At 42.6% G+C, this 130,102-nt stretch overlaps 1 protein-coding gene and 1 long non-coding RNA gene across 6 annotated transcripts; one reads left to right on the forward strand and one right to left on the reverse strand.

Moving 5' to 3' along the window:
- Nucleotides 1–2,693: 2,693 nt before the first annotated feature.
- TAFA4 (TAFA chemokine like family member 4) lies at nucleotides 2,694–111,235 on the reverse strand. Of its 5 annotated transcripts, none has more exons than XM_043519082.1 (8): nucleotides 111,153–111,235; nucleotides 92,634–92,728; nucleotides 91,315–91,553; nucleotides 73,684–73,819; nucleotides 69,817–69,932; nucleotides 23,446–23,601; nucleotides 12,810–12,893; nucleotides 2,694–4,680 (listed from the first exon to the last, which is right to left on the reverse strand). In XM_043519082.1, the coding sequence occupies exons 4-8, from the start codon at nucleotides 73,761–73,763 to the stop codon at nucleotides 4,511–4,513; spliced, it is 606 nt and encodes a 201-aa protein (XP_043375017.1). In that variant the 5' UTR covers nucleotides 73,764–73,819; nucleotides 91,315–91,553; nucleotides 92,634–92,728; nucleotides 111,153–111,235; the 3' UTR covers nucleotides 2,694–4,510. The 5 variants fall into 5 exon arrangements, with proteins under 5 accessions (XP_043375017.1, XP_043375018.1, XP_043375016.1 ...); XM_043519083.1 differs by lacking the exon at nucleotides 111,153–111,235 and adding an exon at nucleotides 110,497–110,865 and having other exon boundaries at nucleotides 91,315–91,532; XM_043519081.1 differs by lacking the exon at nucleotides 111,153–111,235 and adding an exon at nucleotides 110,497–110,865.
- LOC122461073 lies at nucleotides 10,869–41,194 on the forward strand. Its single transcript, XR_006282786.1, has 2 exons — nucleotides 10,869–11,018; nucleotides 41,105–41,194. It is a non-coding gene; the product is annotated as an uncharacterized LOC122461073 (long non-coding RNA).
- Nucleotides 111,236–130,102: the final 18,867 nt, after the last annotated feature.

The following is a 130,102-nucleotide window of genomic DNA, read 5'->3' on the forward strand; positions in this document are numbered from 1 at the left end:
AGCAACCTTGCTTCCATGCAATGAGAAGTACTGTAGTCAAATCTCCAACGTTAGGCAGAGTAGGTCAGCATCTCTACTTAGACAAGAGACCTCTTGAGATGTGTCTACACTGCAATAAAAGATTGGCAACACAGCCACCACTGGCCCTGGTTAGCTGACTAAGGCTTGCAAGTCCCATGTTGTAGGGCTATAAAATTGCATCATTGATGTTCAGGGTCAGACTGGAGCCCGGACTTTGAGACCCCGCAACAGGGGGATGATCTCAGAGCCCAGGCTCCAGCCCCAAGCCGGAACATCTACACTGCAATTTTACAGCCCTGTAGCCCAAGCTCCATGAGCCCCAGTCAGCTGACTCGAGCTCTGCGACTCAGTGACACTTTTTTTTATTGCAGTGTAGACCTACCTTAAGCCCAGACTCTGACTCAAGTTTGAGCCCAAACTCCCCTTCTGTCTATGCATCAATCAGTTTGACTCGGGTCAGACCCAGACCCTAGAACCCTGCTATGGGGGGTAGGTCAGAGTACCACTGTGATTCAGGTCCAACCCTGATCATTTTGCAGTGTGGATATGGGTCAAGCTGCAGACTCAAGTGCAGAGTGGACATGCATGGCTGGGAGACCTGGTTCCAGCAATTGTAAACCAAGGTTTATAATGCAGTATGGATGCTCAAGCATGAGCTTGGAATGACCAAGTCCACAAGCCCAGGTCCTACAGACCTGGGTTTACAATGCAGTGTAGACATACCCGAAGTGCTGGAGTCAGGTGCTACAGGAATTAGATGAGTACTCCTTTCTCTGAGTCTACACAGATCAAGGCCATGACCTGGTGTTTGAGGATGCTGCTGCAGGTACTGTCTTTCAGATGAGCTGTTTGCTTTGTGGACATTAATTATACCATTACAGATTGTGCAAGAGTACATATGCTAATACCAGTGTCTCTCTGAATTCCAATTTAAGCAACTGCATTGTGCCTACCCAAAAGCTCCATATAGTTTCTGATGGCTACAATATTCCTCACTTCAAGTCCTAAATGGTTCATAGGGTTGATAGTTTAAATATTTTGTGCAGAAGTTGCTGTATTTCAGCAGTGACTGAAGTGATTCCTATTGTTATAGTGAGAGTCACCAGATGGTACTACTAAACATAGTCTTACAGATTTACACTTATTTTTCTTAGTGTGTGAGCAAGGTTTTAGTCTATGAAGAAATGCTGTATTATTGTATGTTTTTAATACGCTGTGGTCCTTTTGAGAGATGCTGCAGCAGATAGAGTTTTCTCTCTCCATTATTGTCTATATTTGGAGACAATTCTCAGGAGAGAGTAGCTTCCTAGGAGCAAAGCAGTCTGGCCTAGATTTCTGGAAGAGAGGATTGCCTGCATGCTGTTTGTGACCATCTCTGTTCCAGGATAGCTGTATATACGTAAATAAAGCAAGTTATATTTAGAACATACCCAGACTCTGCACTATAGTCTTCTCCTACAGTAGGAAGCTGACTTGTAAGGCCCTATAATTCTACCACCCAGCAGAGGGGTGATGCGGATGTCGGAAACGGGACACTGGTGTTAGAAGAAGGGGCAGCACCATACCTAAAGCTAGATAGATTACACTATGTGCAATGAATTCAGAAAGGGTGTATATCAACCTGAGATCCTTTGAGAAGAAAACTGCCTTATAAATACAAAATCACTATCATAGGATGATGTTCTAGGAAGGCAAGCTGTACATTGCATAACCTGTGTTATTGAACTTACGTCATTGTTTTCTTCCTCTTTAGTGGCTCTGAAATCGTATCTTCAGTATGTCTGCATCTAGGTACATAAGGTACTGTATTGCCTTTATTCCATCCATGGAGAAGGCGAATGGCCTTTGGTTACTGGGGGAAAACAATGCCTGGGTTCCATTCTCAGCTCTGCTACCAACTGATCATGTGTGATCTTGGGCAAGTCACTTAGGCCTAGATCCATAACAGACCTTAGGCATCAGCATTGCAATGCCTGACTCTTTGGCTATGTTTACACTGCACACCATGGGCAGCGGCATGTAGGGTACATGTAGCTACAAGTCACAGTGAAAAGCAGGCTTGTCCACACAGCAGTATGCAGCTACACCCGTCAGGGAAAGGCCCTGGGAAGGATGAGGCAGCAGGGAAAAGCTCCTGGAGCCGGAAAGTAGCAGGACATTACACTGCTAAAAATAGTGGTGTAGATGGGGGAGGGATTGCTTAGGCATGCAGAGTGCCATATGACGTATATACCCACAGGCTTCAGGCATGTCTTCACTCACCTATGCAGTGCCTCAGCATCTACACCGCTACTTAGACCCATGCTACGTGGGCGTGCAGTGCACATATTCGACATGCCGCCATCAGGAGTGCACAGTGTAGACATACTTTAGCTGCCTTGCTGCCCAGTGAATCCACAGCTGTCCATTCTCCCTGTACAATGCATGGGGAAAGCTAGGTGCCTAAGAAAGGGATTCATAGAAGCCAGCAAGCTGAGACCCATCCTTGACTAGCCAGTAGCCTGAAAGCTAGGGCAAGCTCCTGGGAGGTGGGAAACCTGTGTTTGAGCCTCGGCTCCAAATCAGGCATAGTGGAGAGTCAGCCTAAGTCCCAGTGTGGAATGGGAATAACAACCGCTTCTTTCTACCAGCCTTTGTCTGCCTTGTCTATTTAGATTATAAACTCTCTCAAATAGGGACAGTGTTTTATTCTGTGTATGTTCAGTGCCTACCACAACAGATAAATAATAATCAAGTCTAGGCTACCATGACATAAAGTAACAACAATCTTCACTTAAAACTATATCACTGAGCATGTGTGCATACAAATAGTTTAAATCCTTCAGGCGATTCTTTAAATTTAGTCTTAAATTACAATGAAAAAAATCAAAATGTTGAGTCCATTCGAGGGGCAAAGGCTGTTAGATGGAATAACTATGCAGCTTTCAAAACATGTAGCAGAAAAATTCTCATTTACTTATTAACAAATACAATAGCCACCATGATCTCAGCAGTGATCAAAGTACATAGTTAAAAGTGAGAGACCAAAATCAAAATATAGGGCCCGTTCTTCCTCCCACAGGAATCAAAAGGGAGTTTTGCCATTGATTTCAATGGGAGTAAGACTGGATCAAGTATTTATACTCACTCCAACAAAACAAACTAAACAGCTTCACATTGTTGATGGAATTTTCCCATAAGCTAGAAAGCTTGTGCACAATGAACTAAATTAGTGCAACAGTCTCAATTTTTTGGCATTTCTGGATATATAAAAAACCAGTTGTATGTTATTACTGTAATATTTACATAAAACATCACAATGTATTCAATAGCTGGGTTAGTAGCAGTTCATCTGCATGATATCTGTCTGCATCATTGCATTTAATTCTGTTCCAATGCATCTTAAGCCATAAAATGATGTAACCATGAAATGACTGGCTGCAACTGCACTTCTTTTACAGTTCTATTTATGAAGTCTGATGACAAAAAAAACTGTAACAGTCAGGCAAGTAAGAAAAGCAGAATGAGACAAATCTAAAATAATATGAAACAATTATGTGTCACAAAGCATATCAGCTTGAAAATTTAGTCTGTCAAGGAACTGGACACTTAATTATTATCATTATAAACTAGTACTAATTGAAAGTGAAGATCCCTTTTTTATCTAGGACTTATGAATTTTAAGTAAGTTACCTATTAGAATACAACCAATGCTATGAAAATCTAAACAAATTACCCTTCCTCCAGTAAGCTTTCCTTATGCCGTTCTAGTTTCTGCTCTTGTTTTGAAGCATCTGAATGAATATTTCTAGCTAATGGCTAAATTCTCTTCCATATCTGGAATCAAAGAGGCAAGGAATATTTATACTTTGTTATTCCCTTAGAGAACGGATTTATTTAGGACAATAAAATCTGTATCTGCTTTCAGATTTAGTCTCTGCCCTGCATTCCCTCACTGCCACTTATGAATGTAAAATTTAAAATAGCTGGAACTATCTAAGGAAATAAATATAATTGCACAGATTGTAAAAAAAAGTATGGCATACACTAAATGCTACTGATTTACGAGAGTCATTTTTTCACCTTCATACATTGCCAATATTTACTAAATCACAGCTGAAAATGCATTGAGACATGGTTTATTACCATTATCCCTTAGGTTCATTTAGCTTTTAGACCAGCTTTACATTGGTCCATTGTACTGCATGATAGATGGTACCTTCTAATGAATTTATGCCAGTTCTTTCTAATGTAACCATCTTCTCCCAAGCTACTTGAAAGATCTAAAATCGTTTAAATGATTTTACAGCCTTCAGTGCTGTAAATAAAGTCTTATAGTTGATGTGCTTCAGAAGAACAGGTCTGTGTTTCTATGAATTGCTTGCAGGTATAGGGTCCTGGAGAATCCAAGGTGTATTTTCAGTAGAGTCATAATTCTCCTTTTTTTTTTTTTAATTAAAAGTGTATAGTTCTGCATGGGGAAATCCTGCATCAAGAAGTGCCACCATAGTCAAAAGGAGAAATATTGTCCTTCTAGCTCACTAATTTTGTAAGTTTGAAGTGTAAAGTCTACCGTATTCTCAGGAAACAATGGAACTATGTAAAATAGAAAAGGAACACAGCTGCAAATCCCATTGTTCCAGCAATGACACACAGGTTTATCCTTTGCTACCGTGTTACCTACAACAGGAGAGAGAGAGAGAGAGAAAGAGAGAGAGTTATACACACGGAAACTATCAGAGCAATGGTGATAAAACTGTTTTGTTCCTGCAAAAGAATTGTTTAGATGAACACATGTTAAATGATTACATTACATTCAGCATATCTATGTATTGCATAATACTTGCATGTAATCAGAAGTCATATGAACTAGTAAAAAGTGCAATGCTATTTGGTAATAGAAGGAAAGATTTTCAAAAGCACATATTTACAGTTAGATTCCTAATTCCCTTTTCCAGGGAATAAGATGCCTGCGTGCCATTTGTGCGTTTGAAAACCTCTCCCTATGGCATTATCTTGTATAGCACCTTTCTTTAAAATGATATCCCAGAATGCTTTACAGAGCCAGACAACATGTGGCACAGTTAAACACTGAAAGCACAAGTAGAGCCAACCTAGCAGAGAAAAGATGTGTTTTCAGATAAATGTGGAAACCAGATGGCGTGTCAATGACGCAGAGAGATTCAGGGCTCTGGAAAGCATGAGCTGCAGAGCTAAAGGCACTTGCACCACCAGTGTGACCATGTGTAAGGCCTCGGAGAGGAGACTGTGCTAGGTGAGTAAAGAATGTGAGGCAGAAAAGAGACAGAACAGACAGAGAGTCAGTAAGGCCAGTGAAGCAAGTCTGTGCAGTTTCATAAATAAGGAGGATCATTGAACTGGATTCTGGACATGGGCAATGGAAACTGGTCAAGTTTAAAGATTTAATATCTTCATAAATAATTTGGATAATGGCATAGAGAGATACACTTATAATGTTTGCAGATGATATCACCTGGGTAAGTGCTTTGGAGGACGGGATTAGATTTTAAAATGATCTTGACAAACTGAAGAAATGGTCAGAAATAAATAGGATGAAATTCAATCAGGGCAAATGCAAAGTCTGAACTTAAGAAGGAATAATCAATTGCACGAATACAAATTGGGAAATGATTGCTTAGCAAGGAGTACTGCAGAAAAGGATCTGGGGGTCATAGTGGATCACAAACTAAATAGGAGTCAACAATGTAATACTGTTTCAAAAAAAGCAATCATCATTCTGGGATGTATTAGCAGGAGTGTTGTGAGCAAGACATGAGAAGTCACTCTTCTGCTCTACTCAGCACTAATAAGGCCTCAACTGGAGTATTGTGTCCAGTTCTGGGCAGCACTCTTTGGGAAAGATGTGGACAAATTGGAGAAAATCCAGAGGAGGCATCAAAAATTATTTTAAAATGAGGAAAGATTGGAAAAAAAAAGACTTTGTTTAGTCTGGAGAAGAAAAGACTGAGGGGAGACGTGATAACAGTCTTTAAGTGTATAAGAGGAGGGTGATAAATTGTTCTTCTTAACCATAGAGGAGAGGACAAGAACTAATGAGCTTAAACTGCAGCAAGGGCGATTTAGGATGGACATTAGGAAAAATTTCCTAACTATAAGGATAGTTAATCACTGGAACAAATTACCTAGGGAGGCTGTGGAATCTCCATCATTGGAGGTTTTTAAGAATAGGATAGGCAAACATCTGTCAGGGATGGTCTAGACAATACTTAGTCCTACCTCAGTGCAGGGGACTGGACTAGATGACCTGTCAAGGTCCCTTCCAGTCCTACATTTCTCTGATTCTGTGAGTCAATGTGGACATGCTCCTATATCTGTGTGAGAAGGTGGGCAGCAGCTTTCTCCAGGGCTGGAGAGTGGCAACTTGAGAAGGCCCTGGAGAAAGAAGTTGAAATAGTCTAAACCAGAAGGTGGAAGCATTGAGGAGGTCAGAGGAGTTGGAGCTGAGGCAGTGGCAAACACAGACAGTGTTTTCAGATTTCAGAGTAGCAGCCGTGTTAGTCTGTATAGGCAAAAAGAAAAAGGAGTACTCGTGGCACCTTAGAGACTAACAAATTTATTTGAGTATAAGCTTTCGTGAGCTACAGCTCACTTCATCGGATGCATTAGGTGGAAAATACAGTGGGGAGATTTATAGACACACACACACAGAGAACATGAAACAATGGGTTTATCATACACACTGTAAGGAGAGTGATCACTTAAGATGAGCCATCACCAGCAGCAGGGGTAGGGAAGGAGGAAAACCTTTCATGGTGACAAGCAAGGTAGGCCATTTCCAGCAGTTAACAAGAACATCTGAGGAACAGTGCGGGGGGAGAAATAACATGGGGAAATAATTTTACTTTGTGTAATGACTCATACATTCCCCGTCTCTAATCAAGCCTAAGTTAATTGTATCCAGTTTGCAAATTAATTCCAATTCAGCAGTCTCTTGTTGGAGTCTGTTTTTGAAGTTTTTTTGTTGAAGGATAGCCACTCTCAGGTCTGTAATCGAGTGACCAGAGAGATTGAAGTGTTCTCCAACTGGTTTTTGAATGTTATAATTCTTGACATCTGATTTGTGTCCATTTATTCTTTTATGTAGAGACTGTCCAGTTTAACCAATGTACATGGCAGAGGGGCATTGCTGGCACATGATGGCATATATCACATTGGTAGATGCGCAGGTGAACGAGCCTCTGATAGTGTGGCTGATGTCATTAGGCCCTATGATGGTGTCCCCTGAATAGATATGTGGACAGAGTTGGCAATGGGCTTTGTTGCAAGGATAGGTTCCTGGGTTAGTGGTTCTGTTGTGTGATGTGTGGTTGCTGGTGAGAATTTGCTTCAGGTTGGGGGGCTGTCTGTAAGCAAGGACTGGCCTGTCTCCCAAGATCTGTGAGAGTGATGGGTTTTCAGAGAGAGAGATGGGCAGATTTGCAGGCAAGAGAGTTGAAGGAATCCTCAGACTCATGAATGACACTGAGATGATGACAGGTTTCAGAGTAGCAGCCGTGTTAGTCTGTATTCGCAAAAAGAAAAGGAGTACTTGTGGCACTTTAGAGACTAACAAATTTATTTGCGCATAAGCTTTCGTGAGCTACAGTTCACTTCATTGGATGCATCGGATGCATCCGATGAAGTGAGCTGTAGCTCATGAAAGCTTATGCTCAAATAAATTTGTTAGTTAGTCTCTAAAGTGCCACAAGTACTCCTTTTCTTTTTACTGAGATGATGGACAGTGGGGGCAAATGAGATGCCTGAGTTCAGAAGAGATGAAACCCTGTTTGAGAATGCTGCTTTTGCCCAGGCAAGTGCTTGTATCTTTCCAAGCAGTGCTTGAAGTTTAACATGTGTATATACTCCCTGTTAAGTTTCCCAGAAATATTTCAATTGCTAGCTGGTCGGCAATTAAGCACATCAAAAATCTAGTTTCTAATCACAACTAAAATGCATTTTAAAACAGCTCTGTTGGTCTGCTTTCCTTGATTAATATAAACATGAGCAAAAAAATATTCCATTCATGTTTATTTGGCTACACAAGACAATTATTCCAAGAAGGAAGCATTTACTTGTTTCACTCTCCTTGATTAGTCATTGTAACTACATCTATAAATACACAGTAAATATGAGCGTCTCAGACTGCATTTTGATGAAATTGAAAGTCAATATAAAAAGTGATCAAAGGAACTTTCTTTCTGCAATGCATAATTAGTCTGTGGAACTCCCTGCCACCAACTATCATCGAGGCCAAGACCTTATAGGCTTCAAAAAGGAATCAAACATGTAAATAGATTAAATCAACCTTGTTTTTTAATTTGGAATGGATTTAAACCTTCACAACTTGAGACATAAGCCAACCACTAAATTGTGGGCATTAAGAAGAATCTTTTCCTTTGGGCAGGTCATTCTAGAGCTGTCTATCTAGAGGTTTCTTGTACTTTTCCCTCGGAAGCATTCAGCCAGCTACTGTGACTGGGTCACCCGGACCACTCATCTAATCAGATACAGCTATTCCTGTGTTCTCCTATTTTATATCAACTAGCGTCCAGTTTCAGTACCACTCGCCTAATGGGGAATCAAGATTTTTGTCCATTGAGGTGCCATTTTTGTCAATTCTACTTAACTCGTTTTTTAAAAAATCCTGGTCGCTGATTACAACATACATAATTCTTCTCCCACAGGACAGTAATGATTGTAAAATCAACCTGTTTATTTTACAGTAAAATCTTCTACTGTACACAGTTATTTAGAAACTGCAGTGCTAGACTTCATAATTTTTTGTAACAGCCCTACACGATAGCTGGAAGCAGTTATACAAATGAATTTACTGTATATGCATAAATTAATAAAGGACATGAAATGTTTTATACCTTTCCAGTCAGTCTTGGCTGGATTAATAAAGTTTATTATTTAAGAATTATTCTCAAGAGGCAGAATCCTAGAAACCAGTGATAGTATCATGACGACTTGGGGAACAGTATTATGAGATTTTGTCTTTTTGCAGTGCTAAATGAAATGTCACTACTACTGGGGATTTAGCACCATTACATTCATAGTCCCACCTCACAAAGTACACCTCACAGGTTTACCTCCTGATAAAGGAATGCAGCACCACAGGTAGATACAGAAAGGCCTGGATGGGCAAGCAAATCATATGTTTGGCTGGTGAATCTTGCCCACATGCTCAGGGTTCAGCTGATCACCATATTTGGGATCAGGAAGGAATTTTCCTCCAGAGCAGATTGGAAGAGGCCCTGGGGAGTTTTTGCCCTCCTCTGTAGCACGGGGCACAGGTCACTTGCTGGAGGATTCTCTGCACTTTGAAGTCTTTAAACCACGATTTGAGGACTTCAATAGCTCAGACATAGGTGAGAGGTTTATTGCAGGAGAGGGTGGGTGAGATTCTGTGGCCTGCATTGTGCAGGAGGACAGACTAGATGATCGTAATGGTCCCTTCTGACCTTAATGTCGATGTGCCTATGTATATGAATACAGAGCATAAGCAGTAACATGTCTGCATTGTCTGCATGCAAAATACATTAAACAAAATAACCACAAAGAAGCAATGATCTATCACAGAGTTTATACTAAGAAATGTGCATTGCTGGGCAGCTCATTGGATGGCCTTCCTTTTGATGAAGCTATTGTCTTGTGCCCAGAAGGAAATGCAGCCTGTCACTGGTTCAAGATCCCAAGCTTAGGTGACATTGAAACATAACGCTACTTATTCTTCATCTTTGTATTTATATTAAAGCAGTGCCCAAAGTCCTGAGTCAGAATTAGGGACCTCATTGTGGCGGATGCTAGACATACACTTATAGAAAAGCAGTCCCTGTCCTCAAGAGTTTACCATCCAAAAGGAGGGAGAAAAAATTCCAAAGGGAGTGGAAAAGGGAAAAAGCATGCACACAGCATAGTTAGGTATACTGGAATTAATGCTCTATCTCTCTGTATTTCTATCGATAGCTATTTGCCAATGTATGAATTCACACATTTGCCCATTTAAGAAAACAATTTTTCCCCTCACTGCATTTTACAATGAACATTTCTCATATTTAAAATATGCTAGAACAAGTGACGTGCACCTGTTCTTTGCATACCCTTTCCATTAAACGTCCCTCCAGAGTGGTCTGCTATAGTGGAGAACTTACTCCACACCCTAGCAAAGGAAAGGAGGGGATTCACGAAACAACACTAGCTTTCTCAGGAATAAACTCTGCCCTCAGTTGGATCCCAATGGGTTTGGGTAGGTCTAGGAATTAACACAGGTCTAACTGAAGGCAGAATGATTTGCCCCACTCTGCCTTTCTGAAGGCATCCCCATGGTCATCACAATGCATTAGCCTATTCTTTCGTTTGCTGGTTGCAGGGTGTTTTATTTTGGGGATAATAATATAAATGGCACCTGCTGAATTTGCCCCACGCCAAGCTCCTGCTGCCTCTTTTCACTGTTTATGAGCCAGGCACTTCAAACATTCACAAACGTGAGCAGTTTCACTCAGATGCCTGGTCAGTCCCACTGAAATCAGTGGGAGCAAAGAAATGCATTAAAGTGCTTGCAGCACCAGCCCTTATTATTAATCCTGGCAATGTTCCTAGTTTGGCCTTTCCTTTGTTCATTTTTAAAGCCATTGAGTATACCTAACCCGTGCCTAATTTTTAAAAATTATTTTAACTTGCCTTTTACTAGATATATAGAGCTAGATCCCCCACTCATGTCAATCAAGGTAGCTCTGTTACTTCCTATATATAATTTCTACTTTCTCCAGCTCACTCCTTTGTCTGAAATCATCTCTCCCCATTCCATGTCTGACTTAGCGTCTGATCCCAGGAGAGCACGCCACTTCTACTGACTTTAACACAGGTGGAAGATAATCAGCAGTTTGCAGTAGGAGCTTAGCAACTCACAGGAATGGACCCATCCCCCTGCAATCCTGCAATTTACAATGCACTGTACATATGGACTGTCAATTGCAAGATCCGGGCCAGAGACGGTAAGCTGCGGGAGGCAGGGGTATGGCATGATATACATGTTTTTACCATGACTATAGTATTACGCAAATATTAATTTTTAACAATTATTCTAACCTTGAAAACAGCAGCAGTGTTTTTCAGACTATTGTACCTCTCTACTTGGGTATTTAGTTAGCCCATCATCATGGGATCTGGGTTGTTAACCCCCAGCTAATGACTACTCACAGTATCACATAACAGTTGCCTGATGCATTTAATTTTTTCTGATCTAATATAGAATTTATTATATCCTTTCACTACTGTGTGAAACAGTCATTATCAAATGGAATCTGGCAGCAACATTTGCTTATTAATTCATAACCTACAGCCGAATCCATTCTCAATTTGAAGCGGTGTGGAGAGGGGTCAAAGGCTAACCATTTATCTTTACAGGTTGTTGCCTGTACATTTTCACAATGTATTTAGACACACAGTCCACTATGCGTTGCCAAATCTTAGCTCCTTGAATTAATTTTAGCTTGTTAAATGGTCAGAAGGATGAGATATTTGCCTCATATTCAGTGGTCATTAGTTATGAATCTGGGCTTCCTAACGAAGACCTTAGCCAAGACATTAAAAAATGGGCAGCTAAAGGTAAACCCACAATTATGCCCCTAAATCGGTGGGCAGACCTTCCATGGTGCAGAGAGCTTTACGGCTCCTCTCAGAAATCGGTGCAGATCCTCCACACTTTCGAAAGTCAGGTCACTTGTTTTGGTCTCTAACCACTGAGTCAGGAACCAAACTTCAGTCAGCCACTTGTGAAAATCTTGGCCCTGCAGTCTCATTTTGCAAGTCTAGGTCATTATCCTGCTATCAATACAAGTGAGCTGTCCTTCCTCACGCGAACAGACTGACCTCGAGGGGACTGTTCCCAGCAGTATGGTTTATTCACCAATCAAAGGCTGAAGAGTTGGGCCCAAAATGAATTTAGTGGGTTTGTCTGACTGAATATTTGCCCATGACAATGACCCTCTCTGCTGACAGGCGCAATAAGGCATGCTCAGCAATCTGTCCTAGGTACAGGCCAAGCCCGGCCGGAAGGGGCAAATCCTGCTCCTGCCGTAGGGCACTGGTGATGTCCTGCTGAAAAGTGATGAGAGGGCAGGATTTTGGGGAGACAGTGCAGGAGATGCTAACCCCCATGAGGTGCAAAACTCAGTTATCTGGAAAGACTGGAGTTTGAGGCAGAGCTAGCCATGTGATAACCCACTATAAGGATCCTAGCCCTTCCCCCGCTAAGAATGAGAGAGGTGCTAGGGATGTGCAGGCCCTAACTAAGTCCTCTGCTGGATCAATATAGCACCCAGCTAATTTAATCAAGCTAGATGCTGGAGAGGGTAGTATTTGCTCCTCAGCTAAGATCCAGCTGGGAGCAATCACACACATCACTGTTTTAAAAAAACCCAACATTGAAAATGGCGAGATTGATGCTAACTGCGGAGCAGGGGCAATGGAAATGAGCGCATGTTGTCACTAAACTGTCACCTTTAAATATAGAGAGACAAGGTGGGTGAGGTAATATCTTTTATTGAACCCACTTCTGTTGGTGAGAGACACAAGATTCGAGGTTACACAGATAAGAGCTCTGTGTAAGCTCGGAAGCTTGTCTCTCTCACCCGGTTAAATAGAAGATATCACCTCACCTACCTTGTCTCTCTAATATCCTGGGACCAACATGGCTACAACAACACTGCATATCTTTTAAATATATACTCTCTCTGTACTTGCCTTTGTGGTTTTGACTTTATTTCCACTGCTGCAAGACCAACCTGAATAGTCCGGTAGCACTTTACAGTCCTCTCCTTCCAGACAAGGGTTCATGTGACACCACCACTTCTGGATGACAATGGAGGCTAGAAACAGAAACAGAATACAATCTTTTCTATTAAGCTGATTGTTTCAGCTACAGGAAAATTACCTGTGAGCTATTTATTTGTTTAAAAATTATAGTGTCCTGTTCATTTTATATTTAATCTAGCATTTATCCGTTAGGCAGAAAATGTATTCACCATGATTAACCAGTCTGCAAAGACCTGATTCTAAAACCCTTACTCACATGAGTACTGCAGTCCCATTGAATTCACTGAGTTGAGTTGTTTATGCTATTCAGCGAATGTTTAAGTTGCCCTGGTTTCTTGCCTATGTATGTTAGCGCTTACAAGTTTGTCTACACAGTGCAGTAATGCACACCAAAACTAGTATTATGTTAGCAGGCACTAGGGGATTTTTGTACACACCATCAGGGTGTACACAAGCCAGTTAGTGCGCAGCACATTGGTATGCATTAGAAGTCACACCCCACTGCTGAGCATTACTGTAGTGTATAGCCAAGTACCACTTGTCCACAACTGCTGCATCCATGGCTCAGGATAGACAGGATATCGGCTTCATGATGCTGGTATGGAGATGGATGCTTAGATATCATGGTGATAAGCTACCTTAGCTAGATAAACAGGTGTCAGAATGGCAGTAAATGATCTGGAGGATGGTGTGAATTGCACCCTCAGCAAGTTTGTTAAACTGGGAGGAGAGGTAGATACGCTGGAGGGTAGGGATAGGATACAGAGGGCCCTAGACAAATTAGAGGATTGGGCCAAAAGAAATCTGATGAGGTTCAACAAGGACAAGTGCAGAGTCCTGCACTTAGGACAGAAGAATCCCATACACCGCTACGGACTAGGGACCGAATGTCTCAGCAGCAGTTCTGCAGAAAAGGACCTAGGGGTTACAGTGGACGAGAAGCTGGATATAAGTTAACAGTGTGCCCTTGTTGCCAAGAAGGCCAATGGCATTTTGGGATGTATAAGTAGGAGCATAGCCAGCAGATCGAGGGACGTGATCATTCCCCTCTATTCAACATTGGTGAGGCCTCATCTGAAGTACTGTGTCCAGTTTTGGGCCCCACACTACAAGAAGGATGTGGAAAAATTGGAGAAAGTCCAGCGGAGGGCAACAAAAACAATTAGGGGACTGGAACACATGACTTATGAGGAGAGGCTGAGGGAACTGGGATTGTTTAGTCTGCAGAGGAGAAGAATGAGGGGGGATTTGATAGCTGCTTTCAACTACCTGAAAGGGGGTTCCAAAGAGGATGGATCTAGACTGTTCTCAGTGGTAGCAGATGACAGAACAAAGAGTAATGGTCTCAAGTTGCAGTGGGGGAGGTTTAGGTTGGATATTAGGAAAAACTTTTTCACTAGGAGGGTGATGAAACACTGGAATGCGCTACCTAGGGAGGTAGTGGAATTTCCTTCCTTAGAAGTTTTTAAGGTCAGGCTTGACAAAGCCCTGGCTGGGATGATTTCGTTGGGGATTGGTCCTGCTTTGAGGAGGGGGTTGGACTAGATGACCTCCTGAGATCCCTTCCAACCCTGATATTCTATGATTCTATGTAAGGATCATAGCTAGGCTTCAGTCCTCATACCCTGCAGCTGACATAGTCAGAAGGACCATTTTCCCATTGTGATGGACTGGGTATGACTCATGGTCTTGTCTCTAACCAAAGAACTATCGTCCCAAGCAGGACATGCAGGGACTGGGAAGAATTCTGGCAATTACTTCCTTACGACCACTCCAATCTGGTCTGAACTGTTAATGAAATGGATTTCCAAGGGAGCCCTGAACCCAGCCACAGCTGATAGGTCCAAAAACCTAATGACAAGATGGAGAGTAAATGGCACAAGCAGATGATGCTCACATCAGTGTAATACAATTAATAAATAAGAACAGCAGCAGCTAATGAGAACATCACACATGCTTGCTATGAAAAGTTACACTCAAATGGAGTCGATCTGTTGAGTGCAGGATAGTAAATGTTTAACCTGGATGTATGTGCTAGGCTGGAAGTGGCTCTGTCAGCGGGTAAGAAAATATAATGGCTCAGACCTTTGAGGTACAAGAGTTCTCTCAGAGACTCACATAGAACAAAGACCCAGGAGTGGGGACTCTATTTTAATACCATTGAAAAAAAAACCCATAGGAATAGTTAATTAAGAATCTACTTTCAACTGCATCCTGTAACTCTTACAATAGACTATTATACTTTTTGCAGATTTAATAATTTTCTACTCAACACAATTTGTCTCCGACTGTGCTTTTTAGTTTTACGAAAGTAGCCATGACTTCTTACTAATGAAGACAAACAACAGATATATTTTGCCACAAAATGTTACAAACTTTTGCAATGCATTCCTGACTTAATCAAATCACAGAAAACAGTTTGGAAGATATGGATCTGCAGTTTTACATAATCTAACATGGATTGCAAAATAAAATATAGCTACAAATGTTGATTTCGTTCCTTTGCACTATTTTACTATGTGCACAAAATACTGAACTTCATACTTAAAGTGCCTTGTTCTGATGAGATGTACAAAAATAACACAGCTTACTTCATGTAAAGGATAAACAATTTTTCTTTAGTTCAAAGGTACTTTCCACTGCTGCAACCATCAAATTAGGTTAACTAACGGCAAGCTGACACTGGAAGATTCAGTTGCTGAAATGCTGATTCAATTATTTATTTTCCAAGGTATTCTTTCAGTATTTGTGGCATTTAGAGGCATCTGTGGACTGAAAAATACCTTTTTGGAATAAGAGATTGACTTCTGATACTTTCCATTCAACCTATCGGAGATATAAATGAACAAACACATGGTTCTTGTCACCAAGTATTTGCTTCTACTCCAGCTGATTCATTATTAATTGACTAATTTGAATGAAACTTAACTGTGCGTCATGGCACTTTAGAGATCATTTCTATTCTGAGTTTATTACCAGCTGATCAGTTTGTTTTATATCTTTGCTATTTGCCAAAATTCTGATTTGTTTTGCATGCTACATGTATTTACGTAAGCATGTATTTCTAAGTACAAAATTGTTTCACTAACCTAGCACAGATTCTCTCTATTAACCTCCCAGTTTCTATGTACACATGCAATTATTTCTTTTCTTTCATTGTTCTATCCAGCTTCTTTTTTGTACTGAGAGTGACCATTATAATTAATTGGTCATGATATGTTTTGAGACTAACCACACTGGGCATCACTAAATGTGAGGCTATTTTCGTTTGTGTTCTCAACCTACATCCTCCTCTCAACCCCTTTCCAACACCTGATTGAATATCCCTTTCAAAGAAATACTTCAAGAATGAATCTCCAATGCCAGCTGAATAACACTGCAATATAGGACCTGATTCACTCCTGCACTATTAGAATTTTACATCCGAGTACCTCTGCTGATTTAAATTGGTGTAAAAACGGAATAAATATGACAGTGAATCAGGCCCATAATTTCCAGAAGTACCCTATTCCATAAAAAGCCAACACAGCCACTAACTGAAAGCACCAAAGAGTAAATCAGGCATTGGACCTGCAAGCTCTTAAATGGCCCAAATATTTCAACTTCAGCTCATTTCTAGTTTTGATTCTTTTTCAATGATATTCCAGTTTCTTTTCTTTCATTGGCTGGTTTCTGCTCTGTGCTGATACCTTTCTTCAGAATAAATGAAACCCTTTCTTGATATACTTAATATAATTTTATTCTATTTGATGTAGCAAACCACCAATTCTTTGCTATAGTATCGCACCAATTATGTCAATTTATGCCAGGATTCTCTTGGGTCCATAATGTCTATATTGTAGTGCCGTATTTCTTAGATCTCTGGCACATTTACTCTTTTGAAAAATGCATTCTGTATTACTGGTTTCAGAGTAGCAGCCGTGTTAGTCTGTATTTGCAAAAAGAAAAGGAGTACTTGTGGCACCTTAGAGACTAACAAATTTATTAGAGCATAAGCTTTCGTGAGCTACAGCTCACTTCATCGGATGCATTAAGTTCTCAGGCTGGATTTTAGACTAAACTCTTCTTCATAGAAATAGTTACTTAACTTTTGCTGTCCCTATCACTGTTTGAATCATGGAGTGATTTAAAATATCTCCTCCCCTTATCAAATTGAAGAGTTCTTGGAGAGGTTTCAGTAACTATTTTTTTCAAATCGAATCATAGAAATGTAGGGCTGGAAGGGACCTTGAGAGGTCATCTAGTCCAGCCCCCGGTGCTGAGGCAAGACCAAATATACCTAGATCATCCCTGACAGGGGTTTGTCTAACCTGTTCTTAAAAACTTCCAATGATGGGGATTCCAAATGACCCTTGAAAGCCTATTCCAGAGCTTAACTATCCTTATAGATAGAAAGTTTTTCCTCATATCTAACCTAAATCTCCCTTGCTTCAGATTATGCTACTTACCTTATGCCTTGTCCTACCGTTAGCGGCCATAGAGAACAATTGATCACTGTCCTTTCTGAGTATACCAATCTCATATACTACCAACATCTTGAGGGAACAGAAGACTACTTTGGCATGACATCTACCAACTGGCTGTGGACTGCCCTACCTGGAATAAATCTGCTGACACAGCTCCGCAGGGAAGTGATAGTAGATTCCATTACTAGTAAATAGTGTATTGCCCTGGGTGGGGGATAGTTCAGCTTGTGATGATTTACTTAGAGATACATTTAACACATTTAGGAAAGGTAGCTTCACCACAGAGAAGAATTATTAATGCTTTATCCTCTTGGTAGTGTCTGTCAGCCTAGTTTTAGGTACTTACTCAAGGAAGTTTATTTCTACAAAGGAAACGGGAGAAAACTAAATGTCATAATGATCACTTTGAATTTAAGTGTTTACCGCTTGTTCATAGCGCAAGGAATTGACCTTTACTAAACCAAATTTTCTATGGCTCTGATCACATCTTACAGCTGCAATGCTAGGCAGTTATGCAGGCTCTCTTTTTTTTTTTTTTACTCACTGTTCACTAAAAATTCTTCCTTTCATATTCTGCGCTCTGTTCTGAGCTTGGCAGCTTAATTTATTGACAATAGTATTTCTCAAAGCATGTGGCTGGCCTGTCTTTGGAGGCTCAAAGAACCCCAGGGAAATGAGGCTTGCAGGGGAGGGCAGGGGGAAGAAATAGTCTTCCTTTTTTTGCTCAAGACTTTCAAAAACCAAAAATCTAGCCAATAGCGTTCAGTACTGAAATATCTATCTCTGTATATACGAAACACATACACACAAATAGATGGTTCATTGTTTGCTGTACTCAAAGTGCAATGGCCTTAGTGAGAAAAAATGTAGTAAGTGGGCTATCATGAACATGGAATAAAAATATACGGCCCCCATGCCTTATTTTAAAGGAAAATACCCTTTCCCCCCTGCACCCTATTTTAAGAGTACTTCTGCCAGGGAATACCAGAGGGGTTTTCCTGTGTTTGGTGGGAAAATGCACCTTTCCACTCTTCATTTTAGAGAGCTACTTTGACTTCTGCTACTACCAACATTTTAAGTTCCCTGGGTGAAAGACTCTAGAAGTGCAAAGCACTTTACAAATACTAATTAAGCCTCACAACACAGAAAATATTACTAGACCCATTTTATGAATGAGATTGAATAAAATGAATGAGGATTCAATTTAAGGCTCGATTTCTTACATTCAAGGCACTTAAGGCTTTCCCAGGATTTAATTAATGTTGCATTCCTTTCTGTAGCACATGGTTAGTTGCCAACAACCTTCTGACCAATCTTCGCCTCTCCAGGCACATTCCAGATGAAGGTGTTTTCCAATTAGCCCCAAATTGGTAAAATTCCTCACCTCGCCAGATTTGTTTGGCTAATTTTAATTTCTACATAACAGTTAGGGGCAGATCCCCAGCAGATGTAAGTTGGCATAGCTCCATTATTGCACTCTGTATCCCCTGATTCCCAGGGTGGGGGTGTGGATGGATTGACCATGTATGGACCTCTGCATGCACTGTGCTCTGTAAAAAGAGGTTCTGTGCTTGTCAAAACCAGGCCAATGCACACTGGTAGCTAGAGCTGAGTTAAGACCCAAAGCATCCATGACTACGTATATCCAGAGGTCCTAATACACTACAATGGGTATGCTGAGAAGCAGTAGACACTATTCCAGCCTGTGGGTTTGGATAGTTGCTGTGGACAGGCTGATTGTGGCATTCCATCTCTCTCACTCCCAGTTTGTGTCCCACACAAAGCCTCATTTCTATATTTATGTAGCTCAGGTGACTGCCACACTCATTGACCAGTGAAGTACCAAGTTTCCATGCTTAACTCTGTAGTGACATTATTTTCCAGAGTGAACATGCAGTATCCAGGTCTACACAAAATGCACATGGGCACTTACCTGACTGCATAACCCCGAATTTAAGTGCACACATGCCCATTATGAATTAGCACAAAAGTGAGGCCTCATTGAAAATTTGGCCCTAAATGTCACCATGTTTGTTTGAATGTATTTTTAAGTCTGACCCACTCATTCACTACATTGTACTCTATTTTAACATACAGTATTGCGGTAGTAAGATTGCTGTTTTAATTTGACCTTCTGTGATATTCTTTAACATCTGTCCAAGCTATTTTAAAAATTCAAATTACCCAGCTGAGCTATAATTCTACTCCAAATGCCATAAGGATTATTTTTTTAAAAGCCTATTTCATTGCCTACTTACACCAAAAGCCATAACACACAGAACTTATAACAAAGGTCACTCAGGGCCCAATCCATATCTCATTGAAGTCAATGAAAAGGCTCCCATTTACTTCAATGGGATCTGGTCAAGAAACACGTTAATGAAACAAGAGAAAGACCAAACAAAAAAAAACTCCACCCAGGAACCAGTATAATTTCCCAATTTGCTGAAAAGCCAAGAAAATCTCATTGCTGCTAGCAGCTGTGCAACTGACAAGACTGTTAATTTTAGACCCCAGGGCTTCCAGACTCTCAGGTCAGCTCAGGAATTGGTAGCAACTGGCCCAGTAGTCTGGAAGCCCTGCGGTTCCCATCCTAGGGCAGTCCACATGGCAAGACTGGCCTGCAACCACAGACCCTGGAAACCTACTCCAGGGTCCTGGTTCCACAGCAGGGAACCTGGAAACCCCCCCAAGCCCTGGCATGGCAGGACTGTCCAAGAGCCATGTGTAGGCCTTACTTAATATGAATGGCCCCAGTAGCCAAGGGCAGGAACGAGATAAGCTATAAAAACAGGGGAAAGAAATAATTGTGTCAGAAGCAATGGCTACAAATGTGTAGAAGGAAGATAAGCACAAGGGGAGGAAACTAACAAAATACAAGGAGGGAACTAACAAAACAGGCTGCATGTGGCATGTGAAAAACAGATGATATGTACAGGAATTGATCCTGAAAATAACCTGTCAATCATAAAGTTCACAATATGATGTAGAATGGAAGACGCATGTGGCAATATAGGTTTCATTTTTATACAAAGTAACGAAAATTTGTACTCTTTGGATTTGTGGTATGCCCTGTACCCACCCCTACCCATGAGTCTGATCAGTCTGTGTAGTTTGATTGTATGCCAACAATGAAACCTGATGACGAGTCCGGAGTCGAGTTGGGTCCTTGGGAACCTGAGAGAAATCCCAACACCACAGAAATAGAAACCCTGGGATCCCTGGCCCCAGGATAGTCCACATGGCAGGCCTTCACCAGAGCCACAGACCCTGGGGTACCTAGCCCTAGGACAGTCTGCATGAAATTATGTCCATTACAAAGACTACTAAGTATAGACTGGGATTCAAGAGAACTGGGTTCTATTCTTGGCTCTGACACTGTTTTGCTGGGTGACCCTGGACAAGTCACTTCACCTCCCTGGGCCTCAGCATCCCCATCTGTAAAATGAGGATAATCATGTTGACCTCCTTTGTAAAGTGCTTTAAGATCTATAGACAAAAATCACTAGGTAAGAGAGAGGGATTATTATTATTTAAAGTATTTTTACCAAGGGCTTCCTATTCTTCCTTAATGATTTTTTCCATTCTGGCATCATAATTCGTCCTGAACCAATATCATTTGTATCACCCTTTTTTACGTAATGGTATATGAATTGATGTGAGTAGCGCCACTGAAATCAATAGGACCAATCATGTGAGTAAGTATTCATCAGGTTGAATAAGGGTTTCATGTTCTGGCGTAATATGGAGACCTAGTCCTGGATCAGGACCCCACTGTGAAATTGTGTGTAAAGTCTTTTGTATTTCACTTTTCTCCTACTATGGCTGTATAGATTGTCAAGAATTTGGGGGCAAGGACGGTCTTTTTAGTATTATTATTACATGATGTATGCGGAGTGCTTGACACAAAGGGAAGTGTGCTACCCAAATATAAATAATATTAGCTAAGTTTAAAAGAAGATACCTTAAAAAGCCACTCAAAATAAGCACTCCAAATTACACTTTGTTTCAGTTAGAATGTAACCAGTAACACTGCGCTTTCAACAAGACCTTTAACTCTCATGCAGAATGTGGTCCAGCTAAATCTTCTTGACCTTGGTACAAACTCTGGAAAAAGAATAATGAATCTCTTTCATTATATTTAAAATAATTAGTTATACAAGTCGGGCCATGTTGAACATTATCTATTTCTGGCTTTTGCACTGTTGAGGCTTACAGAAGTCTGTGTATATAGTGAAAAATCCAATTTTGAGCCTGTGAGCAGATAGTTATGGGTTCTGCGCAACAGGAGAGGAATAAAATGTCATCCACTTACAAAAATACATAAAGTATATTAAAACATCACCTTAAGGGGGAAACAAATCAAGAGCTTCTGCTTTTATAACTAAAAATCTTGCATTCTAAATGTTTGGTCTTATTTAATCTCAAGCACACTTGAAGGAAAAGAAGCCATTAAATTGTTTCAGCAAGTGTTTGCTCTGACAAAATAAATTAGACTTCCTCTGCACCATGCACTTCATTCTGTTGTGAAAGCATAGAGTGTTACCTTTGTAACACTAAAGTATATTTTCATAAATGTCTAAACTTTATTATCCACCATAAAGAACAGTAAAACTGTTGCATGGAATGTTACATAAAAGGTACCGGTACTGCATATGATTCTACAGGAAAAATTATTCAGTAAACTGAAAAATTAAGGTTGAATTGTGCCCCTGCATTACAAGATATTTCAGACATCAAGCCAATTCTAATTCCTAAATAAAACAACAGGGTCTCAGAAATAGAAAACATATAAATAGGTAAAAGTAAGTACTAAAATCAGACAGTTACATTTATTCGTAGGATTGTTCCTAAAGTGAAACATTATAGAAAGTCAGAGAAATCGAGGGTATTTTATATTTAACTTTTAAAGGTTCTGATTTTGTGAGAAAAGCAATGAAAACAGAAGATAAGTATCTTACTTGTGGATTGTGTAGGAAAATGTAGGACAGTGATTTCTGTATCAATATTAATTAGCAATAAACTACTTATAATTTTCTGCTTTATTTCAATTTAAATGTAAATTTCACAGACTTTTATACATAAAGATCCTTTTAATTCTTACTGACAAAGAAACCAATGAAGACTTATATTAGCCATTTCCTAACATAAAAACATCCTATGGCCAGAAGCAGAATATGTGTTTGGAGACAAACAATGAAATATTTAGATAGATTTGAGTCTTTGGGGGTAGATATTTCAGCTACACAAATTCACTCTAGCTGGGTACATTATAAAATCTCAACTCAAGAGAAAATTTCTTCTTTCATAACTTTTTAATTTATATCAGTCTAGTCCAGTGTTAAGAAAAATAGATATTTAGCAGTGCCAACAAACTGAAGACTGTAAATCTATCTTTAAACTGTGCCATTGTGCCTATGGATTGTAAAGTTCTTCAAACTAACCCGAAGGCAAGGGTGATGGACTAGATCAGTTTGTACTATGCTTTTGCATGCATCAGATCATAGCGGTGCCACCTACTGTTTGTGGTATCCAATTCAATGGTACATAATCAACTCCCTTGGGATTCTTCACATGCCATCTCATTTGGGTCAGAATGCACAAAAAGCTGAATGGATGTAGGCCAGAGGACACATAGGGGTCCAGTGCAGATGCTCATCATTAATATAGGGTGCTGGATTACGCCAGCCTAGAGGAGAGTTCACACAAACCAGATGCTCCAGTACTAATCTGCTTGCCCATGGCTACGAAGTACTGGATCGATGACCAGCCAGTGGTTACTTTACATCCCAATGATTCCATGGCCATGCTGCTATGTCTAGAGGCAACTGGATGGGTTAATGATTAAACTCAAAATGTCTTGGCTTGTGTAGTTTTGAGGCTAGTTTAAAGTATAATTTTTTATGTGGAAAAACTAAGAAATTTTATTGGCACAGACATGAAATGAACAAGAACATATATTAAGGGGATTAATTACACCAAGATTTATGCGCACTCATTATCATCAACAAACAGAGATGTTTCCAAAATTAACAAAAGGAAGGATTATGCTTTCTAGACAGCAAGAAGTCAAACAATCAAGGAGACTAAACATCTCAGAGAGCCAAAGAGCAGTAGGAGTGAGTGGGAGATTGCTTACCTTCGACGCAAGAGGGCTGGGCCCTTGTTGTTCCAGCCACCTGCCCCGGGAAGCAAGAGCACTTGACTGTTTGCGACCGTTCTTCAATTCGGTTCTTATTGCAGCAACGATGCACTGCGACGACTTCACACGTTCCTTGCTTGACTTGGTGGTGGCCTAATAATCAGAGAGGTAGAAGTGTTGGGGGGGGAGGGGTATTACTGTCATGGTGCCAAAAGAGAATCAATGCAGGGAAAATGTAGCAGTTTACTGTGGTGAGAGTGCGCACAGACCTGCAAAACACTGAGCCACTTTGATTCTCACTGGAGCCCCTGGAAGGGAAGGCACAAAGCGCCCCCTGCAGGATCAGGCACATGACTTTCACGTCACGTTATATTTACTTCAGATTAGTTCATCATAACAGGGCTTGTTTTTTCTATCTGCCTCCCTCCATCCATTAGCCAGCCCTTATAAACGCATAGAGAGAATGGCAAGTTTACTAGATAGACTAGACAGGCGGATGATATAGACAGAGAGAACTACAAATCTATCTAAACATCATTCTCCTGCTTAAATACTTCCACTGGCTTCCCGTTTCTTATCAGATCAGATTCAAGCTCCTTGCCATCATCTATGATAATGTTACCTTGCTCTCCTTTCCCCTTACTCATCCTCCAATTCCTCTTACTCTCCCCTTCATCTCTTTCCCCCCACTCATCTTCATGCCTCCTATCAAGTCCCCCACTATGCAGGGGAGGATTTCCTTCTCCCTATCTGCCAAGTACCCGCTCTCCACTACTTCCAACCCCTCCCCAGTACCACCACTTCAAACAATCCCTTTCCCCGTCTCATCATTAATTATCTCCACACTCTCAATCTCCTGAACTGTTGACAAGTCCCTCGCCTTGTGTTTGTCTTGTCTTATTTAGATTACAGGGTCTTAAAGGCATTGGATGGGTCTTATCTAGGTTTGTAAAGCACCCTGTCCATTACCAATGCCATATAAAAGATTTTTTTAATGAGTTAGCTAGACACCAAGATGAGGCAGAGAGTCAAAGTATTTGCCATCAAAGCAGCTCTGGGGCTTTGTCTGAAAAGAATGCAAGGTGCACACATAAGTGTAAGCAGGTACATAATATCAAAGGCCTGGTTAAATAAAAAGAAAGTGAAAGCTAGAAGAAGACTGTACAAAATAGTACATCAGCTACATCAAAAAAGCTGAGAACTTTATGGCGACAAGCCCTGGAGAATTGTTCTGTTCTCCCAGCCACAGAAAAGCTCAGGACCGTTGGGGGGGGTGGAGGAAGCAAGCACACAAGTCAGTAGCAGTAATGAACTGTAGCATGGACAGTTCCTAAATGCTAATGACCATCTGGGCCCAGATGAATTAGCTCCCCAATTAACTGCCAAGAAATTCCCTCCCCATTGTCCACTAGTACTCAGTGACAATAAGTTTGATTATTAAGTGATCATGACGTGCCAGCAAATTAAAAAAAACAAAACAAAACACCACATTGTCCACAATGGGAAAAATATGCTCTGGTGCATTTTAACTACACCACAAGGCTGCTCCAAGGAACTTGTCATATTAAGACATTGCCATTCAGTGACTGCTCTACCCTACAGCATGGCTCTGGCCAGAACCATCCTACCTACTACCTCTCAATCGCCCTTTATTGGGAACTGTGTAGGAGAGACACATAGGCACTGACTTTAACAGGACTACCCCAAGGTAATATTCAATGTGAGTGATCAGATCAGAATCAGGCCTTTAGTGTCTGTCCCTTATTTCTAATATCAATTGAATCAAAATCATTGATCTGAACACCCCTAAATTTAGGGAAAGTGAACCTAGAGCAGAACTTTGCAGTTTTGACCCATCTCTAGTTAACGCATGAAGACAGCAGTGCACAAAGCAGACATGCATTCTCTATAAACATGCATTAGCAAATATCAGTGGACTAAATCCTGCTCTGCTCACTCATGCAAAAACATCCCGTTGAAATGAATGGAATTTGTCCACTTGCATGCGTAAAATGCACAGGATCTAACCCAGAGTTTGCTAAATAGAAAGCCTCAAAAAAAAAAAATCAGCAGAGCTGGGAATGTTATATTTAAACTTCTAAGGAGGTTTTTCACACATGGAGAGTATAAAAAAATTAAACTTTTTTTTTAATTAGATTGGCTTACTTAGATTCCTTTTGTGTGTGTTTTGCTTTCACAAGTATTCCAAACCCAGTGGGAGTTATGTCTGATTTCTGCTGTCAAACTGGTATGTAGAACAATCTTAATGGACAGAAAACTAGATACATATAATACTGAAAAAGGAAATTTACTCTTCCATTTGAAGACTCAAAATGTAAAATATATAAATTACTTTTTTCCAGAGAGGAGGAAAACACACACACAACTGTTTTAAGCAAAATATGCGACCAAAGTAAAATACATAAGGCATTTTATAGAATGAAAAATGTTGAACACAGCATAAAACTCTCTCTCTTATAGTTACCGTATTAGATTTATTGGCAGGCTGTGTATTTTCATGCAAGTCCCTAATAGTCATATAATAAATAATAACAAATAAAAACCCTGCTTCTAGGACAGTAGATGTTCCATAAGTCAATATATAAAATAAAGAATGAAACTGGCCACACCACTTTATTCCAAATGATTGTTCTACACAATTTCTCTGTGTAGTAATTTTTAGCCACAATAAACAGAAGCCTGAAGATCTGCAAGATTTTATAAAAGCTTGTTTTTAGTTTAAAAGAGCTATTTATTTATTGTTAAATAGAATCAAAGAAAGGGCCTGAGCCAATGCCCAATGAAATCAATGTAAAAACTCCCATTGTCTGCAGTAGCAGCAGACTGGATTCAGTGACTGAGATGGTCCCTTCCAGTCTTATGTTCTACAGGTAATAAGAACTTGATCCTATGCTCATTGACGTCAATGACAAGACTCCCATTGTCTTTAATTGAGCAAGATCAGGGCCTAGATTGGGCCCAAAAAGATGATACCTTAAAACGGAGTGAGGAAAAAAAATCAAGAATTGGTACACATAGGTTACATAAATGTACATATTTGAATCTGTAAAAAGAAAAGGAGTACTTGTGGCACCTTAGACACTTGCGAATACAGACTAACACGGCTGCTACTATGAAACCTGTCATTTGAATCTGTGATAAACTATATATGAAACATCAACGCTTAGCATCTGGTGTCCAGCAATTAATGACTAGGAAAAGATACTAACCATTATGCTGAGAGATGCAAATCCTCACAGATTTGTATATCATATGGATGGAATATATCCAACAATAAATATGGAGCTGAAGGAACATACATTTTAAAGGTCAAATCCTGCCTATTTTACATGAGTAGTCCTGTTAAGCCAATGGGACTATTCATCTAATTAAGAGTAGCAGGATTCAGCCTTAGGCATGCAGCCTAAAAAATACCTGTTTTGAAATGATTATGTGTGTGGAGTTTGCAGCCATGACACCATGTTAGCAAAGTGCAGGGTTTAGGCCATGCTGGTGCTCAGTGACAATAGGACACTTGCAGAAAGCAAAACTGTTTTTTGTACCTTGGCTTGGTAGCTACTGTCACTCTGTCTGGAGTAGCTCACAACGGTGAGTGCCTACCTCAGGGCAGATTGTCAGAAAACAGGGCAGACACCCCAAGCTAGTGGTGTGTTCTACAATTAGATTTCACCCAACCAGTACCAAATGTGAACTCCTGGATCATTATACCAGTCTTACCATGGAGTCACAAAGAGTCCCCCTTAGACACTCTTGCCACCCAAATAAACTGGACTTTATGATAAAAGCTCACTTAAACCAAAAATCACATCACATCAGGGTGCTCCCAGTCCCAAGAGACCAGTCACTTACTCCAGATCAATTGGTACTCAATATCTTATAAAAAAGACAACGCTGGTAGCCAATTCTATAGTAAACTAACTAAAGGTTTATTAGCTAATAAAAGGAAATGAGAGTTATGGAGAGGTTAAAGCAGGTAAAATATATATATACAGGTATATCACAGTCTATAATTCCAAAGGGTAGCAGAGATATTGTAATCTGCCAGTTTCCCAAAAGTCTCTCAGGGTTACCCAGAATAATTCTGGGAATCTCCATCTTCTCATTCAATTATTCTGCCCTGTTAGAATCCAAACAGTCCAGAGATAAAGGATCTTTCTTTTAATCCATTCTTATAGCTTCTTCTCACGGAAAACAAGCTGACAGTGTCACTACCTACATGTTTCAGAGTAGCAGCCGTGTTAGTCTGTATTCTCAAAAAGAAAAGGAGTACTTGTGGCACCTTAGAGACTAACAAATTTATTAGAGCATAAGCTTTCGTGAGCTACAGCTCACTTCATCGGATGCATTTGCATCCGATGAAGTGAGCTGTAGCTCACGAAAGCTTATGCTCTAATAAATTTGTTAGTCTCTAAGGTGCCACAAGTACTCCTTTTCTTTTTGAGACTACCTACATGGTCTTTTCCTTTGATGACACTGAGTGAGGATGTATTTAAAGCCTTTGACCTCCGATCATCACACACAATGACCACTTGCTTTGAAATTAGCACTCTTCTGTTAAAATTCTTAATTTGCATTCCACAAGGCTTCTTCTGCATTTGGTGGGTTATTTACTTACAGGGGTATGCACAATGTAAATACTTGCTACTACATTATAACAGGATACAGATAAGTGAAAACAATGCAAGTAACAACCTATTAGTTTTCATGAAGTTTAAACACCAGATACACTCTTATACATTTAACAATTACTTTAATCTATACTAATACACAAGCGAATTGACCAGGGGCTTCAGCATGAGCTGGCATCTGGTCTGCCAGCATCACAGCTACATTATTATATAATTTTTCATACTTCCAGACTGCTCAAGAAGGCTAGGAAAGACATCCTCTAATTGTCTCTTGGTAAAGGTAGGGTGCTCAGCTTTGAGAGTAGAATAAAAGACCTTCTTGATTGCCCCTTCTCTTCATAGTGCAGCTCTTTAGTTCATTGAGGGTAAAGCCACTCCTCCCACTTAGCAATGGAAGTCACTGAAAAGCCAGATGATGTCTGCTATGTACATCATCTGCATTCACTGCATTGCCCTTGCAATGGATTTTCTCCATCCTCATGGTCATACTTACTTTTGCTCATCCATGCACATCTCTAAAGGTATTTACGCTGATTGCTGAGCAGCAGGCACTTTCTCCTACCTCTAAGAAAATGTCTGTGAACAGGTGCTGAGCGAATGCTTAGTATTCAGTGTCCGGTGGCACCTTAAAGACTAACAGTTTTATTTGAGCATAAGCTTTTGTGGGTAAAAACCCATAAGAAGTGGGGGTTTTACCCATGAAAGCTTATGCTCAAATAAAGCTATTAGTCTTTAAGGTGCCACCGGACTCCTTGTTTTTGTGGATACAGACTAACGTGGCTACCCCTCAGTACTCAGTGTTAGCTTGCTGGCTTTCCACACTCCGCTCCTCAGTGCTCAGCAGCCTGAAGCATTGAGTCTTTAGCTTGCGGTGCAGCTTTTAGAGTTAACAAAACCCACAAAACTAACCAACTTAAACAGACTATTCTTCTGCCTAGATCTATTGAAACCTGTTGCACCCACCCAAAGGCAGAGAACCCCATGAAGGAGGAACTTAACAATGGGGAGTCCACTTTTCTGCACATTTTAATCTTCATCTTGCATTGAATAAGAAACCTTCCTGTCATGCTTTTAAGGCACAGCTTACAGCATAAGGACAGAATAGCTCATGAATAGCCTGAAAATGTCTTGTAATCAATGCACTCTTGGGAAGCCAACACAATAGAGAAGCATGGATTAAAGAATTTTAAAAGAGTGAAGATCATAGGAAGTGAACTCTGTGCCAGAAGATATCAGGAAAGCCATTACAGAGTGAACTGCAAAGAGGGGCAGGGGAAGGTGATCTCTAGAGAGTCAGACTCTGAAGAGCAAAGCCCCTCTGAGCTCTCATAAAAATGCTCAGAGCTCACAGTTGTTCCCCTATTAAGAGCTGCAATCCAAATTCTGCCCTTAGTTACATCCTGGCATGCCAACAGGGAAAATCGCCAAGAAGGGATACATTCTGTTGGTAACAGATCAAGAGCAAGGTTCTCCTCAGGGAGTTTCTTTGGCCACCTCCATTCAGGGAGGAGGGCATTCATACCTGGCAGAGAAGACAAGGTGTGAAACCGTGTGCGACCCATGGTTCCATCCCCACAGAAACTGGGCACCAATGCAGGCCACCAAATTCCTATTCCCTTGTATCTTGGCTCCCTTAGAATGGACAGTTCACTCTTCACATGGGCCTTAACTCTCCCTCCAAATGGGAGAAGCACTGTAGGAGAGGACTCGATGCTGCTTGGTGCACTACTAACTTGCAGATTTCTGCTCAGAAATTCACCAAGTCCCAAAAGGAAGTATGTTGCAGCTAGTAGATGCTCCCATGTACCTACCCCCAGAATCCCTCCTCCCACTCTGCATAGGCCCAACTATGTGGAGTTGCTGCAGAAGGTCCCCATGACTCCCAGGGAAGAAAACATGCCACACAGCACCAGATTCCCCTCCCAGAGAATGGGAGGAAAGCATTACACCCAGAATATTTTCTGAATTACTCTTCAGGGCTGCTCTGAGGGACAGGCGACCTGGGCAACCACCCAGGGTGCTCTAGTCAGGGAGGCAAGTGGGGGTCAGGCCAGGAGAGGCGGGGTGTGGCCGGAATATGGGCACAGCAGCACAGGGTGGTCGGAAGGGCAGCATGTGACCAGTGTACACAATAAGAGCGGGGCGTTGCAGTTGTGGACACTCAATGCCCCCCTGGAGCAGGGTGAGGGGTGGAGAGTCCAGCCCGAGTGACTGTTCAAGAAGCCAATGGGAGCTGGCTTGTGACCAAGCTGTAAAGGGACTAAAGCAGAGGGTCTCTATTAACGATCACCACTGTATCTGCATCCTAACTGTGTCCAGTTTCACTCATCAGAGCTAGAAAGTTGATGAGAGCCAGTGTGAAAGTCTCAGGATGCTAGTCTCAAAGGAGGGCTCTGGACTGCAGAGTGCCTGGCCACAAGACATTAGAATGAGCTCAAGCCCAGCTGCTTTCAGGGTAAATATGTAAGATGGGCCTTTTAACAATGACCTGGACACAATGAACAAAAGACGACGTAGTGCAAAAAAAGTCTACTAGACAATAATGGCCATTCCAAACAGCAAGGAGCTAAGTCGGTTATTCCTTGTTCTTGTGCTCCTTAAATACATAGCTGCTGCCCAGCTATTCTACCACGATTGTTGGTACCCTAAAATCGTCTACACAAAGCAAGCAAGCAAAGATGTGGTGCACTCCTAATTTTTAAAACTGATTTCAATGCTTAAGGACTTCTGAATCCCAAAGCATTGATGTTGTTAACCCCTTTGCCTTGAGCTGCTAGTCAAAAGTTTGGGGTCATGCAGGTTGTTTCCACTATGAGGAGAAACTGATGATAGAATCAGGTATTTTCTTTGACACAGTGTTGTTTATTTACAGTAATTATGTATAAAGTCTAGTTTCCCTGAACCAGTAGAAATCAAATAGCAGGAGACACTTCCTTTGCTCACTGTACCATACCTGTCTTTCCAGCCAGCTCCCAATGTCCCAAACCTACCTCTCTTAGCCTTCTCTCGGGGCCACATTACCCAGTACTGTCTGCTTAGCTTTCTGGCCACTCGGTCTCTATTCTCTATCTGGGGCACATATTCAGTCTCCTGTAAACTGTAATACTTTGGGTTGTTGGGTTTAGGGTTAGGGTGCTCAGTAGTGTTTGGTGGCCAGATAGATGATCTGGTGGTCCCTTCTGGCCTTAAACTCTATGACTTTCACTTCCTCTTCTCTCACATGCTCTCAGACAGAAACAGCTCCACCAAACCAAACCCCTGCATCTGAAACCCTTCAGGCCCCCTAGATCAGCTTCTTCTCAAGCCTTAAAACGACAGGCACATATTAAAATATAAGGTGACTGGAATGTAAAGAGATGTTACAAGAAATCAGACTGGCTAACATACTGGGCAGAGGGCCACCCACAAATTCTCAGTTGGTCATTAATCTCTGGGAAAGACCCTGTGCCTTGATCATTGTTGCTTAATGATGTTCAGAGTTTGCCTTGTTTTATAACAAGTTTTATATAGCTGTCATGGATGTCTTGAGTGTATTTTGATGAAGTAGAAAAGCATGGTATTGGAATAGTCTAAGTTTAAGATCCAATTGCCAGCTAAACAATAATAGATCATGAAACTAAACAGCGCAAACACGTTTTTAATTCTGAGTGGCATGAGAACATTTTAAAAGGTTATCATCATCTACCAAAGCTTCCATTTTGGTTATACAACTATTTGGATTTGGGATATTTTAGCAATTACATTTTTTTTAAGTGCAAAGCATGAGTGAAATTTCAAGCACATTGAAGAAAGAAACAGCCATTTTTTATTGCTGCTTTTTATTTTTACTAACCCCCTCCCCTCCTCCCCCACCGGTGCATTTGCATCGTATTTTATGCCACTCTGCAATTGTGAAACAGAAAGAGCCATATAAAAATATTCTCCCAAGGAGCTGCAGAGCACTTGATCCTCTCAACCGTCCCTTTTTATCTGCCTAGTCTTTGAATAATAATTCTTGAAAATTTCAATGCTACAGTTCAGTTAAAGTGTGAGAAAGAATGATGATGTAGTAGTGCAGGCACTGGACGCAGGAGATCTAGGTTTAATACCTGGCTGTGTCTGTATGTACATACAGGGCCAAGCGCAATGAGCCCTACCCTCAGTTGGAGCCTGTGAGAGAGGTACACACTCAGGTTTATTAAGTCAAAACTTTATTTTAAGCAAGAGCATTCCTTGAGATTATAATTACTATTAAAAAATAGGAAATGACAGACGTACAGAAAAAGGAAATTTACCATTCTCCTGGAGAGCAGACAGGTCGAGATAGATTTATTCTAGGATGCTCCAACAGCCCTTACAATCTCTCTCTCATATTTATACACAGCCAAATTACATAGTTATTAGTTCCTTTTCCAATCACCACTGAATATCATGAATATTAAGTATCTTACGTACCTCATACAATATGCATGAGTCAACTTTCTGTTTTTGCTGTCTAAGCTATTTTCATGCTGTTATTCTCTTTTCTGATTGGTTTACCACGATCGATTACACATATTTGTGCAAGTTTGGTCAGGTCATTTTGACCAGTTTCTCTGCAGAGGGACTTTTTGAATATTTCCAGTCCTTTTCCACTTGTCTTCTCACCCACCCCACAGTTACTTCAGGAAGAACATTTTATAGATATGTTAAGCACACCCTGATTTAAAAACATCACCCTTATTCCACATAGCAACTTATAAACACATCATCATACAGGCCAAAAAAAGGTTAGGCCAATAGTCAGCCTCTCAGCACATGTCCAAACTTATGCAATAGAAATGACCCTTAAAACAATTCAATATGTAGGTTCTATTGTAATACAGATAATTAATGGCTCTCTATTCCCCTTATTTGTCAGCAATCCCTCGAGGTCGAGGCTGATCTCTTTCACATGTTTTATTTTTCATGGGTCCTTTGGTGACTGAGGAGTGCGATCCTTGAGACACAGGTTCACTAGCAGACATTGCAGGTGGTTTTGGAAGACAGGGTTGGGCCGCGATTGCTGCCTGACAGTTATTTTTCCTTTCTTTTCTGGCATTTTCTTTTCTTGGTCGCAAAAAATGCCAGATTCCCCTTATTAGTCCCTTAGTGTTAACCAGAGTTGTGCATGGATTAGACCAATAACTGCATTTTCATTTTCCGCTGCAAAAACCTGCCGTCTCTAACGATGCGATACATTGTATCCTAATTTGGTTGTTTTCTCATTTGGCAAATTTCAGTAATGAATATTTCTTATGTATCAGATATTTTCCCAGGCTGATAATATGATGGGTTAATATAACTTTCTATGAAGAAGGCACCGTTTAAAGTTACATATATGCGTGTGGGTGTGTGCGCATGTGTGTCATTCTTGTAGTCGGATGTCAGTAGTTACATATAGATCCCACTCGGATCACAAGAGACTTTGACAGAACAATGATAGGTCAAAATTCTAAGGCACCTTAGTTCTCTAACTCTCAGGTCCTGCACCAACAACACTTCAGCATCGGGGCCTTCAAGTTCAACCTCTTAATTGAAAGAGACCCTGTCCGACAACAAGTCATTCGCATTCTCAAGCACACTTGCTCTCCACGGACTATTCCACTGTGAATAAATACTACACCAGTCATAGGACCGGAGAAAGAGAGAGGGAGAACCTGATTGACCAGTGCTTAGGAAGCCCACCTCGGAGATGGGAGACCCCAGCTCTAGTCCCCCTATTCTAACCACTCTTTCATTATTTATCCAGAGTGCAACAGCTTCAACAGGAGAGGCTAAGGGGGCCTCACCTCAGAATATCCCATAGTTAAGAAATTAGAGCACTTTCCTGAGAGTAGTAGATCCCTCTTCAAATCCTTTCTCCCCCACCAGCAAAGAAGGAGGAATTGAACTGGGGTCTCAGATATTGCAGATGAATGCTCTACCCACTGGGCCAGAAGTAAGATCTGCTCCTTGCCCTCCTCTTTTGCATGGAGTAAGGCAGGGGCCTAGTTCCCTCTCTCAAAAGCCAGCTCAGGTGCTGAAGCATCCTGACTTGAGGCAGCAGGTTCTCATTTGTGGACCCTAAGCTGACAAAGGCGCCTATTTCCGAGAGAGAGGTGGGGCTTAGCACACACCCCTCTGAGCAGCATCTCCCATAGGCTAGCATGCTAGGTGGCTGCCCACCTAAGCTAGCTTTTCTGGATTGTATCCTTAGCTGCCTGTCTCCCCCACTCTTCCCCCCATTCACTGCACAGGGTGCCTGGGCACCTAACTCAGCCTTGGGGATTGCAGGAGTGTTCCTGTGATTTTCTAGGAGCCTGAACAATAGACACTCAGCACTGCAATGCTTACATCCCTTTGTGCATCCCACCCTAACTACACAGTCACCAGGGCACCTCCATAATCCATGCAACAAGAACAGACCGGGGAAAGCTTCACTAGCCCGTGCCTTAGCCTGTGCTGGAGAGATCACTTCTGGGGAAAGCCAGTATGGCATTTCAATGGCTATTCAATCCTTATTCTCTTCATTAAAAGCACTGCCAAGATGGACAACTATTGCAGATTGTGATATTTAGGAGGGTTTTTTCCCCCGATAATGTGGAAATCCACTTGCTGTGAACTGAGCTGAAGCAGCCAAACTCATCTCAGAAGCCAAACAGCTATGATTACTTCTACCTACATTTGTAACAGGAAGCAATGACAGTACAATAGTAGCCAGCAGATCAGTAGTTACCACAGCAATAGCAGCTACAGGCACAGTGGTTAAGACAAAATTTTTGAATGTCCGGATTTTGGTCTCCACTGAAATGCAATGGAGTAGGAGAATTTTCTGGAAGGAGAGTGTGAAAAACAGAAAATGGCCTGCTGAAGAAAACAGGGCCGGCTCCTTCTAAACAGGAAACACTCAGCATACAGGGAAGGAGGCAGAAAAATTGCATGGAAATAGCATTTTCAAAGCACGCTGGCGAGTGTCTCAGCTCTGAAGAACTTTTATTTTTCAAGAAAACAATGGGCTTCCTCACCAGGTGAATGTTCCCCAAACCCTAATGAGACTATTCTAATTCATTTCTGCACTTGCTGATAGTCATTAAGGAGGCAAAGCATAAAAAATGAGCCACAGGAAAGGTCAGAGCAATGGGGGCAAACGAAGAGGAGCATGTGCTTTGTCACAGTCACTGCAGATGTGAGGGAAACAACTAGGGGAGAGAAGCAGATGTCACTTCTAAAACTGTTAGACATTCGACGGCTGCTTTCAAGGAGAACATAGCAGCCACAGGTGGCGTGAGAGGGCACACCATTAACTTCTGCAGTGCTGCTCACGTTCCCTGAAGAGCTATTGACTTTAACAGCCATGCCCTGCCATCTCCCCTTTTTGAATAAGATTAAAGGTGACCTCGTTCAGTGGTCATTAGTTCCACTATCTTTCAACAAATATGTTCCTCTAATTAGAACGGTCATTTTCCATTGTAATATGTGCACGTTACCCAAAAAAAAAAAAAAAAAAACACAGCTCTCAAAATGTTCCCTTTGGTCATATTCTCAAAAGACGAGCTCAACTGCTCCAGTTTTGTTTTTCTTTTGTTTTAATCCCTGTTGCTTGTGTCTCATTAAGAAATATCAAGTTCTTGTTAACGTGGTTGGGACACTTCTTCCTGATCTGAAACTGGGTATCACCTTATTTGCAAGCCAAGTCATATTAATTATAACCAAGTTCTTAGACCTATAGGCATCTTAAGAATGTACTAGGCCCCTCTGGTACCTTATACAGTTCTATGCTCCAAAAGGATAGAGTTTGGATTAAGTGAGTAGATGAGGGGGTAATGGTCATGGGATATGGAATCCTTCATTTTCATTGCTCAAGCAGAGTTGACGTGGGAAGCGAGCAAAAGGCCCAATGTGCCGCCGTGTAATAGAGGGCAGAATGCAACCGTCTCTGCAAGACATCTGGTTTGCAGGTGCTTGAGACCTGCATGAAGTGCAGTTTAATTACTGCTGAATCATGACAGCAGGTGCAATCAAGGTCAACTTTTTTAACGATTTTATCACTGATCAAAATCTGCAAGAAAGATGGAGGTTCATATTATGAAGACCTACACACACTGCTCTGAACTAGGCTTGTTTTGGCATCTCGAGTGGGCAAGGTGGTGTTTATAGGTGAGGCTTCCCCAAGAGTACCATTCCTCCTCCTGCTCGCTCAGGCACACACTTAACCCCTTCCTTCTCCAGAGCCTCCACGCTGGGGCACTTCTGCCACTCTAGGTCTCTAATAGCCTCTACTTAATGGGCCTTCCCCCATGAATAACTTCACTTCCTTCCCCTACCGCCACTCATCACCTTTCCAAGCAGCGGTAGTCGCCGCAGCCACAGAAAAGTAACATTAATTCTGGACCGTTCCTCCGGCTGCCCTCAAGGTTCTGAACAGCAGCAGTGAATCTGTCCAGAATCTTGTTAATTTCACACTGCTGCTTGCCAAAATTATGAGCAGCAGAAGCACTGTGTCCTGTACAGGCCAGAGGATAGTTTCCAGTCTATCTGCACTCCTCCCAGAACCTCACAGAAGAGACTGCCAAAAAGAAAGCCCCTGTAATGGTGACTTTTCCAATGGAGCTATCTATTCACTAACAGTACTGAGACCTTCAGCTCATTTCCTGCCAAACACCTGTCAGAAGGCACTCGCAGTCCCTCCTATCAGATCTGGATTAGAAACAGTGACCTTGAGGTGAAAAGAAAAGGAGTACTTGTGGCACCTTAGAGACTAACAAATTTATTTATTTATAGAGTTAGTCTCTAAGGTGCCACAAGTACTCCTTTTCTTTTTGCGAATACAGACTAACACGGCTGCTACTCTGAAACTTGAGGTGAAAGGCTCTGTATCTCACTACTAATGCCCTAAGCCATCCAGTCCCCTTGCAACTGCATTTGTGATTATATAAACGTTCCTCTGAGCACAGGAAATTAGAAGACTTGCTGTTGGGGTAAATCAGTTTAATTTCTGGAGTACACACTACCAGTCACTAGAGATTAAATAATGGAACTGACACACAGTGGGAGATATTGGACCACTGATTTTTAAGCAGTACTCTCCACTGTGACCAAATTAATGGCGCTTATGGCCCAATATTATTTAACACATGTAAATAGAGACTTCAAGGAAATACAGATATCTATAATGCCAAACTGTATTTTTTAAAAAATCTGAGCACTTTAATATCACTGTGTAAAAAATATCTAATAGCTTATTAAATAAGAATCTCAGTTGCTATTAGGCAACTGGCAAAACATTCAGCAAAAAACTGCTGACAAAGTAATGGCTTTTCAAAAGCTTTTTATCTGATTTGTCATCTTATATATGATATATGGCCTCAAAACTTCCTGCTGACATATTGTTAGTCCACTCACTGATCGTAGATATAAAGTGGAAGAAAATTTTGACGTAGGTTTCCATGTTCTTGCTTCTAAAAGCCTAAATATTACAACACAGAAGTCAAAGTAAAATTTCCCCCTTCCTGGTTCCCCTTGCTTGGGGCTAGGAGGGGAGATTGAGAGAGAAGAACACGCTGAAAGATTCTGACATAGATACAAACCAGTCATTGGATTTAAAACAATAAAATACAATGCAGGATATACAATGTTGTGAGTCCTTTGCAGTGATGAGGTTCTGTTTATGATTTTTCTTCATTCTGAGATCAGTAGCAGATCAGGAGGTGGCTTGGGGTTATCATAAATATGTAAGCCCTGGCAGTGACCTTAGCTGAAAAGCATTCACAAGGCAGCTGTGTTCCACAATAGTAGCCAAGAAATGGTTGCTTTCGAAACAGATTTTTCACCCCATAGAAAAGTGTCCCAAACATACTGTATTTTGAGAATCTAGAAAATAACGATACGTGTTTAATCTCTACCACCTGAAACTACATAACAGGCTCAGTTTAAAAAGGCTATATATTGATGGATTTAGGGCTCAACTGGTGAAGTGCTGAACACACACAGAGCTCCCATTGGCTTAAAGTGTAGGTTTAAGAGCCTCCGCACCTTATAGAATTGGGCCTTTGGGCATGGCCTATAAAAATGAAGTTTGCCTATGTACTTCACTTCAATTTTGTTTACATTAAGAAGAATTTAAATTACTACCTCACTGAGAATGGGTCAGAATCCAAACCTGTCCCCAGCAGTTACAAATTCTTGTCCTGGGATACCTGAGCTATGATCAGCTATATATAATCATTTTAGCTTCATCCATTCCATCCCTGCATGTCAGTTTTAATGCTAATACATTCGAAGAGTGAGAACATAAAACTGGTATTGTCGCTAAACGCAATGACAATGATAATCCACCAAGTAATCCACTCACTGGGGAACCTACATCCACTGGGCTGGATCCTGGGCCCCAAACCACCTCCCTTTGCATTGATGGATGATGCAAGGGAGAAGAAAACAGACAAGTCCCCAACTAAGCCAGTTAACTGATTACTGTGGTGTACTTCGTGCATCATGTAGTACAGGAGGCATGGTCATAGCCAGCCAACATAATTTAGAGCAGCCCATAGGCCTGGCTTCTGAACTGGCCCTGAAATCAAGGACCTGAGGATCTGGCACATTATTTAGTGCACACTTAACCTCCTCCCTGGGGTTTAGATTTTTGGTAGCTCAAATACCAATAATGAAAATCTCAGGCTAAGCTTTCTTCCTAAGCTTGACTTTCCTAGGGTTTCCCTGCAGGGACTTCTCTAGTTCCCTTTAATCAGACAGCCATTTCATCTCCTTTATTTCCAGGGCAGAGCTAAGAAGCCCTATCTGATGCAATGATTCAGTGAGATTCAAATCTCATTTCCTTGCTGGATTCCAGCATTTCCCACATAGAATGCTGGTGGGAGCTATTTGAACTCATATCGGTGCCCCACTATTTTGGCAGGAGGAGAGGTTAGATCATGGGTTGCTTGCAGATTCCCAGCTAGTTGCTGTAGCAAAAAGCACTTTTTCCATTTGTGGCAAGTTGAGTGTGGGCCGCTCTCTCCAATGTGGACCTTGCCACAAGTATCCACTCCTTTGTCACCTCAAGTTCAGATTGCCCGAATGAGCTCTACTTGGGGCTATGCTTGGGGATGGAATGCTACAGCCGCTTACTCAGGAGTTATACACTGAGAGCACATTAAAACCTCGGTAATCTGCACTGGTTTCCCACATGCTTCCAGGTAGAACTCAAGATGCTGGGTTTAACCAATACATCCTTACATGGTTTGGACCCTGGTTACCAGAGAGGCATTTCTCTCCCTGTGATATACTGCCCAGCCTGAGATCAGCAGAGGCAGTTGTGCAGGAGCCTCCTCTGTACAAACGAGAAAAAGCAGCTCTGGGCAGAGTATTCTCCGAAAGAGGTCCTTGGTTCCTAGAATTTCAGGCCAGAAGGGGCCATTAGAATCAGCTAGTCTGACCTCCTGCATAACAGAACCAAACTCAGTAATTTTTGCATCAAGCCCATAACATCTATTTCAGCTATGCCAACTGTTTTAGAAAGACAACCAGTCTTGATTTAAAGACTTCAAGAGATGGAGAATCCACCACCGCCCCTTGGTAACTTATTCCAGTCACCAGATACCCTCTTTTGAGCAACTGAGCCTTCTTTCTAGTCTAAGTTTGTCCAGCCTCAGCTTCCAACCACTGGCTCTCATTAGGCCTTTTTCTGCTAGATTAGTGAGGCTTCTAGTAACAGAAATATCTTACCCATGTAAATACTTGTAGACCATGATCAAGTCACCTCCTACCTTTTGCTTGGATAAACTAGCTAAAGTGAGCTTCTTTAGTCTCTCACGACAAGGCAGGTTTTCCAGACCTTGAATCATTCTTGTATTTCTTTTCCAAACCAGGTTTTGGAATTCCCTCCCTGCCTTAATCCAGATTTCCTAAGCTTCTGGTCAGCCACAAAGTCTATCTCCCCCCCCCCACCACCCCTTTCTCTAAGGTGGCTCAGGAGGGTCTAGGTTGAGGTGGATTTATTTAATCGGTAGCCTTTTGTCTATGTTCATGTTGTGATTTTTTTTTAATTTATGGAAGGTACACCAATAGAGATATTTCACAAAACTGAATGAATACATAAAACAAACAATGAAGTGGGTCAAAAAGAAAAAAAAACCCAGCAACCCTCCTACTGGGAGCTACTGCAATCTGCAATATGTATTCATTAAATTTTTGCTAACTACTAGACACTGAATCAGAGATGCTATTCAGCAGCAAAATTTGACAACTACTTTCAATGTACTAGAAAAAAAATAGTGTTGTTTATCCCCTGCAGGAAGACATTAAAGCAATTAAAAAGGTACAGAGCATCTGTAAAGCATGAGTTGGGGGGTTTTTTTTCCTCTTATTTAAAATCACTGAAATTTCTCATCAGGAATGCTTTGTCATATAGAGCTAGGAAAGACATGGAAATTAGGTAAAGGAGACTGAAATTAATAATTTTTTAAACACTCTTGACAGTTTCAACTAGAGGTAGGTCTTTTCTTTAAATAAACTTTTAAAGCGTCTGTCAATTCAAAGCAGCAATTCAGCCCAAAAGCAAAAGTAATAGAGATATAACTGTTAATCTAAACCATGTAAAGCACGAGGGCACTTTGGTGAAACACCAGAACATATCCTCCCTTGAATTATTTTGTCAAAAGTGGGACTGTTTTCTTTTACAGGATTTTGTCATTCTTCCTTGTTAGCAGTAGCAATCATCATCATGTGACTGATCACAATGCACAGCTGGAAGAACAGATAAGGTCCAGAATAAGGATACTTGGCAATATACTAGAATGAATCTAACCTATGTTTAGATTCAACATGCTAGCAGTCCAGTACCTTACTTAAGAGCATATAAAGGGTAATTTAAAGCATTTGAGGAGGGGTGGACTATTGGCTTATGTTTATGTTTCAAGGGATGCAGACAATCAATTAGCTTAACATTAGAAACAGAAAATATCTTTGCTCATAAGGTTCTCTGTACAGCTCCATAAACTACATTTACCTTGCCCTACCTGACTTCTCAACAGAGAATCCAAACAAAGGAAATGCATCTCAACCTCAGTTTGGGGCTATGGAACAGCAAGAAGAGTTTGATGAGGCACCAGTACCAGGAAAAATGAGTATTTTACAGTAACTGGCAGAAGAGACATGGTCTTAACTTCACCCGGTAAGAAGCCAGGAGACCAGATACAATTTGGTTTATGTCCTGCCTTGCCCCTTCACCAGCACTGAGCAGAGATAAGCAACTGTCATATGCCATTGGGCTCGGTATGATAATTTATTTTGTTGGTTACTATCCAGTATGCTGTACCAAGGGCTCAACAGAAACTATAAAATCCTTTCCTAGAGGTCTTTGTCTTGCCCCTAATTCACTGCAATCAAGACACAAGATCACTGCTGCAATTTTAATCCATTAAGCTACCTTGTGCCCAGTTATACAGCAAAACCATTTAGTATAAAGAAAAAATCTTCCCCTCTTCCCTCACAAGAAATTCACCTCTAAGGGCCAGAGTCTAAGCTCTCTGAAGTCAGTGGTAAAACTTCCAGTGATGTCACTAGTGCAGGGTAATGCCTTAACTTTTAAAAATGTAACATTCTGAATTATTTGATGCACATATTTAGCTCACAAGCACTAGCGCCTGTCACCCATAACTACCATTCAACAGTGAATACATACAATTACTGTTCAATTAGCTAACTTCATTCTGACTGCTTTGGAAACAAGCAGAAAGATATCGACAGCTTCAAACCATGGTCAGCAACTGACACATATTTTGCTTCTATCTGAAGGAATTGCTGTCAGATTAATCACTTAAAAAGGTATTGGATAGGTTTTTACAGTAACTCAGGGATAAAGACTGGCTAACAAAGATTTCTGAGAGTATTTGTTCTTGCTGTACTATCAAGATCTATAACAAAATGAAAAATACTGGACTTTCTTCCTTTATGGCAGGTATTGACAAATTTGGAAAGCTACTTATTTATATGTGGCCAGTATTTTAAGGGATTAAAAAAAAACATTTGAAAATATCAATTGCCAAAAACAGAGAGGCAAATCTTGACTTTTTCAGCAATATTCACTAAATATTTAATAAGACATCCTGGAGCTCAGGAAGGTTGAAGACAATATGTTAGGGTATTGAACTAACAAGCTCTTCCAGGAACCCTCTAAATACATATAGTTAAACACTACCTCGTTTATTTTAATTATTTAACACAGAGACTGAAGGAGGTTAATATGACCCAGTGGACTTGTTCATGTGAAAAAACTAATGCCTCCTCTTACTCAGCTATCTGCATACTGCATCATACCACAGGGTTACAAGGGAGAGATACTGAATAAAAACATACAGCAGTTTGCTAACATCCTCATGCAGAGGTGGGCAAACTACGGCCTGCAGGCCACATTCAACCCGTGGGACTGTCTTGCCCGGCCCTTAAACTCCCGGCTGGGGAGGCTACCCCTGCTGTTCCCCCTTCCCCACCGCCGCATGAGCACTCTGGGCAGCGGGGCTGCGTGCTCCTGCCGAGCAGAGCAGCAGCATGTCTAGCTCCAGCCAGGTGGCGCGGCGGCCGGACATGCTGCTCTGATTGGCATGGTAAGGGGGACAGGGGGTCTGATAAGGGGCAGGGGGTCCCGGAGGACAGTCAGGGGACGGGGAACAGGGGGAATTGGATAAGTGTGGGAGCCTCGGGGGGCCTTTCAGGGGACGGGGTGTGGATGGGGTCTGGGCAGTCAGGGGACTGGGAGCAGGGGGGTTGGATGGGAGTGGGGTGCCCGGGGGCAGTTAGGGGCCAGGAAGTGGGAGGGGGCAGATAAGGGGTGGAGGCCAGGCTGTTTGGGGAGGCACAGCCTTCCCTACCCGGTCCTGCATACAGTTTTGCAACTCCAATGGAGGCCCTTGGCCAAAAAGTTTGCCCACCCCTGTCCTAATGGTAGTGTTTACACCCACTCTGAATTAATGTAAATTAATACACAAGGTGTCCTCTTGATCCAGGAAAGCACTTAAGCACATGCTTAACTTTAAGCAGGTAACCGTCATGCTCAGTGATCACTCAGTCCCAGATCCTCCAACATATGAGTTAAGTGTGTGCTTAACTGCTTTCCTGGATCTGGATCCTCATCTTCAAAACGTGGTTTTCCCTTTTTGTCCGCCTATGAGCTGACAAATCATTAGTGCAGGACCTTGGCCATTCTCTGCTACTAAGCCAGTCTATCCTTCCTTTTTGTCTTCAGCCTCTTCCTCTGATTAGGATGGCAGGACAGGTGACTTCCGTTAATGAAGCCTGTAGCTGCCACCCCCAAAACTAGTGCAAAAATAAACCCAGTTAATAAAACACATAGGACTCAAAGCAAAGCACAAAATTAAAAGGGAAAACATTCCTAAGTCCATCTACAGTATGGCTGACAAAGGATGACATCCAAAATATTAAACAAAGAAAAAAAAAAGAGGGAAAGATAATCATTGTAAAAGAATCATCGCAGAACTAGACCCACAAGGGGAGGAAAGAAATCTAGCAGCACAACCTAAAATCCCTCCTGAAGTATCAGTTATATTAATCGTAGTTTTAGATAATGCCAGCTGAACCCAGTGTGTCCACTTGAACAACCTTTCTTCCTTAACAATATTATACCAACTGCTGAGTCTTCAGCTGAGAAGGAAGGGTTTGATATTCATTTTAACTGATAGTTAATGAAATCTTGTTCAATGATACAGCAACCACCTTGTATTCTTTTTCATTTGTCATACTATACAGTATGCAGACATGGTGAAGAAGCTCTCTGCAAAACCGATGCTTATGTTGAGTTCCTTCTGGCCTGCTGCTCAGTGATCTCTTGTAGATGCACAGCAAAACTCAAGCCACACAAATGTTGGCATATGCCAAGGAAAAGTACAGCTTATCTCTGGCCCAACTGAATATTTGGGGGAAATAGCCAGGGTTTTCATTTTAAGTTCTGCAATCTTGTACTTATTTCACAAACAGCTGTTGATTTAAAAACTAAGGGCAAACATATTAGAGTGGCAATCCCACCATTTCCTATGCACTCCTGTGACTGATGATAGGTCTACACTTGGAGCTGGGGCCGTGATCCCCAGGTCAAGGAGACATACTTGCACTACTTCTCATTGAGCTAGCATGCTAAAAATAGTAGCGTCGCACAGGCAAGGCTTGGGCTAGCCGCCCACATAAGTACGCCCGGGGTCCGGATGGGTTTGTACTCAGGGCGGCTAACCCTGCCCACCACTAGTTGCTGCAGCTACACTACTATTTTCAGCATGTTGGCTCAATGACAGCTAGCATGAGTATGTCCCCTCGAGCTGGGAATCAACCCCCCTGCTCCAAATGTTGACATACCCTTAGGGGTTCAGTTTGCAGACCTTATAGTCTTGTGCTTTTGTGTTATGGAGCATTTGGTGCAATAACTTTATTTGTTCACAACGTAACAAATAATGCAGATTTCACACGACTTTCACAGGAACCAAGAATTTCTCATGACATATGTAAGATCAATAAAGATGAAAGATCAATCTGGATCGATGCACCTTTGTGCGTTTCTTCGAAATATTATGAGCCATATTCTCAGCCAAAAGAGCTCGGCTGATTTACACCAGCTGAGGATCTGGCCCTAAAACTTTACATTTTAGAGAAGCTAAAATGAACAGAATTTAATGTGTTAGGTGTGTGTTGTGGAAAGAATCATTTTACAACCTGAAAACCAGGCAGCAGGAGACTGGATGGCTTCAGGAACTGGCAATAGGACCTAGAACCTTTCACCGGATTCAAATATGGCTCAGGTCAGTAGCAACCAAAAAATTAATATCTAATGGATCTTCTGGCCCTTTGGGAAATCAGTCTCAATCCAGTTTCCAGGTGTAATGGACACAAAGAGAGAGTCCAAGGGTAGAATCACACTACCATCTCATTGCTAGAGGCAGCTTCGAGTTAAGGTACATCGGCAAGGCATTGTGGGAAAGCCTTCACCTGTGACTAAACAGAGCCGTCATTCTCCAGGACTGTCACTCAGGAGCTTTGTTTTATATGTTTCATATGGAAACAAATGTAAAACCCAACCCCCACAAAGATAACTACCCTCATTTGAAAAAACAGAGCTATTTGCATGTAAAGCTGAAATAAGCTGGCTAAGGTGTGAAATAAAACCAGGGATATAAGCGCTGATAGGATTGTCTTCAAATGCTTAAGACCTCAGAGATCGTGAGATTAGTGGGAGAGAAGCAAAGGGAGAAAGCTGCCAATATTAGAGCTCGGTGAGAAATGTTTTTCTTGTCCCACACAAGACGAAACCAAAGAATTTATTGAAATGTTTCCACAGTAAATATGAGGGACACCCCCACCCCAGAATAGCCACCAGAGCAGTGGTTAGGGACATGGGGACTTGAACCTAGATCTTCCATATCAGGGCCCTAACCACTGGGCTACAGAATCAGTCTCTTTCTTGCTCTGACATGGCATTTTCGAAATAATTAGCATTCAACTGTTTTTATCTGCAAATGAGTCCGAGTGGTGCCAGAGATTTTTTTCCTTCCAGCCCTAAATAAAAATAGCACATGTAAGCCTTTATTTTGTTGGATATTTTTCCCCTCCATCCCTAACTTCCATGATTGTTTTTCCCCTAAAGCTCTATCAAGGTTCACTTACATGTTCGGAGAGCTTTTTAAAGGAAAAGAGCTTCCTCACAGGACATCTTTTTCCAGCCTCTCTGAGCTCTAATTACATGGTAACAATTAAAAAGACTTACGGGTTTTATCATCACATCCTTGGCCTTTTGGAAGGAACAAACAAAACAAAACGAAAAAAGAGTTGAGCTTCCAACCTTTGGTAAATTGTTGAAGTCAGCAGCTCATCGTGAAGCAAAAGAGACGAAATCCAATTTATGGGGAATTTCACTACAAAGCTCACATGCCTTGTGGCAGTCTTGCTTTAAGTACAAAGTTGTGCAGCATGCAGGTGACATAATTAGGTCACTAGGGGCAAGAATGCTTAGAACAGTTACATAAAGAAAGCTATAAGACGTCTCAAATTAGCCTCCTTCAGATTTCAAGGGTAGACTTTTCCTTTCTGCCTGCTAGGATTCAAACGTGAGACTGAGATATGAAAGTGCATCTCCTCTCTAGCAATGCATTGCACTGCAGTCATCTGATTTGGCTAACTAAATGCTTGTTTTCCAATGTTACGGTATTACCATCTTGAAATTATTTATGGTGTACTGTTAAAATACACTTTACAGCTTTGGCACTGAACATAGGCAAGTTGCCATCACTGTTTCCCTGTCATTTTGGAATGAAAAGTGGCATCACTAGTATAATCAAAGCAACTAACAGGGGACAGATTTAGACAAGTGAGATTTCAGAAGCATCAAAGTCAGTGGTTCTCAACCAGGGCTCTAGGGCCCCCTGGGGAACCGCGAGCAGGTTTCGGGGGGGGGGGGGGGGGGGGCACCAAGCAGGGCTGGCAATTAGACTTGCTGGGGCCCAGGGCTGAAAGAAGCCCCACTGCACGAGGCTGATCCTGGGGCCCCGAGTCCCACCCCCAGGCTGAAGCCAAAGCCTGAGCAACGTAGCTTTGGGGGCCCTGTGTGGCATGGGGCCTGGGCAAATGCCCTGCTTGCTACCCCCTAACGTTGGGCCTGGCTTTTATATGAGAAAAGCCGTGGTGGCACAGGTGGGCCGTGGAGTTTTTATAGCACTAGAATAAGTTACCTGAGCAGAAATCAAGAGATCTGATAAGTCGGCCACTCAGGTATTCGCTTGAGAGGTATGCTACAAAGGCTTAAATTACAGAGCAGTCATAGCTGCTTCAGCTAGCTTTCCATTGCCAGCCTGAGTCCTAACCCTGTGCCAGCATCCCCAAAAGGAAGCCAACCTTCCTGATGTTAAATAACCCCCTATCTCATCTAGCTTGGGTAACACTCGGAAAAGTAGTTTATAATATATGGGGTTTTGAAACTTAACTGATTCATCACTTTTTTTTTTTTTGAAAATTGCCTTAAGCTTTTGCTTGCCCGAATACTGATCCCTCCACCCTCCCTCAACTGGCAGGCCACTGCTCTAAGTTTTCTCTGCAACAGACCCATTTGGTCTGACATGCAAACACTCAAGGTCCCTCCTGAATTCGTCAGATTGTTCTAGCCATTAGGTCACCTGAGAAAAGAGTTATCATCCTACATCAGAATGAACTGTAATGAAATAAGTCAGCCGGACACGAGGAGGAAACAGCTATTTTATGGCAGCAACCAAAATAGTATCCTTCCCAAGCTCCAACCATTCCTGCTGCATAGCAGAGGACACCAACACAGGGATCTTACTTAATAGCAACCCATTCACATAACTATTTCAACTACATTAATCATCTCTTTCCATGTGCAATTGCATCCTCTTCTAGCAAATGTACAAGGGGAATCCCAGTAGACAGTTATGGTGTGCCCTTAAAACTCCCAAGTTATGTGTGTGCACATGTGTGCCTGTCAGCAAAATAGACTCCAACCGTCCTCTCCCTGGACCTTAAAACATGTGCGTTCATTCATCATCAGCTACCTGGAGCATTCAGCAGCACCATTCCCACAGGGTCAATCTCAGGGCTAGAGTAATACGGATAACCAGTTACTTTAGCTGGATGACACAATTAACCCTAATTAAGAGATCTCTTTATTCCTAGAAATCCTCCTTCAAAGAGATTTTTACCTTTGGGTTTTTTAACTAACCAGAGGACCCAAAACAGCTCTGACAATTTTATAAGCCTGACAACCGCAATTTCCATAGCGCAGTATAGGATAATTTATGTAGCCAGTGTATGTGGCTACTACACACACCAATAAATTTCACAAAAGTTTTTATCTCCATCTCTCCAAGCAGGTTTGGAGATAGGTTGCAAAGAACGTGTTTTGTCATTAAATTAAGGGCCAAATTAATTGTACAGGCCTAAAGGAGAAAATTCAGATAACATCCCCTCACTTCACTATCTATACCAGAGGTGGGCAAACTGCAGCCTGCAGGTCACATCTGGCCATGGGAGCCTCCTGCCTGGCCCTTGAGCTCCTGGCTGCAGAGGCTAGCCCCCGGCCCCTCCCCTGCTGTCCTCCCTCCACCACAGCCTCAGCTCACCATGCCGCCAGCACTCTGGGCGGGGGTGTGAATAGGGGTCAGGGCAGTCAGGGGACAGGGTGGGTTGGATAGGTGCGAGAGTCCCAGGGGGGGCGGTTAGGGGTGGGGTGTCCCAGGAGGGGGCAATCAGGGGACAAGGAGCAGGAGGGTTGGATGGGTCAGAAGTTCTGAGGGGGATAGTCAGGGGTGTGAAGTGGGAGGGGATGGATAGGGGCAGAGGCCAGGCTGTTTGGGGAGGCACAGCCTTCCCTACCCAGCCCTCCATACAGTTTTGGAACCCCAATGTGGCCCTCAGGCCAAAAAGTCTGCCCACCCCTGATCTGTACACACTCGCCTGGTTTCATAACAGATACCCTCTGGCTGGGATTCCTAACGGTCCTGCTAGAGTTACTGTAGAATCACAGTTCACTCTCCATTCCCAGCTGCACAGCATGGAGGCCCTGCTGCCTGCGGGGGGGAAAAAAGCATGTGTGATTCAAACTTGTATTCCCTGCTTGGAAATATATAGCACTGCCTATACACTCTATCCACTGGACTCTTTAATACCATTTTCAGATGCCCTGGAAAAATAAGATCACTTCTTCTTAAACTAGGAACCAATCCAAAGATAGAGAGTATGATATGAACATGAATTGAAATTGACCACAGCTATTACAAAGTTATCAAGAATACAGGAGAACACATTGTCACCAGACCCACAGATGTCAGGCGACTAGAAATCTAAGGATAATAAAAAAAAACCTCATGCTGTTGATTTAGGGTCACCCCCAAATGTTGCACTTCTCAGAAATCTCACCTTCGTGAATCTGGAGACTTCAAATCTATCACACTGCAGAGAGCACCTTTACTATGTGAATCTCTCCCCTCCTGCTGGATGGATTGTGCAAACAAATAGACTGAAAATACAGCACCAACACTGATGTCAACTTCCCATATTTTCATTCAAATAGATTGTTAACTTCAGAGACTAGCTGGCCACCATTTAAATGCAAACACTTTGAAATGAAAGAGCGTGTGCACAAAACTACACCATAAAACCTTGATGTTTAGTTATGAAACATTTTATGCTGCAAATGTGCAATGCAACAAAATTTTGTTACAAATTTTAGTGAAGTAGCTTGCTTTTTTAAATCACCACATACATGCTGAAGCTGCTCTAAACAAAGGAACTTTTGAAGGGCAAATATATTTACAAAACCAGCTAAGATGGGGATAATTTTTAAGCAGTGATCAATTAAATTATTTGTCTGAGCTATCTGGAAGTAAATTCCTGCATATTTTAATTGCTTTTGATATAGCCTAATAAAAACCAGAGGGGAAATGTTCATATTCAGTGCCAGTTATCTTTCCAGGTAAAATTCTGACCTGAATGTTCAGTGGTCTGGACTGTTCATTGCTGCAGTGTGACCCATGAAATTCAGCCTGGTACATCTCTAATGTACTATGTATTTACTCAGCCACCTGGGTCTTTTAACAACCAGTACAGGATTTTTTTTTTCATATGCAACAGAGGAAATCAGATAGTTGTTGTGTCTCATGGATGCAGAGTGACAAAGTATAAAAGATTAAGGGGTTTTGTTTCTATTTAAAGTTGGGGGAATATGTTCTAAATTGGACAGCTCTATATGTTATTCAGCCAAGAAGCTGAAAACAACATGTTGCTATATTCCTGTTCCCATCTCCTACTGGTGAAGATGAATTTTTTTTTAAATCAGTGAGTAACGATGGCTGACCACTATAAGGTATGGGATGTGGGTTCTTGTCATATGCTTAGCTGAAAATTATTGTGCATCTTGCCATCAAAACTCAGCAAAGCTGTCAGTTTCAGAGGAATAAAAAACAAATCAGCTCCTAAAGAATCCTAATGAGATACAATTGAGCTTGTCTACTGTTATTGTACTATGATGGAAGAAGTACTTTGCTCCTCTGGCATGAGTGTGACATTGCCTGTGAGAGTCGCTCTGCTGATTCTTTCCATTTTGATCCCATGTGTTTTTCTGCAGTGATAAGATTTTGGGGCTCAAAGCAGGAATTGCTGGGCAAAGTCCTATGACCTGTATTATACAGGAGATCAGCCTGTAACATAGTAATGATCCTTTCTGGCCTGAAAAGATGGATAGAATTTAAAAGATGAAGTGGAAGAAAAGGCTGTTTTCTACATTAATCTGTGTACCAGGTGCAAGGCCTCCCAGAGAACCCATAAGAAATACTGAAAATATCTCTTTTTTCCCCGAATTAGGAAAATGAAAAGCCTCCGTCCTAAGTACCATATCTTTGTAAAGCATCTAAATTCACGAAGTGAAAATATCAGATTCTGATCTTTTAGGGCCAGTTTTACAACACTATTTAGGCACCTTTAGGTACTTAGGCTTTTGTAAATATCTAAACAACCCTAAGTGCTTATCCGCATCTTTAGGTGCCTAAATACCTTTGCAAATCTGGTCCTAAATTCCTGTCTCTGCCTTGTCGTAATACTTGGAAGCTCCATGGCTCTGAAATACAACAAAGCTGAATAAAATACTATACTTGATTCTCTCTGTTCTCTACTTAACACCCCATGGTAGGTAACTGAAGGCCTCTGAATTGATAAATGACAGCTTTACATTTTCATCATCCACATCATTACTGGTGAATAATGAAACAGAGGCCATGTTAATTTAAAGCCAAGACAAGTTGCCAGAGAACAATCTATGAAAAAGGTAAATTCCTGATGTTAATGGGCTTTTACAACAAGGCATCAACATGTGGAAATTCCTGCAGCAAATCATATGAAAGTGGCGGGGGGGGGGGCCTCACATTGAGGCTAGAACATGAGGATGAATCTGTCAGGCCATATCTTCAGCATGGTTTTGCCAGTAAAACACTGCTGCATCTGTGTGTTATTCTCCCACCCCAGTCCTTTGTATACTTTCATAAGATGTGTTATGGAAATACAACAGATTTAAAATTATCATTACATCCAGTCTTGGGACAGTCCCACCTCCATTTGTTCTTGTCATGGTCGGAACTTTCCCGAACAATAGCCAGCAATCAAGATTCTCTTGGTAGTGGATCCCAAATGCCTGCTGACTCCTTAGCTTGCCAGCTTCTGACCCTCACATGCTCATTGGACTTTCAGCCCAGGAACAGCCTTCCACTCACCATGGTGCAAAGGGGCTATAAAGCCAGCTTATCTGGTCACACAGGACTTCCTCCTGCTTAAGGACAAGATCCAAGTAATGTAAAACTAGCACAGTGATTCTATGCTTCCCTCCCCTTGAAGCTCTTGGTGTAGGGGGCATTCCTGGAGACATGGAAACACAGCCAAAGTGACACTACTCTCCAGCAACTCCTAGCTTCTAGAATATTCCCTTGGGCTCATGGGCAGCTAAGCATAATTTAGAGCAGCCTTGAGGCTGCTGGAAACCAAACTAGACCTTGGTCAGCCACAGGGCAGGGATCTGCAAGTATAGTCTATAGCTGCCTTAGCCCCACCACTCTTGTGTTCAGTGTCCCTTGGCTCAAGCAGAAAATTGTGCCCAAGGTCCCCAACAGAATGCTTAATTCTTACAGCACTACGGTAGAGTTAATTTATATTTCTGAAGAGTTTTTCAATTTATGGTCAGTAAACAAATGTCTTGGATTTTACTACCGAAACTGTGGTTTATACAAAAATCTCAAAAACAAACATTAACAAGATGGCTCTATAATAGCAAAGCCCCAGTAATTAATAAATGCATATAAACATTATACAGACAAGATTGCTACAGTCTGTAACATGAAAAATAATAGGTTTCAGAGTAGCAGCCGTGTTAGTCTGTATTCGCAAAAAAGAAAAGGAGTACTTGTGGCACCTTAGAGACTAACAAATTTATTAGAGCATAAGCTTTCGTGAGCTACAGCTCACTTCATCGGATGCATTTGGTGGAAAAAACAGAGGAGAGATTTATATATACACACGCACACACACACACACACACACACACACACACACACACACAGAGAGAGAGAGAGAGAACAACACATAACAGAATGCTCTGAAATAAGATTTGCAATGAATATATACACGCGAGTTGCAGCCTAGAACTCCTCTAGTGACACGCAAAACTCTACAATGAATGGACCAGCAGCAGGAGGATTAAATCTGTGCACTTCCTTGCTTCCCACAATATCTACCAGCATGGACAGAAAATACCTTCTCTTGTAAAATTGCCTCATTCCCCAGCCAAACAGCACCTCCAGGGCCAAAAGCAAAGAAGGGTGTCAGACTTAAAAACAGATTATTGGATTTATCAGACCATCTGAACCAGAATCTTATTGAACCCGACTTTGCTTTAGGACCCAATTTTAAGGCACTGACCCCTGCATTGGAGCAATGGGGAACTGTACTGCCCTTGAAGTACTCTAGGACCATTGTGCGAAGGACCATTGTTATCTTCTAGTCTGACCTCCTATATGACACCGGCCATAGATTGCTCTCACAATAATTCCCAGGGCAGTTCTTTTAGAAAAACATCCAATCTTGATTTTAAAATTGCCAGTAATGGAGAATCCACCATGCCCCTTGATAAATTGGTCCAATCATTAATCACCCTCTCTGTTAAAAATTTATACCTTATCTCCATTCCGATTTTGTCTGGATTCAACTTCCAACCATTGGATCATGCTTTCTCTGCTAGACTGAAAAGCCCATCATCAAATATTTGCTCCCCATGCAGGTACTTCTAGATTGTGACCAAGGCACCCCTTAACCTTCTCTTTGTTAAGCTAAATAGATCCTTGAGTCTATCACTCTAAGACATGTTTTCCAATCATTCTTATGGCTCGTCTCTGAACCCTCACCAATTTAATCAACATCCATCTTGAGTTGAGGACACCAGAACTGAACACAGTATTTCAGCAGCGGTCACACCACAGTTACAAAAGACAAAGGTAAAATTACCTCTGTTCCTACTTGAGATTCTTCTGGTTATTCATCCAAGGATCGCATTTGCCCTTTTGGCCACCTGAGGGGGTTCAATGGGCACTAACCAACCTTTCTGCTGATTGGTATGGTGGGCAGTCTGGATCACGGCCCTGCCTCTGCCCTGCTCTTCTGGAGCTGGCTAGCATTGCTATGGGCAATAATGAGGAGTAGTGCTGACAGGCATGAAGGTGAAATCACCCCTGTGCAGGCGGCCAGCACAGGCACCCTTTCAGTACTATTGTGAATGGGGTTTAAGTGATGGATGGCCTTGTAGACGCCCCCTGCATGAGATGAATTGTTACCCATGGGAGTAGAATCTCAGCAGCTGTGCCAATCCCTGCAATAGAAGTGCAAGAGAAGCTGAGGTGCTTTGCTTTCTTCTCTCCAACACACTCCCATCCTGGGCAAACCACAGTCTGGCAATTAGCGATGTCCACTTTCTTATTACAACCATCTGCTAGAGCAGCACCAAAAACATGTTTTTCTCCTTCCCCCACCCCATTGTCTGTTCCCTGCTTGGTTTCATCATTTCACAATTCAATTTTTCCTTGCTAAAAGGGCATAAAATAACCCTGCTAATACTATTTACTATGTCACAAAACTCTGTCTGAGAGTCCCCCTGTCACATTCCATAATAAAATACAGAGAGCAAAACGTAATAGACTGTAAACGTAAAGTAGTTAGCATTCACTGCAAAATGCTAATAATATTTCAAGAATACCATTTCTGTTCATGGCCTTTTGGCCAACTTAGCTAATGGACTGGGGCCTAGGAAATACTGAAAATAATTTCAGTCGGCGCTTACCAATCATTTGTCAGCCTGGAATTTTGCATAGCTTTGGAGCAGCTAGCCAGCAAATGCAGCTATCAAAAACTAGTTTGGTGATGTTATTTAAGCAATTGGTCTATGCACTTTGCATAAACAGGACCTAAGCTGCAAAGTCCGAGACAAGGCAAACTAAAAAAAAAAAAAAAAAAAAAAAAATCTTGGGCACAGTTCTGCACCTAATCCAATTTGCTCATTTCTTAGGCCTTGAACTTGCAAATACTTAACATGCACATTGATAATTTTACTCACCTGAGAGTGTCTCAGTTTTCTCATCTGAGCAATAAGGATAAATACCTCCTTTGTAAAGCACTTAAAGAAAGAGCTATACAAGTAGGTAGGCATTATTATTATTAGGAGTAGTCTGAGTTCAGTGGATCTGTTCCCGTGAATAAAGTTACCCCATGGACAAGTGTTTACTCAGATAATGTTTTAAAAACAGGAGCATTTTACCAGTATAGCATTATCAGAAAAGTGCTCCTACCACTTCTACCAGTATAGCTTATTCCCCCACCCCCAAAGTGAAAAACTATACTGGCAAAAATAAGTTGGTAAAAGTGCACTGGGGGCTTTTGCCAGCCCAGCTGTGTTAGTCAGGGATCATACCTCTTCACATCCTGGATCCACATAGCTATGCCGGCAGATGTCTGCACTGCCCACACCCCCTTAGACTGTAAACTCTTTGGTGTAAGGAAAACTTTTTGGTTCTGTGTTTGAATGGCACCTAACAAAATGGGATCCCGGTCCATGACTGGGGCTCCTAGGAGCCATCACAATGTAAACAAGAAATACTGAGCATTTTGCAAGATTGGGGCCAAACTGAATATCCCACCCCAAATGTTTCTCTCTAGAACTGGACATTTAAGCAGCACCTTCCTTAGGCACTGAAACAAGCGGTCTGATTCTCAAAAAGGTACCAAGCATCTACATCTAGTCCATTGGGTACTCAGCAACTCTGAATGTCAACTCATTTATTAGGAGCCTAAATCTGGTGCTTTACTTTAGGCAATCATGGCTAAATGTTGGCCTTGGAGCTCATCCTCCAATGATGGGTGCATATGTATATGTTGCATTTTATTTTCTTCAATTCAGAACGCTGTTTTAAAAAACTTAGAAAAATGTGTCAAGAAGCCCATGTTTCAGTCTATGAAGTACTGTAGCCCGGGCACTTTATGCTGCCTAATCTGGTCACTGCTAGAAATCAGACAAAAATTGGAGTGGTTTTGCAAAACCAAAACCAGATTTAGTTCTGATCCAGGTCCCAGCTAATCCAAATCTCCACATTTTGTGGGAGCTGGATAAATGCTTCCAGTTTTTGTCCCACCGATAGTCACTGTTCCACTATTTTGATAGATTCTTCCCATTGGAGGTGGGAAGTAATAGTAAACTGTATCTCTGTTTAGTTTGGCACAAACTATCATGCAATTCAGTCAGATAAAAGAGATGTTTCTTGACATCAGCACAGCAGAGTTATTCTTATGTTGCAGACTAATCATCTTGGCTCCTCGTTTGGGATCTGGGGCACCACTTAGAGTAAACTGCATTTTGCTGATGCCAGCATTTTCACACTGTTTCAACAGAATGTCTGCCTTCAGTGGCATTTTTTGCGTTTCCGATGGAAATAACAAACAAACAAAAAAATCACCCCTGTCACGGTATTACCGACAGAAATACCACACAAATGCTTTCTTCTGTAGTTCAGACACAGAAACATAGCATGGGGGCAGGCTGGAAAAAATTACAGTAATCTCTCCCTCTCCTTTGCCCAGTTCCATGAAATGATAAAAATCAAAGAGGTGAACACAATGCAAGGAAGTTACTAAAATCTCCAAGAGAGAGGGCACTCCCAAACTCAGACAGCTCATCCTGACATACAGCCAAGCTGGGGAAATCTCTAAAAGTGAACTTCTAGCACAATTATGATATTGTTTTTTAAGCAAGAGAGTCTTAGAAATGTAAAAAATCGGAAAGGGAAAAAAATCACTGCAGGTAACGTGAATTTTTAGAATTTAGCAACACCAACTCCAAACAGAGCAGAGTCAGAAGCCAGCAGGCCCCCCTCTATACAGTCACAACAGTTGGGATGAGAAAAAACTTAATTTGAACCCTTTTGTTATAGCTAGATGACTTAGCAACAGAAAGATACATCTATATTTATTAGAGCATAAGCTTTCGTGAGCTACAGCTCACTTCCGAAAGCTTATGCTCTAATAAATTTGTTAGTCGCTAAGGTGCCACAAGTACTCCTTTTCTTTTTGCGAATACAGACTAACATGGCTGCTACTCTGAAGCCTATCTATATTTATGACAGACTTTGGGCCAGATCCTCAGCTGGTGTAAATCACTGGAGCAGTGTGATGTCAGTTGCACTATGCCAAACTACTCTCTACCTTTTTATTTCTTTCATTCTCAAATTAACGGATTTTTGTTTGGATTAGCTGGGGCAGGGGGGAGGAATGTAGGCTGAAAAAAAAAAACCCAGAATCTAAGAGATGCACTAGGTATGTCACTTCAGTGCACAACTGAAAATGGGATTACCAGTCTCAGCATTGTCCAACCTTTGAGCACATCAGAAACTCCCCAGAGCTTCTCTTGAGACACATGAGATTACACTAGCAAGGGTGTAGATGGTGTATGGCAGTTTGCACAATTCAGGGTTTGAGTCTGTGCTGTTAGCTGATCGTCCTCATGCGCAAAAGATTACGTTAAGTCTTTTAAATACGTTTATTTTTGCCAAGCAGGACTTCAAGCAAACGTAACAGGAAACAAAATGAAATACAAACACATAATGAAAATACCTTATGACGAGGATTGTGCCATTCCATACCAGAAGCCTTACCTGTGACCTACTCAATATACTAGTGACTCGCGTCATCACTCAAAGCAGAAAATAAAAGAAAGGTGTATATTTCCATAGCATTTATGGGGTCTCATGGTGCCCTTTGAGAAGATAGCCTTTAGGAGGATTATGGGGAGAAGTGCTGATGAAATATTGCAAGAGGTACATAAAAGCTTAATGACAGGTTTCAGAGTAGCAGCCGTGTTAGTCTGTATCCGCAAAAAGAAAAAGGAGTGCTTGTGGCACCTTAGAGACTAACAAATAGAAACTCTTCCTCCTACCTATCAAACAATATTGCTTAAAATTCTAATATAACCATGACAGCAATGGACATCATTGGATCCACTGATATGTGGATGATGCCCCTGCAGGAAAATGAAAGTGGAAATCCCCAAAGGAAGGCGGGTCAGATACCATGTAATAGAAATGTTGATCCTGGAGTTGCCTGCTCATAATTTTTTTTATTCTAGCGAGTACTGTTAAAGATTGCTATCCAGGAAGATAATGAATGTTGAGTGTGGCATCCATTCTTGTGCTGATGGATATCATTTCCAGTCTGATGAGAAGAGATTACCCTGCTGAACCCAACAAGACATGCTTAATCTCCCCATTTAGACTCCACTGTCCTCCAGGGATTGTCACTTTTCTGAAAGAATGCAAGATTTATGCAGTAAACTAAAAAACAGACAGCTGCCTTTCACTTTGAAAAGCAGCACTTGGGAGAGGCTCTTGGGCCAAAGCAAAATGCCAAGGAAATCTGTTGACAGCTTCACCCGCTATAAATTAGCTATTCTTTGGTTTACAGAAACAGAGGTCAGGACAAGAAATATTCAGACAGTTGTGAAGAGCCTGATCCAAACCCACTGAAGTCAATGAAAAGACTCCTATCGATGTCCATGGATTTGGTATCGGACTGTAGGCTGGTATTTGTTCAGGGTGAAATTCATCCCTGTGCTGCACAAGGCCTATGTAAACACTTAAGTGCCACTTCAAAGTCCTATTCTGAAGTTCATTCTAAGGCCCTTACTCGATAACCCGGGGCTACTTAGGTAAGTGCTACTCAGCATGAGTATGGGTACCCGAATCAGGCCCTAGAGCAATTTCCATCCTTCCACACAGCAGTGATTTGCAGCGAACTGCACTATGAGTCATGGGCACCAACTCTGGGGGTGTTCTGGGGGTGGAGCACCCATGGGGGAAAAAAAAATGGTGGGTGCTGAGCACTCTCCAGCACCCCCCACCCCCATCAGCTCCTCCTCCTCCCTCCAGCGCCTCCCGCTCACCACAATCAGCTGTTCCACGGCATGCAGGAGGCGCTGGGGGGAGGGAGAGGAGCAAGAGTGGGGGCACACTCAGGAGAGGGGGTGGAATGGGACAGCAGTGGAGTGAGTGCAGGAAGAGGCAGGGCAGGGTGGGGCCTGGGGCAGAGCCAGGGTTCAGGCACCCACTGACATATTAGAAAGTCGGCACCTCTGCTACGAGTTCCATAACAATGACTGGTTTCCTCATCAATAAAGGTCATATTGTAAAATCTAACTTTTTCTGCTGAGAGTTGTTGTCCCAAATATTCTGGGTTGTACGAACTTCAGTGAGAGGTGTCAGACAGACAGCTCTGGAGTGTGAAGTCCTCTATCCACCGACGAACCGCAACACGTGCATTGGCAATACAGAGCTTCTCTACTTACCCCATAATGTGCTCAGACCGGAAGAGATCACCTCTACAGGTTCACTCTCCTTTCCACTCAGTCCTTGGCATCTCGGTGGAGACTAGCTACAAAGCTGCCAAAGTGGGCCCTTCGTACTGGTGAAGTGAGAGACGTGAATGCTTGTCCGCTGGGAACTAGACCAAAAGTACGGATTTCAATAGACACAGGCTACCAAACACTGTTAAGAACATAAGAGTGGCCATACTGGGTCAAACCAAAGGTCCATCAAGCCCAATATCCTGTCCTCTGACAGTGGCCAATGGCAGGTGTCCCACAGGGAATGAACAGACCAGGTAATCCTCAAGTGATCCATGCCCTGTCACCCAATACCAGCTTCTGGAAAACAGAGGCTAGGGACACCATCCCTGCCCATCCTGGCCAATAGCCATTGATGGACCTTTCCTCCATGAATCTATGTAGCTCCCTTTTGAACCCCGTTATAGTGTTCCAATGGCCAATACTGAGCACCACTAGGCTGAATTCAAACTGGTTAAACAGAGGTGAAAGGGTCTTCAGCCCTGTTTCCCTGGCTGTTCTAGACTCCAGACAAACCACCCTCCCAGATTAACTTTGGTTTAATCATTTTGGGTGGGGTTTTCACAAGTGCTCAACATGGGCCTGACTCTGCCCCCACGGAAGTCAATGGGAGTTTTAGACCATTCACCTCTGCAAGGCCTTTTTTCTTTCATTTCCTCCCGGCCCTTGGCCTTTTGTTGTCATCCGGCAAGATAAGGAAAAGTGCTGAGGGAACCCATTTGGTGCTCTTCTGCACCAGTTCCACTCTTGAAACTAGCATGCCTCCAGTTCGGGGCTGTGGGGCACTTGCCAAATAAAAAAAGTTGAAGGAATCTTATGTATTCAGGATTTCACAAGTAAGAATTTCTTAAAAACAGTGAGGGAGGGATTTTGCCCTCACATCAAGCTATTGGGCTCAATACAGGGGTAACTGGTTGAAACGTAAAGGGCAGGAGATCACAGTAGATCCTGTTCTGGCCTTAAGCTCTACAAATCAGGGACCCTGCACTCTGGCGCACCAGCATAAAAGGGGCTGAAAAAGCCCACGGGAACATGTCCTGGGTGAAGGGCCTGCAGAAGACTGCCAGAGCGGCCCTATGCAGGATCTTTCACAAGTCCAGTTAGAGGGGGGTACCAGGCGGTGGGGCTGCAGCACATTCTGGAAAGCTCTGGTGCCTGTAAGCAGCTACGGATGGGCTGCACCAAGGCTCCCTGAGTTGCATCAGAAGCAGCACTAGTCCAGAATCAGCAGGGTGTAGAGAGTTTAAAGCCATCTTAGCCCTCCACTCCCACTTGTGCTGTGCCAAGAGCGGTGGGTACCACACAATTGCACCCTGAGTGCACTAATCAATTGCTTGTCTTAAAGGGACGCTTGTGTTCTATCACTACAACAAAAACATTCCCCCCCCCAGCCATATGATTTAAAACACTGAACATTCCCTAAGCACTCCAGGGAAAACTTCACAAGTTTCCCCGGAGTCCTTACTCAGTCAAAACTCCCCTTACTTCAAGGACAGCTTAGCCTAAGCACAGGCTGAAAGTTTTGACCTGTTAATCATTAATCTAGATGATTTCCTTCATCCTACTTTTTACAGGTACAATAATTTCCAAACACTCAGCAGAAAGGCAAAATCAGCTGAATCTCCAGTTGTGTTTCTTGTAGTTCCAGTTAAGTTTCGAATATTATACCCTTTACTATTATCAGCAGCAGCAGCAGCATTCCAGATGCACCTATAGACTCCAACCAACCTCACAAATCCACTTTGCCAGGCACAGTACAGGCACATAGGCAGAGACAGTCCCTGCTGCCATGACCAACTTACAATCTAAACAGACACTACACAATGGGATGAAAGGGGCCTGACATTCAAGGAAAAAATTGAGAACTGAGGCATGGAGGAATTGCAAAACTCCCATTGACTTCAACAGGGCCGGGATTTCACCCAGAGAGGTTAAACGACTTGTGATAATTGAGCCTACAAATTTACCCTCATTGTGAGCGCCATTGTAAAAAGTGAATGAAAGTTCATAACATGTCACAATAACCAATAACAATAAATGTTGATGGGAGGAGATGGAAAAGGGAGTCTGAAAACCTGAATTAGTCCAAACACAGAGACTCCTGATATAACTGAAGGACTGGGTTAAGATCCTGTCTGGTAAACAAAGCGTGGAACCAAAAATCAATTAACCAAAATTGTTGTGTTGGAAATTAGGTCTAATTGGTGGATGAAATAATAAGGGGATGTGCTATTCCACCATTGCTGACTAAAAGAAGGGAAGAAGTGAGTTTCCCTAACGTGAGTACTACCCACATCATCTCTTGAGATGCTGGGATCAGAATGACAAAGGCTCAGTGATGTTACAGTTACCCCTGGGGGAATTCTGCATCACCTCGAGTGCACAGAATTCATGTCCCCCACAGATTTCTTTACTTCCCCGCAGAAAAATGACTTCTGATGGGGAAGCAAAAGGAAGCAGCAAAAGTACTCACATATCCCTTCCTGGCAGCACAGGCAGGTTGGTTTGGGCACCCGGAGCAGCTTGTAGAAAGGTAAATCGCTGCTGGGGTGGGGGTGGGGAGAAAGATGGGCAGTCATGCGTGTGAGAGAGAGTGACACACTGTCCCTCTCGCTTGCTATTGCGGCACGCTCAGCGTGGAAGTGCAGGGCTTCGGGTGTTTCTGAGGAGGTAGGAGTGGGGCACACTCTCTCCCCTCAGGCAGAGCAGAACGTATACTCCTGTGGGAATTTTGCACCACTGCACAATTTTGCAGAAATTAACGTGCGCGCGGAATCCCCTTTCCCCCGCAGAAATGGGCTGCAGTAGGTTAGCTGCCACTCGGGCCACTAGACCTAGCAGAGCCCAGCTCACACATAGAAAACACTGCTGGGGGAAGGGAGGGTTCCTGGCAGCTGCAGTTCCCAGCATGCCCTGAGGGATGGAGGGTGATAAGCAGGCAACTCCATGCAAGCCTGGTAGCGAGAATCAGGCTGTTTCTCCCTCTGGGTCCCTGGAGAGAGAGGGGACGGGTATCTGGGCTGGGAGAGAGGGACACGGATGGGCTCTGAAGGGGGAAAGAGTGTGGGTATCCGGGGCAGGGGGGGCTTGTGGCTGGGCTCTGAGGGAGGAAGGGGGTAGAGAAACAGGAACTAGGTTGGCATAGGGTTTTCTTTAACTCTCTACTCCTGGGGGAATTTGTGTGTGTATGTCTATCTTGTTATAGACATACTTGCTGATAGGTATTTTAAAATAAATTACCCAAATAATTGAAACCTGCATGAATATGTAGTGCTATTTTGATCAATAAAATTTTGCAGAATTTTGCAGAATTTAAGAATAGTGCGTGGGATTTTTAATGTTTTGGCATAGAATGTCCTAGGAGTATACAGTGAGTCTCAAGAAATGTCCTGATCAGACCAGGCCAAGAGAGGGACTGTGATGACATCACCAGTTCCACCGGATCAAGATGAATCCCAACCACCACCTGGGATGCGAGACTGTGTGTGTGCGCGCGCATGCGCGCGCGCCTCTCTCTCTCACACACACACACACACACACACACACACACACACACACACAGTCCTTTTCCATCTTATTTCTTCTCTTTCCTATCCTTCTCCTTCGGCCTTCAGTCTAATCAGAGACTGGCTTAGCCGCCCAAGACTGTATATTTTGCAATGCTTCTCTGAGCCGGTGACCAGAGAGGCTGCTAAAAGAAATGCCCTAAACAGCCCAATGCTGGTACAAGTTTGCCAGGTCTCTGAGTGGCTGATGAGACCTTGTGCAGTGCCTGTGGTTTTCCAGCAGCGAGGTTGCAGGTGAGACTCAACACCAGAGATAGAAAATGTAGCTTCTATCTTCACTGTTCTTTTCTTTCCCCTTCCATGTGCATCTTGTTTTATCTTCCAGGAAACAGAATCAGACTAACAATACAAGCTCCAGCCCATCCCAACTCACTTCTCCTCCTTTCCCTAGAAAGGACAGGTATTACCATCTCAAAGACTGTCAAACAAGCCACTTTTCCTTACAAAACCTCTCTCCAGTTAAAGGGAAAGGAAACGGAAACCTAGAATATGGTTTAAACAAAAGCCTAAAGTCATACTTTACATTTGAAATGCGTCAATGCTTTTTCCATTTTTTCTGTATCTTTAATAAAAGGTTTAAATGCTTTTTAACGGTATTTTTGCCATGGTACTAAGCAGCTCTGAGGTCTCTGTATATCAAACCCTGAACCTTGTTTAAAATGGTTTAATGCTGGACAGTGACAGGGTCATGTTAAAACTTCTGACCTTTTGGGCCTATGTAGAACATCTAAATTAAAGCAACAGGTCACCCGGGAAGCCTGTAGCAGAACCAGGAATCGAATCGGAATAGTCTGATTTCCAGTTCAAGGCCCCAGAACCTTCCTTCCTCCCCAGTACTGTCTTCACTAGAAATACTGGGCACATTAATGACTGGTCGACTTCCCCGGCACACCTCACAAGGGTGTCATGGGTGCCAGCCACTATCTAAGAAGTAAAACCTGCTCCCCCTCATGTTCCATTGCTACCATGCTCAGTTCATTCATATGAATGCTGAAGATGAGATTCCTTTCCATTCTGGCTGAGGATTTTGATTTATCAAGCAGGTCCAGGCTCCTGCCACACCAGCCTTCTAGTGCAACAGAAGAAACTGCTTCCATTCCCTTCATATTTGCATAAGCCTGCTCTTTTACAGCTTTTTTTTAAAAAAAAAAAAAAAAAGAAAAAGCCCAAAAAGGTTATAAAAAATAGATCAGGCAAACAGAAAAAAACCCTGCTTGGTGAGGACTTTGGTCAATGAGATGTGAGGCTGTATCATTTATTGCAGATAGCTCGCTTATAAAAAAAATGACGCTGTCAATGTAAAATGAATAAAATAAGTTGGTATTTTCACAAGCTTTTCCCAATGGCTTTAGAATAAGGTCACCTTGATATTGTGGGAAAGAGCATGATTTCAGCCTCGTGCTACACAGATTGCCACACTGTAGTTGGCCATTTGTATGTTAAAGGAGACAATCATTCAGAAAGCCTCCCTTCCTTTGAGAAAGGACAGTATTTTTTTCAGGATCCTGAAACACAATATGCAAAAGCTTCGCATTAATCAGTTAATCTGTAATTTTTTCTGGCTCCCTACAATACACAAGTCTACTCACATACGATCACATTCCATAAGGCGAAAGTGCACTTTTGTGGAAAACTACACCAGAGGCTATATTTCATATTATAAAAAGACCAAATTAACATTGAATTACTTCCTACTGGTAGCATACCCATCCATCCAAAATGAATTCTTTGTCAAAAATCTATCCTCCGCGTACTAAGTCCCTATTATTATTTAAAATGAATAAAAACACTACAGAAAATAGGAACAAGGTTTTTTCCTCCTATTTCTTCTCAAAAAAATTTCCCGCAGAGAACTCTGTCTTTGTAAAGGGATCCTATTGTTAAAACAGAGTTGCCTTTCGCACCTTAGTACTTGAAGAGCCAGGACTTCATATTGTGGCTACCTTTATATTTGGTAGCAGTGTAATAAAAACCTCAAACACCACTCAATAAAACATTAAGACATAAGAGGAGCTAAATGGAACAAAGGACTAAAGCATATTGTGCACTGACCATGTCTGACCCATGGAAATACAAAGGGCTCACAATTCTAATTAGTAAAATGCTCAGTTATGACTTAGATCATGAGACAGATCTTCTTGCCTGTCTGCTATTCTGTATTATCGGAGCTGGTTTTTAGCATTATCGGGCCCTCTAGTGGAGCTGAAAGGCTGCTGGAAGTACACTTTAACTAAAGCTCCTCCAGCTTGGAACGACGACCCACGTACATGAAAATGTCAAGGGGAGAACCACAGCAGTAGGGTTCTTGCCAGAAAGCTGCATTGTTGGTGGCATGCATTGCATGGCTGCATTTTTTGGAATCTAAGGTGTTCAATCAAACACATAGGGTGAAGTCCAGGCGCCAGTGAAGTCAAATGAGAGTTTTGCCACTGACTTCAATGGGAGCAGGATTTCACCCATGAAGTTGACAGTCCTCATGGCTGAGCTGAACTGTTGTCTTGAGTCTGCAGCAAGAAAGCCTGACACAAAAACATGATCAAGAGAGGAGAACGTCCCTCACTGATCTTACTAGAAAGATACATTTGAATTTCAGTTTTAGTGACAATGACATTTCAAGTTCATAGGAACGAGAAGGAATCTCAGCAGAGCAAATATTGTTAGACATAAAAAGAAAAAAAGAGTACTTGTGGCACCTTAGAACCTAGCAAATTTATTTGAGCATAAGCTTTCATGAGCTACAGATCACTTCAAAGTATTCCTTTTCTTTTTGCGAATACAGACTAACACGGCTGCTACTCTGAAACCTATTGTTAGACATATGCACTGAAACACAAATTGCAGTTTTGTTCCTAAGGAATGACCCTCTGTTTTTTGCCCTTCTGATTACAAAGATTTTATTTGTTCTGCTGGCTGCCACTCAGCTCCCTAATCCACCCCAACATCCAGTCCTTCACACACACACACACACACACACACACACACACACACACACACACAGTGTTGCTACACTACTCTTTCCCCTGTTTCTGATCAGATTCCCAATACCATACCGTATTTTACTTATGTAATATTTCCCCAACACCACACACACACCCCCATTAACTCCTGATAGCAGTTAGGCTGTCAGCTATAGTCGGCTGTTATCTTTTACTCAACTAACTACTAGAGAGGGGGACAGTACACACTTTGCCCGTGCATTACACTAGCTTTTGCCGGGCTGATGATTGTTTTTTCAGCTTTGGTCTGTTGACCAGAAAAGAGGTTGATTAAAGATACGATTTTCCAAACATTCTCTTCTGTTGCTGCAGACAGTCTGCCAGTCCATCAACAGTAGCTCTTTGCTCCCTGCCCATATACATACAACACTTGCACACAGTAAATGACAGGAGTTTTTCTCGTATGGCGGACAAAGGACTTAATTTGATGGTCCCACTGCTAGGCAGAGCTAACACCTGCCAGGAAAGCACTGCGAGAAGGGGAAAAAGCACGTTTGAAAATGCTACTTCTTTCCCTAAACTCAGCAAGCAGGAAGGGAGAGTCTGTTTTCGATGTCAAATGCACTCCTGTATTATTCATTAAGATGGCTTGTATAAAAACCAAGCCATTACATATCTCTATCTTCCCTATTCATGCATCACTTAAAGAATGCAAAGTAGAACACTGGTGGAATCCCAGAAAATGGTCATCAACATGGGTACAATCCTGCCCCATCAGAGTTTGCAAATGAAAGCTGGCCCTTGCATTCATTATAAATTGCTATTCTATGTAAACCATACAGAGCAGGGCTCTGCTTTAAGGAGTCGCTAGAGAAGGTTTCAGGCTTCAGAGCATGGGATTTTCCATTGCTGGGTAAGAACAAGCCAAGTATTATTTGGTCACACTACCCAACCACTTGCAAGCAGACCCAGGTTGGCAGCATTTCAGGTAGCTAGTAAAGGAACAAGGCACAGCATGAGGAAAGCCAAAGCTACTCAGTTGGCTTGTGACAGAGGCAGCGAACAAAAAATAATTGATCTGCAAATCTTGCCTATAAATTACCTGAGAAAGCATTTATTCCACACATTCTAACTTGTCATCTAGGACTGCTAAACAAAGACAGAAATGATACCTTGGAGTAAAAGTGGCCCCACCCCATTCCAGCACAGTATAGGAATGATATTTCTTCCTGCTCACTGCTTATTTATCTCTGTTTCAAAGCATGTTTTCAAAATGTATGTCAAACAGATTACACTATTTTAATTACAAACAAGCCCAAGCCTCTAGGTTGGGGTCAAGATCAGGATCTCTGATCTCTAGTTTTAATGCATTGTATATTGACAGTCTGTTCTGTGTTGCTGCCTTCCAGGAGTGAAGGATGTTTTGCAAAACAAAGGGAGACAGAGCAGTGGGGCAGTACAGAGAGAGGGTGTAAAGATTAACCCTTAGCTTTTCTAGTCTTCCTATTACTGTAGTGCCTAGATCCTATTTCTTAGACGAGATGTTCCAGAATACCTTCTCCACTTTGACAACATTCTGCTGATTGCTGGCTTCTTATGGACAGTCACTCGTGCAAGCGGAGTATTGGAGAGACAGCTATAGAACTTTGTATTCTTTATGGCCCAAACCAACACCAGTGAGGTCAATGGGAGTCTCTCCTTGAATCAGGGTCTTAAAAAGGGGAGGGGGGGACCAAACAAGGTTTTCCAGCTTGAATCCTACCAGCCCCTGGTATTAGGGGTTAATCACCTTCCTCAGTAATAATACTGGTATTTGGATCTACATTTTCACAAGTGATCAGTGCTTTGGGAACTTGAGACACCTTAAGGGGCCTGATTTTCAGGGGTGGATACTCAGCACCTTCTGAAAGTCAGGCCCTTTTAAGGTGTTTCAAACTGGGCACCCAAAACCACTAGTTTCTTTTGAAAAGCTAGGCCCCTAGGGGATACTATGAACATGCTGTAATGCTACCTGTTCAGTGTGCATAAGCATTTCTCAGAAGGTGTGCAGCCTCTCCTTCTGGAGTCTATCCAGATCAAGCTCTGTGGACTCCTGTTAAAGTGAAAGTGAAACTATTCTTAAAAGGGAGACTGAACATTACTACCTACTGGAAAGAGGTTCCTCTTACACCATCACTTTTAAAAAACAGTGGTGCTATTTTGGGGCTGGAGGGAGAAGATACAAACTCCTCAGAAGTTGCTGAAACTAAAGAACAGCTCTTTGGGAGCAGAATGTCGGGAACGAAGGTCTAATCTGTGAGTCTCTTACCCTCGATCATTCCTGGTGTACATTGAACTTGAACACAGAACACGGATGGTGCAGTTTTAACTTTGGCTCAGATTTCCATTGTAATGTCACTGTAGTGAGACATATCTCTTATCTCCCCATGTGAATGACACACTGCAGCTGTTTGACTAAGGGACGAAGGAAGATTTCTGCACTGAGATGAAAGGTTGAATTTGTTCGTATGCCCTCTCAGTGCCTCCATGGTTAACACTTTCTCCCAGCCACTTTGAAAGTGGCCTATTGACAGCAGAAGATGTTTTCCTTGACCGCCACTCAAGAATTGGGTCATTGCTTCTGTACTAACAGATAAGTTTAATCACTTAAATATACAGTCTTATATAAAACAAAAGGTCAAATTCCAGTTGAATGGGAGCTCTGCCTAAGTTTGCACCACAGATTTTGGCCTAATTTATCATAAGAAGCAAAAGTTTAAGAGTCTATTAGTTGTATGTGTCTTGGACCTACCCAAGAGTGATCCACTTAAGCAGATTGATGTAATTTTCAAGTAGGTTGCTTATACTCTACAATAGCTTCTTGATATGGAGAGAGAATTTTTTTGTCAACTCAAAATATGCAATTAAGTATTCTGACATGCAAAAGTGAAAAGTATACCATCATTTGCATTGTTTCATAAACACCCATCATGCATACACATAATAGATGTTCTCTTCCTGTCACAGGTATTTCCCTTGGGATTTTCTGTAAAGTGCAGTTTAAAAGGCATGAAAAAGCTAATTTTTACAAGGCTGTGATTGAATTCTTGGTTGAATGACAACATCTATAGAAGCGTGTTTTCCGACTGCTAATTTTCTTGCATTCTAGAAAGAAAATTCAACTGTTGTGTCAGATCAGGAACCTGCTGCTCAGAAATGACTTTTCAGGAGAGGCCACACTCAATTGTCTGCATTCAATCCTTCCTCGGTCAACGTGCAATTGTCTGTAACCAATCTTTCCCCTGTAATGTGAGCCATTTCCACAGAGGAGGAAAAGGACTACCTGAGAGACAAGGGTAGCACTAGATCATCCTATGATGTTCAATTAACTGAAGTAGTGCTGAAACTTTTTAGCCAGGTACAGAACGTTTTACAATGCATCTTATCTAATTAGAATGTCATCTATCAGTCAGTACAAGCAGCAACAACCAAGCACTTCCAGCACATGTACTACCAAGCTATCACATCTGTTTCAGATCAGATTTACATCCAACTATACATATGAGGCCATATCCACAGCTAGTGTAAATCAGTTCATTGCTACTGACGTGACTGGAGCTATGTCAGTTTTCCCCAGCAAATATCCATCCTAAAATTAGTTTTTTTTTACTAATGTTTACCGTTTCTTTTCTGTTTAATTTCCCATAAATCCTACCACTCAAGGCATCAAAGTGAGCTTGAGACCTTTTCTGTACAACAGAAAGGTGAAATTGCAATAGCTCATGAATCAATCAGTGCACTCAATGTTTTCAAGTTGCAAAAACAGTGCCAGGTAACACTTAGCAGCCTGATAAAGAGGCTTCACAATGTTGGAGAACCCCAAGTGATAACTGGGTGGCAGCTGAACGTTAGTTATAGTACAAATCCAAGTTAGTGCTTTGTACTACTCTTCAAGACGCAACAATGCTGATTAGCATGAGCATGTAGACAAATACAGCAGCTGTACGGAGTTCAAATCCAGGTTGCTGGAACTTGTTTTAATTAGAGAAGGCGTTTTGGCAAGAACACAGGGATCCTTTAGCTTCTACCTAGACAAAAATCACTAGAAGAGGCTAGGAAGAACATCAATGTATTGTTTCACTTGAAAGCTCCACTTTCTAGTACTGAACAGCAGAGTTAGCACTGGGAATGAGCCCAAGTCTGGGAATCAGACTTGAGCCAGACTTGAGGTTCTCATTTAGAGATAAGAGTGCTACCATCTAACATGGCAAGAAAGCAACTTCCTCTTCTGATTCAAATTATATCTTCTCACTGTTTGTCTCAATACCCATGCTAGGGAAATGGATAATATACAGTAAAGATTAATTTAACAAGAAGGATATGGGTAATTTAATGGAAGGATTGACTCGGGTAGCACTAAGGGCCTGATCCAATAGGAATCTTTCCATTGATAAGGGCATATATTAACAGGTGGAAGTTAAAGCTATATTTTAGAACAGAAACTATCCGTATAACTGTTTAAGATTTAAAAAAGAAAAAAGGAAAATGATAAGAATAAAGTCCCAAAATCTTAGCAACTGTGAAGTTGCTCAAAAATTGCCTTGTGAACAGCACTACATAAAATTACAACAACTCTTTTTGGCTGTTATTTTAACCTTTCACACTGATTGTAAAACATTGTCAACAGCTTCATCAATTATCCATGGCTAAAAAAGTGGACTCTAATGTTCTGCAAGTGTTATTAATTGGTCTCAGTGGCATGTAATGAGTTTAAAAGCTCCTACCTGTGTGCCCTCGGGGATGGTGGCTAGAGGCGGACAACAATTTACAGCACACCATTAACACATAGACCAGAAAGAGCCAGTGAGATAGCAGCATTGATTTGGCACAGAATCTCATCCTGTAGGCAAAAAAGAAAGCAGCTGTGTGAAAGAACAATATAATTAGGGAACAGTGCAAAAATGCTTCTGGGAAGAGGAAAGCTGAAAAGATGCTGACCAGTGATTGAAATGGTTTATTACCAGGTAATACTGACAAAAATCAAATTCACAAGTGTGTTTCATCATTAGAAGAGCTGCAGTGGTCATTGACACAGCCATGTACGTTCTTAGTGACTTCATTAGGTTCTGTGAATCTAAAATTTAAAGTAAGAACCTTGCACACTCAAAGCAACATTAAATTTAAATATCTACACATTGAATGTTACTTTGACCAGGTGAAGTCTTAAACTGGACCCAGCTCAGATTCAGAAACAGAACAGGAAAATCCCTCTATGATTTAATAATTTTCAGGACACATTTTCAAAATAAAGCTCAGCTCCCATTTAGGCACTTAAGTGAAGTAGCTGGGTTGTTTTGCGTAAAGAAGGACTCAGCATGCAACAGCTCCAATTGAGAATAATGGGGGCTGAGCCCGGGTGGAAATCTGGCCGCAATCTGCTTTGCAAGCATTCCCTACCACATCAAGCAGTTGGGTAACTGCTCCTTACAGCACTACTGCAATATAAAGGTCAGATTCCTGTATTCTCATTCATGCTGAATAGCAACTTATTCCACAGCTTATTCCAGGGACTATTTGAGGAGTAAGATACGTTGCCATGTAAGGGTGGCAGAATCAGGCCCAGTGGAGGGCAGCATTAGTGCTCAGGTCTTCCCAGCTTTCATTCCTCTGACATGGCTTCCACAGTAGCATTCATCATGGGGAAAAGTAATGTGATCATTTTCTTAAAATTGTATAAATAATACATCATTGTAATTCAAAGTACCCAAGAGTGTGCTGTGCACTCGTACCCTTAGATTCCATCTTTTCAGCAAATGCTGTATGCGAGAATATCTCAAACTAATTAAAAATTAGTTTATGCACTTCCATAAACTGAACTAAATACTGTTTTCAGAGCAGCAACTCCTGATCTGCAGTTAACCAGCATGCTGGGATTTGGAAAAAAGTCTACCTTGAGCATTCTTATTGATATCAAACCACCACTCAAAAAACAAAACAAAACAGAACTATATGGTCTTTTTTTGGGGGGGGGGCGCAGATTTCAGTTCAGCTTTCCCGGCGCAATTGCAAGGCAGTTTGTTTATTTGATTATAAAGTCAAACTGTTAGGCTAATCAGATCATGCAAGTGGGTGAACATTCTGAATGTTTACAAAAAATATAAAGAGGAGACCTCACGAAATGGACACATCTACCGTAATGGCTTCAGGAAGCATTTCCATTTGATTTTAAACATTTAAAATACATACCCCATCAACAACCAGATCTCATGTTTTCTCATTTAGAACGACTTGCCTCTTTTTCCTTTCCTGCATTATGCTGCTTTCCTTCTCTGCTTGTTCATTAGTGGCAATATTGGTACTGCCCAAACAGCTCACAAGAGCACTTTGCAATATCACAAACTATCAGGCTAAGAGCCTGTTGTAAATATATTTTAGCAACACCCATTATCTTATGATTGGGAAAAAAAAATACATTGGTGAAGAAGACAGCCACATCAGTGCATGCTCAGCTGTCCTTGCAGCATCTGCCTCTCCCCGCAAATTTCTTTTATAAACCATCTTTGTTGTACGTTGACTATTTAAAAAGTAAATGGTGTCTATTGATTCAAGAAAATGGTGTTATACTTAGAGCAGCCAGACAAGATTTTAAGATCTTTAAAGGGAAGGAGATGTCTGCCTATCGTAAGCAGCTACCTGCCTCTAGAAGCCAGTGTGTGGTTATGCTGTGCAAACAAAGCTGTAAAGGGGGAAAACACACATGGCCTGATTCCCATTTACACAGCTACAATGGTGTAAAAGGAGTCTTGGTGTAAATGAGGATCAGACTCACAAAATGGAGACTCACACTGGGCCATGCATTGGAAGTACTCCCCATGTGGAACTCATTCAGGACTGGGCCAGCTGTTAACTTCGAGGAGCTCCATTTCCGCCGATCAGTCTGGGGTTTGAGTCACCTCTCACTTAAACCAGTCTGAATCCAGCAACTCCATTAAAGTGAATCTGTGAATCTGGTGTAAGTGGGATAATCAGTGTTTTCAGCTAGGGCCTGATCCTGGTTGAAGTCTATGGCAATCAGAAAAAAATAATAAATAATAATCTACACAGCTAGGCTTTGGAATCCGCTTACCTCTGCCAAAATAACTATAGGCCAGATCCTTCTTTTATTTATCCCCATAGTCTTCAAAGGGGAGTCACTGCCTAACCGAGACCAGAATTTCACCTTAACATTTCCCTTGCTTCAAATACCCCTGAATGCACGATCTGGAGCCCCTGATTAACACTGTGTTTAGTAGTGCACACAAAATATGTAGCTTGGATATATGCGGTTATTCTTGTCATCAACATCATTCAATAGTTCCGAGCATAAACATTGGAAACAGACCAAACTATCTGCTGCTAACCCACTTCAGACCTCAGTTTCCCTGTGTAAATCTGAAGGAGCACTACTGAAGCCAGTGGTGTTCCTTCAGATACACAACAGTGTAATTGAAAGCAGACTTAGACCCTTAGAATTTAAACATTTGGAGCCTGATTTTCACAACTGCTGGGCACCCACAACTCCAGGAGAAGTTAAGGGGAGCCTCCAACATCTGAAAATCAGGCACAAGGAGGCAGATTTTTGAAAATTCTTAATACCTCGTTTGGACATCTAAATAAACTGCTCTGGGTCCAGCAGCTCCCATTGTTCTCACTGAGGGAGGAGGCTGATTCTCCATGGTTCTCAACAAAAGCAGTTGGGTGCTGACCTCTTTTGAAAATCTAGCCCTCATTTAGGTGCTTAAATAGAAGTTGAGCTCTTTTAAAAATCTGGCTCCAATTATGAGTGCTGGACTCGGCTGAAAATCTGGCCTTAGCAACCTGCCAAGTTTTAGGCAGTGCAGGGAGGAGCAGTTTGCTGCCCATGATGTCATGCAATTACCATCTAAAAAAGGCAAAAAGTTCTTAAATGTACTGATCTAGAGAACGGAGCCTGGGCTGTAGATGTGAATATGGAACCCCTGCAAAGGTCAGAGGAGGCGTGAATCCAGGATTTCAGTTCAAGGCCCTCTTGACCAATATGAGACAAGTTCTTTCACTAAGGCCTGGCCTACACATAAAAAAAAAAAAAAAAAAAAATCAACTCCCTAAATGAAATAGTTATACTGGTACAAAAACTAAATGTAGTTGTACTGGTACAACATGTACTATGGATGCAATTATACTGGTATAAAAGATGCCTTATACCAGCATAGCTTATTCCCATTATTATATAGAAACAGCTGTAACAATATAAAGCACCTTTAGACTGATATAAATGCATTGTGACTAGGAGGTGTTGTACCAATTTAACTATACCTGTATAGTTAAGCACTACAACCTTTGCATGAATAAGAAAATGACTAAGGTGTTGTCTACAACTCACTAGTATAAAGATCTCTTTTAAAAGAAAAAAAAAGAGAAGGAAAAAAACTGAAGTTAGATGACACTAAGTAATAGGACGTGGGCATTTCACCACATTTAGCAGCAGGTGATGTCAGCAGGATAACTCTCTCAAAAATGTTACATTTGCATACATTCATCGCCTGTTCCCGCTGACAGATTCAAATGGGCATTACTGCTAACCAGAATGGCAAATCTTCATTGCCAATTCCAAAGATAAAAAGTTGTCTTACCTTGGGGACTTTGCAAGAATTTTGTTCCAGTCAAACACAATTATTTCAGTGCGATTTTCACAGTTATTCCAAATTCCCATTTGCAGCTACAAACAAGCATTTCTGCATTTCAGAAATTTTCCTTCACTCTGGGGACCTGCAGAGGAAACCAGATTAGACAGCAATTAGAGTTTGGAGTGGTGATGTTTAATAGATTTCTGTCAACAAAATCATTGCTTTACAGTGCCATCTACAATGCAATGAGAGTCAAAAGGCAGCAAAGTATTGGAGAGCTAGTTAAACTGTTTTCAAGTATACAGAGAAAACATCACAAGGCAGTTTTGAAAGATCACTGGATTAACTATGCAGAGATCATCCCATTCAAAAACAACTAATGCAGTGAATACAGTATTTGATCATACATGTAGTTCCTTATAGCCATAAGGCTGCCCAGCCACCAAGCAAGTTCTAGAGATTGGGAAAGGCTCCACACCCCTCTGGGGCCTAGGAATGGCATTATGATCCCATGATCACCTGAAACATTGTCTGCTTCCTGTCCCGCTCAGGGTCTAAACCAAAGGCCATTGGCGTCTATGGAAAAAATCCCATTGACATCAATAAGGTTTGGATCAGGTCTTTTGACTTCAGTCTCTTATTCCATCAGGTAAACACCATGGGGCAAATTCTCCATCCCACCTAATCATTGCAAAGAGTCATTTGTTCTCTCCCTGTTCCTCAGCCACCTGGTCCCAGTGCAAGATAGAGCTGCTCCATGCAGCTGTAACTTATATACAGGCATAACAGAGCTCCATTCTGCTGGGCCACCTCCCCACCAATCCATTGTCATGCCCGCTCCTCCATCTTATGATGTGGGTGGGGCCAATGCAAGATGCAAAGAAAAGTTCCCCAGCACAGGGGGAAAACTCTTCACAGGCTATTGGAGTCCCACCTGTTCAGATGCGTTTCAGGAATTACCCAAACCTCTGGTGCCTGCAGAATTGGGCTGGAAATCTCATTAAAAAGGCTTTCTTGGGAAATTCCTGGTGCATTTGGTGTCCAGTTGAAACAAATACTGGAAGAACTCCAGTATTTCCACATCTGGCCAAATCCTAGCTGTTCAGAGACAGCATCACACATCCACACCCCCATCCCAGTTCAGTTTCTGAGTGAGGAGGGATAGGAGATGGGTGGGGAGTAAGCACTCCCCATTTACTGAAACCAAGTTGCAATTATGACACCTTGCACCATTCCCATTTTGAATTAACTGCAGCATTAGTAGCATCACCCTGGATCTAAAGAACAGAGGTTCCGAAGGATCGCATATGGCTGCATTTTGACAATGGATCACATTATTCTCCGAGTCTGCTATTGGGACTAGTTGCTGACAGTCACCAGATCTCGTGCTGATAAGTGTGTTTTTCCAGAAGCTGCATTTTCAAGAAATTGTTCTGCAGAGAAACTCTAATAGCTTTATTGACATGTGTTCCATAAAATAATGAGCTGAAAATTTCATCTCATAAAAATTCAAGTCCCTTTGCTTTTATTGTTTATATTTGTTCTCTCTCCTACCCCGGGCTCAACTTGACCTTCCACTATCAGAAATATGACACGGTGTAATTTGTCAGCGCTCAAAATAACGTGCTCTTTGCCTACCGAGTGCTCAAAATGACCTTTTCTTATTTTGCTACGCAATGGGAACAATTAGGAATTTGCTTTTAAGAAATACAAAGTTACACCCTTTCTTTGGAGGGCATAGCATCTCTGGGGTCATTAAAGCATGTTAGCAGGTACCTTTCAGTGGCTGATGCTCGGAGCAGGAAAGCCCATGGTTTGCAATGCTGATCTTTTGCTGTTCAGTTTGCAGTGAGAAAAACAAAATTGTTGGAATTAAAGTAATATCAGGATAACAAGCTACAAATTAAATCACTTTCTTCTTCTTCCTTGTTTGGCCAACATGGGGAGCATTGGCATGTGCCTGCATCCATACAATGCAGCAACTCTATTCAAGAAAGATTTTAGTAGGGTGGCATCTGAAGACAAAGATCTATTGTCTTTATTAATAATTTCTTCTATAAATATGAATGAAGAAAAAATAAACTTCTCAGTTTTATTTTAAAAGAAATTCTAGGATTTTTTTTAAATACAAGAGAGAATGACTGATGTGTTTTGTGTCCAATAATATGTTTGTCCATTTCAAATTAGACAGATATATTTTTACATTGCCCTTTCAGAAATCAATACAATACTATACTACAAAGTTTTTAGGTCATACCTGTTTCCTACCCAAATTTACTATTTTAATATATCCTGAAGGTTTGTCTAGAAGAAAAGAAAAATTTTATTGTAACCTGCTCTGTGTTTACCGATTATAGAGAGAGAGAAAAAAAAAACTGATGACACTGCCACTAGCATAATTCAAGGCTTCCCCAGGCTATCTGGATGCAAAACTTCTTGAAAGAATGGGGTTGTTTGTGGGGACGGGATTGCCACAATCCAATCATGGGGCTGAGACTAGCTGCTTCATGTCAATAAGAGAAAGAAAAATAGAAAAAAAAAATCCTCACCTGATTATGTTAAAAGAAATTCCAAGATTTTCATCCTGAAACTGGGTTTTGTGCCTGTTTTCCATATAAGTAATGTTCCCCTTGGCAGATTTTAATGCTGGTTCTTGCATCACCCAGCGGGTGTGCCAATACTTTCAGCTGCAGAACAATTACTTGTTTACAGATTGCACAAACAATACAATTACTCCTGACCTTCCGAGTCAAGATCTCTCCTGGGGAAGCCTGGATTTCTAATGCAGCCAGTCCCCAGTGCCAGGGGCAGGTAACGATACTCTCATTGGCCAGTTACAGGCTCAGAGCCTGATCCTGGAAGATAGCGAGCTGCTTAATGGCAACTGGCCTCAATGGGCCAGATCCTTTACTTCACTGGAGATGTGCTTCGCAATAACTGGCCCATGGGCATTATGGGTGCTCAGTACCAGTAGGTGGCATTCTGAAATTTGCAGGATTGGCCCCATAATAACAGGGACCCTGCATACTTACTTATGCAAGTGTTTGCAGTAACTCTGAAGGGTTCTCTAGGGACCCCAGTTCTGCCATCCCTGAGCACCCTTTCAATGGGTTTTCAGATGCATAAGTAATGTAAGATCATGCCCTTATTCATTAACCCAATTTCAAAACCTAACTTAATGTGGAGATTGTAAAGCTCTCTCATGTTACATGGAAAATGCAAAGTCCATTTAACCTGTCTCCTCATGCTCTATAACAGTACTACAGAACCCAATGACAACTCCCTGTTCTGAACAACATGGTACAAGACAACAGATGTCTAACAACTCATTCTTTTTTAGCCTACCCAGTGAAATGAAGGTGGTTTGTTGTTCTCTGTACAGAGTAAGTGATCCATCCATCAATTAACTGAATCTGAATCAAGCAACCGTTTTTCTTAGATGCATATTGACAGCAATTTAACTATTCTTTCATAGGACGTAAGGCTTTTACTTCCACATATAGAGAAAAGGAGTACTTGTGACACCTTAGAGACTAACAAATTTATTAGAGCATAAGCTTTCGTGAGCTACAGCTCACTTCATCGGATGCATTTGGTGGAAAAAAACAGAGGGGAGATTGATATACACACACAGAGAACATGAAACAATGGGTTTATCATACACACTGTAAGGAGAGGTTTCAGAGTAGCAGCCGTGTTAGTCTGTATTCGCAAAAAGAAAAGGAGTACTTGTGGCACCTTAGAGACTAACACATTTATCAGAGCATAAGCTTTCGTGAGCTACAGCTCACTTCATCGGATGCACGAAAGCTTATGCTCTAATACATTTGTTAGTCTCTAAGGTGCCACAAGTACTGTAAGGAGAGTGATCACTTAAGATAAGCCATCACCAGCAGCAGGGGTGGGGGGAGAGGAGGAAAACCTTCCATGGTGACAAGCAGGTAGGCTAATTCCAGCAGTTAACAAGAATATCTGAGGAACAGTGGGGGGTGGGTGGGGGGGAGAAATAACATGGGGAAATAGTTTTACTTTGTGTAACGACTCATCCATTTCCAGTCTCTATTCAAGCCTAAGTTAAATTGTATCCAGTTTGCAAATTAATTCCAATTCAGCAGTCTCTTGTTGGAGTCTGTTTTTGAAGCTTTTTTGTTGAAGGATTGGTCACTCGATTACAGACCTGAGAACGACCAGAGAGATTGAAGTGTTCTCCAACTGGTTTTTGAATGTTATAATTCTTGACGTCTGATTTGTGTCCATTCGTTCTTTTACGTAAAGACTGTCCAGTTTGACCAATGTACATGGCAGAGGGGCATTGCTGGCACATGATGGCATATATCACATTGGTAGATGCGCAGGTGAACCAGCCTCTGATAGTGTGGCTGATGTGATTAGGCCCTGTGATGGTGTCCCCTGAATAGATATGTGGACAGAGTTGGCAACGGGCTTTGTTGCAAGGATAGGTTCCTGGGCTGGTGGTTCTGTTGTGTGGTGTGTGGTTGCTGGTGAGTATTTGCTTCAGATTGGGGGGCTGTCTGTAAGCAAGGACTGGTCTGTCTCTCAAGATCTGTGAGAGCGATGGGTCGTCCTTCAGGATAGGTTGTAGATCCTTGATGATGCGTTGGAGAGGGTTTAGTTGGGGGCTGAAGGTGATGGCTAGTGGCGTTCTGTTCTTTTCTTTGTTGGGCCTGTCCTGTAGTAGGTGACTTCTGGGTACTCTTCTGGCTCTGTCAATCTGTTTCTTCACTTCAGCAGGTGGGTATTGTAGTTGTAGGAATGCATGATAGAGATCTTGTAGGTGTTTGTCTCTGTCTGAGGGGTTGGAGCAAATGCGGTTATATCGTAGCGCTTGGCTGTAGACAATGGATCGTGTGGTATGATCTGGATGAAAGCTAGAGGCATGTAGGTAGGAATAGCGGTCAGTAGGTTTCCGATATAGGGTGGTGTTTATGTGACCATCGCTTATTAGCACCGTAGTGTCCAGGAAGTGGATCTCTTGTGTGGACTGGTCCAGGCTGAGGTTGATGGTGGGATGGAAATTGTTGAAATCCTGGTGGAATTCCTCAAGGGCTTCTTTTCCATGGGTCCAGATGATGAAGATGTCATCAATGTAGCGCAAGTAGAGTAGGGGCATTAGGAGACGAGAGCTGAGGAAGCGTTGTTCTAAGTCAGCCATAAAAATGTTGGCATACTGTGGGGCCATGCGGGTACCCATCGCACTGCCGCTGATTTGAAGGTATACATTGTCCCCAAATGTGAAATAGTTATGGGTGAGGACAAAGTCACAAAGTTCAGCCACCAGGTTAGCCGTGACATTATCAGGGAGAAACTTCCACATATGTTATTGTCATGTTAATAAATACTTACATAAGAACACAAGACAGACCATATTGGGTCAGACCAAAGGTCCATCTAGCTCAGTATCCCGTCCTCTGACAGTGGCCAATGTCAGATGCTTCAGAGGGAATGAACGGAACAGGGCAAATCATCAACTGATCCATCCCCAGTTGCCCATTCCCAGCATCTGGCAGTCAGAGGCTTAGGGACACCAGAGCATGGGTTTGTACTCCTTTACCATCTTGGCTAATAGCCATTGATGGACCTATCCTCCATGAACTTATCTAATTACTATATTAAGCTTCCATTTATGACATTGAAACAGATTATGCAACTGTTATTCATGCAGGTGAGCACTTACTTACATGGAGTAGTTCCACTGAATTCAATGGGACTGTTCATATGAGTAAAAGCTTACCAGCATGAACAATGGCTGAATAAGATGGGTCAAGTCCCGGCTCCACTACAGACTCTGGCAAGTCACTTAGCCCCTCTGTGCCTAACTGCAAAACACTGCCCTGCTTCACAGTGGGAGGTTGTAAGGATAAATACATTAGAAGATTGAGGTGCTGAGACACTAATGGTGATGGGGGGCAGATAACTAAACAGAAGTTAAAAAAAAAGTGCGCTTTTTTCCTGACAATAGTTGCATGTTATAAAGTATCTTTTTATAGCTAGTTTTAACATTTGTGAAGAGGTTATTACCAGTGCATTTTATAACATCCTTCATAATGAGCTATTAAAAAATAAGGGTGTCCAAGAATTTATGAACAGGACCTTAATTTGAAATGTACCCAATATGTCCTCAATTTAAGAAAAAAAAAGGGGGGGAGAGAAGAGAGAGACAGAGACAGATAGCCCGTCTCTTAAGAGGCTCTTCTTCTGTAAGATAATTTGCATAAATGAAATAAATTCACATGCCATATATTGTACAAGGAGATTTGTCAGCATGAGAGTTGAGAAATTCCTTAAACTACTGAAGGTCTTTATGTCACCATTTTGAACCATTACATTTTAGTAAATGAAGCAGAATGAGGGGTAGCTATCAACACATGCAATTTGTTATTGGAGGGAGCTGGGGAAGAGATTAAGGTCCAAATTTTATGGGCCACACATTTCAAAACCATCAGTGCTCAGGTTTGATTGGAAAACATCTGGCATGACATTAAAAGTGCTAAAACAAAACGTCCAAATTGTCCTAAATAGAGACCGCCCATTTCTAGAACTAAACAAATGTGACCAATAGTGGATATTTAGCTATTAATCTCCAAAGGCTTAATTATCTTTACTGAAGAAAATTGTGTGCATGTGTTTTAATTATTCCAGGTTATTTAATTGGACTTTGTCCCTCATCTCCAGTTCTTCATGTAATCTAAACAGAGAGTGTCAAAGATGCAATTCTCAAAATGATCCCAAACCTAATTTATTCTTCAAGAAATGTTTCCACCAGTTAAAACCACCTGATTCAGTGAACTGATTTTAAATGCAGCAAGCATTCCTTATGACTCTGACAGGCAATTTTGTTTGGTGGCTAACACATTGCACTAGGAGTCCCAAACCCTGGGTTCTATTCCCAGCTCTGCTATTAACCTGCTGGATATCTCGGACATGACATTTCACCCCTTTGTGCCTCTGCTTCTCCATCTAAAATGGAGGATAAGGAGGTAAAATGTGGATAAGGACACTGACCTCCTTTGTAAAGCCCTTTGCCATCTACTGATGAAAAGCATCTATACAAGAGCCAGGTATTTAATAGTTGATCATGAATGGTGCGGAGCGCCTCCTTGTGGAGTCAATGGGAACTGAGGGAATGCAGCACCTTGCATGTGGGGGGGGAAGGTCCTCCTACATAAGAGCTATGTCTGTGTGACTGACAACATTTTGCTATGAAGAGAAATAAACCAACATGTAGCATTTATTTCTGAAATAAATCAAAACTCATACAACGGGCGGGGGAGTGCAATCTATTCTTCTCTCACTGTATTTAAGATCATTTGGTCAGACACGTCTGCAATTGTTTAATGCCATCCACTTAGGCGTTATTTCCTTTTAATGTGTAGCAAACAAATTTTTTTTTTAAGGCAACAGATTAAAATACGATCACTTCTCTTTCAAACCACCCTGAGGCGAAGTTCAGACTAAAAGGATAAGAGCAGGTTAAAAAAAAAAAAAACAAAAAAACAAAAAACACAAGAGTCTGAAAATACTTTACAGATACTTCATACAGCTCAGCCTTCCTTTAGTGGGACATCGGTGCCCCCTAGTGGGCTAGAAACATATTTCCCAAAGAATGCCGTGCCAGCAAAGCCCCTTGACTCTTCCATTCGCTGTAATTACAGTTGTGTTTTAAGATATCGGAAACAGCCTAAATGGAATTCATTGCAATTTTATAGTAAAATTAAGTTGTCCCAGGCTGATGTGAAATAAGGCAGTGCCCTGGACTGTGTATACATAATTTAGCAAAGCGATATTAAACCGTTCCAAATTTCGACATTACTGGGGAAAAAAAAAAAATCTCATTAACTCATCTATCGAATACACAGCAACTGCTCCTTCTGAAGCTTCACTCCTTATTGTTCTAACTCAGAACCAGCCTCTCCCTTGGAGAAATCCTCTCAACGTTGCCTGCTTGCTGCAAAGCCTCTCATTTGAGAGTTCTCCTTTGTGTTCGAATGAGCCATCCGTGCAAATTAAGTTTTGTCATTAATCATATTAATGTACTGGTGTCAGAATCCTCCACCGTCCTTTCCCCTTTCTCCCCCCGCCGCACCAAACAAATGTTGTTAGCACCATTTCTCTGCCACAAGTAAGATCCACTCTGTCAATTCAGTCCTGAATGGCAGGGAGGCCACTCACATATTCCCAGGAATGGTATGCCCCACCACCACCAGCGTGTCCTCACATGCATGGCGATGTACGGTCACACCAGCGGGGGCGGAGCATCACGTTCCATTTTCTTTCAGTACTGAACAGGGGACAAACCATCCAAAAGGAGGACAGCCCAGTTTAAAACTGGACACGTGACCCGCCTACCTGCAGGCCTTCTTGCATAGCTGACTGTCTCTGAAGACTCTGCTCAAGACCTTGGCCTGCATACTTGTGCAGTGGCAGAAAAGGGATCAAGACCCTTGTCCCTTATCCTCTTGGACTTGGCTATGTAGGAGATGAACAGCTCCTACTCCCTGCCCCCCATAGCAGGAGCCTGGGAAGCAGGTGAAGAAAGGGTAGGCAGAGCTGAGGCCGTGCATGGCAAAGGGGTCATGATTTGCAGCTAATATAGGCGACTAGAGAAGTACTTACCACCCTAAGCTGGCCCTAGACCAAATGGTGCCGCAGGCAAGGAACGTCTTTGGTGCCTCTCCCCTCCATTTGTTAAACTTTTGAATACCTTATTTTTTTATTGCATTTGTAGCCCATTTCATGACGTTGAGAAACTATTTGTATGCATGATTTATCCCAGTCATTTAAGATGATACCGATTTACAGACCCTACCATGCAAATGTATTTATGCATGACATATATAAACAAATAAAAAAAATTGTTTCCTCTATAGAAACTTTTTAATTTTAAGAAAGTCTGGAAGGTTCCATGAGATTCTAGAAAGGCCCAGGACATTCTAGGAGGTTAGTGAAAAATGAACCCACATATGGAATACCTGAAACATTTTACTTCAAAAAGTTCTTTTCCCTTTTGTTGCTAACAACGAAAAAAGCACCCCAAGCAGTCACCTGGGTTGCCTGGCCGTAAATCCAGCCCTGTTACTACCTTCCACCCGGGAGCAAGGGTGAAACAGGCAGGGGGACTGTGGCTCCATGAGCCACAATTCTTTCCTTGTTATGCTCCTGGATGGAAAAGCAACATGTCGCCCTTTCCTAGGGGCCATGTTCTTGTGACACAATCTAGCCCCCTGTAGCCACCCCAACCACATTTCATAGATTTTTAAGGCCAGAAGGTGCTGTCTAGTCTAGTCTGACCTCCTGCAGAACATCCAGCTTCACCTGGTGATTCCTGCATCAGGCCCGTAACTTCTGTTAGAGCTAGAGCACAGCATTTAGAAAGACAGCCATACGACGCTAGATGATAGCTAGGTAGTCTATTATAATTATTGATTTAAAGACTTGAAGTGAAGGAGAATTCACCACATCCTTCGATAAGTCGTTCCTGTGGTTAATTAACCCCATTATGAAAAATTTGCAACTTTTCTAGGCTCAATTTGTCCAGCCTCAGCTTCCACCCAGTGGATCTCATTATGCCCTGTTCTGAAAGATTAAAGAGCCCTCCCCTACCAGAAATCTTTCCCCCCATGTCAGTACTTACAGATGGGAATCAAGTCACTGCTTAACCTTCTTTTTCACAAACTTTAGTCTCTCCCGGTCAGGCAGGTTTTCCACACCGTGAATCATCTTGTACCTCTTTTCTGCAACCTTTCCAACATCCTTTTTGAAGGGTGGACTCCAGAACTGGACACAGCACTCCAGTAAGTGTGTCACTAATGCCAGTAATATGGCAGTAATACCACCGTCCTATTCCTACGTGATATTCCCCATCTCATCCGTCCAATGATTGCGCTAGTCCTCTTAGCTACAGCATCGCTCTAGGAGCACATGTTGAATTGGTTTGCTACCATGACCCCTAAGTCCTTTGCAGATGGTGCTATAATACTCTTTAAAGGAAAACGGAAATGACTCTGCTTCGGGTAACGTCTCCTTAGTTGAACTCCAAGACATTCCCCCAATACCCCGTCACTGTAAAAGGCAAGCACTTTAAGGGCCAGATTCTGCCAATCGGACTCTCACTGAGTAGTATTACTACATGAGAGGTCCTCTGTAATAAGACACTACCCCGCATGAGTGAGGCTGGCAGGGTTGTGCCTTTAATAAATACTGAGATGATTTGGAGATTGTGTGTGCAAGAGGACAAAAAGAGCACCGTACCCTTCATACAATGGGCCTGATCCTCTTCTCATTTTACACCAGGTAACTATTGACTTCAGTACAGCTGCCCCTTCTGTACTCTGGTGTAAATGAGAGGAAAGTCAGGCCTTATCACTTCCAATTGTCTACCTTACATCTAACTGAAGTAAGAAAGCTCTTCAGAAAATGAGATAATAGAAGCTACAAATGTTCTGTTAACATTAACACACAAAAACTAGGCACACGACCTAAAATTCAGTTACAAAGAGATTGCAGACAGTTCCCAGTACCTTTCAGACTTCTGCAGGAACACAACAGGCTTTACTAGCAATTTTTAAAACCTCTAACCAAAACAAACCCTCTCAAAGTGCTTTTTAATGACGTCCCATTCTACTCTGCTGGCAGCCTTTCAACCTGTCACAGGTAGTCAGCCCTTTCCACTGGAATATTTCAAAACCCCATTTAATGAAAACTGGGGGAACAAACAAGACAATACTGATGAGACCTAAATAAAATAAAGCCATCCAGCCCATCAGTGCACACTACACATAGAACATGGGATTATCTAAACAGAGCCCTGAGGTGTCCATCCCTGTGGCATCCGGGCTGTTCACATAGAATATATGCCATCTCAGGGGGTCTCAAACTTAATTTCACCGCAACCCCCTTTAACAAAAATTACTACATGACCCCTGGAGGGTGCACTGAAGCCTGAGCCTGTCTGCCCTGCCACCCCGGTCGTGGGGGCCTAAGCCACAAGGCTTCAGCCCCAGGTGTGAGGAGCTATATTCTGACCCCCCGCCACCCAGGGCTGAAGCCCTTTGGCTTTGGCTGCAGGTGGTGGGACTTCAGACTTCGGCTTTGGGCCCCAGCAAGTCTAACGCCAGTGCTGGTGACCCCATTAAAACAGGGTCACAATCCAGAGTTTGAGAACTGCTGTGTTATCTCATACCATATGCTTGTGTGGAAACACCTGCTCTTGTCTTCATTGACATGTGATGTTCTCTCTCAGAAAGACTCTCTTCACTCTAAGATTAGGGAAGGGGGAGTGGGTGAGAGACACCCGAGCAGCTGTAATCCCCTCCTAGTCACTACCAGCTGCCTCTGGTATGTGTCTGTAGTTAGTTCCGCAACAGAGCAAGTTATTTGTTAGGTGAAAAGGTCTCTGAATTCATGTTGGGGAGCCAAAATTGAGCACAGGGATGCTTGACTCTAATCAATCCCCTTTTTGCCCTATTTTCTCCAGGGCGCAATCGTGGCAGATGTAGAGAGCAGGGCAGGGGCATCGACACTGTGTGCCCAGAATACAGAGTAAATACCCTGCACCTGGGGTGCCCGTCTCCTTTTTGCCAAGCACCCAGCCCCAACATACAATACAGCATCAGCCTCTGAAGACAAAAAGATGCCCCCAAGGGCAGGTAAGGAAACAGCTAATACAGTTAAACAACGCCTGGTACCATTAGCACAGCTACAGAGAAAGGCCTGCTAGCGTTTACCCTATAGATCCACTCATTCTAGATTTCAGAGTAGCAGCCGTGTTAGTCTGTATTCGCAAAAAGAAAAGGAGTACCGGTGGCACCTTAGAGACTAACAAATTTATTAGAGCATAAGCTTTCGTGAGCTACAGCTCACTTCATCGGATGCATTTGCTTATGCTCTAATAAATTTGTTAGTCTCTAAGGTGCCACCGGTACTCCTTTTCTTTTTACTCATTCTAGAGTTTTATAACGAAGACCTGTACTCAAGATGCATGGCCAGCTCCTGGTGTCACCCTTACTCACGCTGAGTAGGACTTTACTCCTCAGGCAGTCCTGTGCAAATGAATGGGACCAGTGATGCAATAAAGGTACTATGCCCAGCGAAGCAACAGTGGTAGTAGCAGTGGAGTATTATAGTTGCTTTTGTGGAAACAGAACAAATTAGCACAGGGCTGGGCGTGCTACAGCCCTGGGAGATAGGAGGCTGCTTTGTGTTATTCAGCGTGGACTCCTTCTGGAAGATGAAGGAGCAATTCTAACACATTCTGTGCACATCTCAGCTGGAATGGCATTACACAGGCCCACAGAGGGGTTAAGAGAAGGAGCAAAGGGCACAGGGATGACTTCTCTCTTCCCCACACCAAAGCAAACAAGTTGCTGAGCACCTGGAATGCATTCAGAGAAAAATTTCCTGAAGATTCAGATTACTGCACAAGTCTAGCAGGAAAAATGAGACACCAGAGCTATTCAAATCTATCCGGATTACAACATGGCAGACCAAAATGGCTCCTATCAAGCCAGGATAGTGCATTTAATCCAAGTTAACTGAGTGACTGAATTGGCTCATTTTACGAGTGCTGCATATATTAGAAAGCACTTATGACCAGTATGGCCTTTGTGGAATGGGGAGGAGGGTGAAAAATCTTTCACATATTGCAGACCCCACACAAGGGCCACTAAATCACAGCTCCCAGCTACACACAGAGTGTGGGGGCGCTCAAGGAAACAGGCCGCACCATCTTGAGGGTCCTGCAACATATCAGGCTACTCAGGATTGGACTGTGTCACTTAGCAGCCCGTACGATTGGTGCAATTCCACTCCACTCCCAACGTGAGCCAGTGACTAAACACCACAACAGGGCTCTTAATAGGGGTCATTTCTGTGCTATGAATGTCACTAGGGGCAATGAAGCCAAAGGGACTGGACATGAGCCTGGGAAACCTTTGAGTTTTTAATCCCATCTCTACAGACACCTCCTGGCATAGCCTTGGTCAAGTCACTTGTGTACTTCTGAAAACTTTGGCCTCAGTCTTGTCATTTGGGGCCTGATTTTCAAACGCACTCACCTGATGCACTGTGGTTTAAACCAGTGGGAGTTGTGGGATGCTCAGTACCACTAGAAATCAGGCCTATGCAGTCTCAAGTTGGGCACCCACAAATGGAGGGCCCCAAAGATGAAAAGGTTTTTACCCTCTGCCAAAGCCTCCCCAACTGACAACAGGGGATACTACTACTTACCAACCTCACAGCAGCATTGTAAGGACCAGCTAATATCTGTGCAGTCCTTTGGGAAATATGGCGCTGTTCTCATTGCTTTAAAATTGCAGAAGTGGAATGTGGAGACAGAATCTGGGGCTAAAGAGTGAGGCTGGGACTCAAAAGTTGTGTGGCTGTTGGAACTGGCCTAGTAAAGTTGAGCAGGTACGTGTTTTCTGCGTATACATTGTTAAGAAATTAATGCTGTTCGCTCTAAGAGCTTAGTCTCTCCGTATGATGGATGCAACAGAAGGCCTTCTAACTGAAGTATAATCCCTAAACAAACTCTGAACACCACATTGTCGTCCATAAGGTCAAAAATCTACCTCTTCCAGCTTGTAAAATCATGGATTTAGGCAAACCAAGTAATATGATATTATAGGGACTGTCCAGCTACTCAGCAAGGCATCAATCAGAAGTTACAGTTTGTCAAAAATATTACAGAATCATGGATTTGCATGGGGAGAAATCCTTTTCCCCCTCTGTCCAATGGCGCAGAGGACCAATGAGGTTTCACCTCGAGGAGCAGAGCAGGATTTATTTTTTGGAGTGGGGGTGTCTGTGCTAGGCACACACATGCCCTGTGTTCCCTTGCTCCGTGGCTGCTGCACCTGTGTGTGGTCATGCAAGGTACTGGAGCAGGTAAAGGTTGGGGCTTGAGGGTCTACCACTGTATAACTGCATCAGCCACCATCCCTTGCAGCATGACCACATTAGACCTGGAGGAGCCACTCTGCAGTCAGAAGAGGATTCCATCCTCCTTTTCCCTGCAAAGATCCACAAACAGCCAAATTTCTCAAGCCAGGTAGAAAAATTGTAAAGGTCTGATTCTCAGATCTCGTGGAATAGCATTCACTCCATGAGTCATCGCATGAAGATCAACAGCACGACTCATACAATAAAGTGCAATTCAGTGTGAGGATGGGAGTCAGAATAGGACTCCTCCTTCATATAGTGTTATTTATTATTCATCGTCATCCTACCCGAGAGGTAAACATGGATAGCACTGTTCCACTGGGAAGGCTACAGAGCCAGAAATCAGAGCTTCCCTACGCAAACATTAATGATGAGAGATTCTCTGCCTTTGGAGTCCAAGCTTTCAAGTCTTTCATTAACATTTACCAGGGAGATTTCCCCCCCCCCCCACTTGCAGAGAAGCCAAGCAAAGCTATTCTGCAGCCTCACGCTCCTGGGCAGTGCTCCCAGCCAATTGCATGCGCCGAGCAGGGCTTGGCTAGGAGTCATTACAGGGAAACATAGGTGCCACAGGAAGTGGCGCGGGTGATCCAGCAGGAGGCGTGTTTCCCTCCAGACTGGTGCCGAGTCTAAGCCAAGAATACATTATCCCGCAGGGAATCCCAGGAAGGATCCAGGGAATCAGACTGTAATTACACTGAGTTGGCAGGATTAACACGAACTCTCTAAGGGTAATGAAAAGTGAAGCATGCCATTAAAGTACAAATACAGCTCCTAGCTCCCCCAGGAGATCTGTCAAGAGACCTGACCATTACAGAGCAGGAAAGGGCTCAGAAACCCTTCCCCACTCTCCAGCTGTAGGGCCCACAAAAGGGCCATGCAGAAAGGCAGTCCCTGCATTCAGAGAAGCACAGGGACTGCTCCTCTCCTACACCTAGAGAGGGCAGAAAGGAAGCAGGCCCCCATCCCACTCCACACTGGCCCCAGAGCAGGGCTGGTGCATAAGGAAATGCAGGCATGCTCAGGGGTGCTGGAACAATTTGTATAGTGTGGGTGCCGAGAGCCATGGAAACAAATTGTAAACCCTGTATATGATGGAAACCACTTCAAGCCAGGGGCTGCGGCAGCACCCCCCACACCCTAAAGTTCCAGCACCTATGGACATGCTCCCTCTGCATGCTAAAGAGGAATTCTGCTTCCCTCCAGCAGGATGCCTCCTGGTGCTCCCCTTTGGCCCCTACTATGGGCTCTGCCTAACAGGCATGTTGTAGCCCAGTCAGCAGCTTTTGCAGTCATCACTCAGGTTTAAAAGGATGAGCCAGTTCATATCCATTGTTTGGAAGCAATGCCAGCGAGATTCCCCCTCCCTTTAAAGAAAAGCATGGCTGACCTGCAGCCTTGTGGCAGCTCGGTGAACTATCCCACTTGCAGATCCAAGCGTGGGCCCTGAGAGCCTCAAGACAGCAGCCACTTGGTGTCCCAGTGCAGCTCCCAGGGGAGAGGTCCCTTCATATCACTGCCTTGCTCTGCGGCTAGACATGCAAGGCAGCAGGGCCGCCCGGGGGTGGAGGGGCAAGTGGGGCAATTTGCTCCAGGCCCCAGGCCCCGCAGGGGCCTCCACGAGAGTTTTCGGCAGCACTTCGGCAGCGGGGGGGGTCCTTCAGTGCCCCCCCCCGACGCCTGAATTGCCCCCAGGCCCCCTGAATCCTCCAGGTGGCCCTGCAAGGTAGAGGTGATGGGCTGTAGAGGAAGCTGCATGCAGCCTTCCTCGGTGGGTGCGTGGGGGCTGCTAGGACAAGCCATGGCTCAAGGAATAAAAGTCTTCCAGTGGCTTCCTCCCAGCCATGCCCATCACAAACAAGATGTGGACGGTCACTGGCTATGAATAAGCTGGAGGATAAGCACTCAATCCTAAAGCCAAGAGAAGGGGAAAGATGGCCCCATGGAAACCCCAGCAAGGGTATGTAGAGGAATGGAACTGGAATGTAGAGGCTGAGCAAATGGCCACTGTACAACAAGTCTGTTACAGAGACAGGGCCATGATTTGGGTGTATTTGGGCCTCTTTTAATGCTTCTCCGGTGGCAAGATCTGGACAGTTCAAAAAATTATCTTGATGGAAGGAAGCTCTCTGATGTCACATTGCCAACATACCTACTCTTACTGCTATCCCCAAAACCAGCCCCACTTCTGGGCAGGAGGGTGTCAGGGACAGGGAGGTGCTTGCCACAGGCATGGCCCTCGCACTGGCTGCTGTATCACACACTGGGACCAGGACCAGGGCTGAGCCTGATGGCCTCCCTCATTCAGCAGCCCCAAGTAGAGTCTCAACCTGGGCCAGTCTCTCATTTTGCCCCAAGTTCTTAAAACTTTACACAAGGAGAGAAAAGCCCAGCAATAGCTATGGTTCAAGGTGCGAACGCTGCTCCGTGTGCTTGTCGAATGCATGCATCCATTCTGAGCAAGAGAGTCAGACTGTCTGAGAGTCTGCTGCAGAGGGGTAATCATGCCACATAGGACTCATTAGCTAATTGTTACAAAAATGTAATGAAAAGCATTTCAGAAATGCAGTGCTAAACTTCCAGAAGAGTCATTACAGGCTGGACACACATTTCTGACAGCCATGTTAGCATGAACATGGCCAACAACTGGAATATCTCATTTCTCACAGCCCACTGCACCACTTAACGCACCACCACCAATAGTCTATAGCAATCCTGGACATTTTCAGTTTACCCGTTTCTGCACATGCACCTGCCAGTAAAAATGGCTAATCAGCTAATTAGTGCAATCAGCTAGGGCAGCTGGGCACCCAACCACACACGTTGCATGCGTGAAGGACCCTATTTGCTGCACTGGCTTCAGTGGAAGTTTTGCCAGAGTACATTTCAAGTAAGGAATGCAGGACCTGGTCCAAAACAGATGTACAGCCACATCTCTGTGCAGAGCAGCTATTGCAATGAGATCAGTTTGGGACTACCTGAAAATTCATCCTTAGAAACCAAGGATTATTTCTTTGCTTATCGCCAAAGATATACATGGTGCTTTATGCAAAAAAAAACATTAAATAATCATGAGAAATGTAATATGCAGAAGTCAGGGAAGCATGGGGTCAAATGGCTATACCTTCAACCCTCAGCATCCTAATAGAATTCTGTCTAGAAATCCTTTAAAATGGTTCTTTTGGGGGGGACCATAGTGCCCCCAAATAGGAAAGCATTCTGCTGCCAGGCCTAAAAATGGCTCATCTAACCTAAGGGAAAAAGCAGTCCATAAAATTTATTCTGATGAGTGAATGCACTTTTAAAAAAGCTGTTCCCTGTGAAATGGGGAAATTTCCCATGTTTCCCTCTCTCTAGAGATCTTGCAGTTCAACAGCTATTCCTGAAAACGGTTTGTTAAACTCCACTCCTCATTGTTCAACAATCACTGACTGAAAGCAAAATACTGCTAATAGGTTAGCAGGGCATTCCTGCTAGTGGGATGAGTCAAAGTGAGATCAATAAATAATTGCATTCAAAAGATTATCCCAATCCTGTCCAATCTTTTTCCTAGTTAAAAGGCTGAAAATACACCCAGACAGGGGTTCTCACAGATCTTTACTTATTTATGGATTACCAGCATCACAGTGGATAATAATGTCCAACATTATACAGGTGCTTTCAAAGCCAATGGCTTACCTTAAAAAGGTGATTTGTCTTTAATCCTGAAGAAGGGGTGGGCAAACAGGTAATGTGAACAGCTGATGTAACACCGCAATTGGGCATTCAGGATGAATTCTGGACTTGACTCGGTGACCCGCTCAGGACCTCACTGACTTCAGTTAACATTGGACAAGGCCATAGTTGCATCATGTTCATGCCATGCTGTTCCGTCACTGGAAGCCTCATCAGGTTTCCTAGTGGTGAGCAACAGGCTGCTGAGAAGTCAGATAGGGTATATGGAGGATGGCAGCATGACTGGAAAGGTGAGGGACTGATTTAAGGATATCCCCTCAAGCCAGCCACCAACATTGCCCTGCCAAAAGCATTTCCATTTTCCACCTCCACGAGAGAGATTCAGGACATGTCCTAGAAGATGCCCCCTCCTCCCCAAGGAGTCCTGCAAATTCCATATCATTTTCTTCCCAATAAAAACAAAATCTCCCTCCCCGTCTTCCTTCTCTATGCAAACTCCTAGACCCTTCTATACCTCCCCTCCATTTCCCGCACTTTCCTCTCATTGGAACCCTGTGGAGGCTGTTCTATGTAGCTCACCTACCTAGCATCTGTTCCTCATGGTGGTGCCCTGCCATCAATGGGATGGCTGGGAAGCAAGCCCCCTGTGGCAGTCAGCAGAGAAATCATCATCTATTCTGGGGAAGGTGAGTATCCTGGGACTGTGGGCGGTCGTCCCTAGCCAATCTTGGCAGTCAGGTGGAGCAAGGGGCCCTCAACTAGCTGGTGAAGGACCGGTGGTGAGGAGGGTCTCCAGGCTTGCTCCCAGTATTGGCTTTTCTAGCCCTTTGCCGAGGATGGGCAGGCAGGCACTGGCATGGGGAGGCTGGCTGCAGCCATTACTGGGGAAGCTAATTGAGCCATCAGAGCGCCAACCCCACCTGTGAGGCCTCAGCACTCTCTCACCAGCTGTGGTGGGTGCACCCCGGTGTAGCAGATGACCGAGGGTCTGAGCCAGCTCCCATTACTGCCATGAGAGTGAAACCAGACCCTGAGTGAGTGGCAGTCAGATGCATCCCAGGCTGAGAGAGGGCTAAAATTTAAGCCAAGCCAGGCCTAATAGTTTGGAAAGAGCCTGGGTAAGTTCCCCCAACATATACACCCCATAGCTAATTTCATCATCACAACTCTGCACAGGATTAGCCCAAGGATGGGGGGTTCGGGGGGAAGTCAACAAGAAGATACTTTGGTATACATAGTATTGCCAACACTAAGCAGTCAAAAACCATGAGTCAAGACCCTCAAAAATCATGAGACTGCCTTAAAAAAAAATCATGACTTACTTTAAAAATGTAATTGTGGGCTCTGTTTGTTCGCTTTCTGGTTTTGAGGCTGCACGTGGGTCATGTTTTCAAGCTTGTCTCCACCATCAGGAGGACTAAAAACAACTTACTTTTTGTTGTTGTAATTAAATTTGAGATTCTCACCCAACCACATGCCTCCAGGAGGTAGGGCTTTATGACAAAAAATAGAACGGCGAGGGTCACAAAAAGATGGTGAGCGCTAGCAGCTTGCCTTTTTAGCTCCTACTCCATGGGCACTCCTGCAAACAAACAGTAGGAACAGGCGAGAGTGATCCTGCACTCACTCATTTTACATTAATGTCTGGGCTACACAGCAAGTTACTGCAGGACAAGCCAGGGCATGACTCCGCGCAAGGACATCCCATGTGGACACTGCCACAGTACAGTGAAAATCCCACACGTACACAAGTGCACGTTGAGGCAGCGGGGGAAGACACAGCTCTGGAGCAGCAGAGCCCAGCTTCTTACTCCTTTCAGCCCTAGCAATCAAGCTGCATAGGTTTCTCTCTTCACAAGAGAAAAGGACAGAAACTTACCTTTGAGATTTTTTTTTTAAATAAATAAAAGCTGAGAGATTCTCTTGTGGGGCCCAGATGCCTGGCTCTGTTAACTAGGAGCTTGTGCAAGTCCCCCTCCACTTGCCAGTGCAATGAGAGCACTGCCTCAGGCCTGTAATCCAGAGTGACTCTGCTTCCCCGCCACAGCTCACTTCACCTCCAATTTCCAGTAGCACGGTTCTCCCGCCTCAGCCTCTGGAATTAGCACTCCACCAGCAGGATCTCTCTCTCTCCCATCCCTACTCTTGTTTGTTTGCAGTAGTGCCCGTGATGAAGGAGCTAATAAAGCGAGTACAATTGCTCTAATTGGAACGGCATTTCCGGAGCCCTTTCCTAGGGAGCTGCATTAAGGAGCTCTGATTAATGACAAATATTTCCAAAGAGCTTGGGCTGACTAGCTATTACCTGGGCTATCAGTCAATTTAAAACAAACCGCTGGAGCCATTCACATCCCTAATCTTAATCTACACGTTCCCCCGACTCTCTTCTTTCAGAAGCCTGCATAATCTCATGCTGTCATTTACACCTCACTTGATGGGTTAACTGTGCATTCTAACTCCAGGGAACCAGCGCACGTGTGCTAAGCCAGGTACATAGAGCCATCACAGTTTGTTCACACTAGAATTTGTGATGGGCACAAAACCTCCATGGGTTCCTAAGTACGCAAGCCTTCCGAGTTTACCCAATGAGACCTTCTCCCAACTGATCCCCCGTCAGTCATCCTGTGAAAACCCTCTGCCCACTTCCTCATCCACTTCCACCCATCTAGCCCCAGACACTGGATATCCCCGAAGTTCATCTATAAGCAAATGAGATCTGGTAACAGCACTATCCACAGCTCCCCAAAGAGGCAGCGGCATTCTGAAACAAATCTCTAAATAGGTATTTGGCCTCTGGGCCAGGGATACACATGGCAGCCCAGGTCCTATGGAGGTGCAGGCCAGCCAATGCACTGCTTTCAGCAGGAGGTCACAGGGAAAGGGTGTGTGTCTAGCTGAGGTTGTGGTGTAGAGGTTCTCATAAGAACAGCCATATTGGGTCATTCCAAAGCTCCATCTAGCCCAGTATCCCTGTCTTCCCACAGTGGCCAATGCCAGGTGCCCCAGAGGGAATGAACAGAACAGGTAATCATCAGTGATCCATCCCCTGTTGCCCATTCCCAGCTTCTGGCAAACAGAGCTGAGGGACACCAACAAAAAACACTCTTTCTCCAAACCCAAAAAGATGCCCTTCTGGAAAGCATGTGTTACTGAAAACACATTACTGAACTCAAATAGAAATTTAATGTTTGTGAAAAACTGGTCAGACTAGAGGATTTAATGGACAGGTGTGGATTTGAGTTAATCAATCACTCCCTAGTTAGGACCCTAATGTATAGGTGTTTGTTGTTGTTTTTAATTTAACTTTGGAGATTTAGACTCTTTCAAAAAAATGATTCTTCTCATAAATCAATCAGTTTTAGGCCCATTTGACCTGCCAGCATCTCTTTAATGATTGATGAGCTGGAACACAAAAGTGAAACCACTTGCTTTAACTGCTCTCATCTGAATTTCCTTTACTGTACAAGTTCCATGGGAGACATTTTTTAAAAGGCATTTTGCGTTTGTCACCGATTCAAATTCTAGGTTTATAGCATGTCGTACTTCCATAGCATTGCAATATGCAGAGCAGACATACAAATGGAGAATGGGCCATTAGCAAGAAATGTAACAGGACTATTTAGTGAAAGCATGCTCTTATTAGAAATGCACCACATCTCAGGGACCATAGCAGAAATTTGTTAGGGTCTTTTAGTTTACTAGTGGCTACTAATTACATGCAAAACAACAATATTGATGCAAAAAGCAATGAGGAAAATAGTTTATTAGATTCCCCCCTCCCCAAATGAAAACATCCCCTTACAAATGACACGCTTCTTGGCCATGATTAGTAAGAAGACAGCCTGCAGATAATGAAATCTTCACTCAGCAGAGGGTGTCACTGCATTCAAAAATGGAGGGGAAGCATTTAGTTCAGAACTGTCATCAGCCTTCTCTGATATGCCGTTGGCATGAGTTCACATGGTAACCTGTAGATTTCCCATATCTCCCACTCCTTAACGATCCGCTTACCACCCATACAACTGTCAGGTGCTCAGTTGTCAAACTCCAAAATGCTGCTCATAAGTTGGTCAGAGGACTCTCTAATCCACTCCCTTCCAATGGAGGTTGTATGCAACGCCCCTGCAGCTTGCTTTCTATTGTATGCCCTTGTTTCTGGTTGCCTTTTCTTCACTAGAAGGTTAGTCTCAAATAAAGTCAACAGACCTCTGTAAGTCACTGTACACCGCAGCACAAAGCTTCTATTTTAATCTCTCTCTGGACATACAAAAGTCTCCTTTTCCACATTACTGCAAGGACTGTTCTTTTAAGCCTTCTGAAAAAAAAAATCAAACCCCTCCCTGACAATGTGATGCACCCTGACATACTCTGACAATGTGATGCACCAATAGCATGAATCAAAGGGAGAAGCTACCTCAAGATCATTGAAAGAGGTTCAGCAGAGGACTGTGATGTTTATAATAGCGCAAACATTTTCAATACATAAACGCTGTGTGTGCACATGTGCTCCTTCATACTTTGCTAATCAAAAGTACACAGTATCAGATGACCCTGAGAACAGACTGATTCTGCTTGTGTCAAATAGAGCTGCATTATCTCAATATTGAATCCTATTACACAAAAAGAGGTTTTTGGAGGGGCGGGAGGGAGTTAGAAATAAGCCAAATACTTTGGTGCGTCTTTGAAAAGTCAGCTGCAACTCCTGTACATATTCCACCGTTTTGAGGACCTGCATATGAAAGTATGAAATAATCACTAGCATCTGTATGTCAGAAGATGCAGTTCACATTGGGAGGCATGGATGTGGTTTATGATCTTGGCTTATTTTTGGTTACCCACAACAAATATGTTCATTTTCCTAACCTAGACTTTTGCACTGTTTAATTTTGCCTTTCAAATACATAAGGATCTTCCTGATTATTTCTCCATTGGCAAGAGCACTGATCAACTTAATACCTTTGAATAGCAGTGTCTCATGAATAGTCAATATTCTTTTGATCCTCCAAGGTCCCCTCAGCTAATCTTGAAGATTATGAAAAGTCTCTGACTTGGTAATGGAATATCCAGTGAAAGTGAATACTACTAGGAAAAATACATAGTAACTTCTGCTCCATGCAATCTTCTCTCCATTCAGGTAGATTGGCACAATCCTGTCAGGGCAGCTAATGGCAGCACATCTTCTAGGGCAGTGGTTCTGATCCAGGGGCCCGGGGGTCCCTGGGGAGCCGCCAAATAGAACCAGCATTAGACTCGCTGGGGCCCAGGGCAGAAAGCTGAAGCCCCGCAGCATGGGGCTGAAGCCCAGAGCCCTGCCAAGTGGAGCTGAAGCAAAAACCTGAGAAACTTAGCTTCTAGGTGCCCCTGGTGGTTTGGGGGCCCCGGGCGATTGTCCTGCTTGCTACTCCTTAATGCCAGCCCTGGCTTTTATATGCAGAAAGCCAGATGATGTGGCACAGATGGGCCAGGAGATTTTATAGCATGTCTAGGGCGCCTCAGAAAGAAAAAGTTTGAAAAACCCCTGTTCTAGGGAGACACCTAGGAATGGAGTCTGGACATAGTGTAAAGATCTTGGGATCCCTTAGATTGAAGCTTCTTTTCCCCCACAGATCCATGGGCTCCATATGTTTTGAGGACCACACCCCTCAGCACCTCTACACAGTCACAAGCAACTCGACCACTCAGGAGAGTATTCAATAGAAACTTGTCAGCATGAAGCTTACATAGATCTTGGTCCTCTTCTCACAGTACAATAAGGCCCCAAAACAATAATAAAAATTGAAAGTGAAGATCAAAGTGGGAACATCTGAAGGAAATACAAGTCCCAGCCTGTTGCTTGCTGAATTCTCACCAGTCAGCAAGTGTTTTTGTTTTGTTTTTTTTACTACTAAGATCTTCGGAACACCATTTAATAATGGTACAATAAGACCGACCAGACTTAACAGGTTTGCAATTAATTTTCATCAGCTCTTATTTACCTCTTTGATTCTGGAAGTTTTCTTCTTCTGAACTAGGAATACCAGCTCCTGTTTTGTTGTTATTTCGAATGTAGCAAAATCCATAACATGGCTGGTGTTTATACAGAATATTTGTGTGGATGAAATGAGTAAAATTAAAGTTTGAGATGAACCAATAAAAGTGAGAAAAATCAAAGCTGAGTCTGAGCAGACACTGATCCTGTTACACTTAGATAGCTAGCCAGTAATACTTGGGGAGAGGTTTCTCTCCCCACCCCACAGAGTGTAATTGGGATGAATTGCATCCAATTCCGTAGGATATGGGGATGTTTTTCTGAGATAGGAGGATTTAGGAGGTTGTGGACTGTTTGCTCATACACAAGCCCAACAGAAACACTGGCAGAGATTTACCGCCAACTGGAGTGTCACAGCTCCTCCATCCTGGAGGAATCACCTTAAAAGATGGCCCAGGGTTTTAATGGAGGCAAAGTAAACCTTGATGACATGACCACCTATAAAGTGTGAGGAGAACAAGCCATGCACCCTAGGAAAACACTAAAAGGGATCCTCCCATAGTTCTCTGCAGCCCTGACCCTCTCCTGCAGGTATTTCCCTAGAAAGGGAAGAGATATTCCATGTCATCGGCTGAGACCAATTTTTTTCAACTTCCTGAAAAAAAGTTTTAGTCTAAAAGTTATCAAGGGTCGAATCCTGCCCATCATCACTCAATAGCTCCACTGGCCCTAAACTTATTACTCAACTCTAGTAGCGGTTTATCATCACTGCTCGGCAAACCAGTGCTAGCACCTAACCTCAGGCTTTTCGTGAATGGTCCTCTAGGGGCCCTTTGATATTGTAATTATGACCCTCTGTGCCTGGCCTTGAGATGTCCCCACTTTCAGTTGGCTGGGCTTGAGTTGCTGCAAACATGGCAGCTGGGAAACTGGTGTCAGGAGAAGCCAAAGCACAATTCCAAGCATAACTGAATAAGCAGCAGTGGGAGTCAGCTGAGGTCTCATTCTAGTGAAGCAATAGAGTTGTCCAGAGAGGATGAAAACCACTGAACTGCAACACTGCTTTTGGACAATGCTACAACAACAGGGACAGTGACCCACTGACCTGAAGTACAAGAGAGTTAAACTGTTCTAGTCCCAATTTTCATATATAGCTACATCCTATTCTGGGTAATAGGATCTTCATCTTTGAAAACCACCATGACCTGGGAGTTTCTTGATAAATTTAAGGATGAGATCAGTTTAAGCATGCTCTCTCGTTCAAGGCATTGTACCATATATGGGATTCCTCCCATTAGGGCATCCACAGAATCAAGTTCTAGGGCTGCCACATAGGTGAGATGAAAAATACATTGAGCAATATACCCTTATCCCCTTCGATAGTTCTGTCAAAGAAACACAGATCAGATCAGCTATTGTTCACTAGGGCAGTGGTCCTCTCCAGTGACGGACATTGCCAGAACAAAGGCCACAGACAGCAGACAATTTTACAGGATACCGGAGAGTATATGGCCACTCTGACATAACAAAAGCCAGCACTGATGGATCCCTGCACCTAAACAGAGCCCCATTCACATCAGTGGGACTCTGCACTGATACAGAGGCTGTATGATGTCAACTGCAAGACTAAGACCTTAGCATGGCAGCGTGTCGGGTACGATTGGCAGAGCTGGTCAACATGGTTTCATGCAGATTCCCATTAAAAAAAAATTGGCACTTTTTACAATCAAAAATTGAAAAAAACATTTTGACGCAGCTGTAAATATTTGTCCGTAGCCTAATAATCTCCTCTCCTCAGAATTTTACCTCCTGAATTTCTATGGCTTTAGAATAGGCCCCTACTGAGGTAGTTATAACCCTGCCATTTCACAACAAATATTTAATTCATATAGTAGGAAGAAATTTACATAAGGTAAATATAAACCTAAAAAACTGCAGGCAGCTTCAAATTTGAGATTCCCACATGTAAAAATACCACAGCAGTTCAGTACTATATAATCCAGTCTCATTGATGTGAAAGGTTGGTTGGTTTGTTTTGCATACAACTGCACATAGGAAATACAACCCCACGTTCTGATCAGTCCTTACTCAGGTAACATTCCCAGAGATGACAATGGGAATTATGCTTAAATAAGGACTGCAAGATTCTGTCTTTTTTATTTTTTTTAAGTTGATCTTGCAAGCTATATATTTTAAATGGCTTTTGAGATTTCACATAGAATATCTCCTAAATTTTTCAGCTGTTCATATTTTTATTTACTAAAACAAATGAGGATGGATTTGAGTGCATGGGTTAAAAAGTCAATGGGATTCCATAAGCGTAACAGCAGAATTTTGGAATTTTGGCCTGTATTTTGCCAGCATTAACATTCATAGTATATTTTATCCAAGAGCAGCATATGAGCTTCTGTACAGTGAAATACCATCCATAACATAATGGCTATGGACCTAGTCCTATAAACAGAACCAGGCTTACTCGCACCATGAAAGTCAATGGAGTTTTATCGTTAACTTCAGTGGGCACAGGATCAAACCCACATTGTGTTTACGACCATGAGCAGTCCCATTGACCAGAAAGGGACTATAAAAGAGGAAGGATGGTCCAGTGGTTAAGGTGCTAACCTAGAACTGGGTTCAATGCCTTTCTCTTCCACAGTCTTCTTATGTGACCTTGGGCAAGTCACTTAGCCTCTCTGTGCCTCAGTTGTAAAATGTCAGAGAGGGATAACACCATCTTCCTACCTCACAGGGGGATTGTGAGGATACATACATTAAAGGACTGAACCACTTTGAGATCTGCTGATGAAAAGCACTAAACAAGAGGTAGGTATTGTTACTCTCAGTAAGGAGCATTGCAGTGTTTCTGCAGGATCAGGCTCAAAGTCCTAACTCAAATATTAATTACACCCCAAGTTAAACTACTGTATAAGCAATGACATGCCATACTACTGCAAACAGCAAAACAAGCAGCAAATTAAACACCTCTACTACATAAAAAACCACTATAAAGTTGTGCTGAAAATTAAAAAAGAAATCAGAAATATTCCATACACGACTCGGTTACATTATAAGATGGTTACATACATAACAAAAATTTAAAAAACGCTAATACTTCTTAGTACTTTCCACTGATAAACATATAAATGAAGATAAATGACCTAATTAAAAAATTAAGAGAGTCTAGATCTACCATTATTCAGTTCTCAAAAATATATATATCAATGTTGTCCTGATTTGCTACAGCTCAAAAAGGTTAGCAATATTAGCTAAGATGAGAGAGTCAGACAGAAAATAATTAGTTAGTGTAATTAACAAACCCTAATAAAATGCTATTGAGCATACGTCCATACCTCACACAAGAAGTGTGAATTATGCATTATTTGCTCCGTGATATGTGTATGACTAAAATATATGCTGGATTTTTAGAACAAGACGGGTTATCTGGGAAAAATAAAAAAAGAGATGGGGGGGAAGTATTGGTTAAAAGTTTTAAATTAAATGTTTACAAATTTTATTGTAAAAAAACAATTATATTATAAAAATCATCATTAAAGCTTGATACACTGAGACAAATTAAGATACTAAAACTAATCTATAGCATTGGCTGGAAGATAGAACCTTATTTTCCATGTACTATATAGTTTGAAATATTTGCACATCAAAACAGACTCTGGTTTTACACTTGGGATTCCAAAGCTTTATAAAAGAAATTGTGAAAAGAGTAAACTTTGAATCTCAATTTCTTCAGGAAGCAGAGTTTTTCTAGTCACCGTAAATGTCCTTTTCTTCTCAGGGTGACCTTAACTTTCAGATTTGTAAAATGGTTTCCCTTTGTATTCAGTTCTACTGTGTGATACATTTTAAAAATAACTATTTATCTTCTTCAATATATTAGTCAAATATACCAGGAAAAGCCTCTTTTGGTATTTTTGTTCTGAAGTTTGCCCAAGCTTAAGTCACTGCTGATTTAGAAGAAATGATACATTTAGTAACAAGCAAACAATCATGAATATATTTGCTGCAATACCATCTCTGCATTCGCCTATGCCAGCATATTTAAGTGTATCAGTTGTAACTATACATCTATGTATATTTACATAGATCAAGACATAACCTAATATAATTTGAAAATAATGTTTTACACTACACATATTACACTGTTACAAGCCTGATTCATTGATATTGTGAAAACACATAGGCCTGAGTTTCTGAAAAATGTAAGTGAACTGCAAATTGACAAAGCTGTTTAAGTTAAGTCGTGTTTATTTGTGAAATGCAAGAATCAATACATTACTCAAAAGGGTGCATCTGTGCAAAAGTTTTAATATTAAAATAGATATCAATGCTTTTAGATTTTGCATTGCTAATCATCATGATCTCAGCTACTTCCACTTTGTAATGACAATAATGAATAAACATGCTGTAATGAAGGACTAGGAAGTAACAAGCTGATCAATTGTTAATTCTATAAAATGACTAGAACGTGTCTTTACTATCAATATCTAAATCAACATCTATTTGTGAAACTAATGTGACGAATGCACATCCTCCAGCTAGTCTGGTCCTTCTCCTTAATAATGTCATTGTCATTTTGGTCATATTTAAGGGGAACTTGAACAGAATTATTATCTTGTGCTATTTTTTTTTAAAGTATCAGCCAAAATTGGTTTGACATTTAAAAACAAATTGCATATGTATTATATGGAGGGTGTAGTTTTACTGATAGCACTCCAATTAGAAATACAGAAAGATCCATTCAAAACCCCATTTTATAATGTTATTCTTAAACCTTACTGTTCATAACTAAACAGCAATTTTAGTAAAGTATTCAAAATTTAACTTTCGTTACATCTTTTGCTTTAACCCTCTGTGTAGCAAAAAAAAAAAAAAAAAAAAAAAAAAAGAAGAAGACTGCAGTACATAACTGTAACAGAACATGTTATTTGTATATAAATATGTACTTGCACCGACATTACAAATTGGTTTATTTAGTATGGTGTTTTTAGTGAAGAGGAGAACCAAATTGGTAACAATCAATTATTACATATAGCTGCCATGATCTGCTACAGTCCTAAGCAAGATTTAATATTAATAGCTTATTCACTGCTAAAGTCCAATTCAATGGGAAATATGTTCAGCTTCCACACTTCAAAAGCCTACCAGTGCTAAAAACATTGATTTTCCTCTGGTTTTCATGGCCTTTTGCAAAGAGACTGGTTAAATTCTGGTCCCCTTAATCCTCCCAACAAAAACAACAAACAGAAAGCTGGAGAATAGATTGTGACTAGAGAACAAATGTGATCTATAGTTTTTCAAATAAATTCATATTATCTGAGAAATACTCAAATTTAGATACAACTTCTTAAAATGAAGCAATTATGGGCCTGACCATTTCACCTTTACTCATGCAAGTAAGTCCCATTGCAGAACCCAATTCTGGTTGCAAGGTTCTGTAGACAGAAGCAGGGTCAGAATTTTTTTGTCCTTATACATATGTAACCTCTGCTAAAGTCTGTGAGAGTACTGGATACCTAGGGGGATGTAGGATTATACCTTAATTTAACTATTTAAATCCTAAACAATTGTATAACCCTTTTACTTCATTTGTTTCTCTGCATACATGCATGGGGGGTGGACTATTGTAAATGAAATGGGGCTGAAAAACTGATTTAGAGTATCATATGCAGGAATTTGGGCATTTCTGAATGCATTATTGGTTGGCTTGGAGCCCATGCAAGATTGTTAAGAACTGAAAGTCATGTAACAAGTCATTGGAAGGAATATTTCCCCTACATTTGCAATAAGCTCTCACATTTGTACAATAACTGATGTTATTTCTCAGGGTTTTGTTTGGGGGTGGGCAGTAGAACAGGTATGCTTCTGCACAGGATGGACATGAAGAGATGTTCTGGGGAGTTTTCCAGGTTGGTGGGGGGGAGGGGAGTTTATTTATTTATCGGCTGACTGAGGTAAATTATCTCCATTGAATTATTTAGTGCTGCAAGCAGGCTGAAGTTAATATACATGTTATCATTGTTATGATAAGTTTAATTATTTTTGAGGTGCTCAAAGCTTCTGTATGGTCTTTTTATTGCTAAATCTAAATAATGAATGTCCTGAACTATTGACAACATGCACAGTAAGACTAACATAGATTTTTTGGTAAAAAGTGCTTTTAATTTATGAGTACATGCTGAATGCCATTCATTTTTAAAACATACTTTATTTGCAACGTAGCGATCCATTCCTCTGTTGGAGCATTCCATTAATCCTTCCATAAAATAAACCATCCCTCCCCGCATTTATCTGTGTCAGGTAGATCTAGAAATTGAGGGGGAAGATTCCTTCTCAGATAAGACTCTCCTAAATAGTGGGACTCACTGCAGATTTTTAAAGATATATGTTTGTGAAGATATTCGGATTATGTTAATACCTATTCATTTATGCTAAAACATTTAAAACTAAACAAAAATAATAAATTATCCAGCACTAGACTAAAAGTCAATGTTAAATGGGAAAAACTGATTATATATAATTTTAAATCTCTTTCCCTTTTAGCCTGGAATCAAGCAAACCCTGCAATTGGTAAATATTTTCCCAGTAACCTACCTGAAATACATTTCTGCTTCAGTCATGCATGTTTCAAATGTTCCTCTTATCTGATTCCTTGGAATAATGCATATTCGCCTGAAGTTTCATAACGGCTGCTTAAGGAACTGAAATAACGGAAGTGAATCCACCTGCTGAACCCCCTTACAGCAATTCTTCCATATTCCAACAAGTTATGAAACCATTTTCAGATTCAATTGCCCAAGTACTTTTATATACAAATGGGCTAGTACCTGTGTTTTGTTTAAATTTCATCAAACCAATCTTACACTCCAGGTGCTTTGCAGGTATTAAGCACACAATATTTGATACAAAAATTAACGTATCAAACAGCCCATCTTCTGTTAACGCAAGCGCAGCAAATAATCCTTATGGGTCCTGTACACCTGTGTTCATGCTGCATCCTTCCTCCATAAGTAGTTCCATTGAAATCAGTGTGACTACTCCTGGGAGTAAGGCACTATGCCACAGGACTAAAGGCAAAAAAGAGTCAGGCCCAGCAACAACCACCATGAGTTAAACCCCATATATCCCAGCACGCAGCCTGGTAACCCACCTCCTCCCAAAACACCTGTGAAGAGAGGCTGGGGTGGCTGTGGAGGCCCTGCCAGCCACAAAGACCTCCTCAGCAGTTCTATGGACCACTTCAAATCCAGAAACAGCAGCTGTTTGCCTGTTGTTGAAACACAGCTCCTAACGAGCAGTTAGTGGAGCCTCCAGCAACAGGGGCAAGGTATGCAGTTAGCTGCACATGTAGACCAGCAAAGCCAAGCACCCCACTTCTTCTGTTCATTAGAAGAGAGCAGAAGGAACTTCAGAAACCTTGTGCTCAATCAGAAACCATCCACTGGAGCAGCAATACTAGGAACCTGGGGGAACGGCTCAGCCAATTTTCCCCACCAGCCTGAATGTCTGCGGCATACAGGCAACAGCAGAAAGTAGCCAAGTCCAAAAAGATTTTTTCAGAACTCATCATTCCCAGTGACTGGGAGCAGGAGGCAGGGATAAATGAAAGGGTTTGTGGGGTACCCACTAAATGTGCTCTAGGATCTTTTATTTTTCCAGAAGAGGGGGGATTAGGGAGACCCAAAATCTAATTTTACTCAGATGGATCTACTATGTCATGGCTTGGATCCTCAAGGGTTATTGGTGCTGAAGATCCAAACCAAGTTTCTTTTATTTTAAAAAGATTACAGTTAGTCTCAGCGGGTTGAATGAATTTTACCAGGAAAAATAATAAATGATGCTCTTTTCTGAAGTTGGAAACTAGCTGTCTCCAATGTTATTAGCATCTTATAGTGGTTTAAATTGAAAAGGATGGTCACCCTGATTTAATTTTAATGCAATATAACATTCTAGAAACAGGAAAAATATCACAGCTTAGCATCCTAAATTCACTACTGTAACAAGATAAATCCTTCCTTAGTAATGAAAACGTCTGCACTTCACTACATAAATACATCTGCAGTGTACTTCTATTCAGCGATCAAACTACCAGAAACACAAACTTTTCATTGGGTAATGGGAGCACCACAGACATCCTGAGGTAACTAGATCCAACCAGTCATACATCACCCGATTCTAAAATATTACAACCTCCACAATGTTAAGGTGGATAACAATATGTGAGTCCATTGACACATCAATAACTTATGCTAAGGTTTGAATTCTTAATACATCCATGTCTCTTGCACACCCATGGAAGAACAGAATCCTGCTGTTTAATTGCTGCATCAGATTTTCAAGCCATCACAATTTTCTGTGCATTGCAATGTTTGCCATTGAAAGGCATCTCAGTACAAAAACCAAAACTTAATTTTGCAAAGAATTAAGCATTCAGTGCCATTCTGTCTGCTTCCAAGAGGTCTAGATTTGGCCCTCACTCTTACTAAAGCTACTGAACAAAAGGACCAAATTCTCCGCAGACTTACATAATTGGTAACCCTTGAAATCTATGTCCAAGGAGAATGTGGTGCAGTTTGTAAAATGCAAGCATAGATTCTGATATCCTGGACTGTACAAACATGAGCCAGAGGTTTGCAATTCATTTAAAAATTGTTAAATCTGTTAGTTGCTTTCTCCAAGCCTAAGGCTTGCTCTGACAACCAGAATTGTGTTTTCTTTTTTCTTGATACAGCGTGGAAAAATTGCTTATTGTCACTTTAAGAACCAAACTATCAGTGTCCCAACCTACCTTTACCAGGTGTAAGTTGTTCCCACAATTCGGATGGCCAGGCTTAGCCCAACTGAAAACACACACTTCTTATCAGCAGGACTTTACCAACATAATTAAACATGTACTGCAGCTGGTGGTTCAGAAAACAAAGGCAACAAAGCCCAAACCTGTTTGTTTTTTTTAACCAAGAATGTTAACCAAACTGTTACCTGCAGTACTGCATGCAAAGCACAATTTATAAATACTGTTGCTTGCTTCATTTATCATTGCTCTTGGTCTCCCAGAACACAGGAGATGTCATTTCAAACAAGAAAGAGAGACGTTCTTTGTGTGGGCACTTTGTTGAGGAAAATATTCCACAAGAAGACTGACCTGACCATGAAGGTTCTATTGTCAAAGCTCTCCCTTCCATTGTGTTTCAATTACTATTACTAATTTTTGTAAAATGTAGCACCACCATGAAATTTGATTCTACTTTCCCTTATTTGGGCTGTCCACTGGCATAAAAACCATTGATTCCAATAGAGTAACTCCTGTAAGGAATCAGGCCCATGGCATAAAGGAGCTACAAAGCATTCACTTAAGAAGCGTTCCATTTCAGTGATGAGGCTTGTGGAAATCTGCAATAACCTGCTGGTTCCTATTGGCTTTCCTCGGATTCTTTAGAACAGCACAGACACTCTGCTTACAGTGGCACAAACCCAAAGTAAATCCTCCTCATTTGCAAGCGCTCAGCATGCATTACAGCTGAAAGCACCATCCAGCCAATGCAGGGATGCTAGCTGGCTCTGTGAATATATGCTGCAGAGATTCTAGCATTCCTGGCTCATGGAAACTTCTTTAATACAATGGCTTAGGCAGGGACATGTACGCTGCAGGAGGAGACGTATGAAATGTTTGCTTTGCAGCATCCATGTGTTATTAACTATACACACCCCTTACGGTAAAATAAAATTAAGCGTAGTTGTAAATGAAGTACCTGATCCTGCAGTGGCTTTACAGCAGGAAGAACACCCATTAATGTCAAAGGGAGTTCCAAGTGTGGAACACTTACAAGATTTTATAGGGACCTTTCTTCAAGGAGATCCTGAAAATTGTTTACTGTCATTAACCACCCTCAGCCAAACACCTCATTGTTGTTTACCTGCACACACACTTTTTAAATCAGAAGCATATCGGATAGATCCTGTCCTTACTCAGGCACCATCATCCTGAGAGCTTAATACTTCCTACATATACAAACTGCAGTGATTATTTAATAATTGCTAAGAAACAATATAAATTAAACACTCCAGTGATTGAACTTGGTGCACAAAATATTTTTAAATCGGCTCAAAAGTGTGAACTCTAAGGAATGTGAAAAAAATAGTAACAAAGGAATGTACACCAGTTACAAGCAGACCTTATTTGGTATATCCACACATGGGTTTGATTCAAATTCCACTGAAGTCAAATCAAAATCTTTTAATTGGATCAGGCCCAAAATGATAACATAACAATAATGGTTAAGTGAGTGTCATGAAGTGGAAGAGAACAGATTGTACATAGACATTATGTGCATTACAGAAGTTGGGTCAGATTCAGTAATATCGGCGCAATACTGCAAAAGCTATTGTTTTTTTTAATTGGGGTACAGCAAGGTAATAAAAAGATAGGGCGCAGGTCTGCAACCCTTCTTGGCTACTCATATAAAGGTTGCAGTAGGATCACATCCAAAGCACTAATGTTACTTAGTGCCTGCGGCTGCAAATATATGATGTAGAGAAACATGATTGTTCAGATGACAACTCATGGTCTGGATTGAGAACTCATCAGGTTGGTTTTTTTTATTTTAATTATCAGGCAGTAGCACACTGTACTAATGTCTGGTTTACTGAAAACTAAGGTATCAACATTCAACCGATCTCTTAACCAGAAATCTTTGAAAAGTGGGTATTTTTCAACTTCTTTTGGGGACAGGGGAAAGGCAATCCAAACTTGTTAAGAATCAGTCCATTCTGTCAACACTTGCCCTAGTCATCAGAAGCAATGCAGAATCACTAAATCAGTTTTAGAATACAGTTTTGGGCAATGTGTGTCCAAAGCAGTCACCTGATTGGCTGCTGGTGATGTCATACCCATGCATTAATCCCCAGTGACTGCAGTTTTAACATCATGCACATTACCCCAATCATCTACATAGTAAGTACTATAGTAAAATCACTGGAGTAGAGAATAAAGCTACTTGTTGAAAGAGAGAGGACTGGGTGCTTTTTATTTTCAAAGTGGAATGGGGTCAGCAAAGAATGCCTGCTTCATTGAGAGGAATGGGGATTGTAATATCCCTAGCTAAAATAAAGTATGTGTTCAAGAGCTCCCATTTGAAAATGTTAAGAGGTTGCCAGTGGGGAGACAATTGGTCCAGGAAATAAGAGCTATTTCAGGAACCATAAATGTTTAGCAAAATTAAGTCAAATCCATTTCTCAGGAACAAAAATGTAACGGTGACATCTGCAAAAATAAGCTTTTCTGATTGCTCATGACATTTTCACAGGTAGAACAGCCATGAAAGTATGTTATTTTCTTCAAATATAGATACTCTTAGTAATGCAAATTGACATGCTAGTACTTTCTTTTATAGGGGTGGCAAGACAAGTCAAATCTGAAGGCAGATGTACTTTAAAAAAAGCATTGTAAAATGCTAGGTCTACCTTCAAGTAATGGAGGTCCTGATTGGTGAATTGATACAGCTTGCACATACTCAGAGGGTCACTTTGGGAACAGATAAGTCATTATTTATCCATAGTGATTCTGATCATTGCATTCATGGATTAAACTGTATTGTTACCTGTCTGAAGAACAAATGTTGCACTTTGTTAATAACACTTTTACACTAAATGATTAGCGACGTGCAAATGCCTATTGTGCCCTTTAAATATACATAGCAATTATAATTACAGAAATATGCACTAAGTGCATGCTATGAAACACTGTCAGAAAAACATACATGTCAAAGCAATTTCAAAACACATCTGTGCTCAGGTTGTCATGCGATGATTAAGCATGCACCTTGGAGGATTCTGAGCGGCATATGGGGGAGTATGCTGTCAGGAGTTATTTATTTTGTACCGCATGAGTCATCAGTGAGAAAGAGTCAAAATATAGTTTAAATTGGTAATATACAAAAAAAAATCCTATGAAGCTTCTTATTTTGAGTATTTTTAACATATTGTTGTATATAGACACCCTGCCAGACAAAACGGAGCGCAGCTGAGAGAGGCGGGCACGTTCCGGACAGGGGAGAGAACATTTCAGGCTGGCGCTGGGTGGGTACTGGAGTCTCCCAGAATCAGAGCAATCCCTCTGGCTAAACAAGTCCAGCTGTGGTTAGGAGCGACTGAAAGCTCCTTCGAGGGCAGGCTCAGCTCTGCAGCCCTTCAAGACACAAGTGATCAAAAGTAAACCCATGAGCCCTGTTCACCCCCGTAGTGGGCGGGGAGAGGACTCCGGAGACGGGCACGGGCAGGGGCAGAACCCCAAGAGGGACCGCAACCCCATTGAACTCGGTCGGCTGATGGGACCGAAACTTTGTTCGGCGCCTTCCAGGGCTTCCCCGCCTTGCACCCCGGGCGCCCGGAGGAAGAGGCGAGGAAGCGGAGCAGACAAGCGAGGAGAGCCCGGCTAACCAGCGCTGCGCTCTGGGCCAAGAGGAGGGTGGATCGCGGCTGCCCCAGGACTTGGGGACCCCCGGGGGGGCCGATAAAATTAAACCGGGACCTCAGCAGCGCGTCCTCAGCGGGCCCGGCGGCGGGGTGTCAATAGGCTGGAGGAGGAAGGAGGGGGACCCTCCTCCTGTACCCCACACACGCAGGCACATCTCCGCTCTCCCCCAGCAAGCCCGATCCCTTCGGCCGCGGCTGCACCCGGGCAGCTCCCACCGGCCACGGCTGGTGCCCCGCTAGTCGCATCAACTCCCAGGCACGGCGGGGTCCTGCCACCTCCAGCCGCGGGCAGCCTCCTCGCCATCGCCGCCTCCCCCCAAGCTCGTCCGGCAGCCGCTCGCCCTCCGGGGCAGCCGTTCGCTCGGGCTCTCCCCGCAGGGAGGCTGATGGGGGTGATCCGCCGCGGGGGGCTCCCCGTCCCCGCGGATCCACGCTCTTCCCCCGGCTCGGGGGCCGCTCACATACACCCCACTTCCCCCCCCCCCCCTCCGCCCCGGGAAGCGGAGAGCCGGCACCGAGCAGCCCAGGTCCCCCAGCCCCGCCGCCACGGGCTACCGGGGGGGGGGGGAAAGGCGCTCCCGCGTCCTTTCGGGACAAGCCCCATCCCCGGACTTTGGGGTCCCCGGCTCCCCCCCCCCCCAGGAACCGAAGGGGAGGACCCAGGGCTGGCGAGCCGCCCGCTCCCCCCCTGCCCCGAAAGTTAGGAGACCCAGGCCCCCCCCCGGCCTCACCTGGAGCCGGTCGGTCCGTCTGCTCCGGGGACCGACGGACCCAGCCCTCTCCCGACCTGTCTTCAACCGTGCGCCTGGGCCAGCCGGGCGCTCGCCATGTGGCCGAGCCCGGCTCCGGGGCGCAGCTGCAGCCGGCCGGCGGGTCCCGGCGCTCACTCACCCAGGCTCAGCGCCCATGGCCGGAGCGGAGCCGGAGCCGGAGCCGGGGGGGGAAGTTCCGAAGCGGCCGGGTCAGTGGGGCCGGGAGGCTGGGCTGGGGCGGGACGCGCCCCCCGGGGGACTCCCCCCGCGGCCAGCTGCGCCCCACTCCGGGGCCAGCCCCAGCGCGGCGAGCGGAGACTCAGCCCGGGGAGCTGCAGCAGCTCCGGTTTGAAACCAGAGTGGCCCAGAAAGCCAAGCCCCCCCCCCCCCCCCGGCCATGGCAGCCGGCCCTGATTGGCCAGCCCCGCTCCCGCCCCCGCGCTGGAGGCGAGTCACCGCCGCTGGCTGCGCGGGGGGGGGGGCAGTCGGCCGCCCCCCAGGTCTCCGTGCCCTCCCCCGTGCTTTCCGGGCGCCCCGCTGGAACCCCGCGGGGGCCACCTGAACCCCAGAAGGGGAAGGTTTCAGCTCATTCATACAGGGCTGGGGGGGTGTGTCACAGGTGAGCTGAGACCTACCCGCGCCCGCTGTCCCCCATCCCGTGCAAATACCGGGGGGGGGGGGGGGGACTTGGGGTAACAACACTGCGGATGCTGCCGGCTGGGGCCGGGGCCGTCTGCGCGAAAAGCATGAGCCGCCGGAGCTAAGGCACCGACTGGCCGCGATTGCCCCACTGCTCTCCTGGGGGGACAGAGACCCAGGAACCCACATTCGCGGGGCGTGTCGAGGAGCGGTGCCAGCCGGGCGGATGGGCAACAGGTCCAGCCAAAGGGAGCGGACCTCAGGAATCATCTTCTCCCCGCTCCCTCCCCTTTCCCATGTACAGACTCATCCGGCCTTCCACTTCGTTTTCCTTACCCACCAAGCGTCAGAGGGGTCGCCCTGTGGGTCTGTATTCACAAAAACAACGAGGAGTCTGGTGGCACCTTAAAGACTAACAGACTTATTTGGGCATAAGCTTTCGGGGGTAAAAAACAAACCCACTTCTTCAGATGCATGCAGTGAAAATTACAGGGACGGGCATAAATACCGATTGGCACACGAAGAGAAGGGAATTAGCTTACAAGTGGAGAACTAACGCTGAAGGCCCATTTAGTCCGGGCGGTTCCAGTTTCCCTCGCCCTACAGGAGGACCGTGCCCGCATTTTGACAAGCAGCCCCATTCGCCATTACGCAGCCCCTGCAACAGAAAGAGAGATGCCTGAGTGCAAATGCCCCTCGGCATAGAAGTCTCCACTTTGAGTCTGGCAAACAGTTCCTGGGTCGGTGCGGGATGTGGGAACTCCGAAGACTCAGAGCTCAGATAAGCATCCTGGAAGATGGAGGCTCAGCTGAGCCCACAAAGCCTCCAAGCGACCTTCCCAAATACACTAATCCTTCCTTTAAACTTGGGTCCCTCTGCCTGCTACCCTTTCAGAGGGAGGAAGGAAGCACAGTACCTGTTGTTCTTCCTTTAGCATCTTCCTAAGGCACCCCATTCTCTTTCTTTCCCCCTCTTTCCGCTCCATACGGTGCCCAATTCCTCTTGCCCCTGCCATCACAGGACAGCGCACAGTAAGTGCCGATCTAGAAATGGAGACGCCTTTTGTTTCTGGGAAGTGCCCTAGCTTATGCGTGCTGCATCTCCAGGGCCTGCAAGTGAGGAAATACAAGTTGCTGCAGTGCAAGATTGCACCAGGTTGCACAGCACACGCTGCTCTCCCACTCAGCCCAAGCTTTTAGCTGTCTAGCAGACTCACTGCTAGGATCAGAGAGCTGGGCGTGCCCTAGCTGGGGGAAGAGGATAAAGCCAATTCCCAAGCAAAGGGTTGGTCTGCAAATATGGTCAGCATCTTCTTTTGAACCCACTGGCAACTTGGCAGGTGTTTTAGCATGCCAGAGGCTTGACCTGCCAGCCTTCCTCTGGTCACAGGTCTGGTCAGTAATATACTGCACCCATAAGAAAATGGACTGTCAAATTTAAAATTCAATGACATTTAATAAAAAATGATGTTTTACTGGCAGTTTTCTAGTGGCTGGACTTGGGGTCACTGATCTACTGGGTGATCTTGGGCAACTCCACTGCTCACTTTCCTCTATCCCCCTTTGCCTGCTTTGTCTATTTAGACTCCAGATTCTTTAGGGAGGATTTGTCTCTTACTGTGTGAGTATAGTGCCTAGTGCAATGGCACCTTGGTCTTGGGTGGGGCCTTTAAGTGCTATTGCAGTACCAGCCATCATCACCATGTAATGCAAAGAAATAGTGGATAAACTGAGTGGACCACCACAGGTGTTTTGAGCAAAGCTGAAGAGTTATTCATATTGTGGATTTCAACTAAGTATGGTCCTTCAAACTGACCTTTGTCTAACTTTTCCAGCATTACTATATGCAAGACCTTAAAAATCACTCTACCTTCTCTAGCACAATCTGTTGTGTTATTAAATTTACAGTGGCAAATGGAACCCATTTAGATAATTTTGCAGAGAATGAGAGAGAGGGTCCCACAAAATCCAGTTCCACCAATAAATCCCTTGCCTCCCCTCTCCGTTATGGCCCAATCTGATTCCTAGGAAGGAGGGGGAATCAATGGAAGTTTTAATGGTGACTTAAAGTGGAGCAGACTAAAGCCCTTAGTGTCAGATTTCATTTCTTCCTCCATGCTGCCCATTGTGAGTGGGACTCCATTCTTAGCTTAGTGCTCCCACTCTCTTTTTCTTTCAGTCCTGACTTTTACCCCCGAAATTTTTGTGAAGCCCTCGGACAATAACATCAAGAAAAATGCCCTTAATCACCCATTATATATATTTTAAAAGATTTGAGATAGAACCAGAGGAAGCTTCTATCTGTGTGTTTTGTGTTGTCCTCCTGCTTCAGTTGTCACCTCTTCGGGGCTAGGGCCACATCTTCTCCTCTGGCTCATACAGTGCCAGCTGCACTGGCAGCATATGACAAATAATCATGATTGTAATGGGGTTGCACATCAGTGCAAAATTCCAAATATCCGGGCTGGGGAGTGGTAAGAGCATTTGTTGTGTTATGACTGTGTTCTAGGTGAACTATTTTATAGAGAAAGAATGTACATCTTCTGTTTAAACGTTTTTCCTGCTTTTCCAACAGAAAACATTGAAGTGACATTAATGGTCTGGTCAGTGCAAATGCACTTTGCACCTAATTGCAAATTACTTTTTAAATACACACACACACTTCAATCCAATAATCTTACACAGGTACAATGGTGATTGGTGCACTCGATATAAACTGACACGCCTACATTTTCAAGTGCAGCTAATGATTTTGGCTAGGCCAATTTTTGGGTGCCTACCTTGAGGTAGCTTAAAGGGGGTCTGCTTTTTAGAAGTGCTGACCACACCCCTCTGAAAATCAGGCCTTTTTGAAAGGTATTTTACATTGGTGACTCAAAAATGGTGGCACTCAAAATCACTAGTCATTTTTGAAAATTTAGATTCATACAGTCTGTTTTTCTTTTCCTCTCTAGGCTGCGGAGGTGGTATTGTGGTGTCCTTACTATCCTGTTAAGCTGAAATTCACCCCTGCCCAGAGGAACAGCATACATCCATGCACTGCTTACATCCCATGTAGGCCTTGTGCTGAATTTCACTCTTAGTGTGAAGTAGCCATATGGACAATTGATGGCTGCTCAGAGCTACAATTTCATTTCTTTATAGCTAGGCTGTGTGCAATTTACTACTTCAGCTCATTGCTACTTCACCCTGGATAAGTCTGCACTACTTCAGACCTATTTACCCTATGCAAAGTACTAGAGTACTAGGTTATACACAGCATTTGTGTGGGAGGCACTTTGAGCATGAGACAGACCTGAGAACTCATCCCAGCTCTGACGAAGTCTCTGTCTTTGAACAAATCTCTTGCCCTGACTCAGTTTCCCCATCTCTACAGTGGGAATATTAATACCTATCTCATAGGCGTGCTGTTCAGATAATTAGGTAATGGCTGTAAAGCATTTTCAACATACAAATGCTGAACAAATACTCACTATTTTTAGTATATTGAGAGCACTTTTCAAATACTATCTAACTGAATCTTCAAAACATCCCTGCGAGGGGAATTATAGTTCCCATTTTACAGATGGGAACCCCAGCAAAGGGATTAAGGTCTTAATCCTGCACCATTTAAATCAATGGGGAAGTCCCTGCTGGCTCTAGCCCGACATGATTTGCCCAATGTGAATGAGATAGTAAACCTATAGGAAAGGATTAGAACTCAGTAGTCCCTGATCCCCAGTCCTGTGATCAAACCACCTCTTCCTCTTTCACAAGACCCAGTCATCACAGCTGGAGGCCATGCCAACAATATTTACGCTGCCAATCAGCTTTTAGCTTTGCAGTTATCAGGGTCCACCGCTTCCCTCGAACAGAAGTAGGCTTGTACCTTTTGACACCTCACCGAACTCTATGACTGTCTCACCAAGATGAGCCAGAGTAAGTCCTGGATACGTTTTAAGTCTTTTGATGATTAGAATAGTTAAAAGGCTCATTATTTCTAAACATGTTTATCCATATTTTTCTATTTCTGCTTGCAAAATTATTTTAAAAAAACAGCTATTGTGCAGTTAAACAATGATTAAAGAAGAGTTCCATTTAAATTATTAAGTGGTTAGATAAAAAGCCTCCCTTCTCTTTTGTACACTACTTTATTCAGAAGTCAAACTTCTGCAGTCTCATGGAATGCTAATGAACATAATAATGCACAAGGGCAAGAGCAGGCTGATTAATTAAAAACAGAAGCCAGAAATCAAAGGTCTTAAAATAGGCTTACAAAAATAATTCAATTATATGTTATGAACCTAGGATAACCAAGACACGTCCCACACTTTCATTCATCATTATACCTCATTTTAATATCTAAAGTGGCTTGCTTGTACTCAGGAAGCAGTGCTAATTGGGTGTTTCAGGTGTGACACTTACATAACAAGACAAAAGCGACCTGATGCTCACGTCCAGTTTTAATCATTCTGTACCTTGGAAATGGCTACACTTGACTGAGTATATTCTCAGTTTAACTGATTTACTCAACTATTTTTAGTCGTGACCCATTTCTGCAGTTGTTGAATAATCGATTGCACGATCACTTTACAAATTAATTAATTAAAAGCTCCACACCCATAACGTTACCTTCATCACAAATCCACCTCTGGTCTCTCTATGTGATTTCATCTCTTCCTAACAGCTCTGCATCTTCTTCCTTTACATCCTTCCCCAGGCCTCTGTGTTGGTGTTGTGAGCAGGATCTTTCTTTTTTTGAGTTTGCATTACTTCACATCTCTAGCATGAGCAAGGTCCTTCACATTCAGTTTTTATTTTCTTTAAAATTTCCTAGGAGTGTATCAGTGCTTGTTACAAAAATTTAAAGAAGATGAAAATCAGTGCAAAAAATTAATTTCACTGTTTTCTGGGTACATGTTAGGGTTAATATCAGGGGACAGGAGGACAGAAAAAAGCAACAAATAGAGAAAAGTAAGTATATTGAAAGTAAAAGCAGTTTAATGCTGTGGTTTATTTCATGAATGGTTCATTAACAGTCCATGCATGTGTGTGTGTGTGTCTTCCACCTCATTGCCTTACTTTAACAGAAAGCTTCCCATTTACACTTAGCCTATAGATGAACAAAAACACATCTACCTACTGTAATGTATTGCATTTTGTTAACATAATCGGTATTTTCATGTACTTGAGTGGTCCAAAATTGGGGTAAAAAATCAATAAAAGTAATAGTTTTTGTAAAATCCAGGCATTTTTCAGTGAAAAAAAATCTGTAAAAACTGCAAATGAAGGACCGTAAGCAAAAGAAAGCTGTGTCTAGCAATGGCGTAAATCAGGTCATTAATAAAGTATCTTATCCTGGAGGGGCAGTGCTGGGAGCATCTGAGGTCTTGAGGCAAGGCAGTAATTGAATTGGAAAAGCATTGTGCAGCCTGTGATAGGAGATGGCCGTTCTGCTAGTAGGATGAAATTCTCCCTTGTCAGAGGTCCAGCAGCAAAGCCAATGTATCTTTTAAATCCTCAAAATAGGGCTTGAGTGGGATTTAAGTGGTGCACAGAGAGAAAACAAAGGAAGAAGGCAGCAGGGTACCACCTGGCCTTGGCACAGAGTGAAAGAGCCTCAAGTAAAAGCTTTGACAGCAAACACTATCTAAAGAGGGAGAGGGCTGTTAGGTAGCCAGAATAGATTAGGCTGTCATTGCAAAGAGGCATATTCTTGTGGGGGTGAGAGGGGGGAAGAATATGTGGAAGGTTAATGGTAAGTGACATAAATCAGGCTACACAAATCAATGAGAGTTGGATCAGGCCCTAAATTAGGAGCCTTAGTGAAGAGTTGGAGCTTGGGACTGACGTAGGTTGCCAGTATAGATTAAAATAAATAAGGGAAAGATATGAAGAAGAGCTCTGTGTGGCTCAAAAGCTTGTCTCTCTTATTAATGGAAGTTGGTCCAATAAAAGATATTACCTCAGCCACCTTGTCTCTCTAAGGAAAAGACAGGTTTCAGAGTAGCAGCCGTGTTAGTCTGTATTCACAAACAAGAAAAGGAGTACTTGTGGCACCTTAGAGACTAACAAATTTATTTGAGCATAAGCTTTCGTGAGCTACAGCATCCGATGAAGTGAGCTGTAACTCACGAAAGCTTATGCTCAAATAAATTTGTTAGTTTCTAAGGTGCCACAAGTACTCCTTTTCTTTTTTAAGGAAAAGACAGACATTCTGACTTTGTTTGGAGGGCCAAAACCAAACCTATGTGGGTGTGCCTATCACACTATCAGTGCAATAAATAATAATAATGTGTAGTCTCAAAAGAGGCCATCAGCCACTCCTGGGACACCACTGCAGGTGACACAATGAAAGGGCAGCATCCCTCTCATCACTAGCAATGAAGTCAAAGGAGGACGTAAGACAGGAAGCTGTTTGCCTAAGAGTGTCTAGCGTTGGATCCCCAATCGATCATCAGTTGAGCACTATGAAACAACTGAGGAAGTGAGAACAGGCCTAGATCATTAATGAGAATGGTGCTGTTCAGAAAGTTTGCAGGTGCACAAGCAGTGTACCATCTTTGGGCTCATAATCATGGCAGCTTCAGACGTAAATGGGTATGAATACCTGTGTGTACATGCCATTTTGTTAATTGTGTGTGCAAAACTCACATGCGATTGTGTATCAAACCTCAACTTTCTGAAAATCAATCTCCACCTTCTTTGGAATCTTACATATTTCTGGCCACAAAAATCACCAGTTGTACTCTAATGAGCATGAAAGTTGAGAAAAGTTCCTCTGTATCTCACAGACACAGAATAGATGATATGTCAGCACAGGGCAAAAAAAGATGTGACTTCATTGACTTTACAAGTGCAGCAAACCTGGATTTTTAAATTTTCCTCCACCATAAAACAGCCATTATTCTACTTCCAGAAGTTAGGCTCTAGAATTAGTTTAGCTTCTAAAAATGAAAGACCTATTTCACTTGCAACAAAATGTGAATCTTTTCAAAAAATCTTGATCTACAGCAGCATCCTGCAAAAGAGAAGTGGGGACATGTATACATTTGATGAGCAGACATTTAACAACACATGGTGGGGCTGAAGCAGGGGTCCCTCGAGTTTCATTTTCCAGTAGGGGAGCTTTCAAAAACTCAGGAAACACCCATCTATAATATAATGTTATTGATTTTCCTTTGGAAGAAAAAATATCCAAGCACAAAAAAAATCTGAGTCCCCAACTTTCTGTGTTCGGTCATCAAGTTCTGTGATGAAATGCACTGGTAGCTATGCAAGTGACATCCTTTTGAGCAGTAAAGTGCAGTTAACTAAAACAATGTAAGTTAGTCATAATGAACATCTTTCCTCAACATGGATCAGGTCTCCCTCACTTTACTAACATTGTATTGTCCCCCGATTTCAGTGGGACCACTCATTGAAATAAGGCAAGCAACTGTGGTCTCTTATATCCATCTGGCTTCAACCACATCCTAACAATTGGTGAATGAATTACATTTTCTTTAACATGTATTTATATAGGTTAAATCAGTGGTTCTCAAACTGTGGGTTGGGATCCTAAAGTGGGTCGCAACTCCATTTTAATGGGGTCACCAGGGTTGGCGTTAGACTTGCTGGGGTCCAGGGCCAAAGCCCGAGCCTGAGGCCTTCAGCCTTGGGTGGTGGGGCTCGAGCGAGCTCAGGCTTAGGTCTCCCCTCCTGGGGTCGTGTAGTAATTTTTGTTGTCAGAAGGGGGTTGCGGTGTAATGAAGTTTGAGAACCCCTGGGTTAGATTGTATGAGTGAAACGACAGAATAACTCCAATGAAGCAACTGTGGAGTTATCTTCTGATTTACACTGATGTGAGATCAAAATATAGCCCTACAAGCTAATGTCCCATCGTTTGACAGGTTTGAGTAAACGGTGTTACTTTTCCTGACTCAAACTCTATAGAGAGACATTTGAATATTTTCTCTAGGAGGAGCATCTTATCTTAATATTCTATCAGTAAATAATGACTCTATAGTGAGAAGAAAAGATGGCAACAATACAGCTTTCATTCAGTTCATCAAGTTCAATTTTGATAAGCAACCTGGCATACTGGAAAGGATTACATATGTCTGTATATTTAATTCATTGCTAAATGCAATGCATAGGATCCTTTTGCACTTGGGAGTTCAGTATCTAAGAGGCAAATGAAATACAGTCTAATGGTGATATTTTCTGTACGCTGGATGCATGAGTGACATTCGTGCACCCCACTGATGTCAGCATTGGATGCTGAGGTCTATACTTAATTTTCTCAGTAAGAAATTAATCAGAATCCATCTGTTTCCTCCTCATTCTGGAAAATTTCATTACAACTAAACCTGAGATTAAAGGATTCTCATGTCTGTGGTGTTTGTTTCTCCACACACACACACCAGTTTTGGTGCTGTCCAAACTGAATGATTAAAGCTGCTTAGTTTAAGTAAGATTGGAAACAATCTTACTTTCTGGATGGAAAGGTATAATGACAGTGAACAGGGACTAAAGTCTGCTCTGTTACAAGACTGTAAATCCAGAGCAACTCCACCGAAGTGAATGCAGTTCGTTCGGATTTATTCCAGAGTAGCTGAGAGAAGAATCTGGACCTTAGTCTTCCAATATGTGCTTCTGATCCAGTGGTGAGATACATAACGATTCAAAAACTATCACTCTGCAAGTCTTTATTATTTATCTTATACATGCATATAGATGCCTAGCACAATGGGACCCAGATATTTAATTAGGGCCTCTGGATGGTACCCCAGTATAAATAAACCTGAAATTCTCCCCCATATTCAAATATCCAGCCAAATCTATTTATCAAATGCTTTAACTAATTATTTACTCCTTCCTGGATCTTCTAGTGGATTACAAGGGGAAAACTGGACTTAAAGATTCCCTGATCTTAACCTATTTGTAATGATAACTATCACATACTGATGGATCTGCTTGCTTCAAGAGCAGTGATGGGGAAAATGGAAAAAATTATTTGGGTTAGAAACACAAGGCATGAAAAGCAAAAAGTGAAATGTCAATAAGAGTCTGCTACTGGACGGTTAGGTAACAGCTACAGCCAAATATGATTCCAAGAGGCTCCTAAATGACATAGAAGCTAAATCTATAATCCAAAAAGTAGATGCTTCTACCACAGAAGCCATCCTGGCTTTCCCCCAGATAGCGGAACTGAATGAGAGACTCGGGGAAGTTTAGTAACAGGGGACATGATCTCCTATGATAGGAATTATTTCACAGACAGCTGCAATACCATGGTATGCCAAGAAGGTAAAGAATCTGGGAAATTAAGAAATCTGGAGCCCTATCCTGCTGCTGATGCATGCACTGAAAGAAATAGGAGTCTCATGTGTACCTCTTGGTAAACTGGGTGCAAGCAAACAATATGTATTTTAATGAGGCTAATTGTAAATGTACACATCTGGGGGAAAAGAATGTCAGCCATACTTACAGGATGGGGGACTCTATCCTGGGAAGCAGTGATTTTGAAAAATATTTGGGAGTCAGCTGACTCATGAGCTCCCAATGTGACACTGTGACCAAAAGAACAAATGAAATTCTGGGATGCATAAATAGGGGAATCTTGAGTAGGAGTTGAGAGGTTATTTTACCTCTATATTTGGCACTGCTGCGACTGAAGCTGGAATACTGTGTCCAGTTCTGGTGCCCACAATTCAGGAAGGAGGGCGATAAATTGGAGAGGGTTCAGAGAAGAGCCATGAGAGTGATTAGATGATTAGAAAACATGTCATATAGTGATAAACTCAAAGAACTCACTCAATTTAGCTTAACAAAGAGAAAGTCAAGGGGTGACTTGATTACAGTCTGTAAGTATCTACAGGTGGAACAAATATTTAATAATGTGCTCTTCAATCTAGCAGAGAATGGAATAATACAATCCAATGGCTGGAAGCTGAAACTAGACAAATTCAGACTGGAAATAAGATTTAAATTTTTACAGTGAGGGTAACTACTGGAACTATTTACATAGGGTTGTGGTGGAGTTTCCATCACTGACAATTTTTAAATTGAGATTGGATGTTTTTCTAAAAGATCTGCACTAGTATTTATTGTGGGAGCATTCTATGGCCCATGTTATATAGGAGGTTAGATGAGATGATCACAGTGGTCCCTTCTGGCCTTGGAATCAATGAATCCCACACAAGAAGACCACGAGTCTTTGTCCCTATTTTGTCTGGTTGAAATTAGAGGATAAGAGCCTACTAAATCTGCCAACTGATGGAGTTACTCCATTAGCTCAATCTGTGGAAGCTGATGCTTATAGCCCTAGACCCCAATTCAGCAAGTTACTTACGCATGTGAGTCTTTCCATTGACTTCAGTGGAATTACTCATATGCTCTACGCTAGACACATGCCTAAGTACCTTGTCGAATTGGAACATTGATGCTGCAGGTCCCAGCCCCAGTGAGAGGTCAGTGGGTTAGGTGACACATGCACAAAGCAGCAGTGGTAATAAAAGGAAGGACTGAAATCCACCTGTATGGCAGAAGTCTCAGGAATCCCAGTGATGATTTAGTAGTTATGGTGCAATAGGCGGCAATTCCTCTGAAAAAGACAAATGCAAGGAACAAAGAGCAGCAGCCAGCAGGGCCTCACAAAGGACTGTCCCAGAAATCTGACTAAAATGGAAATAGAAGAGCTAGGAGGTGACCATAGCGAACAATACAGAATCAACTACACAGCAAAAATGCAGAAAGGTTAAAAAAAAACACATAAAAATAAGGTGAGATGTAGCCACGAGTAATGGAAGTTAATTCACCCTCGGGAGATATAAACTGAGACACAGATACTCAACAGGAGGGACAGACCTGGAAAAGGGTGCCACTGGATGAGGCTTTGAGGTGACAGTGGACAGCAAATTGGAGACAAGGTTGCAATAGGACATTGAACAGAAAAGGCTGATGCAGTTTGGGACTGCAGCAGATAAAACAATCACACATCACAGAGCCTGGAAGTTTCTGTAGAATATTGCTGCAACCCACAGCTGGATTAAGGCAAACCAGGGTTTTAAACACACCAGAATTTGGGAACCCTTTGGTTGTACACCTGTGACCCCACTTCTTCCATGTGAACATGCCTCTCACTAGGAATGGTGATAGCAGGGGTCACTATCAGTAAAACAAAGGTAGCAGCATGGGGTCTCATTTCCATCCCAGGAGTTGCAAGCGCCCCCCTCATCCCCCAAACGCACACCAACAGGGTGTGCCCAGTATTTACCCAGCAGCCAGGGTATATCTGCTTGGAAAGGTGAGTAAGCCTGCTGCAGTTTTTTCCTCTTGTCACATACAGAGTCCTTTGCTGGTGGAGCTCTGGATTTAAGACCCCATTCAGAGGCATGGTACCGTACACTCTTCTCATAGCTATTGTTTCAGGTTGTTTGCAGACTCAGGCAAACATCCTGGCTTCAGTTTGCTCCGGTCATGTCATCAAGCCTTTCTTTTCAGTCATGAAGGCTAGAGAATTACTTTTTTCCTTCAACGAGAGCTGAGATTGTGATGTACTCACATGATGCAGGACCTGAGGCTCAAGCCAAAATCCTATAGTGCATATGCCTTAATTTGGCCCTGGTGCAACCACACCTTGTACATTATATTACATTCTGGATACCTGATTGCCAGGAAGATATTGACACTTTAGAGGAGGTCAAAAGAAGAGAAGAAATTTGCATAAATTAACTAGGGATATTTATAGAAACTCCAAATGAAATAATATAGCAGCAGTCTATCCATGGGACCATCTGCTAAGCTATGTCCCGTGGCAATTAAGGTCAACAAGGGTGGACCTATTTCATATCTTCTCTATCAAGGGCTGAGATTATGCTTCCACATAAGCCAGAGCATGCATCTTTGGTATTTTATATTTCTGTGTAGATTTTCATAACATGGATACCACAGGGATGGACAGAGTGCCTTCCATAAGCAGGGCAGTACCGCAAACTATTTGGGTTTGTTATCTTGGGGATGGATGGGGGCAGAGGGTGGAAAAAGTTATATCAATTTAGTTAACTGGTTCTTGGTGATTCTTCTGTTTTAGCTGGTATATGGCTTTTGCTAGTATACTTTTGTTTTAGGGATCTGTGGTGCTGTGAGGTCAACCTAGACCTGTAAGGTGTTCTGTCACTGCCTGCCTTGTAACCTTGTGGGCCTCTGTGCTGTGCCACTTTGGCTCAGAGCCCTGAAAGCCTAAGACCAAACAAAGGGAGAAACAGGTTTCCTGCCAGGCAGGAGGGAAGGCAATGTAAATTAAACACTGTGGAACCAAAACAATGGAAGTCCAATTCACAGGTGCTGACTTTCCAATGTGCCAGGGGGTGCTCGACCCCCCCCACCCTGATTCTTCCCGCCCCACCCCATCCCACCACATTCTATCCCCTCCCCAACTCCCCAGAGCCTCCTGCATGCCACAGAACAGCTGATCACGGCAGGCAAGAGGCCTGGGGAGGGAGGGGAGGCACTGATCGACGGGGCTTACCAGTGGGCGGGAAGCACTGGGGGAGGGATGGGGCCTGATGGGGGGCTGCCGGTGGATGCTGAGCACCCACCATTTTTTCCCTATGGCCCCATTTACATACAAGTCAAGAGGGGGATGAGAAGCCAACAGTTTAGTGAGCACACCAGGGACATCATCTGCACCCCCTTTGGAAGTCTTCCTGGCTCTTGAGGCAGAGACATTAGACTTTGAGCAATATAGGGGGAGCCAAAAGACCTTTTAGTTATTCTGTACCTGAGGAGACAAGGCCAACACACGCTCTGGGCTCTGTGTGGGAGCCTGGCTAAGGACCGGCCAGCCCTGCTGGAAGAACAATGGGGGTGAAAAAACTACTTTGAACAAAAGCCTCTAGTTTGTTAAGCTAGGTTTTAGTCTTAGAAATGTATTTTACCTTTTGGTTGCAAGTAGCCATTTCTATCCCAATTCTTCACTGAAAGGTCTGTTCTTTGTTAATTCATTTACTCTTGTTTTATTGCACAAGCATCTCAATGATATGTTTCAAAGTGAAGAGCAAAATCCTCAGCCACAAGGCGGGTGCTGCCTTCTGTCTCTTTAAAGGAACAGCAAACCGGATAAGGCTCCAGTGCGAGGCACTGCACATGGCAGGGCTGACAGTTTCGGGGAGACTCAGGACTGGAAAGGCTGTTGGTGTCACCCAGCAAGGAATAACCGGGCTGAGGGAATTCAGCCTGAGGCCATTCTGCTGCTGTGGTCTCAGGGCTCTGAGCCAAAGCTGCATAACACAGAGGGACCCAGGGTTAGGGCGCAGGTGGTGCAGAACCCCTTACTGGTCTGTGTTGACCTCCAAAGTGTCACAGTAATGATTCATATTTATATTACAGGAAAAGCACAGGATGATTCCTATAGCTGAGGTTGCCTCATGCCCCCAGTTAATATATTACATATACTTACACACACACATACACACACACACTTATATGGCCTGTGTTTTCAAAAGTGACTAGTGATTCTGGAGGCTTCCATTTTTAGGCAACCAATCCCACTCTGAGACACTTTAAAGGGCCTGATTTTCAAAAACTGCTGAGCAGTTGCCCTCTGAAAATCATTGCCCTTTAAAGCGTCTCAGAGTGGATGCCCAAAAACAAAGTCCCCCAAACTTTAGTTCCTTTTTAAAACTCTCTCTCTCTCTCTCACACAAACACACACACTCACACTAATAATTCATATTTAACCTTATTTTCGATACCAGTGGGATTTGCAAAAGTGATAAAGTGACTTAGGAGCACAGTTCCTATTAACTTTCATTATATTGTTTTATCTATTAATTTACAATGGCACCATAATTGTGACATCTGCATTCATCACCGTTAGCAACAAGAATTAATACGGCTCAGAAAAAGTGAAGAAGATACAGAGTCTTAGATTAGAGGAAGGGTTGGCCGAAAAGATAGATTTACCGTATGCTCTGAAAGTGAAGAAACTTGTGCTGACAGAGCATCAGAAATGCGGGTTCTCATGGACAGGAAACTTAGGCAGAGCCATACATTACATGCAGCCCAATACATTTGGTTAACTAAAAAAAATAGTTATCATTATTCTTCATTTTAAACTAGTATGCTAATCAATTACACAAATAATTTCATTGCATTACCTCTTCCTCAAGGAATTCTCTACCTTTTGCCATGAGCTAATGTCACTGATAACAAGAGGAGTATTTTTGTTTTTTTTTAGCAGAAATGTAGCAGAACATCTATTTTAATCTGGAAATTTGGTCATAGTAAACACAGATTAGTATCAATTTGTTGCTTATCCAGGGCAGAGATCTCCAGTGTTAAATCCTGTGGATCATGCTGTACAAGTAGGGTGTTCTAGGGACTCACACTTCCCCTCCCAACATTCCCAATCTCTTCCTCCACTATGCGAGTCTCAGAATGACTTCCTGAGAAGGGGTATGTGGCCCTCTCAGTAATGCACAGGCCACAATCTGAGAACCCAGGATCGAGAGATGAACTCCCACCACAATGAACATTCCCTGGATGATCCAAACTAGCTGCTCCAAACCTAATGGTTATTATGCAATGTGACAGGGTTGGGCCAAATGGCTACAGAAAAGTAATAGAAGGCAGATATATTAGCCCCAGGTTAAGTAGGTCCCTTTTCCCTGGGTAAGATAACAGGGAAGGTTCCAGAACAATCAGGAACCTTCTGGAGACAATTAAGACAGACAGGCTGATTAGAACACCTGCAGCCAATCAAGAAGCTGCTAGAATCAATTAAGGCAGGCTAATCAGGGCACCTGGGTTTAAAAAGGAGCTCACTTCAGTTGATGGTGCACGTGTGAGGAGCTGGCAGCAAGAGGTACTAGGAGCTAAGAGTGAGAACATGTACTGTTGGAGGACTGAGGAGTACAAGCATTATCAGACACCAGGAGGAAGGTCCTATGGTGAGGATAAAGAAGGTGTTGGGAGGAGGCCATGGGGAAGTAGCCCAGGGAGTTGTGGCTGTCACACAGCTGTTCCAAGAGGCACCCTAGACAGCTGCATTCCACAGGGTCCTGGGCTGGAACCCGGAGTAGAGGGCGGGCCCGGGTTTCCCCCAAATCCTCCCAACTCCTGATCAGACACAGGAGGAGTTGACCTGGACTGTGGGTTCAGGAAAGCGGCCAAACTGAGGACTGCTGTGAAGCTCCAAGGCGAGCAAATCCGCCAATAAGCACAAGACCCACCAAGGTAGAGGAGGAACTTTGTCATAGCAAGAATAGAGGAAACCATTGTTTTCGTATCCTTCTTCACTACCTAAAAAGATACAATAAACCATTACTGGCTAGGAATATACATATACAGACTGTACTGTTGTATAGATCTATTTGTGGAAAGTTTTTAAAATTGTTGCTGTCCATTTTTGCACATTAAACCCCACAAAGAGATTTATTTACAACATTAAATCATTTCTTTGCTCTCTGGCTAGGTTTTTAACTATTAAAAATTCATCACACACCTCAGTGCCAACTGTGTTTTAAAACGACCTTTTAAAGGAATAGTGTCTTTAAAAATACCTGCAGCTGCAGATATCTGTCTTAAAAGCATGAAAGAAGCACGTTGTAAAATATCAAAGGGCTAAACAAGACATTAATCGTTGCAGAGAATGATCAGGAGCTACACTCGTTAAAACAGACATTTATCACAGCTGTTGCAAATAGGGGGATTCTATGAAACAAACATTTTACCAGAGCAATAGAGAACTTTTTTCAGAAGCTGAAAAGCACAGCCCTTCCAGGTTGATACAGGTTAATATAACTTCCAATTTTCAACAATACTGAATAATTGTATTTACTGTAAAATGGACATTTATACCAAGAAACACCCATTACATTTGCCCTTGACCCATGCAGATGTTCAGGGTGTAAACAGCCGGCTCCCAAAGTCACTAGTCACTTCCAAAATTCCAGCCCACGCCGGTCACCTTGTTATTGGAACAATTAGTTACTCCTAAATTGGAGGATGCTGTGGAGATGACAGGAAAGCCCCAGTAACTGGCCTTGAAGCAATGACCCTTCTCAACCACTGCCCTGTCTCAATTGATAGGCAGTGTGATCAATATGCATCCTCATTTGGGTACTGTACTGTTAAGGACCCTACCTCTTATATTGTGGGAACCACTTCAGCGGCCAGATAGCAATTCAACAACCTCTTTGCTCTCTCCTACATAAAAATATTTCTCTGGGTTGCTTGCTCAGGCTGGCATAGCATCAGCCCACGTTGCAGCTGTGTCTAGTTAAGCAAACGATTGCTGCTTCTCTATTGTGCTGCTCTGACGTTCACTGACAGGGTAATGTCACATGGCCGTCATGTACCGGCCCTGTGTCATGTTCCCCTCACACAGCTATTACACAGAGGTGTCAGAGTAGCAGCCGTGTTAGTCTGTATTCGCAAAAAAGAAAAGGAGGACTTGTGGCACCTTAGAGACTAACAAATTTATTTGAGCATAAGCTTTCGTGAGCTACAGCTCACTTCATTGGATGCATTCGGTGGAAAATACAGTGGGGAGATTTATATACACACACAGAGAACATGAAACAATGGGTTTTATCATACACACTGTAAGGAGAGTGATCACTTAAGATGAGCTATTACCAGCAGGAAGGAGGGGGGGAAGGAGGAAAACCTTTTGTGGTGATAATCAAGATGGGCCATTTCCAGCAGTTAACAAGAATGTCTGAAGAACAGTGGTGGGGGGGGGAGGGGAGAAATAACATGGGGGAATAGTTTTACTTTGTGTAATGACTCATCCACTCCCAGTCTCTATTCAGGCCTAAGTTAATTGTATCCAGTTTGCAAATTAATTCCAATTCAGCAGTCTCTCCTCGGAGTCTGTTTTTGAAGTTTTTTTGTTGAAGGATAGCCATTATCAGGTCTGTAATCGTGTGACCGGAGAGATTGAAGTGTTCTCCGACTGGTTTTTGAATGTTATAATTCTTGACGTCTGATTTGTGTCCATTTATTCTTTTATGTAGAGACTGTCCAGTTTGACCAATGTACATGGCAGAGGGGCATTGCTGGCACATGATGGCATATATCACATTGGTAGATGCGCAGGTGAACGAGCCTCTGATAGTGTGGCTGATGTCATTAGGCCCTATGATGGTGTCCCCTGAATAGTTATGTGGACAGAGTTGGCAACAGGCTTTGTTGCAAGGATAGGTTCCTGGGTTAGTGGTTCTCATCTTAAGTGATCACTCTCCTTACAGTGTGTATGATAAAACCCATTGTTTCATTTTCTCTGTGTGTGTATAAATCTCCCCACTGTATTTTCTACCGAATATATCCGATGAAGTGAGCTGTAGATCACGAAAGCTTATGCTCAAATAAATTTGTTAGTCTATAAGGTGCCACAAGTCCTCCTTTTCTTTTTTACACAGAGGTGGTGAGGGCTCTGTACCACTGAAAGGGGATGAAAGTTCCAGTCCCTGCTCCCCGTGAGCCTGAGTTTATCTAGTAACCGGGTCTTTAGCACATGGATTCATGACAGCAGGACTGGCACAGCCGTGGCTGAGGTTAAACTGCTTGGCATTTTGGTGTGTAGTGCTTTGGAGGCAGCCACTCTGACATTCATGCCGTGGTGAAATGGCTCCTACTGTAACATTGGATGTGGAAGTAAGTGTGGTTCATCCCATTTAGGAAGAGGTAGGATTCTGAAAACTAGGTCAGAAGCTGCGTAAGATAATGGGTGCTTTTATCAGTTACTCAGATATTTCCTCTTTAAGGCTCTCTATCGACTGAAACTCCTAGTCAGCATTTTCAGGCAGTTTCTCACATGATTTTGTTCCATCGTGTTGTCTAGTTTCTATGTTCCAGAGAGCTTTATTTCACCTAGTTTTTGCCCTCACCCCACTTAAATGGACACAGGGGAAAGGGCTCGTTTATTATATATATGTTATGTTTGTAAATTACAAGGTATGTGTCTGGACCAAGGTTTTTTTTCCCCTTAGTAAATGTTGAGTGTATTGCATTGTAGGCATCAGGTTCAGTGAAAAAGGACAAGTCAATCTTTATTTACAGGGAACTCCAAAGACTTTCTTTTGGGCATGAAACTTAGCCCTAAACACCCACTGGCATTTACAGAACACAGTAAACAGCCATGTGTTAAAAAATGTCCATATTCCCCCCAAATAGACTTACCTGTTCTGGCAACCAAAAAGGAATGTGCTTTTCTGAGCCCATTTCTCCACTTAAATGTAGAGTAACCCACCAGATTAGTGAAAGGGCCACATTCACTCTTTCTTGTTAGATATGCTGCACATCATATGGAATATTAATATAATTAATGACATGTAACAGTGTGACTGAGTGGGCTCCTGCTACTTTTGAAAACAAGCATTCTACCATTCCCACATTTATTTTCTACAAATCCCCTTGATTTTCTTTTAGTATTTATCTTAGTGCTGGAGACAGTCACCCAGTCCAATTGCACTGACATTATCTTTTAATTAACTCAAGTAACAATGCTTTTAGTACAGACTATTAACAGATGTTTTCTTTATATGATCATCTGCATGCATATCACAGTTAATACCAACCTCCTAGAACCTGAAAATCCTCTAGCACAGAAGCACCTCAGAGTGGGCATAATCAAAAGCTATTGCAGTTACTGTGTCTTCTAGGTGTAATCTGGATTGCTGCTGTATGTTATCATTTTATGAATAACAACACAGTCAGTGCATCAGAACTAGAATTCAGTTCTCTGGTCTTACAATGCTGATCTGTTTGAATGACTGACACAGCACTCTGGGTGAAATTCACCTTCACGCAGTGGGGCCTATGCACAATGAAAGGCAATGTGCAGAGTGCTGTGTATGTCTCTCTACGGTGTTAGATTTACTTTTTTTCCCCTGTATGGAACATGGCGTGTGGCACTTCAGTTCTAATTCAGATTGGGGCAGCTAACAATTCTGACGGAGGAAGTTTGTTTACATAG

This window comes from Dermochelys coriacea, chromosome 7 (genome assembly GCF_009764565.3).
Source record: "Dermochelys coriacea isolate rDerCor1 chromosome 7, rDerCor1.pri.v4, whole genome shotgun sequence".
NCBI classification, from domain to species: Eukaryota; Metazoa; Chordata; order Testudines; family Dermochelyidae; genus Dermochelys; species Dermochelys coriacea.

Coding starts and splice junctions, on each gene's coding strand:
- TAFA4 (XM_043519082.1), bottom strand. CDS start 73,763: ATGGGAATTTGGAATAACTGTGAAAATCGCACTGAAATAATTGTGTTT. Junction 69,933..73,683: donor ATTCTTGCAAAGTCCCCAAG/GTAAGACAACTT, acceptor TTTTGCCTACAG/GATGAGATTCTGTGCCAAAT. Junction 23,602..69,816: donor CCATCCCCGAGGGCACACAG/GTAGGAGCTTTT, acceptor TCTGATTATTAG/GCCACCACCAAGTCAAGCAA.